This window comes from Sorex araneus, chromosome 3, assembly GCF_027595985.1.
Source record: "Sorex araneus isolate mSorAra2 chromosome 3, mSorAra2.pri, whole genome shotgun sequence".
In the NCBI taxonomy this organism is placed as follows: domain Eukaryota; kingdom Metazoa; phylum Chordata; class Mammalia; order Eulipotyphla; family Soricidae; genus Sorex; species Sorex araneus.
The window spans coordinates 169,386,565-169,508,460 of record NC_073304.1 but is presented as its reverse complement, the minus strand read 5'-3'; the positions used below and the strand labels follow the sequence as shown (position 1 = coordinate 169,508,460).

At 56.9% G+C, this 121,896-nt stretch overlaps 3 protein-coding genes across 4 annotated transcripts; all 3 read left to right on the top strand.

Moving 5' to 3' along the window:
• Positions 1 to 9,176: 9,176 nt before the first annotated feature.
• APOA5 (apolipoprotein A5) lies at positions 9,177 to 12,152 on the top strand. Its single transcript, XM_004605059.2, has 4 exons — positions 9,177 to 9,224; positions 9,545 to 9,601; positions 9,840 to 9,951; positions 10,682 to 12,152. The coding sequence occupies exons 2-4, from the start codon at positions 9,553 to 9,555 to the stop codon at positions 11,577 to 11,579; spliced, it is 1,059 nt and encodes a 352-aa protein (XP_004605116.2). The 5' UTR covers positions 9,177 to 9,224; positions 9,545 to 9,552; the 3' UTR covers positions 11,580 to 12,152.
• A 1,994-nt stretch (positions 12,153 to 14,146) lies between these two features.
• ZPR1 (ZPR1 zinc finger) lies at positions 14,147 to 23,888 on the top strand. Its single transcript, XM_004604710.2, has 14 exons — positions 14,147 to 14,356; positions 14,439 to 14,600; positions 15,390 to 15,480; positions 15,792 to 15,862; positions 16,315 to 16,401; positions 16,528 to 16,650; positions 16,979 to 17,026; positions 17,415 to 17,481; positions 17,832 to 17,902; positions 19,508 to 19,597; positions 19,979 to 20,089; positions 21,340 to 21,426; positions 22,257 to 22,322; positions 23,336 to 23,888. Exons 1-14 carry the CDS (start codon positions 14,186 to 14,188, stop codon positions 23,468 to 23,470), a joined length of 1,380 nt encoding a protein of 459 aa, XP_004604767.2. The 5' UTR covers positions 14,147 to 14,185; the 3' UTR covers positions 23,471 to 23,888.
• Positions 23,889 to 26,869: 2,981 nt separating this feature from the next.
• BUD13 (BUD13 homolog) lies at positions 26,870 to 46,277 on the top strand. 2 transcript variants are annotated; one of them, XM_055133570.1, is made up of 10 exons: positions 26,870 to 27,081; positions 28,970 to 29,063; positions 31,304 to 31,388; positions 32,825 to 33,583; positions 35,608 to 35,783; positions 36,884 to 36,989; positions 37,935 to 38,073; positions 38,394 to 38,578; positions 38,793 to 38,874; positions 45,889 to 46,277. In XM_055133570.1, the coding sequence occupies exons 1-10, from the start codon at positions 26,939 to 26,941 to the stop codon at positions 45,980 to 45,982; spliced, it is 1,863 nt and encodes a 620-aa protein (XP_054989545.1). In that variant the 5' UTR covers positions 26,870 to 26,938; the 3' UTR covers positions 45,983 to 46,277. The 2 variants fall into 2 exon arrangements, with proteins under 2 accessions (XP_054989545.1, XP_054989546.1); XM_055133571.1 differs by having other exon boundaries at positions 26,941 to 27,081; positions 32,830 to 33,583.
• Positions 46,278 to 121,896: the final 75,619 nt, after the last annotated feature.

Here is a 121,896-nt window from a genome sequence, read left to right as displayed (position 1 = left end):
AAAAATAAAAAAGACCATCACCATTTTGCAATGCATTCATCAATTCAGGCAAAGATCTGGCATGTGTGCTAAATTGATCCAGTGTCCAAGGAATTATAGGTACTAAAGGATCATAAGATCATTAGTCTGTTACTTGCTGATATGTATTTATTTTAGGTTTTTTTTTGGGGGGTGGGGGGCACACCTGGTGTTGCTCGGGGGTTACTCCTGGCTCTGCACTCTAAATCACTCCTAGAGGTGCTCCGGGGACCATATGGGATGCTGGGGATTGAACTTGGGTCAGTTGTGTGCAAGGTAAATGCCCTACCCACCATACTATCACCCCCCATCCTTGTTTAGCTTTTCTTTAAATTTGGATCACACCTGGTGATGCTCAGGGCTTACTCCTGACTCTGCACTCAAGAATCACTCCTGGCAGTGCTCAGGGGACCCTATGAGATGCCGGAGATCGAACCCAGGCTGGGTGCACACCACACAAATGCCCTCCATGCTGTACTATTGCTCCAGCCCCATGTTTAGTTTTTTCTTGATAAGAGTCACCTGCGCTGATGCTAAGGATTCACTCACTACTGGTGGCTCTTGACCCTGGGAGCAAACCTGATGGTTCTCTGCTCCGGCCCAGCAGTGCTCGGGGGCCAGGTGGGCCACCACGGATATTCAGAGACAACTCTGGGGATAAAACTGCCAGGGATAAAATTCAGGTCTTTTGCATAGGGAGGCATGTGCTCTACCCCGGGAGCGATCTCTGGTCCCTTCTTGCAGACTTGAAAAGCAGGTGGCCCACCTTTACAAGTGAGTGATCTGGGGCCAAGGATGTGCCTCAGTGGCAGAGCTCATGTCTTCATGTAGAAGATCTGGATTCAATCACTAGCAACACACACACACACACACACACACACACACACACACACGTGTGCGCACACAGTGCTTCTTCAAACAAGCAATCTTGTAGTAACCTTACAGACCACTGTACCAAGGGATAAAACTCTGGGTCCCCCTAGTTGTCAGAAGACCAGTTGCCATGTGTCTCCTGATGCCACATAGGGTAGTGTCCCTGCCTTACTTGCCAAGTGCTCTTGCAAAAAATACTTGAACATACCTTGAGTATAACTCAGCCCTGAAGTCTCCATTATGGTTTACAGGAAACACAGGAGGTACAGAAATGAATGTAATGACCGGCACTCAATGTGTCCAGGCACATTGGGGGAAAACTGTTCCCCAATATCATAGGACTTTTAAATTTTACTTTGTTGCTGTTGTTGCTTTGAGGCCACACCTGGGGGTGCTCAGGGCTTACTCCTGGCTCTGTGCTCAGGGATCACTCCCAGCAGTTCTCAGGGGACCATATGGGATGCCAGGTATCAAACCACATGCTAGGCAAATATCCTACCCATGGTGCTATGGTTCCAGAGCCAGAATATGGAATATTTTACAAAACAAATAACTTGATCTTTCCAAAAAGTTAATGTTATTTGAGGAGAAAACAAAAGCAGGAAAGCTTTTGTGTCTTTTGTTCAGAAGAGATGAAAGAGTACTTAATAGCCAACTGCAATGCTTAAGCCTTGATTTGGTCTTGGCTGGGAAAAAATGAAGCAATAATAAAAAGCTTGAGTGAAGAATCCTGGCCGGTGGGCACCACAACACCAGAAAATGCTCCAGGCCCCAAACCGAGCCGATATCACCGGGAGGCCCCAGATGGAGCAGGTGCAGTCTCCCCGCCTTCTCCAGATGGAATCCCGGCAACCATGAACTTCTACCAGCTTGGCTCTGGTATGTGGGGACCGGGACTATTTCTCCGAACCTTTCCTGATATACAAAGTGAGCAATGGAAAATAGATGATCTAGCATTGCCCCTAGAAGGCAGGCTTGAATGGTGGTGGGAATACCCAGGCAAAATATAATGCCCAGAACAATAGAGAGAGTATCTGAGCAATTGTCTGCCATAGAGGCAGGATAAGGTCTGAAATGGAAAAGCAAGGGATAATGGGGATACTGGTGGTGGATGGTTTGCACTGGCGGAGGGATGGGTGATCGATCATTGTATTGCTGAATATCAAGCATGCGGCTTTGGGCAGAAATGCATCTGGACTACACATTAGGTTTCCGGCGCCGGGCCACCCCAGGTGGGAATGGGTTTCGTGCCTTGGCCTGTTTTCCCTGGCGGCTCGGTCGCCGCTGCCGTCTTCCAGAGGCCTAGGGGCAGCCAGGGAGGGGCCCGAAGTGACGAGGAATGCGGGGCCTCATGGGATGGGAGCGGAGCTGGCCCTCCACCTGGGCTTACCTCTACGAGACCCCGAATGAGCCCTCTGGCTGCTGATCGATTGAGCTGCTTATCGGCCATGATCCCAGAGACTCAGAACAGAGCTCGGAACACAGCGGCTTTTGACAGAAATCCCTTCAAATTTAATTATTTGAAACTTCAGAATTCCAAAATAGTGTGGCCACAATAGGGGGTGCACATCATCATATGCAATTTATAACCAGCAATAGAAAACAAATAGTCTAATGTTGCCTTTTCGGCAGATCTGAGTGTTGGGGTAAAATCCCAAATAACAATGGTGGGTTTGGTATTGAAATGTTGAATGTAATCAAAGTAGAGAGAGAGAGTAACGTGGAAATCGTCTCCCACACAGGTAGGGAAAGGGTGTGGGATGGGTGGGGGAGGATACTGGGGTTTTTGATGGTGGAAAATGTGCAGTGGTGAAGGGTCAGGTGTTTCATCATTGTATGACTGAGACTTAAACCGAAAACTTTGCAACTGCTCTCACGGTGTTTCAATAAAAATAAAGAAATAAATAAAAATATAAATAAATAAATGAAAAGTTTCCTTTATTTATTTATATTTAAATTTGGCTTTGGGGCCACACCCAACGATGCTCAGGGGTTACTCCTGGCTCTGCACTCAGGAAGTATTCCTCAGGGGACAATATGGGATGCTGGGGACCAAACCTGGGTCTGCCACGTGCAAGGCAAATGCCCTACTGACTGTGTATTGCTCCGGCTCCAACAATAAAAAGCTTTTTAAAGGACAAACTGGGTAACCATGTCTCCAATTCCAACAGCCACCCTTTTAGCCATCTATCACTGTTGCTTCCAGAAGAATCTGATGCTACCAATGCGTGTGTTCCTAGGGGTTCAGTACTACAAGCCAAGGATTGATTCCAGTGCTGCTTTAAATTCCATTGTCTCAAGGGTGTCCAATGACAGCTATTTGACCATCTGGAAGTTTTTGACGCTTCCCAATGTCTTTGGTCTGTCCTGTTCTCTTTGTGCGCGTATGCATTTTTGAAAAGTGCACTTTCGTGCCATTTCCTTGGGACTTCCGAAACGAGCAGCAGCTAATGTAGGTGATCAATCCACCATCCTTTACCAGAGTCAATTTGATGTTTTTTAGTCTTTGTTTCACCCCCTGTCTAGTTTGAACGCCATCGGTTCTTTGTATTCTTCTAATGGGTGATCCTCAAAAGCTCAATATTCCTGCTTGATGTGAGGAAGTCTGGAGATGATCAATATCCCTCTCTTCCTTCTGAGCAATGCAAAGATTGCAGGGTGATCTAACTTTGATCTCTCCTTGCCCATTTTCCAGGATACTTTGGTCTAATATCTTAGTTTCTCACTCTCTGTTATGCCACCTATGAAGTCCCTTTAGCAAGATATATTTATCAAGACCCCCCATCATGTGGCAAGCACAGTTCAAAAGATTAAAAACACATCAGTGAATATGATAACGCCAAACTACCTAGAAAAGTCTTTTATGTTAATGGGTGAGGGATGTGGCTCAAAAGAATAGAGCATCTGCCTTGCAAATGTGAGGTCCTGAATTTGATCCCCCGTTCCATTGCAACACACACACACACACACACATACACACACACAAAGGAAGTGACCCCTACAATAATAGCAATCAAAAATTCTTTGTGTTAGGTTGAACTACAGGTAATTGAAAATACTTGGCCAACTTTTACTTATAAAAAATCTAATTTCAGGGGCTGGAGTGATAGCATAGCGGGTAGGGCATTTGCCTTGCACTCGGCTGACCCGGGTTCAATTCCCAGCATCCCATATGGTCCCCTGAGCATCGCCAGGAGTGATTCCTGAGTGCAAAGCCAGGAATAACTCCTGTGCATCGCCGGGTGTGACCCAAAAAAGAAAAAAAAAACTAACTTCATTGGCCTGAGAGATAGTACAGCGGATAGGGTGCTTGCCTTACATGTGGCCAACCCAGGTTTGATACCCAGCACTCAAGTCGTCCTCCAAGCCCTGCCAGAGTGGTCCCTGAGTATATTGTTGGGAATAAGCCCTGAGCATTGCCAAGTGTGACCCCAAAACAAAAACAAAGAAAAATACTAATTTCATATGTTTCAAATATAATTATATAGAGATGCATAGAAAACCACTATGCTTTTCAGTTCACCTAAGCACTGACTAATTTCATTGCTTCTGTTTGTATTTTTCTCCTTTTCAGTTTCTGTTCCCAGATCCTTTAGAGTCCCTTTCATGAGAGTCTGTGAGTGGTTCTCTGAAATAAACTTATTTTTCTTTAATTTAAAAAAATGGGCATGGGTGGGCACACCTGGCAATACTCAGGGTTTTCTCATAGCTCTGCACTCCTGACAGTGCTAGGGGGACCACATGGGATGCCAGGGATTAAACCCAGGTCTGCAGCATGCAAGTACTATCTTACCCACTTACCACCTTACCTGCTATATTTTGCTCCAGCCCCTGCTAGAAAATATTTTCATCTATTTTTCTTTTTATTGAAATATGATTAGCATTCATTGACATGTCACATGAGGCTTTAATATTTGCATCTATTCCTAAAGGATCACTACAATAAGTCTAGATAACATCCATCATCACAGAATTTTATATATATATATGTGTGTGTGTGTGTGTATAAATAAAGCTCGGGGCTTATTCCTGGCTCTGCACTTTTCTTATGATAAGCACTTATTATTAAATACGTGTCATTCTTGCAGCTCTGTTTATAATAGCCAGAATCTGGAAAAAACCTGAGTGCCCTAGAACAGATGACTGGTTAAAGAAACTTTGGTACATCTACACAATGGAATACGATGCTGCTGTTAGAAAAGATGAAGTCATGACCTCTGCATATAGGTGGATCAACACGGGAAGTATCATGCTAAGTGAAATGAGTCAGAAAGAGAGAGACAGACATAGAAAGATTGCGCTCATCTGTGGAATATAAAATAACAGAATGGGAGACTAACACCCAAGAATAGTAGAGATAAGTACCAGGAGGTTGGCTCCAAGGCTTGGAAGCTGGCCCCACATGCTGGAGGAAGGGGCAGCTCACATAGAAAAGGGAACACCAGGTAAAGTGTGGTTTGAGGACCCACACAGGATGGGAGATGCACTCTGAAAATAGAATATAGACCAAACACAATGGCCACACAGTGCCTCTGTTGCAAACCACAGCACCCAAAAGGAGAGAGAGATCAAAAGGGAATGCCCTGCCACAGAGGTGGGGTGGGGTGGGGTGGGGTGGGAGGGTCGGAGGGATTCTGGAAACACTGGTGGAGGGGACTGGGCACTGGTGGAGGGAGGTGAACAAAATGCAAACATGAAAGTTCATAAGTTTGTAACTGTAACTCATGGTGATTCACTAATAATAATAATAATAATAAATAAAATAAAAAATAAAATAAAATAAATACATGTCATTCTATACGATGATAAAGATGATGGTGATAAGGTCTACCCTCTTAGCAACTTTCTTCCCCCCTTAGCACATACCCTGCAATGTTGGCAATGAAATTTCGGTACTCTCATCTACGAGGCAAGTGCTCTGCCCCTGAGCTATATCCTCAGCCCAGAAACTCCCAAGTACATCCTCCAATGCTGTTTAACACAAGTCTTCGTGCTATGTATGACATCCTTGGAATTATTCGATGCAGACACAGAAGTGCCCCACCCCATCCCAGGTGACCAGCCGGTGACCAGCCATCTATTTTCTGTGTCTCTGAGTTCAGGGTACTTTTGCGTGTTTGTTTTAGATCTAACATGAGCTAGATACTGTGGCATTTGTTCTTCTCTGTTGGCAATGTGGCAATGTGGAGGGCTGGGGGCAATTGGGGTCATACCTGGCTATGCTCAGGGTTTGTTCCTGGCTCTGTCCTCCAGAATTACTCCTGGCAGTGCTCAGGGAACCACGTGGGAAGCTGGGGGATCAATCTTGGGTCAGCCATGTGAGAGGGGAGCGCCCTCCCCGCTGTACTATCCCTCCCGCCCCCATTTGTTTCTCTCTGACTGAATAGGTAGGACAGTTAAAATGAAAAAAAAAACCCCTATATTTTGAGCCACCTCCAGCCCCATGAACTCCTGTTTCACGCTCTTCAATGTAGTGTGTATGCATATCAAAACTACATTTTTATAATTGTAGTTTAAAATTATTTTTAAATTTTATTTATTTATTTATTTATTTGCTTTTTTGGGTCACACCTGGCGATGCACAGGAGTTACTCCTGGCTCATGCACTCAGGAATCACTCCTGGCGGTGCTCAGGGGACCATATGGGATGCTGGGAATCGAACCCGGGTCGACCGCGTGCAAGGCAAACGCCCTACCCGCTGTGCTATCGCTCCAGCCCCTATTTTTAAATTTTAAACTACAGAGCCAGAATAAAAATTACAGAGCGATAGCACAAGCGCGTAGGGTGTTCGCCTTTCACGTGGCCGACCCGAGTTTGATTCCTCTGCCCCTCTCAGAGAGCCCGGCAAGCTACAGAGAGTATTGCGCCCGCACGGCAGAGCCTGGCAAGCTACTCGTGGCGTATTGGATATGCCAAAAACAGTAACAATAAGTCTCACAATGAGAGACATTACTAGTGCCCACTCGAACAAATCGATGAGCAACGGGATGACAGTGACAGTGACATCCTCCTTTCCAGCTAATGCTAACCATGTGACGATGCTGTGGCCAATGGGATGTCAGTAGAAGTGGTGAGTGCAATTTCTGGAACATGTCTTAAGGGAGGGAGCACACCCTTCTCCTTCCCTGTGCTGGATGAAAGGTGGACTTAGAGATGCTGAAATTTGGACAAAAGCTGCAACATATGGGCCAGAGAGATAGTGCAGCTGTGAAAGTGCTTGCCTTGCACACATCCAACCTGGGTTCAATTCCTGGTTGAACCAATCCTAAATGGTCCCTCAAGCCTCACTAGGATTGATTCCTGAATGCAGAGTCAGGACTTGTAAGCTCTGAGCACAACTGGGTGAGACCCCAAAATAAAATAATTTAATTTAACAAAATAATTTAAAAAGCTATGACATGAGGCTGTGAATGTGACCAAGAAGAGAGACAAGAGACAAATCTCTCTCCTCCAGATCAACTAAGGAGGCGGCATGTGGCATGTGTAATGTCCTGTACTCAACCTCAGAACTGTCTTACACACACACACACACACACACACACACACACACACACACACACGCTAGACCGAAGAACATGAATCAGGAGTTGATGGGCTGGGGGTCAAAGGGCTCGAGCACAGCTTTGCACATAGGAGTCTGGATTCTGTGCCTGGCACCGCACAGTCCCCGAAGCACCTTCAGTAGTGCCTCCAAACACAGAACTCAGAGCAGCCCCTGGACACCTATCAGTGACCCCAAAACAATCCCCCTCAAAAAAAGTTGTTTTATTTTTCCCTCCTGGTCCCAGCACCTAAGGTGCAGCAGGCAAGGTATAGACATGGATAAGTCCGAGAACCATGCCGGTCTTGAAAATGGCACCCAGAAACCCTGATCACAGAGGTGTGAGCCCCTTAAAGGGGTGGACCCCAAATTCCGGAGGAACCCACGAAGCTGCCAAGAGGCAGAGGATAAAAGGACCTGAAGAAGCTTCGGGCCAACCGTGAGACTCTCAAGGCCCTGGTGAATCCCAGGCAGACCCCTGGCTCCATGTCCTAGAGGTAAGCAGCTGCCAGCTCAGCTGACTTGCCTGCATGGCTCATGCCAAGCCTGGGGAAAGGGCTCCTGCTCGTTCTGCCAGGAATTCTGAGCTCTGCCGGCCAAAACCTAAAGCCCGGGACCAAGGATCCCCTGGCCGCGGCAGCCCCAGCCCAAGCACAAGCTCCCAGAATGCTGGGCCCCCACTAAGGCTGTGTCAGAGGCTCCGGTCAGCCAGCCACGGCCAGCAGCCCAGGCTGCTCCCTTCGAGGCTCTGCCCGTGCGGTTTGTATCAATACACCTGCAGGCAGGAGCTGTCCAAAACAAAACGCAACCGTCAGGAGCTAGAAATATGGTGCATTGGAGTCAGGGTCCTGGAGATCGTTCAAGGACTGGAGCGTGGGGCCGGGGTGATAGCACAGAGCACAGGGCGCTTCTCTTGCACGCCGCCAACCCAGGTTTGATCCCTGACACCCCATCTGGTCCTTGAGCCCCGCCGGGAGTAATCCCTGAGCACTTCAGGGTGTGGCCGCAGAACGAAAAGCAAAAGGGCTGGAGCACGGGCTTTGCATGCTGCAGTGTTGCGGGGAATTACCTGGCCACCAGGTGTGTCCCCCATTACCAAGAGGGAGATGGAGAGGGCGCGTGATGAGAGAAGGTCTGGGTCTCTGCGCTGGGCCTCCTTCTCCTCCTCCTCCAAGCCTGGGTGGGGAGAGCAGCGTTTCCCCCGGAAGGAACCCCTGGCCCAGGTGCCTTCCCCAGCTCCTCCTCACCTCCTCTGGCTTCCTTGCTTGTTCTGGGGTTATTTCATCAAGGAGGAGGGCCTTTAACCCTCCTAAGGCAGCCCTGCTCAGGCTGTTCCTGGCACGCCGGCAGCTGGCAGGGACTGTCCCTCTGGCTGGGGCACGGTGGCCCTGCACCGTTGAGTAAGAGCAGACCCCTCAGCCCCTCGCAAACAGGCTGGTGGGCCGGCAGCTAGCCAGAGAAGGGGAGGATCCTGGTTTGGACAAATGGGGTGAGCAGTTCCGCCCCACTCTGGTGTAAGCCCCAGCACGCACCTGTCTCCCGGAGCAGCCTCCCGGGTGGACCGATGCACCATTAACCCACTCGGTGCCAGGAAAGGGCAGGAGGTGAGAACCGGGAGGCAGTGGAGGCCATCCTTTGACCCTCCACGTGGTATTTGCTCAGGACGAGCGCTGCCAGAGGCACGGGCCCCGGGGTATAAAGCAGAAAGTCAGTCTCTGTGCCCAGAACAGAGCAGGTGAGCAGCTGGGCATGTGCGGGTGGCACCAGGCCATAGATCGCGGGGAGGGAGTGGTGAGGATTACAGGGGTGGGTGGGTGGGAATGGGACCCCATGACAGACTCTGGGACCACCTGAGCCATCCCTGGGGAGACCTCAGTTTTTCCAGCCATGAAATGGGGGTGGGATGGAGTGGGAAAAGAAGTGCTTGAGGGAAGAGGGGGCAGAGGGGGCCTAGAGCACTGCTTCTGGGGCCCCGAGGGGCCAAGTCACACTCCACGCGACATGATGGAGGCGGAAAGGGAGCCCCACCCCCGACTGAGGGTCCCAGCTCAGCCCCCTGATCCAGGCCCCGTGGCTTCCACCCTCTAACCAGCCTCCCTTCGCCTCCTTAGGAGTCGTCATGGCGGATGTGGCAGCCGCTCTGACCTGTGCGCTGGCCCTCCTCACAGGTGGGTCCCCACCTGCCACACATGCGGTAGTGTCCTTGGGGGGCTGTGCACTCTGCGTGCGTGAGAGCGAGCACCCGTGTGAGCTTGTATGTACCTGTGTGTGTATGTATGTTTGCATGTGCAAGTATGTATGTGTATATATATATATGCAGTCACGCATGCACATGCATGTGTGCATCTGTGTATGTGCCTGAGCTCGCGTGTACCCAGCCCCTCATCGTTTCATCCCTGTCCACAGTGTTTTCAGCTGCCCAGGCACGAAAAGGGTTCTGGGACTACTTCAGCCAGAGCAGTGGGGACAAAGGCACAGTGGAGCTGACTCAGCAGCAGAAGCTGGCCCAGGAGTCCCTGTGAGTGGCCAGGGCTAACCGTGTGGGTGGAGGGAGGGCACGGCCGGACCCCAGGATGCTGCCCTGCCTCTCACTTCTCCCTCCTCTGCTTCTCACTGCCCCCAAACCCTAGCCCTGGTGGTCCTGGGCTCCCCCGAACCCTCTACCTGGACCCCGGATATGTCTCAGCAGTGAAGACTATGTTGCATGCCCAGGACTTGAGTTCTAGTCCCAGCACTACATAAATAAATTTACAACATCTACAACAAAAAGACCTCTTGGAACCAGAGAGATAGAACAGGGGTGAAGGCGTTTGCCTTGCACGCCCAGACCCCAGTTTAATCCCCAGCCCCGCACGTGGACCCCCCCACCCAAGCACCACCAGGGCTCACACCTGAACACAGAGCCAGAAATAGCCCCTGAGCACCCATGGGTGTGACCCCAACACCCCTGCCCGCCCCCCAAGTCCTTCATCCCTAGTAGCACTGACCACCACCTCTCTATAGCCACTTGCTGCCCACTGAGACTCGGGACTTAGGACCCCCCCTGCCTCCAGGTTGAAAGGGACCACCTGGGGGTGAGGGGCATTGGAGCAAGTGTGCCTGCCTGCGGGAAGGCGAGAGCCCTGCTCTGGAGCCACCGTCTTCCATGGTTTCCACAGAGGACCAGGGTCACTATTTGGGGTGGTGGCAGGAGGAAGATGGGGGGCTTTGCAGTCTGACCGCTGGGACCTTCCTCCTCTCTCCCCCAGCAACCTGAAGGACAGCCTGGAGCAAGACCTCAACACTGTGGACACGTTGCTGGAAAAGTTGGGTCCTCTGGGTGGGCAGGGCAGGGAGTCTCCGGGGCTCCCCCACGACCCGGTGGCCGTCAGGCAGCAGCTGCAGGAGGAGCTGGAGGAGGTGAGGACGCGCCTGGAGCCCTACATGGCCGAGGCGCACGAGCGCGTGGGCTGGCACCTGGAGGGCCTGCGGCGGCAGCTGCTGCCTTACACCGTGGAGCTGATGGAGCAGGTGGCCCTGCGCGTCCAGGAGCTGCAGGAGCAGCTGCGCCTGCTGGGAGCCGACGCCCAGGCCCGGCTGTGGGAGCTGCCCGGCCGCGTGGTGCAGCACACGAGCCGCGTGCAGGAGCTCGTGCACCCCTACGCCGAGCGCCTGGTGAGCGGCATCGGGCGCCACGTGCAGGAGCTGCAGCGCAGCGTGGCCCCGCACGCCGCCCACGCCAGCCCCGCACGCCTCGGCCGCTGCGTGCAGGCGCTGTCCCGCAAGCTCACGCGCGAGGCCCAGGCGCTGCACGCGCGCATCCGGCACAACCTGGAGCAGCTGCGCCACGAGCTGGGCGCCTTCGCCCGCGCCGACGCCGGCCGCGACCCGCAGGAGCTGTCTGCCGAGGTGGGCCGGCAGCTGCAGGCCTTCCGCCACGACACCTTCCTGCAGATCGCCGCCTTCACCCGCGCCCTGGACCAGGAGACCGCGCAGGTGCAGCAGCAGCTGGCGCCGCCCCCGCCGGGCCACCGGGCCTTCGTCCCCGACTTCCCCGCCGGGGACAGCGACGAGGCACGGAGAGAGCTGCAGGCGCGTCTGGATGACCTGTGGGAGGACATCAGCTACGGCCTGGAGGACCGGCTCCACCCACCGGGGCAGCCCTGAGGGGTCCCTAGCCCAGGCTCACTTCCCAGCTCCTTGGGTGGGGTCTGTGTGTGTGTGTGGGTGGGTGGGTGGGTGGAGGGTGGCACCCAGGACCTGGGCCCCTAGCTCAGCCCTTGATGGTGGCTCGCTGGGCAGAGGGTGAAGGGGCCCTGCGCAGCAGAGAGAGGCCACCGCAGGGGCTGTTGTCCCGGGCAGCGCCAGCCTCCTGCCCCTGCCCACATCCAGACGCAATACACGCCGCAGGCCTCTGCAAACCTCCTGGGCTCATTTGGGACCGCTCAGGAGGAGCCCCGCCCCGCCTCTGGGGCGCTGTGGGGTGGCGGGAATGAGAGGGAGACAAGCACCCTCCTTGGGAGTCCTGTATGTACCTGCCCCGTTGCCATGGTGCCGTAACAGGGCCTCTGCATGGCATGAGGCTGGCAGCCCAGTCTCTTGTGGCCACCTGGTGGCGGCTGCAAGCAGTCAGCTGACCCTCCAAGACAGCTCTGGTCTCCCCAGCTCTGCCTGGCTGGAGGAGTAAGAGGGAGAAAGAAGGAAAATACTACCAGGAAAGCATGTGATGTGATGTGATGTGATGTGTGTCTGTGTCTCTCCTTGCTGGCTCTGAGGCCAGTGGGTACCTAATGCTGGGGATTGTGCAGTGAGAATCTCCCTGGCTGGAACTGCCAGCTCTAGACTGAGGGCGCTTCCTGTGTGCCCTTGGGGGACCCTGCTGTGTCTCCCCAGCTCTCTCCTCCTACCTGGGGAGGGAGGAGGAAGCTAGACTTGGAAGCAGAGGAAATAGATGCTTACAATGACACTTCCTTGCCTCGTGTGACTCTCATTTGGACCCTATCGTGAAAGCAGGGACATCCCTGCAGTCCCCCAGAGGGCTCTGTTCCACTGGGGCCCTCAACTGCTTTTCCCCCAGCTCCAGTCCAGGCGGTCAGAGGGCCCTGACTCTGGCTGGGCTCTGTGTTAAGGGACAGTCCTCTTTCTCCCTTGGACATGGGGCAGACAGACCTTTCTCTGCAGTCACGCTGGGCACTGGTCTGCTCTGGGCAGACCAGTGGGTGAAGGGGCCCTCCAGAGCTAGTGAGGGCTGTCCCCAGGGAGAGTGAGGGCTGCCCCCAGGGTGCTGTACTCCTTTCTGGGTGACCTGAGTCCATTGTTCCCGCTGCTTCACACACTGGACAGCCTCTTTTTTATGACTGATCCTCTTTTTTGTTTTGTTTTGTTTTTTGGCCACACCTGGTGGTGTTCAGGGTTTACTCTTGGCTCTGCACTCAGGGATCAACCCTGGGGGTGTTCAGGGGACTGTATAGTATTCCAGGGATCAAACCCAGATTGGGTGGGTGCAAGGCAAGTACTATTGGTCTGGCTCCTCCACTTTTTAAAAAAAATATATATATATATGTATTTTTTAGTTTTGCATCACAAAAGCTATTGCTGGGTCTGGGCTCAGGGTGACCCCTTGGGGGACCATATATTGTGTTGGGGATTGGACTGGGATTTGGTGCATGCAAGGCAAAGCACCCTACCTCTTATACTCTCTCTTCAGACCCCTTGTCTTCTTGAGGTTTCCAATGTGGGGGGGGGGGTTGAGGGAGGGCCACGCCTGGTGTTTGAACATAGATCTGCCACCCACAAAGCATGTACTCCAGCCCATTGATCTCTCTCTAAACCAAGATTCCCAGAGTCTTAATCTCCCAACCACGGGATATGCATTTACTGTCGGCACCTTCATTCCTCCTAGATGTTCTCTGAACTCCGACATTGGAGTGACGTATAGGGAGTGTGTGTGTATGTGTTGGGGGGTGGGAGGGAGGGAGGGAAGGAAAAGGAAAATACACCTCATTCATTTAGATATGTCCTATCCTGGCACAGCCCCTGCCTGCTCTCCCTGCAAGTGGCCACAGGTGGATCTGGAGTCCTGTCCACAGGCTGGCCCCCTCCCCTGACGCCCTGAAGTTTACAACAGGATTGGGAGGGCCGTGCTCAGAGAAGAGAGATGCTGCAAAAGAAAATCCACCCAGCCCCCCAAGAGGTGTTTTTGTTGGGACTGGGAAGAGTGAGTCAGTCGAGGCTAAATAGGGAAGGGATGGGGGAGGAGGAAGAGAAAATTTAAAAATGAGGCTGGAACTCGGGCTGATGTTTATGAGGATAAGCAGAGAATGAGGACTGACTGGAAGGAGGGGCTGAGAGAGGGGCATCTGGAGGGGATAGCAGAGCAGGCCCTGGGGCGGGCTGAAACAAAGTCCCACTCAAAGCGCCCCTGGCCTGGGCTGAGACGCTGGGCACAGGCTCTTGCAGACCTTACCCTGGACCAGGGGTTGGAACTCTGCGTCAAAGCGGAGCGAAAGCTGCCGGGGGTCCCAAAGAGACGTCCTGGCGGAAGTGACGTCAGAACTGAGGTGGCCGCAAAGCCTGGTAAAGGGAGCAACTGACCACGGAATGCAGAGGCTGGCACCTAAGCCGGGCTCAGCCGGCGCACGAACCCCGCCCGCCCCGCGCGGGCAGCCGCTTTGTGAGGGGGCGTGGTCGGCAGCTGGCGGAAGTGACGCAAGGGGCGTGATCAACCAGGGACCGGAAGTCGGAAGTCGGGGCCGGCGCTGCGCGTGGCTGCCATGGCGGCCGGGGAAGCAGCGGCGTCGGGGCTCCCGGGGGTCGTCGCCGCCCCCTCGCCCGCCGGGGCCCCGGCGCCCCACGCGAAGAGCCTGTTCCAGCCGATCAGCGCCGAGGATGAGGAGCAGCAGCCCACCGAGATCGAGTCGCTGTGCATGAACTGCTACCGCAATGTGAGCCGGGGGCGCGTGGGGAGACCCCGGGGCTGAGCAGCGCTGGGAGTGGGACCCTCACTGTCCCCCGCCGCTCGCCCAGGGCACGACGCGTCTCCTGCTCACCAAAGTGCCGTTCTTCCGAGAGATCATCGTCAGCTCCTTTTCCTGCGAGCACTGTGGCTGGAGCAACACGGAGATCCAGTCGGCGGGCAGGATCCAGGACCAGGGCGTGTGCTACACGCTGGCCGTCAGGAGCCGGGAGGTGAGGCGCCCCCTGACAGGTGTCCAGGCTCGCTGGAGAAAGCCGGGGCACTGGAGTGCGCGCGCGGGCGCCGGCGGCTGGGGCCGGCTTGAAAACTCCCCTGTCCTGGGGCTGGAGCGATAGCACAGCGGGGAGGGCGTTTGCCTTGTACAGGGCTGACCCCGGTTCGAATCCCAGCATCCCATATAGTCCCCTGAGCACTGCCAGGGGTAATTCCTGAGTGCGTGAGCCAGGAGTAACCCCTGTGCATCGCCGGGTGTGACCCAAAAAGGAAAAAAGAAAATTCCTGTGTCCAAGTCTTGGTTCCCTCCTTTGTGAGATGGTGGGGGCAGGGGTCATCTGCTAAGCAGAGATAGGATGGGTGGGGAGGGTGGGGGGAAGCGCTTTGCAAATTGTGTCAGGGGGTACCCAATGAACCTAGATATTAAGGGGCTGGAGAGACGGGGTTGTTGGTAAGACGCTTGCCTTGCACGCATCTGACCCGGTTTGATCCTGGATCCCTTATGTGGTATCCAGCACCACCAGGACTGATCTGTGAGTGTAGAGCCAGGAGGAAGCCCACCCTCCTGAGAGTGACCCACATGTCAAAGGAAAGAAAGGACAAATACAAATGAAAAACGAATGCTGGCTCAGACCATCTCTCCTCATTGCAGGGGCAGAATGGTACTGGGCTGTTGGAGGTGGGAAGGGGAGGAAGAAACCGTGGGGCTGAAGTCTGACGGAGCGGGCCCGCCTGCAGACGGCCCCGCAGTCAGCCCCTCTGGGCTGAACGTTTCTCTCTGTGCCCAGGACATGAACAGAGAAGTAGTGAAGACAGATTCGGCCACCACGAGGATCCCCGAGCTGGATTTTGAAATTCCTGCCTTTAGCCAGAAGGGAGGTAGGACCTGGGTCATCAGGCTGTTGGGACGCTGACTTTCTGGCGGGATCTCTGGCGGCTTGTGTGTGGGTTTGGCCCTGTGATCATCATGCCCTTTATTGATGTCGCATGAGAGGGAAGCCTCTCGCAGACCCTCGGGAGTGCTGGACAGGCTCTGCGTCACTGTTATTAGAGGTGGGGAAAGCTGGCTCGGGGCCACCTCCTTGGCAGATGAGGACAGGAGGGTGCAGAGAGTTCATGTGAACTGCCCAGGCTCAGACAGGCCCTGGAGAGCAGCGTCCAGTCCTCCCTGACTTCTGTTTCTTCACCAGCGCTGACCACGGTGGAGGGATTGATCAGCCGCGCCATCTCTGGCCTGGAGCAGGACCAGCCGCTCCGGAGGGTGAGCTTGGGGTGTCTCGAGTGTCGCCGCCCAGAAAATAATGGCTTGCGGGGCGTGTCTGGTGAGAGGGTTTCAGCTTCCTGTTGTAGCCCAGCTATGTCTGCAGAGAACTCTGGGAAGGAAGGATATGGCTCGCGTTCTAGCCGGCACTCTCCGAAGGCCTCGTGGGCATCGTGGCATTGCTTCTGAATTCTGATTTTCCTTTCCACCTCTTCGGGGGGTGGATTGTGAGAGGGGCATCCGTGCTGCTGCTGGGGGCTCGTGCAGTGCTGGGAGGTGAACCCAGGACTCCTGTGTTCAGGGTTTGCTTTTCCAGTCCGCTGTGCTAGTTTCCCGGCTCTGCTGCATCTTCTGGCGAAGTCTTAGCCGCTGTTCTTACTGGTCAGAGAGGGAGGTAGTGTCTCAGGGGTGAGGCGCGCAAGCACCGAAGCCTTTTACCTTCTTCATGGCAGGCCAAGGAAGCGGCCGTGGCCAAAAGCATCGATGAGTTTATTGTCAAACTGAAAGAGCTCAAGCAGTTGGCCTCCCCTTTCACTCTGGTGAGAATCGCGGGGCCGTGGAGGGCCTAGGGAGAGGGGAGGCCATCCAGAACGGGGTCTTTGCATTGCTGCCGGTGAGGGATTGTGGAGGATTTCTTGTCCTAACACCTCCCCACCCCTTTTTAGGTCATCGATGATCCCTCGGGGAACAGCTTTGTGGAAAACCCACATGCTCCCCGCAAAGACGATGCCCTGGTGATCACACACTATAACCGGACCCCGCAGCAGGAGGAGATGCTCGGGCTCCAGGTACGTGGAACATTCTAGACTTGGCTTGCATCCAGATCGCGTGGGACTGCGTTTGGGGGTTGCCGCCTGGGTTCCTGGTCTCAGCCTACTCGTTCTCCAGCAGGCTTGCGTCGGGCGCTTTGGATATGCGTCGAATAAAAGGGTAGCGGTGGCTGTGGGGTTGTGTCCCGCTCTGCTCTGCCCTTGCCCGGGGCTGGCGTTCTGGCTCTCTTGTCCCCGATGGGCATGTGAGCCAGCCCGCAGGGCAGGCTGCTTGGGGCCTGGGGGGCGGGGGGCAGTTTACCACGATGTCGAGACCACTTTGTGATCTGCCTCTCTGTGACTTTAGGCAGATACGTCAGGAGGGAAGCCGGAAGAGGAAGACCTCCGAAATGAAGTGAGTGTTGCACCCGTCGCCGTGGGGCCAGCAGCAGGCCCTGGGGGCCGGGTCCCGTGTAGCTCCCTGTCTGTCTTCTCTCCACCCACCCGTATGACTGCCAGCCTGTCCACTGACGGCCTTTGTTTTTTAATTTAATTTTTAATTTATTTATTTTTGCTTGTTGGGTCACACCCAGTGATGCTCAGGGGTTACTCCTGCCTCTGCACTCAAGAATTATTCCTGGTGGGGCTTGGGGGACCATTATGGGATGCTGGGGATCGAACTCGGGTCAGCTGCGTGCAAGGCAAATGCCCTCCCCGCTGTCCTATCGCTCTGGCCCCACTGATAGTCTTTTGCCCGAGCACCCGCCCCGGTGGGCTCACCCTTGTCCGGGGTTCCGTTTCAGGTGCTGCAGTTCAACACAAACTGCCCAGAGTGCAACGCTTCGGCTCAGACCAACATGAAGCTAGTCCGTATCTTTTGTGGGGCCGTGAATGACTGTGTGCACAGCTGTACTCAGGCCGTGGGGGCAGCATCCTGGAGGAAGGCGCCCGGTCCTGGCCAGGGCAGAGACGGATGCCTGCCTCTGAGGAGACTGCCCTCAACTCTGGGCTCCAGAACAGAGTCCGGCTACGAGTCCAAGGCCACTTGAGCCATGAGTGTTTGTTTCCCCAGTGCTGCGCTCTCGCCCCCTCGGAGGACTGAATGACTGAGCTGCCTTTGTGCCTCAGTTGCCTGCAGCCCCGGTGCCTGGGGCTTACGGCTCTCTTCCCCAGAGGGTTATCTTGCTGCCCCGGAAGCAGATTTTCTTAACTGCGTCCAGAAATCCCACACTTTAAGGAGGTCATCATCATGGCTACCAACTGTGAGGTCTGCGGCCATCGCACCAACGAGGCAAGTGACGCTGCCCAGGGGGAGGGACGCTGGCTGACGCCTGCCCGCCCTGAGTGCCCGAGGCTGGGGTGGCAGCAAGCACCTGGCATCGGTTTTCCTTCCAGGCCTAGAGGGATGAGGAGCCCGGGAGGAAGGTGGGAGTCAGCCTCCTGGAGGAGTCTGACGCACCCGCTTGTTTCCCTCGCGTTCCAGGCTGATGGTGGGGAAGGCAGGGGAGATGCTATTATTGCCTTTCCCTTTGGGGCGGTGCTTGGCAGTGCTCATGCCTTCCTCTGGCTCTCCACTCAGGGGTCACTCCTGGCGAAGCCCAGGCGGAGCTCATCCCTCCCGGCAGGGCATCATTTGGGTGTCTGGGTTGGCCATTTGCTGAGCAAGCGCCCCTCCCTACTCTCTCTCCAACCCCAGGAGGGAAGAAAAATTGTTTATTTTTCTTGGTTTGGGGGCCACACCTGGTGGTGCTCAGTCGTTACTCCTGGTAACTACTTGAAGGGCCCTCTGGGATGGATCGAACCCAGGCTGGCTGTGTGCAAGGCAAAGGCCTTCCCTGCTGTACTCTTCTCCAGTCCTTTGACCTACCCTTCAGAGGGGTGGAAGTTGAAGGCATGTTTTGACTCAGACCTTCCCAGAGCTGTTTGAAAATGGAGCATGCTGCTTGGAGAATTATAGAATGCCATAGCCTGAGTGTTTTTAGCCAGGAGCTGGTAATATATATATATAGTTATACTATATATATATATACATATAGTATAGTGTGTATGTGTACACACACACACACACACACATATATATACATATATATATATATATACATATATATATATATATACAGAGAGAGAGAGAGAGACAGAGACCGAGAGAGACAGAGCGATAGGTTTTGAGCTACACTTGGCAGTGCTCAGGGCTTCTTTCTGGCTTTGCACTCAGGGATCATTCCTGGTGGGCTTGGGGGACCCTGTGGGATGCTGGAGATTGATCCCGGGCAATTCCTCAGCAGTGCTTGAGGTTACCCTTCCATAGTTCTGTGCTCAGGAGACATGTGGTGCGGGGCCTCCTGCAGGCAAAAGCCCTTTGAACAGACTCCTTGGTCCTGTGCTGCTTAATATCTATCTATCTATCTATCTATATATATATATATATATATCTTCGGGTCACATCCGACAATGTCCAGGGGGTTCTTCCTGTCTTCCTGGCTTTGTGCTCAGGAATCACTCGGGAACCATATGGGATGCCGAGGATTGAACCCAGATCGGCTACCTACAAGACACTGGACTGTCTCTGCCCCTGCTTAATCAGTTCTTAAGATAAATATTACAGAGGAGCCCATGGGACGAAAGGGCTGGGCTGAGTTCTCCAAAGTCCCTTTCAACCCCAGGAGTCGAGTTTTTTCAGCAGGTCGATTCCGAGCCTGTTGGCTGTGTGGACTGTGTTTTGGCAAACACACTGGCGTTGTTCCCTCTGCTGCTGCCCGCTCTTGGGGATTTGCGTTCGGGTCCCTGTGTTGCTGCTGCTTTAGAAGGCTCTGTCCTGGGAGGTGGCTGAACAGACGGAAGGTCTGCGTCCACCCTGGGCGTCTCTGCCTTGGACTGACCACGGTCACCTGTACAGGTGAAGTCGGGAGGCGCAGTGGAGCCCTTGGGCACAAAGATCACCCTGCACATCACAGACCCCTCGGATATGACCCGAGACCTCCTCAAGGTAACCTCCCGGAAGGTGGCTGACCGCTCATAAGAACAACCATTCTGGTACCCGGGGAGTGGGGAGGGCCCCCTCTTTCCTACCTAGGATGACCCCTAGTAGGCGGGGCAGAAGCGAAGACACCCTTAAACTCCATATTGTCTTTGTGGTAACCCCCCCTCACCCCCTAATCTTCAGAATAGGACAGCTCTTTGTGTTCCCGTGTCCAAAAGGGCACCCTCCCCCTCTGGGCTGCTGCTGACCGGGGCCCTGGCAGTCAGGACCCCTGACTGGGTGGGCCTGTGCCAGCTGGAGCCTCCCCTGGTCCCCGTGGGGAGGAGTTCTGGCGGAGGGAACACGATGGGACCTGGACTCAGCTGGCCTGGCCCTCTCACCTCGCAGTCTGAGACGTGTAGTGTGGAGATCCCAGAGCTGGAGTTTGAGCTGGGCATGGCCGTCCTGGGGGGCAAGTTCACCACCCTGGAGGGGCTGCTGAAGGACATCCGGGAGCTGGTGAGACTCTGAGGGCAGGGACGGGACTGGGACTGACTCGCTGCCTGGGGTGGGGGTGGGGGTGGAGTGGGGGGTGTCTTTGCCTTAAAGCTGAGACTTAAGAGTGTTTTGGTCCGGGATGGTAAGTTTATGGGCTCATGGGAGTGAAAATTCCCAGCCCCAACTCGGATGAGCATTGTGGCAGTGGTGGGGGGGCGGGGAGGGGGGTGTATTTATTTGTTTCACTGTGAAATTGGCAGGTGGGGTCCCTTCCAGGCTCTCAAGCTCCCCACCTTACATGCGTGTCTCCTCTCGGTGAATCTTTTCTCTGAATTGATTCTCGGTTGATTGGTGTTTGGTTCTTGTTAGTTGGACCTAACTTGGTATTTCTTCATATGGGCTTCAAGCTAGAGCTCACTGGGCCCCAGGTGATTGGGTAGCGTGTACACACACACACACACACACACACACACACACACACACACACACACACACACACACACACACACACACACACACACACACACACACACACACAGAGTTATGATCAGGCTTGACTAAAGTGGAGAAGGTCCTAACCATTTGGACACCATTTATTACAGGTGACCAAGAATCACACACACACACACACACACACACACACACACACACACACACACACACACACACACACAGAGTTATGGTCAGGCTTGACTAAAGTGGAGAAGGTCCTAGTCATTTGGACACAATTTATTATAGGTGACCAAGAATCACACACACACACACACACACACACACACAGTTATGGTCAGGCTTGACTAAAGTGGAGAAGGGGGGCTGGAGAGATAGCACAGCGGGTAGGGCGTTTGCCTTGTACGCGCCCAACCCGGGTTCAAATCCCAGCATCCCATATGGTCCCCTGAGCACGGCCAGGGGTAATTCCTGAGTGCAGAGCCAGGAGTAACCCCTGTGCATCGCCGGGTGTGACCCAAAAAAGCAAAAAAAATAAATAAATAAAGTGGAGAAGGTCCTAACCATTTGGACACCATTTATCACAGGTGACCAAGAATCACACACACACACACACACACACACAGAGTTATGGTCAGGCTTGACTAAAGTGGAGAAGATCCAAACCATTTGGACATCATTTATTACAGGTGATCAAGAATCACACACTCACACACACACACACACACACACACTCACACACACACACACACACACAGAGTTATGGTCAGGCTTGACTAAAGTGGAGAAGGTCCAAACCATTTGGACATCATTTATTGCAGGTGACCAAGAATCCTTTCACGCTGGGTGACAGTTCCAATCCAGACCGGGCGGAGAAACTGCAGGAATTTAGTCAGAAATTGGACCAGGTGAGCGGATTGGCTTGTCAGAGTGTGCTGTCTGGGGCTCCCTGGGTATGGGGCAGCAGCCCCCGTTCTTAGCACCTTTGGAGTTTTGGTGTTTTTTTTTTTCTTTTCTTTTTTTTTTTTTTGCTTTTTGGGTCACACCCGGCCATGCACAGGGGTTACTCCTGGCTCTGCACTCAGGAATTACTCCTGGCAGTGCTCGGGAGACCATATGGGATGTTGGGGATTGAATCCGGATTGGCTGCGTGCAAGGCAAATGCCCTACCCACTGTGCTGTCGCTCCAGCCCCCCTAGCACCTTTGAGATACCTGACCATCGGTGTGGGGAATTTATGCTCAGATCCATGTCATCCTTCTTTCTTTTTTATTGTTTTTCTGGACACCCCGGACAATGCTCACGGGTTACTCCCAGCTCTGCACTCAGGAATTACTCCTGGCCCGCTCAGGGGACCCAATGGGATGCCGGGGACTGAACCCGGGTTGGGAGTGAGCGGGGAGATGGTGTGGAGTGGGTGGATGTCTGTGCATTTGACTCTCTCCTGACTCCCGTTCCCTCCAGCCCCCTGGCCACAGTGTGCTGTGGTGGCTCCCGAGAAACCCCCTGTTCGAAGGGCAGTTGTTAACTTCAGATGGGAGTGGAAGTTGAGATCTGAATCTCAGGCCGCTTTCTGAAGGTCTTGGCTGGGGATGCTCTCCACTTTGTGTGGCCCCTCTTCTCACCCTTCTTAAACTCTGGGGGGATCCTGTATTGTATCTTGAGCGGGTTGAACTCTGTGGCCACCGGCCCTTCTCTGGCGCCGGTCCAGTTGACCTGATGTGTTCTGCCCCCTTTAGATCCTGGAGGGGAGCATGAAGGCTCACTTGATCATGAACGACCCAGCAGGAAACAGCTACCTGCAGGTGAGGAAACCTTCCGTGATCTTTCAGGCTGGAGATAAACTTGCAGCCCGCCTCAAATGTGTATCGTTTCCCCAGGAACGGATAGATCGAGGCTCTTGGCCGGCAAGCCTCTTAGTAGAATTGGTACACGAGGGAAGAGTAGGGAAGCCAGGAGGAATTGTAAGCGTGTTGTCAGGAAAAAAGAACACCCCCTCAGCGCTTTCTTCCAGGTCAGCCCCTCAGCACTTTCTTCCTGTGGCCTCGGTCTTCCAAGTTCTAGCAGTGGCTTCTTCTGCAGGGGTTGAGGGGTTCAGTGGTGCTGCTGATGGTGACCCCACTGTCGCTGCTTGGAACAGACTTCCTAGTCTGCAAACATGGCCACGCAATGAGAAATTGTGTTTGTTCAGGGCGCAGATGGGAGAGGCGAGAGGCTTTAAGCACGTAAGGGAAGGGAACTACTCTTGTGTTTGACCATAGCTTTCCTGTTTATGGAGCCATTGTAAGGGCCACGCAAAACTGTTGGAGGCTTCCCGCCACTGGTCCCATCACTGTGTTCTTCATAAGAAGACGCAGATAGAAAAAAAAAAAAAAGAAGAAGACGCAGATAGAAACTTGGCTGACTCTGGGGCTGGAGCGATAGCACAGCCAGTAGGGCGTTTGCCTTGCACATGGCTGACCCGGGTTCGATTCCCAGCATCCCATATGGTCCCCCAAGCACCACCAAAAGTAATTTCTGAGTTCAGAGCCAGGAGTAGCACCTGTGCATCTCACCGGGTGTGACCCAAAAAGCCAAAAGAGAGAGAGAGAGAGAAATTAGGTTGACTCTTTCCCTATCCTGCCTGATGCCGCACTGGCCCACTTCTGCCCCTGGGACCCCCTGACTACCCATAAGTTGAGCGCCGCCCCCCCCCACACACCACTCCCCTCCCCTCCCCCACCCCCACCCCCCAGACACATCACTAAGACCGTGGGGATGCGGAGGTGTGGGGAAAGCAGGGTGAATCGGGCACTGACCCTCTGCTCTTGGCTGGCAGAACGTGTACGCCCCCGAAGCAGATCCCGAGATGAAGGTGGAGCGCTACCAACGTACATTCGACCAGAACGAGGAGCTGGGTCTGAACGACATGAAGACGGAGGGCTACGAGGCGGACCAGGCCGCGCAGCGGTAGCGGCACCCGAACTGGGCCAGCATCCAGGGCTCAGAGGACAGGGAGACCAGCAGGGGTCAGAGAGACAGGCCACGCCCCCTCCACCAGGCCTTGTCCATAGTGGAACATTCCGGTCTGAGTCTAGTCCTCAGGTGTCTTGGAACTTTCCTTGGAGGTTTTACATCGATTGGCCTGGGAAGAAACAGGAAGTGAACCACGGGGCATGTCATCCTCGCTCCATCCCTGCCCAGTCCCTCCTTTCCCCTCCCACCACACGCTGTCCTCTGGGTAACCACGCTGAAGTTGGAACGGAGCAGCGCCGATTCCCTTTGGAATTTGGGAGCTGGTTGGGGGTGTGTTAAACCCCAACCGTCCACACCACCGGACTCCAGAACTGAGGGTGGCCGGGATCTCATTAAAGTGACAGCAGCAGCACGCACCTGTGAATCCCGTGTGCTTGTTCCACATTTGGTCCCTGGACGAAATTCAGCCTGGAGGAAATTCTTCTCAAGGCTACCGGAAGTCGGAGGTTGGAGTTGACCTTCCTCCCTCCGGTAGATGTCTGAGTGCTGACCTTGTGCCAGGCACGCCCCGGAACAGTGAGCAGGATGAAACTGCATGTGAAGAGTCTCATGTATAACTGGAAAGGGGCTAGTCCTGTGTCACCTCGAGGAGGTGACAGCCGTGACAGTTGAAAGGGTGTGGCTGATGGTGGCCGGGGCAGTGTAGGATAAAGCAGGGCTACTCAGGGCTTGAACCCAGGTCAGTCGTGTGCCAGCTCCAGGCAAAGTCTTGTGCAGAGATCACAGGACATGCAGGCAAAGCAGGGAGTAAACAGCGGGAACAGCTGGCGAGTGTGTGTTCCGAGCAGAGGGTCAGCAGACACTCAGTTCTGAGATTAGAGGGGTCTTGGAGATTTGCTGCCCCTCTGTCCATTGTGCCTGGGGGGAGCAGGCTTGCCCAGAGAGGGAGAGGCCACAGGGAGAAGGGGGGCGGGGGTGTGAAGATGGCACAGCAGGGAGGGCACTTGCCTTGCCTCTGCCAGACTGGCTTCGATCCCCAGCATCCCATATGGTCCCCCAAGCACTGCCAGGAATGTAATTCCTGAGTGCAGAGGCAAGAGTGACCTGCGCATTGCCTAGTGTGACTCAAAAACTTTGAAAGAAAAAGAGGGAGAGGCTTGCGGGTGCACCTAGAGCCCAGGCCCCGGACTCCCTCGTTGGTGCTCTGGGTAGCACCAAAGCCCGTGAGGACTCCCCTGGTCCTGGCCGCAGGGTATTCAGTGAAGCCCTCCTGGCAGTTGAGGCTCAATGACAGCCCTTTCATCCTCATTTCAGATAATTTAGTGGCCCCTGCTTTTCACCCTGCTGCTGTGTTAAACTCTTCTCCCGGGTCACCATGCTCAGTGTCCTTGTTCTCTGTCACTTTGAGCAACGGATTGGCCCTTCTGAGACTCCAGTGATACTATACCGCTGCCTTTCTCTGTTCAATCTGCAGCCTCCAACTCCCTTAATTTGTTCCCAAAGCTTCTCTCAGTGCTCTTTCCTACTTGGAGTCTTGCTACTTTGGGGGGGACACCAGCAGCTGTGAGCCTGGTGATGGTGGTGGTTTGTGTATGAGTCATTATGTTTCTTTGCACACCTGAGGAATGTCAGTTCCCATTGCCCACTGCAGGGAGTAGTGCCTCTGCTAACCCTCAGCTGCTTGACTTTAGGAAGTGTTTGCTGACTTGTTCAGGGAAATGGCAGTGTCATCAACCATCAGAGAGCCAGTGCTTACAGTGACCGCTTCCTAACCACGTAATTACTATGCATCTTTCCAGGTTTCCTGGAAGACTCACAAATAATGTTGCATCTCTCCTGACTCCTGGCTGTCTCACCAGGTGTTGGCAGGTGTGAGGTAGACTCAAGAGAAGAGAGCCTCCAGCTTCCTGCTTGTCCTACCTTGGTGACCTGGGAAAGTGCCTGGGAGGGTTTAGAACCGATATAACCTTTTTGGAGCAAAGGGAGCACTCATGGGGGTGGAGGGACAGCTAGCTGCAGAGGCAGCAACAAGCTGTACCTGGTATGCGTTGGTCCACACTGTGCAGGAACTGATCTCACCCCCTGAGTGCTCAGGGAGCACGGACTCGGGCAGGAGTGAGGATTGCTCTTTGCAGGAAAAGGGAAGTCAGCCTCACCCCTGCTCAGGTTTTCTTCCCTTGCAGTAGAGAATTCCAAGAAGAGGCAAAAGAGTAAAGTAAATAGTTTTATTTGAATAGTTTCATTCAAAGAAATTTAGTGGAGTAGGAGAGGAGAGCAAGTGAGCAAGGGAGAGAGGAAAAGATAGTGAGAAAAAGAGAGCGAACAAGACACACAAAGATGGAGGGAGAAAAACCCACAGAATGACAGAAGACAGACAGACAGACAGACAGATGTTCAAGAGAGAACCCTGGCTTCCTAGAGGGAAGAAGCGCAGTGTACCAGTGCACACACCTCAGAGATGGAGGTGAATCAGATTGAGAATGTGTCCCACATGTCTCTACAAGGCTGACTTAATTTATTTCAGCTGTGTGCAAGGCAAATACCCTACCCGCTGTGCTATCACTTCAGCTCCCCCCAACGCTCCCCCTTTTGATTCCTCTGCCCCACGCCCACGGCAGAGCTACCCCTGGCGTATTCGATATGCTAAAAACAACAAATCTCACAATGGAGACATTACTGGTACCCGCTTGAACAAACTGATGAGCAATGGGATGACGGTGACGGTGATCTCCAAACTGGTGTATTTCTGGTTTATTTAAGATACGTGTATACCCCTCCCCATAGGATGGGAGAAACTGACCACATGTCAGTGCTGGGGATTGAACCAGGGTCAGAGGGATGCAAGTGCCTTAACAACCCTGTACTACCTCTTGCACCCTCCACATTTTTTCATAGTGATTACCTTATGTTTGGGATCCCTGCTTTCTTCCCTGGAAAGGTACTTGGAAAATTATGAGCCCTCACCTGTCGCCCCGCACGTACTTATTCTAATAAACATGGACGAGATACATACTTATCTTAATAAGCGTATGTGCCAGATGCCGTTCAAAGCGCTTTTCAGAATATTGTTTATAGATCTAACAACTACTGAGTCAGGTACCATCACTATCCCCACTTTGTTCAGTCACTGGCCCAAAGGCACAGCTCCAGGCCTAAGTCCTCGATCGCCACATGACAGTTTCTGAAGCTGCCAGGGGCAGGGCCCCTGTTTGGAGTCCTGGTTGTCACGAGATGGCTGGGACAGCGTTGGACAGTGGCGTGGGGGCGCGGGGTGCTGGTGGGCGGGGGGGAAGGGATGCACACGGACGCTGCAGCAGCAGCACCGCGTGCCCAAAGGGAGGGAGCGTGACGGCTGCGCACGCGCACGCGCCGCCACTTCCGGCCACGCCCCCGGCCCGCCGCCGCGCGTTCGCGCTGGGGAAGTTTGTCCCGGGCGCCGCGCCGTCTCCCCGCCCGCGCCGCTGCCATGGCGGCGGCTCCGCCGCTCTCCAAGGCCGAGTACCTGAAGCGGTACCTGTCGGGGCCCGAGGCCGGCGCCCACGGGGGGCCCGAGGCCGGCCGCAAGCGCCGCAAGAAGCGCCCGAAGCCTGTCGGCGCCGGCGGCAAGGGGTGAGCGGTCGGCGCGCGAGCGGGGCGCGCGGGGCCGGGCCGGGCGGGGCCGGGGCCGGGGCCCGGGGTCGGGGGTGAGGCCGGGCCGGGGGGGCCCGGGCGGGGGTCGGGGGCCCGGCCGTGCCTTGGGGGCGCCCCCGAAGGTCCCGGGAGCGCGCGGCCGTGGGGGTCGGGCCGGCCCTCGCGGCCTGTTGCCGCCTCCTTCCCCCGACCCCGGGCCGGGACCCCCTCCCGGGCGGTGCTCGGGACCCCTCCCCGCGCGCCCCAGGGTGCCCGGAACGTGCCCGGAACCCCCGAAACGGGCTCTAGGACCCCGGACGGACGCGGCTCAGACCCCAGTTCTCTGCCCGGGCCAGGCGGCTACGGCCTCGGGATGAATGAATGCAAGTGACGGGCGACCCCCAGGAGCTGCGCGTTGCGGCCGAGGGCGGAGAGCGGGCTGCAGAGAGGGAGAAGAGAGGCCGGGAAAGATCTTTGCCCCCAGCTCCCCGAGCACCGTCCTGGGAGCCTCCTTGCGGGCGCGAGGCCAGGCTGCACGACCGCGCTGGAGTTTCGGTCCTTCAAAGCCACCTGGTCTGTGTGTGCTTGGTGAGGGGGCCCGAGGACGCTGGAACGCCGCAAAGCTGCATCGCAAAGCTGCATCGTTCCAAAGAACTGTAAATTAGACCCCACGTCTGATTAGTCTGACCCAGCTTGTAGTTTGAGTCTATCTTTTTTGGTTTTTGCACCACATCCGGCCATGCTCAGGGCTGACTCCTGGCTCCGTGCTCAGTGATCACACTCCAGGGCCCTCCGGGGTGCAGGGAACTAACCCGAGGCCATCATCATGTACAAGGCAAGCCCCTTCCCTGCTGTACTACATACCACTCGGGCCCCAAGTTGGTTCTTTCTTATATTACTCTCGCTTTCTATCTCCCTGCCCCTCTCACTGACGGGGACTTGGAGGGCTGGTCCAGGTAGTAAAAATACTCTGGTTTTAATTCTTTTTTTTTTTTTCTTTTTGGGTCACATCCAGCAGTGCACAGGCTCTGCACTCAGGAATTACTCCTGGCGGTGCTGGGGGACCATATGGGATGCTGGGAATCGAACCCGGGTCGACCGTGTGCAAGGCAAACGCCCTACCCACTGTGCTGTCGCTCCAGCCCCAGTAAAAATAGTCTGGGGCAACACAGATCTGCTTTGGGTTCTTTCCTTGCTGTCCACCTGTGTGGGCGGTGTCACCTGGGGCATGGTGATTTACCTCCACACCTGGGCTTGTGCATTTTCAGATTCGAGTAATACCAGAGAATATCACAGTATTAAGTAGCAGTTGTGAACTCGCCTTTGTGGCAGTCTTTGTCACTTGGAATTCCCCGTTTTTATCCTTGCAGCCAACATTATTCGGATGCTTCCCAGGCCAGTGATTGCCGGTGCTGAGGATTCGGGCTGGCTGGGAAAGGCAGGGCCTTCCTGACAAAGCTTGTGATTTAATGGGGATAGCCAAATAATTACACGGTGAATTGATTTGTGACAAATGGTGAGACTATTTCAAGAGTATGCAGGTGGGGTCATAAGTAGTGTGGCAGGAAATGATATGTATGCATGATAGGCCCCTGCGAGGACCCGAAGAATGGGTCCGAATTTCCCAGTCAATAGGGAGAAGAGTTGGGCAGGTGGGAGAAGGTGTTGTGTACGTGAACTCTGAGAGTAAGGAATTTGGACAACTGCAGGTACCACAAGACCACAGGGAAGGGGTGGGGGCGTCAAGATGAAGTCCACGTGGGGCAGGATGAGGTTGATTTGTATTAATGTTGTCTGGTGTTGCGCTGTATCCTAAGACCCTTTTGTATGTGGGTAGGCCATTATCCAATATTGAGTTTCCCTTCTTAATCTGCTATTTCACATCTAGGATGCGGATTGTGGATGACGATGTGAGCTGGTCATCAATTTCCGCCACGAAACTGGAGAAGGAAGAAGAGGAAGACGATGGAGATTTGCCTGTGGTATATGTCTTTGGTGACTGGGACTTGCACTCAGCTGCCTCTGCAGGGGAGAGTTTTAGGGGGCTGCTGAGTTATTTTTAAATAGCCATTTTTTGTGCTGGAGTGATAGCACAGTCAGTGGGCCAATTCGCCTTGCTCTTGGCTGGCTCAGGTCTGATCCCTGGCTCCCTTACGGTTCCCTGAGCCCCGCTAGGAGCAGTCCCGGAGTGAGGAGCCAGGAGTAAGCCACACGGTGGCCCCCAAACAAACAAATGAAACAGCCGTCTTTGTTTGTGGAGTGTCCTGTCAGCCTGAAGAGGGGCGGGAGGCCTCGGCCTCAGCGCAGAGCTGCAACCAGAATGGACCCTGCTTCCATGGGCTGACATCAGCTTTAGAAACAGTGCTCAGGGTCAGCTTTGTTTACTCTGGTTTTTCAAGTGTTCCTTTAAAGATTCCTGGCGCACAGGATCACCTTCAGCTTCGACCCCACTGGGTCATGATCACCATCGAGTCCTTGGACTGGCGGGTCTCTTTCCTTCAGGTCAGCTGATGCGCTTGTTCCCAGCCTCCCTCGGGGGCTGTAGGTCCTTCTTGCTCACGGACTGTCTGGCGCACTGCGGAGAGGCTTCCTGTCAGTGGATTTTATTTGGGATCTTTTATATGGACTCCTGAACTTCTTTTGTGGAATGCTCTTGTCACCTTTATGATTTATTTCACTTCTGTTTGTTATTTTTTTTGTCACACTACTGGGTTTGTTCTTTATTTATTCCCACCCTCCCTTCCTTTTTCTTCTTACTTTTGGGCCATACCTGCAGTGCTCAAGCCTTACTGCTGGCTCTGTGCACGGATCACTCCTGGTGGTGCTTGGGGGACTGTATTGCGGGCCTGGGGAGTGAATACTTGGGGTCAGCCATATACCAGCAAGCTTCTTAGCCCCGATACTCTGTTTTGTGTGTTTGTTTTTTGGGCCATACCTGGCCGTGCTTGGGAATTAATCCTGGCTCTTTGCTCAGGGTTCATTCCTGCTGGGGCCCGGGGGACCCTTTGGAATGCCGGAGATCAAATCCCAGTTGGCTCTGTGCAAGGCAGGAGCCCTGGGTTTGATCCCTGGCACCACATGATTGTCCCAGTTGTGCCAGAAGTAGCCCTTGAGTGACACAAATAATAAAAGGAAGTTTGTCATGTGGAAAGGGAATTCATTAGAGCAGAGGTCAGGACTGGGACATATGAAAAGAGGTCAGGGAAAGGTAGTTTTGGGTTCAGTAAAATCAAGAACTTTTTTATAGTGCCCTGCTTATACTGGACCGCCCTATAACTGAGTGAGTGAATTAGGGTTCCCATCAAGGGGCAAACTGAATGAAGGATAATCCCTCAGGGGTACCATAGGGAAGCGTCAAGGTTTGCTTGAGAGTTTGGGTGATATGAAATGTGGTTTTATCCCCTAAAATCAGAATTAAGAGGATCCCCTAAAGATCCTCTTAATTCTGTGTACATCATAGTAACTTTTTTCTTTTGGTCTCAACATTTGTATCATACTTCCTCACTCAATTATATTTATGATCATTTTTTTATTTCAGGGCAATTTTGTTACCAATTAATTAAAAAGCCCCAAGGGTTTAATTGTTTGAAATAGTAGCGCCTGTTGGCTGCGTTCAGAAAATCTGCTGCTCCAGCTTCCTCCAATCTGAAGGTTTCCTAAAGCGCCTGGAGCCCTGGGTCAGTGTCAGGCAGGGCACGCCCTGCTCGATTGCAGAAGAGTCAGGGGTGAGAGGGTTTATCTTGGATTCAAGGGCCACCTAGCAGGGGGCTACAAAGGTTTGCAGTGCAAGTGCCTGGTGAAGGGAGTCTGACTAGCCGAGAACTACCTTCCGGGAAACCATCTAAGCAGCTCTCAGGAGTCCGTGGAGCAAACGTGGCTCAGGCCCGTTTCTTTCTTGGTTTTTTTTTTTTTTTTTTCCCCGATTTTTGGGTCACACCCAGTGATTCACAGGGGTTCCTCCTGGCTCTGCACTCAAGAATCACTCCTGGTGGTGCTCAGGGGACCATATGGGATGCTGGGAATCGAACCCGGGTCGGATGCGTGCAAGGCAAATGCCCTAATGCGTTGTGCTATCGCTCCAGCCCCCTGCTGCCCGTTTTCTCTCAGACGTTCAGTCTGCCGTGGAGAGCAGGAAGGGGAATGGCCGGGATCACGGGGCAGGGCCGTGATTCTCCTCGACTGCATCCTGTGGAGCCCTCAGTGCATGTGCTCAACCCCCCAGGTGGCTGAATTTGTGGACGAGCGGCCGGAAGAGGTCAAGCAGATGGAAGTCTTCCGCTCCAGTGCCAAGTGGAAGCTTCTGGGAGGTGAGCGGCGGCGGCTGTCTTGTCCAGGGGGGCCTGCTTTTCTCTTCTCGCCTCTTCTCTGAGAGTGGGGCCTGGCCTACTTGGGCCTGTCATTGATCCCCAGAAAAGAATTCAGACCTTCTTCAGAGGTCATAACGCCTGGGGATTGCAAGCGTAGGGCCGGGCGACCGCTTTCTCTCGCATGCTGGAGTTGGGGTTGCAGGCCAGGGAGTGGTTGGGGGGCATCGCAGCGCCTGCTCCTCCCGGGCCTGCAGTAGGGTGTGCAGGACAGAGGCCGGACTCTGGGGCAGTCACCAGACTTTGAAGAACAGGCGTGGAGCCTTCAGCAGTGGCTCTTCTCCCAGAGGGGAGTGACTGGTGGGGGGCAGGCCAGTGGCTCGCAGCCCTGTCATTTGAGTCAGTCACAGCGCTTGCTCTTCCTGTTGCTCACTCCCAGCATCCCCCTCGGCTAATCAGGTTCCTATTGAAGGCGTATTTTGAGGTTTTGAGAATTGGATTAAGGGCATTTTGTCTTGCTGAGATTCCCTATGCCCAGCATGGGGAAGTTCAATTCTTAAATATTGTTGAGTTGTTGAGTGGCGTTGAGTGGCGAATAGTCATTTGATTTTTGTAGTCTGCTGCTCCTTGTTAATCACTTTTTTCCTAATGCTATTCTATTTTTATTTTTGTTGGGTTTTTTTTGGGGGGGGTCCACACCTGGCAGTGCTCTACAGGACTTTCTCCTGGCTCTGCTCAGGGGTCACTCCTGGTGGGCTCAAGGGACCACATGGGGTGCTGGGGATTGAACCCGGGTTGGCCTTTGATACCGTCTCTCTCATCCCTAAATGCTGTTTTTAAAACATTTTCTTTTTGTTTATTTTTGGTGTTTGGGCCACAACCGCAATGCTTGGGGCATACTTACTCCTTGCTCAGTGCCCAGGGATCATTCTTGGTGGTGCTGGTAGCAGAGCCATTAAGGCAGGGCAAACACTCTACCCCCCGTTCTATCTCTAGCCTTTTTTGCTAGATCATTCCTTGAGGCTTAACTGTCATGTCCCCATCACTGTGGCCTGGTTGGGAGGGTTGGTAGGGCCGCCGTCCTGCTTGGCTTCTGTGTGGCCCGGGGGCACATGCAAGCATCTTGCTCCCTGTTTTCATCCTTGCAGAAATAAAACTGGATTTCAGGGTAGTTTCTCCTTTTCTGGGGAGCCAGGGGGTGGGGGTGGAAGCAGCTCACCTATGGGTGCTCAGGGATTACTCTGGGCTCTGTGCTCAGGGTGCCTGGGATCGACCCTGGGTCTGCCGCATGCAAGGCATGTGCCCTGCTCACTGTTTTGTTTCTCTGGCCCCTCTGATTAGTTTTGGGGGGCGGGTGCTACTGGGACATTGTGGGAAGCTCCGGGTGCTGGGGGTGAACAGTGCGTTTGTAGGAACCTGACTCTGCTGTTTGGTTTAAGGCCAGAAGGAAGAGCTGCTCTCAGAAAGACAGTCCCAGCAAGAGGCCCTGGGTTCGTCTTCTAAGGATTGTCTCCACGACACGCCGGATCCTTCTCCCCAGAGGACCCGTCACGACACCCCGGACCCTTCTCCCCCCCGGAGGGGCCGTCACGACACCCCGGACCCTTCTCCCCCCCGGAGGGGCCGTCACGACACCCCAGACCCTTCTCCCCCCCGGAGGGGCCGTCACGACACCCCAGACCCTTCTCCCCCTCGGAGAGGCCGTCATGACACCCCAGACCCTTCTCCTCCCCAGAGGGGCCGTCATGACACCCCAGACCCTTCTCCCCCCAGGAGGGGCCGTCATGACACCCCAGACCCTTCTCCCCCCCGGAGGGGCCGTCATGACACCCCAGACCCTTCTCCCCCTCGGAGGTCCCGTCACGACACCCCGGACTCTTCTCCCCGCCGGAAGCCTCATCATCATGCTTCAGGTGTACCCCCTCAGAGGGCCCGTCGTTCCACACCAGACCTGTCCCCTCCTAGGAGGGCGCGTCCCAGCCCCCCCGAAACATCCCTGTCTGGAAGGACTCATGGCTGCTCGGACACGGCCCAGCACAGGAAAGCTCACCACGGCTCTCGGGACCTGGACCCAAGTGCCCCTCATTCATTGACCAAAGCCCAGAGCACCAGAGCTCCAGAAAGAACCTCTAGCAAACACGACTCCAGCACAGACCTGTCCCCTCCCCGGAAAAAGCAAGCCAAGACCCACTATGCAGGTGAGCATGACAGTGTGAAAGGGGAGCGTCTCCTCAGGAGGACATGGCTCCTCAGGGGCTTGCCTTTGGCCCTCCGCTTGTCTCAGGTTCCTGTGCTCTTAAGAAAGGCGTGGAGAAATTGCACAGGCAGGAGGGAGGTGGTGAGCATTAGAAATGTAGAGTGCAGGTTCTAATAGACCCTTTTGTATTTTCTCCCTATCTCATATGAGAGATAAACACGTAGGTGTTTGTTACAGCAGCTTTAAAATGCTCACAAATATGGGGCTGGATACAGCACAGCAGCTTTGCGTGCAGTGACTTGGGTTCAGTCCCTGACACCCCGTCTGGTCTCCCCATCAGGAGTGATTCCTGAGCTCAGAGCCAGGAGCAAGTCCTTGAGCACTGCCAGATATTTAAAAAAAAAAAAAATTGAGTCCATCTTTGATCTCTAGGACCTACACACACACACACACACACACACACACACACACACACACACACACACACACACACACACACACACACACACACACACACACACACACACACACACACACACACGTCCAGCATGTTCAGGATTTCCTTCTGTCTCAGTGTCCAGGGCTGATTCCTGGTGGGGCTTGGCGGACCGTATATGATTCCGGGAATTGGTCAGCTGCAAGGCAAGCACCCTAACTGCTGTACTATCATTGTGGCTCTGGGACTTTCAGTTTTTATTTCATTATTTATTTATTTATTTATTTCCTTTTTGGGTCACACCCAGCGATGCACAGGGGTTTCTCCTGGCCGTACACTCAGGAATTTCCCCTGGTGGCGCTCAGGGGACCATATGGGATGCTGGGAATCGAACCCGGGTCAGCCGCATGCAAGGCAAACTCCCTACCCGCTGTGCTATCAGTCCAGCCCCATCATTACTTATTTATTGCCTTAGATTTTTTTTTTTTAACTTTCAATTTTGAATTTGGCCCAAGGATATCAGAATCTATTCTGCAAAGCTTAAGTAAGGCCCCTTCCCCAGGTCAGTGTGCAGGTGGTGTGGCCCATTCTCTGTGGGTAAGTGTGGCAGGCATGTAGGGTCACATCAGACAGTGACAGGGACTTGGCACTGGAACCCCAACTCCTCTCTTTGTCTAGTGACTTTATTTCATTTTTTAAAAGATTTTATTTTCAAAGAGTTGTTCGCAGTAATTCATTACATTCCATATTTCAACGCCAGTCCCACCACTATTTCATCTTCCCACCACTATTACACCTTTTCACCACCATTATTTTGAGTTTTTCCACCACTACCCAGACCTACCTCAAAGGCAGATGCTAATTTATTTTGTACTGTTTGTTATGAGTAATTGACTCAAAGTGATTCAAAAAGGTTTCCTTAGAGGAAAGTGTGAAAATTATTGTATCTCATCTTGGAGCCATTAAGCTTCTGTATTAGAGATCATTAACATGTCCTTAGTATTTCATTTTATTTTTAAAATCATTCTTTTTCTCCCTATCAGCTTTGTTTAACTCCTTTTTAAAAAAAATTATTGTTTTAAGAGCAGTTTTAGAATGTTTACAAGAGAACGGTGCAGAAAATTGAGTTTCTGCCACCTCGCCCCCATACTCCCCAGTCTTCAGCCACAACGTGTGACTTCATATACTATTCCTGTCTTGGATTACTGTGGTGCATGTGTCCTGTATTGCCACACTAGCATTCCCTGCATCATACAGCACTGTTGGTTTTGACAAATTCCCACTCGTGTGTCCGCCATGGCAGTCTGGTTCGAGTAGCTGCCCTGCCTGGTGCATTCTCCTTTTCTGCATTCCTCCATCCTTCCTGCTCCCGACTTCCAGAGTTGTACCAGACATGGCTCTTCCCCGCTGTTCCCCGTATTTAAGTCCGTGATCCTTCTTCCCGGGAGGAAACAGTCTTCCCCAAGGCTTAGAGACTGTAGTCTCAGGTTTCCGGGCTTTGCCCTGAGCCCCAGGAATCCACCTAAACTCTTTGCCTGGGGCACCTCAGTGTCTCCAGTGGGACGTAGGACCGCTTCTTCCTCCTCCAGTGCGTAAACCAAGCCCAGGGCGCCAGGATTCCGATTCTGATCTGTCTCCTCCACGGAACCGACCCCGGCCGCAGAGCTCCGACTCTGACCTCTCCCCGCCAAGGAGGAAGCGGAGGGCCAGCTCTTCTGATTCGGATCTGTCTCCGCCCCGAAGGAGTCAGCCTCGGGGAAAGAAGGTAGGGTCCTGCCAGGTCCTGCCAATGAGCCCCTGAGCCCTCAGAGGGAGTGGTGACGCCAGAAGCCCATGCTAGTGACTCTAGTTCCAAAGAGTCTTCTTTAGAGTCTTCTCCTCCTTGCTGAAAGCAGAATCGCCTCTACCCCGGGCCCGGTGCAGTTGCAAATTCCAAATTTCCTCATTGACTTCTGCTTGGGTCTCCTCCAATTCTCCTTCAAGGCGGGAGAGTTAGTTGGGGGCGGGGGTTTAAGTGCTTGCCCTCCAGGTGGCCAACTGCATTTGGTTCCCCTCGACACCAACAGTGATCCCTGAGCACAGATCCAGGATTAAGCCCTGCAGAGCTACCAGGAAGGCCCCTAAAAACAAAACAAAACAGAAGCAGAACGATCGGGCCTGCAGTGTGCACGTTCGATTCCTGTAGTCTCCTCGGGGACTCCTGGATGCAGCCCCCTATTAGCCCGTGCAGTGTGGACGAGCCTGTCGCCAGCTCGGGACCTGGGGTTCTTCTCTTTGGGGGAACAAATGAGGTTGTGTCTCACAGCGCCTCAGTTTTACATGTCTCTGTAGTCCATGGCCTCTTTCAGCTGAGCTGGCCTAAGGAAAATCAGAGTCTACTGTCTCTCCTCTTTGTGAGTTGGCCTGCCTTCCTGACAGAGTGTAGGGAACGGTTTCACTTGGCCGTTTTTTGTCGTTACCCTGAAATATGTGCATGATGGAAGATGGTGAGTCCTGCTTGCGCCTGTGCCTCAGTGTACCCTTGATCAGTGTGCTTCCTGCATGCTGAGCGCTCAGTGCTGGTCTCTGACCCAGCGCCTTGAGTGTGAGTCTTCACACATATGCTCTATCTGCTGAGAATCCAGCAACACAGATGCTGAACTTCCCGTAAGATTGTGTGGGTTTGTGCTCCTGTTTCCTCCCAAACCGTGGAATTCAGCTGTTTTCTTTTCTGTGTTGTGGCTCTGGAGGCGATGGTGAGAATGTAAGTCAGAGTCCTGGGCTTAGCGGTTGCAGATGCTCAGACAGCAGTGACACCCCTCCCTGTGTGTCCCAACGCGGCCTGTTGTCTCATTAATGCTGGATGCTCCCTTCTCCACTGCCCAGGCTGCTCACATGTATTCTGGAGCTAAAACGGGGCTGGTGTTAACAGACATACAGCAGGAAGAGCAGGAGCTCAGGAAACGGGACCGAGACACTGTGGCACTTGAAGGTAAAACGTGGGAAAGTTAGAGACAGTTGTGGTTGAGACAGTGTGGCTCTTCCTGTTACTGTTACAATGTAGCTGATTATTCCTTATGCCTACTTCTGTTATGTTGCTGTTGTTTTGGGGGCCACCCCCAGCACTGCTTGAGGGCCATTCCCAGCTTGGGGCTTGTGTTGCACCCGGGTCTCCTGTCTGCAAAGCAAGTGCCTCAGCCATTTGCGCTATCTCCCTGGCCCGGACCTTAGCGTTCAGACTTTTCTATCAGATCTCAGCTCTAGTTTTATGAACTGCTTGGACTTTTTCGTTGTTCTTGCTTTGGGGCCACATCCTGCCATGCTCAGGGCTTACTGCTGGCTCTGTGCTTAGGGATCTCTCCTGGTGGGGTTTGGGGACCATATGGGGTGCCAGGGTTTGAACCCGGGTCGACCACATGCAAGGCAAGCGCCCTGTCCGCTGTATTATCTCTCCGGCCCCTGATTATTTTACTTTTCAGAGGGTCTTTTCCATCTTGAAAAACTAGTAGTTTTCAGGCGCCTCAGCAATATACACTTAGATATTGGTTGGGACAAACTGCGGTCCGGCCACAGAGCTTGTTACCCACCATCAAAACCCCAAATTGGATTTCACCAGTTAGGTAGTTTGGATTCTGATACTCAGAGTTTATTTATTTGATTTTATTTCCGAGGCAGGCTCCCCCGAGGGGACCCTGTACTGGGCCCCCTGCCCGCCCCCCCCCCCCCCCCCGATTCTCTGGCCAGCCAAGCTGGTGGTTCAGTGCAAGGACCCAAGGATGGGACCCAAGGATGCAGCCTGTGGACCTGGGGGTTAGCCAGGTCACCCCAGATTGCTGAGGGCTTCTGGAGCTGCCCTCAGCGATACTTGGGAGAACCTTATGGGGTCAGGGACTGAAACAAACTGGATCAGAATAAAACTTTTTTTCCCCCTTTGCAGCTGAATTCCAACATGCTGAAACTGTATTTCGAGATAAATCTGGTCGCAAGAGAAATTTGAAACTGGAACGTTTAGAGCAAAGGAAAAAAGCAGAGAAGGACTCAGAGAGAGATGAGCTATATGCCCAGTGGGGGAAAGGGTAAGAGAGCTCCAGGGGAGCGGAGTCAGGCTGCAGGCCGGGAGGGAGGCCAGCTGGGAGGAAGGGCAGGTTTCGGGCCTGGGACAAAGTGCTCTTTCCTCTTCTGACCCGCGAGGCAGTGCTCTGGGCTCTTTGCAGGAGCCTGGTGTCCCCCTCAGGTGGGGCCCACTCCACACTCCCATTACTATTCCCGGCTGTCCCTGTCCCTTTGGGGCCATGCTAGTGAGTGGAGAGTCTGCTTGTGGGGCATCGTGGTCCTCCCCCTCAGCGTGAGGGGGGACTTGGTGCTGCAGCAGACGCGCCTGGTTTCTTCTGCCCAGGCTGGTCCAGAGCCGGCAGCAGCAGCAAAATGTGGAGGATGCCATGAAGGAGATGCAGAAGCCTCTGGCCCGCTACATTGATGATGAAGATCTGGACCGGATGCTGAGAGAACAAGAGAGAGAGGGCGACCCCATGGCCAACTTCATCAAGAAGAATAAGGCCAAGGAAAGCAAGAGTAAGAAAGGTGAGCTTTCTGGACTCCGTCGAGGGAGGGGGAGGGACTTCCCCGAAGAGAGTGCGTCATTCGGGTGCCTGCTCAGCCACACACAGGGCTTTGCTGCCTTTTTATGTCCTGATGTCCGGGAGTCTAGGTTTGACTCACAGGAGAGGCTGCTGCCTGGGTTTCCCCTGCTGTATTGAGTGGAGTCCCAGGTAACCGTTTTTGCTTCTCCCCTCAGCGAGACCCCGCTACAGCGGCCCGGCACCTCCCCCCAACAGATTCAATATCTGGCCTGGATATCGCTGGGACGGCGTGGACAGGTGAGCCCGAGTGTTCCCTGCGTTCCTGTCTCTCTGGCCCTGCCCTCCCCTGCTCCTTGTGACGTCACGCGACACGCTTACACGCTGCCTCATTTCGGTTCCTGCTCTCATCACGAGCTCAGTGACCTGCGGTTCGCTCACTTCTGTTACTCAGGCTGTGATTCCCGTGCTCAGGACGCTGCTTCTGCTTCCTTTCCGTCGCGTTCAAAGCTCTGGACAAAACACTGGTGGTTCAGACAGGACGCTCTTTGTTTGACGTGCGTTAGTTTTGTGAGGTGTATTCCTTTGCTTGCATTTAGAGTTGCATAGGGTGTTCTGTGCTCACTTCTGATGATGATCTCTGGGGTTTAGAGGAGCTCAGTGATGGGGGATGGGAGCTTCTCTCTGTGTGCCCTTCAGTGACCCTGCGGCCTCCTCCTCGCTGCCCCTGGACCTCAACCTCGACTCTCACCTCCCAGCCTCTGCCCCTGCTCCTCTCACTGCCTGTCTGTCGTCCTGGGTGAGCTCTTTCCAGCGGGGTGAGAGTCTTCCTGTCCAGGACATGATTCTGGTCACGAGCACATACATTCTTAAGCCTTTTGACCTCAGGACACCTTAGTTCTTGTAAAAATGAGGATCTCAAAAAACTTGACGTATGTTGTTATAGCTGTTAATACTTGCATATCAGAAATTAAACTGAGATGTTAAAAAATGTTCATTGAATAGTTTAAAATAATATCTATGAATGTAATTTCCATGTACATATTTCTTGGGAAGGGCAGAGCTTGTAGCTCTTGGGGACACCTAGCTTAGAGCTTTGGGGTCACTTGTGGCAGTGCTTGGGGGATCATGCAGGGCCAGATCCAGCCCGAGCCTCCTGCACGTGAAGCTTGTGCTCCAGCCCTTTGAATTACTCCCCCAGTCCTGTATATAGCCATCATTTTGGGTTGGGTTGGGTTGGGTTGGGTTTGGGGTCACACTCAGCGGTGCTCAGGGGGCACTCCTGGCCCTGTGTTGAGGGCCCACTCTGGGGGACATCTGCGGTGCAGGAGTGAAACCTGGGCTGGCCATGTGCAAGGCCAGCGCCCTTCCCGCTGTCCTGACCTGCAGCCCCTTGTTACTGCCATACGTTAGAGCAAGATGGCTCTGGGACTGGAGAGGGTGCCCAGTGATAAGAGCCCTTGCTCTGCTTGCACTTGGCCCCAGGTGTTCAATCCCTAGCACCTAAAACAAAACAAAACAAAAACAAACAAAAGAAAAAAACCTATAATTTTTTTTCCCATGTACCTGACTCTTAAATGGATCTTTATCAAACACGTGATCTCACACATTGCTCATTTGGGAAATGCTGGTTTGCCGCCTTTTCCAGGCTCCCCCCGATCGACACGATGCTTCTCTGGGGGCTGCCCCAGCATGCCCTGGAGGTCTGAGGGCCCCTCCTGGAGATTCTCAGCCAGCCGAGCCTCAGTCCATAGAAGGGCTGGGGTGAAGGGCACTGGTCCCGCCACACCTGGGCCCCCCTGCACTCCGGAGGGGCTTGGGGTCTCTGTGGCCACACCCAGTGGTGCTCAGGGCTCCAGGGGATTGAACAGAGATCGCCACGTACAAGCCATATGCTGTAGCCCCTGTGCTATCTCTCCCCTGGTACCTTCATGCCGTATCAAGCAATCATCTTTGATCTGCTGGCAAAAATCTTTAAATAATGGGATGCTGGAGTGTGTGGTAGTGGATATGTGTTTTTCAAAATTCTGATTTGTCATCGAAGGCTTAATTTGGGGGGGGCGGTGCGGGGAATTTTTTCTTTCTTTGGAGTAAGCCACACCAGGCATTGATACTCAGGATTTAAATGCGGGCTTTGCCCTCAGGGCTCACTTCCAGCAGTGCTGGGGGCCCATCTGTGGTACCGAGAACGATCTGATCAGCCACGTGCAAAGCAGGCATAACCCCTATATTCTCTCCCTCATCTCTCTGGCCCCAAATCTTCTTTTCAATAGGGTAACACTGCAGGCTTGGGGGCTCATGGCCATTCTGAGCAGTTCTTGGGCCCAAAATAGGGTGCCTGGGCTTGGTGGTGCCTGTGGGGTTGGGGGGACATCTGGTGCTAGGAGGAACTCAGGGCTTCAAAGATGCTTGCCACGGGTTCTGCCGTGTAGGCTGTTACACCCCCTGCCCCGAGAAAGCTCTTGGCTCTTCCTCATTTTCTCAGTTCTTCTCGGGATGGAGAATGTCGAAGCATTTTACATTTTCCTTTGGTTCATTTCTTGGTTCATGATACACTTAGGAGTGCATTGTTTTTAATTCCAAGCATTTAGGCCCTAGTTTTCTTATTGATTTCCATTTTAATTTTGTCAGAGAATAGATTCTGTAATTGTTTGATCTTTGCAGTTAAGCTATGTCTTTTGGCCTAGCTCTGGTTTAACCATGGTGACTAATTCATTTGTACCAGAAGATAATGTGTGTTATGCAGCTTTTGGGGTCTTGTTGAAATTTTTTGTTTGTTTTAAAAGACAATTTTTGTCGGTTTCACATCTATGGAAAATCTGAGTAGGTAGTGTAAAGAATTCCTGTAGACTCATTCGTTTTCATTACCATCTATTACAGTATCCAGTATGTTCGGGCAAAACCCTAAGAAACCAATTTGATAATGCTAGTGATCAAATTTTATTTGGATTTCACCAATTCTCCCATTTGTGTTTTCTGATCCGTCACAGTTTTTTGGTCTTTGCTTTTTTTCTATGTCACCTTGACAATTTTCTAAAAAATTTTTATTGAATCACTGTGGGATAGAACCTTACAAAGCTGTTCATGTGCAGATTTCACTCACACAGTGTTCCAACACCCATCCCTCCACCAGTGTCCCCAGGTTCCCTCCCATCACCTGCCCCCTCTATGGCAGCCTCTCCCTCTCCCTCTCCCTCACTTATCTCTTTCTCTCTCTCTCCCCCCCCCTCTCCCCCCTCCTCCCTCTCTCTGCTCTCTCCTCTCTCTCCTTTTGGATATGTGTTTTGCTGTACAGATACTGAAGGGTTATCCAGTTTTTCCCTTTACCTACTTTTTTTTTCTTTTTTGGGTCACACCCGGCATTGCACAGGGGTTACTCCTGGCTTATGCATTCAGGAATTACTCCTGGTGGTGCTCAGGGGACCATATGGGATGCTGGGAATTGAACTTGGGTCGGCCGTGTGCAAGGCAAACGCCCTACCCACTGTGCTATTGCTCCCGTCCCTCTCTTTACCTACTCTTAACCCTCAGTTCTCACCCAGCGTGATTATTCCCAGCTATCCCTGTCATACCGGCCCCTTCTCTGTCTTACCTACCCTCCTCCCCACACACGCTTGCGGTTGATTCCAACCATCCTTGACAATTCTTTGAAGTATGGTCAGGAATATTGTGAGTGTTCCTTGGGTCGGGTCAGGTTTGTGTGGTATTTCCAGGGTTAGACTGAGGCTGTGGGTTCTGGGAAAGTTTGCCCCAGTGGTGGCAAAGCCTTCTCATGCTTCACATGAGGGACCTCATACCTTCTCATCATCATCCTGACGTCCCTGCCTGCGTCAGTCATAGTTAGAGTTGCCCGGTTCCCTCTCTTGGGAGGGTTTTTTTTGCCTGTGCTGGCCTCTTCTCTGGATCAATTCACTGAGTTTAGCACACACCCAAAAGGGTTCCTGTGTGTTTTGGCGGGGGGGGGGGGGGTGCATACAACAGTCTTTAACTTTTCCCTTAAGGCAAATTTGTTCTGTTCTCATTTGTCCTGTCAGCTATTGATATCAGCACAGACATGTGTCTTTCATACTTTGGGTTCTAATCCAGTGGCGATAGCCCGGATCATTCCATCCTCTGGCTCTTGGGTGAGCTTTTGGGTGTCCCATGTACCATGGAAATCACTTCCACCCACATACATATATAAACATGGATTCACCCCTCCACGGACATGCGTTCCAGACACCTGATGCTTTCAGCACTGACTGGTCTCGTGGGACCTTTCCTCCTTCGTTAGCTTCAGTTTCTCTCCACACGGAGACCACCCATTCTGCTCACCCTCAAGTGACAGACACGGTCACTAACCAGAGCATGGCGTTTCTCTGTAGTTCTTTATCAGTCCTAGGACCTTCTGTTCTAGCCAGAAGATCACTTTCCCAGCATGACCTTGAGGGTCGGGTCCTTGCGTTAGGTTACTGTTTGCTGACATCTGGGAGAGAGTCAGGTTGGTTCGTCACAGTCTGTGTCTGTCCTTTGATCTCCTGACATCCTGGGGGGTTTTCCTTCTTTTATTTATACTCGAGTTGACTCTTGATGACGTTCGTTCTGTGAGGTCTGACAGCTGCAGGGTCCCTCACCTACCACCCTCTTCTTCCTCTCTTTGCAGTGCAGCACCAGAAGGCACCCCTGTCACAGTTCCCTCTCCTCCACCAGACCCTTCTAACTACCGAGCTGATTTCTGTCCTGTAGTTTCCTCTTTCTGGAATGTCGCATGAATGGAGTTACACAGTAGGAAGCCTCGAGTCTGACTTGTGGCACTTGCATAGTGCATTTAAAATTCATCTGTGTTTCTACATGAATCACTTTTAAAAAAACAACAACATAAGTTTACTTTTTTCTTTTTATCACCAAATTATATTGCACTGTCTAGGTGTACCATAATCTCCCAGTTGAAGAATATTTTAAGTCATTCTATTTTCAGAGATTGTGAATAAAGCTGCAATAAACTTTTGTGTATAGGTGTAAATTTTTTTTTCTTTTTGGGTCACACCCAGCAATGCACAGGGGTCACTCCTGGCTCTGCACTCAGGAATCACCCCTGGCGGTGCTCAGGGGACCATATGGGATGCTGGGATTTGAACCCGGGTCGGCCGCGTGCAAGGCAAACGCCCTACCCACTGTGCTATCACTCCAGCCCCTATAGGTGTAAATTTTTTATTTTCACCGAAAAGACAGTTTTTATTGTTCTGCGGCCACACTCACCTGCTGGGTGCTTGGGGCTTCCTCCTGGTGGTGCCCAGAGGATACATGCCACAGGGGAGCAAACCTCGGCCCCCTGCCCTCGGTGCTCAGCCCTTGCGCTCGTCCAAGAGCTCAGCTGACTTTCTCAGACCTTCAGCTTTTGTGTTGTTGTTTGGGTTTCTTGTTTTTGTTTTTGTTTTTGTTTTTTTGGGGGGGCAGACCCCAGCAGTGCTCAGGACTGCTGCCTCTGCACTCCTGATAGGTTCAGGGTACCAAATGCTGGGGATTGTACCTGGCAAGATTGTGTGTGCCAGGCCAGCCCCCTGCCCACTGTACTCTCTTTCCAGCCCCTCGCCTTTATTCACCTTTTGCTTTGGGTCCCACCTCGTGATGCTCAGGTCTTACTCCTGTCTCTGTGCTCAGGGATCTCTCCCAGCAGGCTTGGGGACACCATGTGGGATGCCAGGGCTCAAACCCAGGTCGGCTCCAGATAAGGCCAGTGCCCTGCCCACCGTACTGTCTCTCCGCTCGCACCTTTATTTTCTTTATTTGGGGGAGGTGTCGGTGCTTACATAAGTGGCCAGGAGCTGAGCAGACAGGACAGCGCATCAGAGCGTACTTCATCTGCTTGCGCCCTGCCGTGTCCTCCGTGACCCTAGGACACGATCTAAACCGGAAAGTCGACACTGACACGATCCTAATGAAGTTAGAGACCTTCTTGCTCCCCTTTCTGGAGACTTACTCGACACGAAGCTCTGTGGGAAGTGCCGCCCTGCGGTCTCTGCCGTTCCTGATGAGAAACCGCCCGACGCTGCCCACCTGCTCCCGTCTCTGTGCCCCTCCCAAGACACACAGCGGGATTCCTGGCTCTTCCTGGCGGCAGCTTTCATTGTTTCCTTCTTGCCTGTGGTTTTTAGCAGCTTGACTCTGATGTATATAGAAATGATTTTATTTGTATTTAACCTTTTTTCTGTGTGTTGAGCTCCTGGATTTGTTACTGTTTTCCATATAGGAGAAATTTGGTTTTTTGTTTGTTCATGTGCTGAGGGACCACTCCTCACGGTATTTGGGGGTCTGTATGCCATGCTGGGGATTGAACTGGGGTCAGCCAAATGCAAGGCCCTACCTCTTTACAACTCTTTGGCCCCCAATAAGGGAAGATTCTAGCTACTTTTTTCCAGTCTGTGTCTGTCTGTCTCTCTCTCTCTTTTCTGCCCCCCCCAATATATTTTTTCCTCTCTCTTCCATTTGCCTATGGGTCCCTGCATGCACCAGGCCAGTTCCTGCTCTCAAACCTCTGCCCTGGAAGGCCCTCACTGTCTGCTGTGCTTCCCAGCCGTCAGGATGAATGCAGGGACCACCTCCTCCATGCTTTTCCTGAACATTCTTGCCTGTTTCCCCATAGGCTAACCCTCCCCCCCACACACATACCTCATTTCATTTCATACCCTGTGCTTATTTCCACCAGAACTTGTGCCTTTTAATTGAATTAACAGAATCACTGATTGTTTAATTGAATTAGCAGAGTAGTTGATTCTGTTGTTTTGGTACAATGGGGAGTCCTGGGACCATGCTTGGAGTACTTGGAGTCTACAAGGAACCAACCTTAGGGCAGTGCTTCTGAGGGGTGGGGGGGCTTCAGGCGCAGGCCCTCACCCGGGCAAGGCATGTGTACAGTTCAGGCCACATTCCTGGTCCTCTGCCCGTCACTGTTTGCTTAAGTGTCCGTCTCCTCCATTTGTCCGCGTCTGTCAGCTTCGAGGGATGGCGTTCCTCGTGGAGCTCCTGACTCATCTCTGTGATTCAGTGCCCCTTGTAAAAGCGGAGTTCACTGAGTGTGTACTGAAGGGGCTGAAGTGTGAGAGGTAGTTCCCAGCCAAGGGGGGGGCCCTGAGAGAGTGCCCGGCAAGAGCAGCTGAGGAGGGTCTGAGCAGGGGTGGCGAGAGGAGGCTGCGCTCCTTCTGTGCCATTGGCTCCGCTGCTGTGTTGCTGTGCCGCCTGCCTCCCCTCCTCACTCCTTACCCTGTGCCCTCTGCTCTCCTCATAAACCGACGCCCGGCTCAGGCTGCCCCTGACGCGTGTGTCTCTTGATTGCAGATCCAACGGGTTCGAGCAGAAGCGCTTTGCCAGGCTTGCCAGCAAGAAGGCGATCGAGGAAATGGCTTATAAGTGGAGTGTGGAGGATATGTAACCATCCGGGGGCCGTGGAGGTGGCCATGGATCGTGCTGGTGAACGTAGGACAGCCTGTTGTCCAGCAGTAACTGTGTCTCGGGTCATAACCGGAGTCCGTGCGTCCCAGCCACCTGTGGAGCGCCAGTTTGCCCACAGAAGAACCGTGCACCTGTTTGGGCCCAGGCTTGGCCCCGAGCGCGCCGGCACACACTGGCACTCGCTGGCCTCCAGGGGGCGCACCGACCCTTCCGTGTCCTGGGTCTGTTCTTGGTCAGGGTTTTCCTTTTGTAATAAAACACGTTTATTTTTTCTAGCTCATTTTCTTACCTGGGTATTCCGTGTCGGGGGAAGATCTCAGGCTTAATGTGCCAGCCTTGGGGTCACGGACCCACTGGGATCTCAGTGGGTGAGAGTTGGATTTTCCACAAATCTGAAAACTGCCCCAGTGATGGATCCTGCCTCTTGGGAAAGAAGACGAATGCCAGCCTGGACTTAAGAGCGGACATGTGTGCTCAGGTGCATGCCCTGTGACAACGTTAGTGGCTAGTTGTCTCGGAAAACCGACTCACTGTAGGGACAAAAATCAAGTGGAAGCTCCACCCCGTAGTGTAGTAGAGACCATTCCCAAAGTCATTGAAGACCTAAACAAAAGATAAAATGTTTGGATTCAATAGAAAAGATTGGAAGAATGACTTTGGGACAAGGATGGATTTGTTCACTCTAATTCCCCAACGCACAATACATGGAGTTTGATAGCTGACAGCGTTACACTCGACAGGGTAAATATCTTCAGGGTCTAAAACCGACGAGATTTCCCATACAAGGAATTGAATGGAGAACGACTGCAAATCAGAATGGAAAAAAAAAAGGCAAATAAGGGGCTGGAGAGAGAGTAACAGCGGGGAGGGCCCCTGCCTGGCACACAGCAGACCTAAGTTTGATCCCCGGCAGCCCACATGGTCTCTCGAGCACTGCCAGAATTGATCTCTGAGCACAGAGACAAGGGTCGGCCCTGAGCACTGCCAAGTGTGGCTTCCCCCCACCTTAAAAAAAAAAAAAAACTGGTAAAGAATAAGAATAGGTCACGTTTAAAGGGCAAACCAGAGGGGTTCGTGGTATACTACCTCATTAATTAGAGAATACAAATTAAAACTGAGTCTTTGCTTATCTACTAGTCGTTAGAAATAAGTGAGAGACAGCGCTGATGGGAATTGGAAACTTACGGGATGAGCTCCCTGGGGGAAGACTGGCAAATCCGAACCCATCACTCTGGGGTGGAGTTTGACATGGTGTGACTCCGGAGCCTTTCGGCCGGAACTGTCCCAGCTGTGTCGTACGTAGGCTGTGGGACCGGCTAGGTCACTCAACCTGCCCACCTGCCCTGTGCCTCAGGGCTTGTTTGTTGTGTTTTTGTTTTTGTTTTTGTTTTTGGGTCTCACCCGGCGATGCACAGGGGTTACTCTTGGCTCATGCGCTCAGGAATCGCTCCTGGCAGTGCTCAGGGGACCATATGGGATGCTAGGAACCCGGTTGGCCGCGTGCAAGGCAAACACCCACTGTGCTATTGCTCCAGCTCCAGGGCTTGTTTTTATTTTTTTTTTATTTTTATTTATTTTTTTTTTTTGCTTTTTGGGTCACACCTGGCGATGCACAGGGGTTACTCCTGGCTCTGCACTCAGGAATCACCCCTGGCCGTGCTCAGGGGACCATATGGGATGCTGGGATTTGAACCCGGGTCGGCCGCGTGCAAGGCAAACGCCCTACCCGCTGTGCTATCTCTCCAGCCCCCAGGGCTTGTTTTTAATATCTGTGGAGATACAGCATCTGCGTCGCGAATCTAGAGTGAGCTCAGAGCAGTGCCTGCCGTGTCGTTCGCGCACAGTCGTCCGCTGTTGTGTTGTTGCCTTGCCCGGTCCAGTCTTGCTGGCTTGCTTCCAAGATGTTCTCCAGAGATGCCAGCCCAGTGTTCGAGCTCTTGAGAAGCGCCCAGCTGCGACGCATGGGCAGATTGGTGATGGGGAGACCCCTTTGCAGCGCCCTCTTTCTCCTCAGATCCTTACTCTGGAAGGAGCCAAGTGCCACGTCTGAGGACTGAAGCGCAGCCCTTCCGAGAAGCTCCCCCGAGGAAGATGTCTCCACCCGTTCCCGCCTGGGAAGGGGGTCTCCTGGCTCTACTCAGACCCTCCACAATGCCCGGGAGAGCTGTGCCAGTCAGCCAGACCCGAGTCCTTGATCCAGACCAACTCTGAGCTCGTGGGTCTTTATTTATCAAAGCAGCTTTTTTTTTTTTTTTTTTTTTGCTTTTTGGGTCACACCCAGCGATGCTCAGGGGTTACTCCTGGCTTTGCACTCAGGAATTACTCCTGGCGGTGCTTGGGGGACCATATGGGATGCCGGGGATCGAACCCGGGTCGGCCGCGTGCAAGGCAAATGCCCTACCCGCTGTGCTATCGCTCCGGCCCCTCAAAGCAGCTTTGATTAAACCAAATAACTCCAGTAACTATACGTTTACACATTGACGGCATGTGAGTCAGCGGTTTCTTAGCATATCACACCTGTGCCACAGCGAGCTCAGAACGTTTTGATCACTGGGAAAAAAGCTGGCATCCACTCGCAGTCACCCCACACACTGTGTGTACCCAGCTCTGGGCAGCCACTGGCGGGCATGCAGTCTGTATGTAGAGCCTTGCCTGTGAACGGCCTGGCACACGCAGCCACCACCCCATTTCTGTCTAGTTTCTTTCACGGCATATTTCCAAGGGTCCCCCAGTACGAATGAGCATTTCATTCCTTTTCCTGGCTGAGAAATATTTCTCGGTATGGCTGGAAACTGTTTCCACGGTGTGTCCACCAGTTGATGGATATCTAAGTTGTTTCCACTTCACAGCTCATGTGCATTCTGCCATCATGGTTTTTCACGTGGACCTGTGTTTGCCTTTTTCTCACTGTTGAGTTGTTGAGCCGGTGCAACTCCATGGTTCACTTGTTCAGGAGCCACAGAATGGCCAGGGCAGTAGATGAAAGTTCCGGCTTCATCCATACCCTCCTCAGCGTTGTTATTCTCCATCTTCTGGACTATAGCCGTCCCAGTGGGGGTGGAGTTGCTATTGTGGTTTTGATCTGCCACATTTCTCTAATGCCTAATGTTATTGAACAGCCCAGTGTATCATCTCGAGAGAAATATTTATTCGAGTCCTCTGCCCATTTTCAGTTGTGTTATTTGTCACATACACACACACAGACACACACACACATGCCCAACCATACAAAAACACAAACTCCTGTAGCATTCTTCATTCTCATTGCAGGTATCTTATCAGATAGAGGATTTGCAGGCGTTTTCTCTCACTCTGAGGATGTGATTCTATATTAAACTGCTCGTTTTTGAGGTGATTTTGAATACAGTAACAGTTGCCTAGTGTAGTAGGTGTGTACAGACCACACATCGTGTAATATGTGTGCACATCAAAGCCACACTCCTGGCTGTGTCCTCAGAGAAGCCCGCACAAATCCACCGGGAGTTCTGCACAAGGCTGTTTGTCTGTGCACAGTCTGGGTAGGGAGAAGCTGGCAGCAGCTTACACGTCGGCCCGCTCGGGAGTTGAGAAGTAAAACGGGGCAGAGACACGTGCGGGACCTGCATGCCGAGCAGCGGACAGCGGAGAGAGAAAAGGAAGGTCCCAGACAGCGCAGCCAACGCCAGCACCAACGTTACTCTCCCAAGGAGGATCTGAACCGAATTCACTAGAATACATCTGGGTGGGGGTGGGGGGGTGCGGGGCCAGGAAACTGAAGGAGAATAATGAGGAAGTGAGGAGGGGCGCGGGAGGGGCCTCGTGAGGACGTGTCAGTGTCCTGTGTGCGGGCCTTGGGGGAGCCCGGTGCCCTGTAGGCTAGACTCCGAGCCCAGCCCCAGAAGCGAGGTCCGGCTTCACCAGAGTAGGCAGTTGGTGCCCCGGCAGCCTCTGGTGTTCAGTCTGGCCTTGTCGCCTCACTCACGCAGGTCCAGGGTCCCCTCCGACGGGGCCGGTGGGAGGGCGTGGCCTCCCCACGCCAGCGATGGTGGGCGTCCAGCGCTGCTCTGGGCACGGCCGGCTTTGTGGAGCAGTGGAGCCTGGCAGAGGTCCCAGGCCAGCCCCTGAGGAGGCAAAGCTTTTTCCTCTCCTGGGTGGGCGGGGGTCCGAGACGCAGACGGCACTCCGGGGCGAGGGGAGCAGGGTCTTGGGGGGCGGCCGCCCGCGTCACTGCTGCGCTGGTGCAGCTTCCAGACTCCCGGGGGAAGACTGGCCACCGGCTGTCTGCAGTGGGGAGTCCGGAGCCGCTGGAGAGCGGAAGAGCCCAAAGGAGCTCTCGGCCCCGCTGGGGAGTCTCAGCTGGGGTCCCGGCAGCCTAGGGGGACAGTTGCCTAAACCGGCCAGCGGCTGGCTGTCGGAAAGGCTCGGAGAGAGGAAGCAGAGCTGGAGTCGGGTCTCGAGTCAGCGTTTGTGGGCTGGAGCTGCCCCTCGAGGGACCAAGTGCAGGAAAGAAGCCCCGCGGTGCTGGTGAGTGAGCTCAGGCGGGGGTCCCGCTCCAGGCGCCCACACTGAGCTCCACATCGCCAGTCGGGTACTTTGGCTCCTTCTCAAAACTATTTTTTTTTCTTTTTTGGTCACACCCAGCAATACACAGGGGTTACTCCTGGCTCTACACTCAGGAATTACTCCTGGCGGTGCTCAGGGGACCATACAGGATGTCCGGGATCGAATCTGGGTTGGCTGCATGCAAGGCAAACACCCTACCCACTGTACTATCACTCCAGCCCCCTAAAATGCTTATTTTTATCTTATGTTTTTATAAAACTCATTGGGTATGGCCCCAAAACAAAAGAAACAAAGAAAGAAAAAGAGAAAGAGAAAGAAAGAATAAAGAATGAAAAAAAAAGAAAGAGGAAAGACAGACTTCCCAGGGAGCACTGGAGAGCGAGCACAGGAGGTGAGGCTTTGCATGTGGCTAACCCTGGTTCAGACCCGCCTGAACTCTGCCAGAGGCCCCTCCTGAGCACAGAGTAAGGAGTAACCCCTGAGCACTGCCAGGTGTGGCCTACAGGGTCCTCCCCCCACATTAAAAGTTGTCCCCGGGGGATCTCGGCCCAGGACCTTGTCTCTGCCCTGCCGATGTCTGTGTCCTCTGTAAACTGTTCTGTCGCCCAGCCCCCTGCAGGAGGCCGCTCTGAGGCGAGGCAGTGGGCCCCGCCCTGACCTCCAGGTGTGGCCAGGTGGGGCTGTGCTGTTCTCAGAACAACTCACGCTGAGGGCATTTTTGAGCTCCTTGTCGAGGCTCCCAGCCCCAGTTCCTTAGTTGACACCCCAGCCCAAATCATGCTGATGGGATCTTCGGGGGGAGCACTGGAGGGGGAGTACGGGAGGGAGCCCTCGGCGGCGGGGCCTCAGCGTGCTCCTGCAAGGGCAGCCAGACACCCACAGGTACCCCCCGGCTCTGCGGGCTCCCTGCCCTTGGACTTCCCAGCCCTCAAAGCTCTGAGTGTGGGCTGTGGAAGACGCCCAGCCTTGTTAGTTTTGTTCAACAAGCCCAAATGGGCACAGGAGTGCTGGAGTTTGGAAACTGTTTTCTTAAGGAATGTTTAAAAATCTGTTTCCAGGGGTTGGAGCCATAGTCCAGCGGGTAGGGCGTTTGCCTTGCACGTGGCTGACCTGGGTTCAATCCCTGGCATCCCATATGTTTCCCTGGCCAGAGCTATAGCATAGTGGGCAGGGTGTTGGCCTTGCACGCGGCTGACCCGGGTTCGATTCCTCCGCCCCTCTCAGAGAGCTCGGCAAGCTACTGAGAGTATCCCGCCCGCACGGCAGAGCCTGGCAAACTACCCGTGGCGTATTCAATATGCCAAAAACAGTAACAAGTCTCACAATGGAGACGTTACTGGTGCCCGCTCGAGCAAATCGATGAGCAACGGGATGACAGTGATACAGTGACACAGTACCTCCAGGAGTAATTCCTGAGTGCAAAAGCCAAGAGTAAACCCTGAGCATCGAAGGTGTGACCCAAAAAGAAAAAAAAATGTTCCAGAGACTGAGGAGAGGGCATGTGTCTGGGTCCCAGGGAGCTGCTGAGAAACTCCTGCCCCCAGTCAGGGCCAGTCTTGGGGGCAGCCGCCCCAGCCCCGATCCCGGGGACAGGCTGCTGTTTCCCAGGTTGACTGCTAGAGGGCAGTGTGGTTCGCCTTTTCGGGGCTGGAAGCGACCTGGGTGGGCCCTGAGGGCCTCAGTCTGGCTCTGTGCTGCATGCCATGCCCTTTAACCTTGCCTTCAGTATGGAAAGGATTTCTTAAGAGACCTCCTGGTAGTTGGATTTTGATCATAGTCTCCTTTACTTGGACTTTGGAAACCTTTTTTTCTAGGTGGAAGATCTACTTGATTGATTGATTGATTGATTTTAATGAATCCCCGTGAGATACAGTTACAGATAGGGTTAGGGTTAGGGTTAGGGTTAGGGTTAGGTCATACAGTGTTCGAGTACCCATCCCTCCACCCGTGCCATTCTCCATCACCAATGTTCCCAGTGTCCCTCCCCCACCCGCTCCCCCCCCGCCCCCGGCAGGCACATTCCCTCTTACTCTCTCCTTCTCGGTGTTACGGTTTGCAATACAGGCACTAGGCGGCCATCATGTTTGGTCCACAGTCTGCTCTCAGCACACACCTGCATCCCGAGCAGGCCCTCCAGCCATCATGCTTTATTGTTTTTTAGGCAAATTTGGACCCTCTTTTAGGAAACTACAGCCTTTCCCACCTGCATATTTAGACTTAAGAGGCAGTTAGCAGGGCCGGAAGGACTATACAGAGGTCCAGGTGCTTGCTGTGCACGGGCCCACCTGGGTTTGATCCTCGGCACCCCATATGGTCCCCCGAGGCAGGAGTAATCCCTGAGCACAGAGCCAGGAGTAAATCCGGATCACTGCTGGGCGTGACAAGAAGAAGGAGGAGGAGGAGGAGAAGGAGGAGGAGGAGGAGGAGGAGGGAGGAGGAGGCGGAAGAAGAAGAAGAAGAAGAAGAAGAAGAAGAAGAAGAAGAAGAAGAAGAAGAAGAAGAAGAAGAAGAAGAAGAAGAAGAAGAAGAAGAAGAAGAAGAAGAAGAAGAAGAAGAAGAAGGAAGAAAAGAAGAAGAGGAAGAGAGAGAGAGGAAGGGAGAGAGCGGGAGAGAGAGGAAGAGAGAGAGGGAGAGAAAGGAAGAGAGGAAGGGAGAGAGGAGAGAGAGGAAGAGAGAGAGGGAGAGAGAAGAAGAGAGAAGAAGAGAGAGGAAGAAAGGAAGGGGGAGAGAGGGAGGGAGAGGGATGGAGAGGGAGAGGGAGAGAGGAAGGAAGAAAGGTGGGGGCCATGAGGGCAGAAGGGGGTGGGCACCAGGGCCAGGTCAACATCCTGGGTCTCTCCCGGTCACACCCCCATCAGGGCGAGGGAGGAGCAGGGAGGGCCCCGGGCTGTGGCCACTAGCCTGGGCCGTCTAGAGGCCTCTGCCCCGAGGGGTCTGCTGGGCCTTTTCCCTGGGGTCTTGGCTTTGGAGAGACGGTGTACCCTTCCCCCTTTGCCACCAGCCGTGGAGGAGGGGACGCCTCGAGAGGGCGGGGAAGGCGCATGGGGGAAGGACGCCCAGAGGGGCTGGTCACCCTGGTCATAGGAGCCCTGAGGGACAGCAAGTCAGAGGTGGCCAGTGGCGGGGAGCCCAGCTCCTGCGTGGCCCCACGAAAACCGGAGTGTCCCGGCAAGGTCACACTCTCCTTTGTCCTCTGCGCCTGGCCCTGGTCACGGAGTCTCCATGAGCTCCCACCTTGGCGCTGCATCCGTGTCCAGGACGGTGTCTGCATGCCGGACACGGCCGTGCCCTCCAGCGGAGGCCTCTGCTTGCCCTGGGGGTCAGATGAGTCCGGCAGCCTGGATAAGGGTCAGCGCCTCTCCCAGGCCCCTGCCTGCCCTTGGTGCCTTGGCGGGAGCTTTCAAACAAAGCTGCTTTATTTCCACGGTTCCCTCACTCCTGTCCTTCCAAGGGGCCGTGGGGTGGGGCTGGGGGCCGGACACCCCCTGCTGACTCCTGCAGTTATCGCGGAGAGAAGGGAAGGACATTCTCCGGGATCCATGTCCGCCTCCTGCCCACCAGGGGCCGTGCACCCCTGCTCCCAGGCCCCCGCCTCCAGGCCCCGCACACCTGGCAGCCAGAGCACGGATGCTGGGTCCCAGCAGGTGCCCCCTCCCGGGTTTTGAGTGCCCCCCCCTTCAGGGACGTGCTTTTGAAATGCCTGGGGCTGATTTTGCATTTCTGCGCCCTGAGGAAGAGCTGGGGCAAGGGGGGAGGGCTGCCCTCTGCTGGACACCTGTGGGATAGCGCCGTCCTCTGCCCCTATCCCACGCCTTCTCTTCCTTCCCGGCCCGGGCAGGGGCCCCTCCTGTCCTCCTGTGTGGGCAGAGGGTTTGGTGGCTCGCATCCACGCCACCCCCCACCTCCTCCAAGCTTCTCACTCCCCCTCAGCCCTCAGCCTCTGTCAGTACTCCCTGCCAGGGAGGCCCAGGTGTCACCCTCTGGTCACCCTCCGACCCAGGGATCATGACTAGGCTCCGCCCCGTGCACTATCCTCAGAGCGGGTTCCCTGGTGTCCCACCCATGGGGACTGGGGACTGGCCAAGGGGACTGAGGTGGCCGACCATGGGGTTGCCGTAGCAACTGGGAGCAAATGCAGGAAGTGGAGCCGCGTGCCTCCCCTCTGCTTGGCTTGTTTGGGGGGGTTTGAGGAGGTTACCCCTGGCTCATACACTCAGGAATTACCCCTGGCATTGCTCGGGGGACCATATGGGATGCTGGGAATCGAACCCTGGTTGGCCGCTTGCGAGGCAAACGCTCTCCCTGCTGTACTATCGCTCCAGCCCCAAGAGAGGATTTTTTTTAATTAAATTTTTTTTCTGTTTTCTTTTCCTTTTGCTTTTTGGGGTCACACGATGATGTTCGAGGCTTACTCCTGGTTCTGTGCTCTCAAGTATCACCCCCTGCCGGGGATCGAACCCGGGTTGGCCGCATGCAAGGCAAACACCCTCCCCACTGTACTACTGCTCCAGCCCTCGAGAGAGGAGTTTTCATCCAGCTGAAGAGTCGGTGGCCTGAGGTCGCAGCCCCTCCCAGAGGGGCCTGGAAGGTGACAGTGGGGCAGGCTGGGGTCTTTGATGTCCTTCTCTGCTTCCTCCGGCGGCAGAGGGAGGCAGGGAAGGGGCTTCCTCCTCCCCCAGCTCCCCCTCGGGTGCAGGACCCCCTCTTCCCAGTACCCTACTGCCCGGGCAAGGGGGCTCAGTCCTCAGGTGCCGTGTGTGGGCTGGGGGTGGCCGCTGTCCCTGCCGCAGACGGGCGAGCCCCGCGCCAGCAGCCGCCTCCCCGCCCGCCTCTCGCTGCCAAATCTGACTTTGATTAGCGTGTGGAGGGGGAAGAAAGCAGGAAAATAGAATATTAAAATCTTAATTCAATTTAAAGCACTGTCATTCACGGGCATGCCAAACAGTGAGATGACTAATTATTATGCAAATGAGGCAGATAGAAAAGTGATTAATAATTGCCCAAATTAAAAATTATTGTAAACATCCTGTGACGAGCGATAAGTCCGGTGGAGAGGCGAGGGCGGCGGGCTGGGGGGGCCTCGGGGTGCTGCTGGCTCCTGCATCCTTATTTCCTCATTAGGGGGTGTCACCAGTGCTCCCGGGGGGGAAGGCGGGGGGCTGCCGGGGCTCAGCCCCTCTCCTGCTGCCCCTCAGCGCCCACCCCAGAGGAAACCGGCTGCAGGGGAGAAGCAGCCGGGTGCAAGCTGGGTGCCCCCCACCCCCCACCTCTGTAGCTGCCTCCTGGGGTGTGCAGGTGCGGTGGGTGTGGGGTTTCCACGTGGAGCGTGGCTGTGGCTGTCGCCGGCAGGGACCTGGCCCTGGGGGTGTAGAGGGGGGGCTCTGCGGGCCAGGCTGACCTTGTCTCCGGGTCGGTGTGGGGCTGACTGACCTCTGTGCACCCTGGGCCCTGCCCACTGAGCCGACCAGCAGCTGGCCTGGGCTCCCTTTTTTTTTTTGGTGTTTGGATCACACCCAGCGATGCACAGGGGTTCCTCCTGGCTCTGCACTCAGGAATGACTCCTGGCGGTGCTCAGGGGACCATATGGGATGCAGGGATCGAACCTGGGTTGGTCACGTGCAAGGCAAATGCCCTCCCCGCTGTGCTATTACTCCAGCCCCTGGGCTCCCTTTCCTGTGTGCGTTTCTGTTGGGGTGTTCAGATCCCACCCGGCCGTGTCAGGCTCTCTGGGACAGGGATCACACCTGTTGGTGTTCAGGGCACTCTCTGGGTGTTGGGATCACCCCTGTCCTGCTGGCTGGCCTCCATGCTTCCCTGCCTCCCGGATGACGTTTCCTACCTGGACCCCGGGGCTTCTCAGCACTCTGAGCCCACACTGCGCCCCCTGCCCTGAGCCCCCCTGAGCCCTGGCCACCTGCAGTCCCTCCTGCCTCTCCTGCTCCCTCTCCCCTCCCTGCCCTCCCTCCCATTCCCTACTGTCCCTCCCCTCCCTTCCCCTCTCCTCCCCTCCCCTCCCTTCCATTCTTCTCTCCTTCCCTTCCCTTCCCTTCCCTTCCCTTCCCTTCCCTTCCCTTCCCTTCCCTTCCCTTCCCTTCCCTTCCCTTCCCTTCCCTTCCCTTCCCTTCCCTTCCCTTCCCTTCCCTTCCCTCCCCTCCCCTCCCCTCCCCTCCCCTCCCCTCCCCTTCCCTTCCCTTCCCTTCCCTTCCCTCCCCTCCCCTTCCCTTCCCTTCCCTTCCCTTCCCTTCCCTTCCCTTCCCTTCCCTTCCCTTCCCTCCTCTCCCCTCCCCTCCCCTTCCCTTCCCTTCCCTTCCCTCCCCTTCCCTTCCCTTCCCTTCCCTCCCCCTACCCCATCTCTCCTCCCTTCCCTTCCCCTCCCCTCTCTTCCTCCCTCCATTCCCTCATCCTCTTCCTCCTCCTCCTCTCCTTCTCTCTCTCTCTCTCTCTCTCTCTCTCTCTCTCTCTCTCTCTCTCTCTCTCTCTCTCCCTCCCTCCCTCCCTCTCGTCTTTGGTCTCACTGGACAGTACTCGGGCTGCCCTGACTTGGTGCTTCTCCTGGGTGGGGTCTCCCACGGGCAGAACCTACAGCCTCTGGGGTCTTCCCCAGGATGGAGCCCGCCCTGTCCCATGTGGCCTGGGTCAGATCTCCCATCTCCTCACTGGGATTCCAACAACCCCCCTGCCTGGGGAGTCCCCTCGGTCAGTCGGGCGTCTCGGCCTGTCCCTGGGGCTGGGTGCAGAGCCGGCCACAGTCTGGGGACTGGGGAGGGGGCCGGAGGCGGCACAGCAGGCGGGAACAGCCTGCATCTGTCTGTGATCCCGGGAGCCTCCTCCCTCCGTCCTTCCAATGACCAGGACAGCGAGGGCCATTCACCGCTGACCACCCTGTTCTCTAAAAGTGAACCCCCTCCCTTCCGGCCAGCAGCTCTGAGGCCCTGTCAGGACCAGCAATCCACCCGGAAGTAAAGAGTTCTCATTCTGACACGACGCAGTGCTCCAAACGGATTTGACCTCTGCCCCTTTCCAGAAAACAAAATATTGCCCCATATCCCCTAGAAGGACTGGAGCGATAGCACAGTGGGTAGGGCATTGGCCTTGCATGCAGCCGACCCAGGTTCGATTCCTCCGTCCCTCTCGGAGAGCCCGGCAAGCTACTCAGAGTATCTCGTCCACACGGCAGAGCCTGGCAAGCTCCCCGTGGGGTATTCGATATGCCAAAAACAGTAACAACAAGTCTCACAATGAGACGTTACTTGCCCGCTGGAGCAAATTGATGAGCAACGGGATGACAGTGCTACAGTGCTACCCCCTAGAAATCAGCTTTCTTTAAGGGACCAGGCAAAGCTCCCCATCCCGGGCCCCCTTCACCTACTGCTGCTTCTGCTGACCCCGTGGACAGTTCCTTCGGTCCCCTCCCCCCAGGCGGTATCACCCATCCCGGGTGACACTGCTTTGGACTCGTGTGTGGCTCCAGGAGAGGGGGACCCCTCGCCCCAGGGCTGTACCTCCTGGGGAGGGCAGAGTTCCGGGCTAGGGGTGCAGGCCCATTCTCAAGCCTGTGTGATCGGTCACACCCGGGCCGGTGTGGGGGCCCCGGGAGGCCTGTTCCTGGCTGGGCTGCCCGAGCCAAAGGCCTCCGGCCAAGACCCGGGAACCACGGAGGGGGAGGGGTGGACAGAGGCCAGGGGAGCCTGAGCCAGGGCGGCCGGTTCTGCCGGGGCACCCCCCGCCCGTGGCACTGAGCCAGGGTGCCCACTGCCCAGGCCAAGCAGGGGGGGCGGGGCTCCCGCCTGTGCCTCGGGCTGGAGAGGTGGGCAGGAGGGGCACATGGTCGGGACTGGGGGTTGGCGGCCTCGATAGCAGCCTCCCCTCCTCGGGGCTTCCCCACACTCCTCCTTCCTCTCGTCCCCTTCCTGCTGCTTCAGTTCTGCTTTTTTTCCTTTTTAAAAGACTAACAGCCTCAACACCCCAGTCTCTTAATGAAACTATTTGATGTTGATTAATTATGCAGCCGCCTCATTTGCATGCACGGGCAGCCGCTCCCAGCCTCGCTGCCACCGGCTCAGCAGGAGCCCCCGGGCCCCCGGGCCACAGGCCAAGCAGGCTCGCACACTGCAGGGCTGCTGGCTCTCAGCAGGTCCCCACCACCCACCCGAGTGCCCAGCAGGACCACCGTCCACTCATCCACCCATCCGTCTATCCCATCATTCATCTATATATCCATCCAGTCATCCGTCCATCTGTCCATCTCTCCATCCATCTTCCATCCATATGTCCATTCATCCATTTGTCAGGTCATCCATATGTCCATCTGTTCATCTGTCCATCCCTCCATCCATCTGTCCACCCATCCATCTATCTGTCCATCCCTCCATCTATATGACCATCCATCCTCCATCTATATGTCCATCCACCCATCCATCCATCCATCCATCCATCTACCATCTATCCACCATCCATCCACCCATCCATCCATCCATCCATCCATCCATCCATCCATCTATCCACCATGCATCCATCCATCCACCATCCATCCATCCATCTATCCACCATGCATCCATCCATCCACCATCCATCCATCCATCATCCATCCACCATCCATCCATCCATCCACCATCCATCCACCATCCATCCATCCATCCATCCACCCATCCATCCATCCATCCATCCATCCATCCACCCACCCATCCATCCATCATCCATCCACCATCCATCCATCCATCCACCATCCATCCATCCATCCATCCATCCACCCATCCATCCATCCATCCATCCACCCACCCATCCATCCATCATCCATCTACCATCCATCCATCTATCCACCATCCATCCACCACCCACCCATCCATCCATCCATCCATCCATCCACCATCCATCCATCCATCCACCCACCCATCCATCCATCATCCATCCACCATCCATCCATCCATCCACCATCCATCCACCATCCATCCATCCATCCATCCACCCATCCATCCATCCATCCATCCATCCACCCACCCATCCATCCATCCATCCACCCACCATCCATCCATCCATCTACCCATCCCTCCACCATCCCTCCACCATCCATCCACCCATCCATCCATCCATCATCCATCCACCATCCGTCCATCCACCATCCACCCATCCATCCATCCATCCATCCATCCATCCATCCATCATCCATCCACCATCCATCCATCCATCCATCCTTCCTTCCATCTTCACATCTGTCTGTCATTCCGTGGTACAGCTCCTGGCTGCGGGCCAGGACAGTCGCGCCCCTTCCTTTGGGGCGGGTGGAGAAGAAAGCCCTTCCAACCCTCTCTTTGCCAGCCTTGTTTGCTGCCTCCGCTGCCGAGAAGGCCGGGAGGGGCTTTGTTCTACAAAGCACTTCCTCGCTGCTTCTTGTAAGGACTCAATATTTAACTGAAAAGGAAAAGAAAGAAGCAGCCAGCCGCCACCTTCCGTCCCCCGGGATTATCCACTCCAGCCCCTCCGCCCGACAGCTGCCGCTGCTCCCCGCTTTTCTGCCCCCGGCCTCCACCCCCGACTGTGCCTTCGCTGCAGGGGGGAAGGAAGCCTGGGCCCCCCTGCCCCCAGGGCCTCGGGAGCTGAGCTGATTGCGGCTAATTAGCTGCAGGGAGTCTTGACCTCACCGGCAGATACAGGGCGGTGGGAGCCTGAGCACCCGTGGACGGTCCCTCCCAGGGTGCAGTTGGTTCTCTTGGGACGGGCCTCCCAGGCCACCCTCCGCCGTCCAGCCCAGGCCTGCCAGGGCATGCGTGGTGGAAAGGCGCCAGCCTGGGGCCTCAGCGGGAGCCTGCCTGCCTGCCTCAGTGTCCCCTGCACAGCTCAGCTCGGGCACCCCCTCCCCAGCCCCCGACATCAGGAGACCCCCCAGGCCCCCTGGAAACAGAACTGCCATCGCTAAAGCGTCTTTCCCAGAGTGACACCCCCTCCCCCATGCCAGAGCCATGTGAGGGGTGTGTAACGGGGGTACTTCCTGTTGGTTTGCTTGGTAGATTTCCCGGGGTGCTGAGTGGACCAGGCGCCCAATCAGCTGGCCGCCCAGGCTTCTCCGGCCTCATCACCCCTGAACCCCACGTGGTGTAGGTGGCAGACAGCTTCTCTTCTCAAAATATATTTTTTGGCAAGGGTGGGGTGGTGGAGTCAGTGCCCAGGACTGACTCCTGCCTCTGCATTTAGGGATCACCCCTGGTGATCGGGGGGTCATAGAGGGTGCCGGGGATTAAACCCGGTCGGCCGTGTGCCCGACAAACACCCTGCCCATTGTACTAGCGTTTGCTCTCTCTTTATATTTATTTAGTTACGGCTCAGGGGCTACTCCTGGCTCTGCACTCAGGAATCACTCCTGGTCGTGCCAGGGGACCCTATGGGATGCCGGGGATCGAACCCAGGTTGGCCATGTGCAAGGTAAACACCCTACCCACTGTGCTATCGCTCCAGCCCCCTATTCTATCTTTTAAGCGGAGAAATTTTTATTAAAAGGGAGAGAAAATAAAAAGAAAACGTGCTGCAGAGAGAGGTGAGAGCTGTGAGGGAAGGGAAGGCGGGACCCCTAGCTGAGGCGTGAGCACGCCCCCTCCCACAATGCCCGAGCACCCCAAGAGCCTCGGATGCCCCCCATGGGGGTCGGAGCTCAGCAGCACCCTTGAAGTCCTGGGTGCTCGCAGGCCCGTGAGGGGGCCGGAGAGAGCAGGGGGGTTCCCAGGGGCTGCGAGTGTGGGAAAGAGCTTCACACTGACACGGGCTCTGGGCACAGGCAGCTCCCTCTGTGAGGCGCTGTGCTCTGGCCTTACCCTCTGAGCTCCGGGCTGAGACAAACTTCTGGATAGACGTTGGGCTGGCCCTGCCAGCACCGGCACCCTGACCCCGTGAGGAATCTCGGGCGGGTCTGTGCCCTGAAAGGCTTCCTCTCCCAGGGATGTGGCTGGAGCCGTGGCAGCCCTGGTGGCTGCATGAGGCGCGGCGACTCGCTTTGATGTTGGTGTGTGTGTGTGGGAGGAGGGGTGAGTGGGGTGGGCTGAAGGGGTCTCCACAGGCCCCATGATCTGGAGCCTTTCCTAGAGTTCCTGAGAGGAGTTCACATGGACGGACGTCTGTTCCCGGCGTGGGATGGTCTATTTTATTTTGCTTTGTTTTAGTTTTGGTTATATCTTATAACCTACTTCTCCCTCTGGGAGAAACTGACAAGCTACTGAGAGTTTCCTGCCCACCTGGGACAGCCTCGCAGGCTTCCCATGGTGTATTCATATGCCAAAGCCAGTAACAAGCTGGGCCTCATTCCCCTGACCCTGAAAGAGCCTCCAATGTGGCATCGTTGGGAAGGCAGAGTAGAGAGAAGCTTCTAACATCTCAGGGCTAGGACGGATGGAGACGTTACTGAGCCTGCTCGAGAAATTCGACGACCAACGGGATGATGATGATTAGTTTTGGGACCACACCTGGCAGTGCCCAGGGCTTACTCCCGGCTTTGTGCTCAGGGATCACTTCTGGCGGTGCTTGGGGGATCATTTGTGGTGCTGGGGATTGAACCCCGGTTGGCCGCTTGCAAGGCAAACGCCCTTCCTGCTGTGCTATTGCTCCGGCCCCACTTGCAGTCTCCTGGCAACTGAGAGTCTGAGTAATCATCAGGACAGTTCTGCATGACTTAGATACATACACATGCACGTACACACATGCACACACATACAAGCACACATGTGCACACACATATACACATGTACATGCATGCACAGACACACCTGCACCCATGCGCACACATAAGTGCACACACATGCACACACATGTTCACACATACACACCTGCACACATGCACACAGATACATACATGGGATAAGAGGGACAGTTTCAGAACTCAGACTATCTCTTGGGGTTGGAGAGAGGCTCAGAGTCAGGGCAGCCCCTTTGCATGCAGGAGGCTGGGTTCCACCCGCAGTACCTCTGAGCACCAAGGCAGGGGCAGACCCTGAGCACCACTGGGTGTGGCCCCCGAAACCGAACCACAGGAAGACTTTCCCAGCGTTGGCGCACTGTGCTTTTACCGTCCTAACGTGGTCACACTCCACTCCCCGGGAGGAAGCGTGTTCGTGAGTGAGCCCCCGGTGGGGGCCGTGTTGGGGCTAATGGGGGGAGCCTGCCCCCTCCAGAGAGTGGCCCCCAGGGCAAGGCTGGGGTGACCTGGGCCTCACACCCCGTGCACGAGCCCAGCCTGCCCAAGCGACAGTGCGGGCTGTGTGCACGTGTGACGTACATAGAGTTTCTGAGCACCGCCCAGCCCACCCTGTCTGGCTCCTGGGAGCCTGGGGGGCGCCCTCGTGGCCGGGGTGTGGCTGCAGAGCTGGGAGTGGGGGCCGCTGGGGGCGCTCGCCAGTCCCGCCTGGCCTGGTGTGATCCACTGGGGGCTTTATCTCGCCATTAATGGTTTTCTAAATTGGTGGCAGTGGAGCAAAACACCCAATTTGTGCCTGGAGCACGCATGATTACTATTGTAATAACCTCAGCTAATAGGAAGATGATGTGGGGCTAGGCCCGGAGAGAAAACACATTTCTCATTAGCTCGTGATTAATTACTCTACACAAGTCCTTGCGTGTGGTGGCCACCGAGGCCGGGGGGTTGCCGCCCCCTCACCTCACCTCACCTTCACCCCGAGGCTGGGGGTCTGCTGGGAAGGAGATGAGGCGCGGCCCCTCTGTCCCCCCACATTCTGTCCCCAGCCGCCCCGCACGCTCTCTGCCCTCCTGCCCTCTTCTCTGGCTGCTTCCACGTCAGCCTCACCCGAGGGGCCTGGGTGTCACCCGGGGTGTAGCCTGTTACTTGCCACAGGCCCCGAAGTCCCTGTCACTGGCAGGTCTTGGCCACTCTCCCCTGCCCCCTGCCCTCTGCCCCCTGCTCTGGGCCTCCCAGGCCTGATTTGGCGCCTCTCCCTGCTTTGCCCTGACCCTTGCCCCCTGGCCCGGCTTCCCTCTCCCTCTACGGCATCTCTGCTGGTTGTGGTTCTTCTTGGCCCTGTAGCCACCTTCCTGGGTGCAGGTCTGGCCTGGGTGGGTCTAGCAGTCCTCAGATCGGGGGGCCGGGTGCTTGGGAGGGACTGGGGTGAGGGGTGGGGACGAGGATCCCCGAGTGTCCAGCCTACCTGCCCAGCCTATGGGGGTGGGAGAGCACTGAGCCCTGGGCCCAGCCCCACACCCACACCTGCACTCACCCCTGCACCCACACATACACCTGTCCCCACACCTGCGCCCACACCCACACCTGCACTCACCCCTGCGTCCATACATACACCTGCGCCCACACCTGCACCCACACCCACACCTGCGCCCACCCCTGCACCCACACCCACACCTGCACTCACCCCTTCATCCACACCTGCACTCACCCCTGCACCCACCCCTGCACCTGCACCCACACCTGCACCCACCCCTGCACCTGCACCCACACCTGCACCCACACCTGCGCCCACATCCGCACCTGCACCCACCCCTGCGCCCACAGCCACACCTGCACTCACCCCTGCACCCACACCCACACCTGCACCCACACCCGTACCTGCACCCCCACCTGCCCACCTGCCCTCTTCTCTAGCTGCCTCCACTTCAGCCTCACCCAAAGGGGCCTGGGTGAGGCTGCCCCTGTGCAGCCCGCACGGCCCCTGCTGCCTGCCTGTCGTTTCCCCTGTTGGCGGCCTGACTGAGGGGAGTCTGTGCCCTGCCCCTGGCCCCCCTCCCTCCCTCCCTCAGCACCGCCCGCTGTGAGGAGACCTGGCGCCCGGGATGAAGGGTGCTGCCTGCTGAGCTCTGGGTACTCTGCTGCGCCCTCGGGTACGAGCCATCACGCAGACCATGGGGGCTCAGCCCACACCTCTGCCCGTGGGGGTCCCCAGTGCGGTCTTTGGGTGAGTGAGGGGGGCCAGCATGGTATAGGAGAGCTGGCAGGCCGGGCCCATTCTCTGTGGGGGGGCCAGGGTGTGGGGACTGGGGGCCCGGGACACGACACCCTCACCGTCACAACACACCCCTGCACCCACACATACACCTGCACTCACCCCTGTGCCCACACCCACACCTGCACCCACACCCTCACCGTCGCAGCAACACGGGAGCCTTGTAGTGTAATGCCAGACTCTGGCCCTGTCCCCTCCGCCCGTCCCTGTCCCCATGGCCATGACCCTCCCTGCCCTCCGCAGGGGAAATATCTCCAGCGATCAGTGTAAAGCAGATGCGTTTCCAGATCAGCCGCCAGCCCGCCATGGCCGAGCCTGTCCGCGGACAGAGACAGATGAGCCAGACTCCTGGGAATCCTGCTCCCCCCGCACGCCCCGGGGAGTTGGGCGCCCACCTGCCCGGCCCAGCCCACCGCAGGGAGTGTTCCTCGTGGGAGTGGTCAGAGGTGACTGCAGGCAGGACATCAGGGCTGAAGGTCTGGTCTGGGAGATTCTGTTCCCTCGGGTGCCCCACCCTGGCGGCTGGAGATTATGTGGAGGCAGAGGCCGTAGTGGATCAAAGCAGATGCTTGAATCTAGTCAGCAATAGCCAAGCAACAGGCCAACAACAGCCCAACAGCACCCCGACAGCAGCCAACAACACCCAACAGCCCAGCAACACCCACCAGCTGCCCAATAAACAGGCCAACAGCAACCAACAACAGCCCAACAACAGCCCTACAACAGCCCAAGAGCAACACAGTAGCAGTCCAACAACATCCAGCACAGCCAACAACACCCAACGACTGTGTAAACACACAAAAAAGGGGGACAACAGGGCCCAGGGTGCTCTCCCGCCACCCGCGTTCGGTAGTCTCCAGCCGCTTCCCCCACCCCGGGGAGGTTGATGGCGATGATGAGGAGGTGAAGGAAGGAGCGAGGGCCAGGCTGGTTGGTCTCAGTTGCAGTTTATTCCATTCCCATCTCCATTCTCCTCTGAGTCTCCTCTTGCTTCTTCCTCCCCCATCCTACTTCACTCTCCTTCTCCTCTGGATCTGGATCTGGATCTCCCGGGTCTTGCACCCCCAGCCCACTCTTATGGCCCAGTTAGATCCCCAAACATGAGGGGTTGGGGCTTACACATAGGTGTGGTCACAATTGAAAGGACAGATTCTCATACAGCAGGATGACCCGCCTAAGGGCGAAATCCCATGGGTGTGTTTCTCCTCTCCTTGTCCAAACTAACATATAAGCATTCATAATATTAATCATTTTGTATGGACACAGTAAGAGGTATGTTAAGCTTATAGAATTGCTCTCCTGGGGCCATCTCGATCTCAGACTACAGTGCTCAGGCAAGCTTAGTCTTTCCTATCCCTAGCAGGGTCCTAGTCTCGTTGTTGCTTTTGGATCATGACAGCATTTGTCCATGACCAAGCTCTTAACTTAGAGTTAAGAATCATGGCGCTTTGGCCTGGCCCATGTCGATGCCAGGGTAGCTCACAGTTTGTCCTGGGTCCTTTCAGTCCCTCGTCGGGACCCTGCTTTTGGGGTGCTAGGAACTAAGGGCAACTGAGGCCTAAGCTGAGAAAGCAGATGCCCAGGAGTCAATAGTTTTCGAAGCCAATTAAATCCCAAGTTACAAAAGCATAAAATTAACTGTCTTCCTTTGTCCATACAAAAAGGACATTGCTTTAAACTAAACTATTCAGAAGACACAAGGAGAGGAAAAGGCAGTATTTAACTCATACATATAAAACCATAGATTTCTAGGAATCTGACCTTACAAGTTAACAGAGTCTGGTTAGGGGGAAAGGTGACAGACCGGTTGGTCGGGGAAGAGAGCATAGACAGGAGTTTACAGATAAACGCAGTGGAATGGAAGTGCCTTGGGAGCACTGTGATAAACCTAACTTCCTGTGGCAAGGGGAACAGGACATACCAATGTTGTCTTAAAATGTTCAGAGACTATTACCGGATAAACCTACACTCTTTGTGGCATGGAAGAAAGGACAAACCAATGATATTCTACAACTACAGCCCAGCAGGGCTGGAGCGATAGCACAGCGGTAGGGCGTTCACATTTCACGCGGCCGACCTGGGTTCGATTCCTCTGCCCCCTCGGAGAGCCCGGCAAGCTACCGAGAGTATCTCGCCCCCAGGACAGAGCCTGGCAAGCTGCCCGTGGCGTATTGGATATGCCAAAAATGTAACAATAAGTCTCACAATGAGAGGTGTTACTGGTGCCCGCTCGAGCACATCGATGAGCAACGGGATAAAAGTGACAGTGACAGAAATAGCCCAGCAACACCCACCAGCTGCTCAAACAATAGCCCAACAACAACCAATAACAGCCCCCAAACACCCAACAGTCACCTAACAACAGCCCAGCAACACCCACCAGCTGCCCAACAACAGCCCAAGTCACACTCTTAAATTGGTCAGAGATTTCTGGGCACCACTAGACAAATCCCTTGGAGGTGTGACAGCAGCTGGGGCTGGGGACGGACAGCCTTTCTCCAGACCTGTTCTCTCTCTCTCCTGGAGGAGCCTGTCCGGCGGGTGTGGCCGGGGCCGGGGGTCTCTGGTGTGTGAATCTGACCCCAGGAGGAGCAAGGGGAGCCCATGGGGCCCATAGGCCTGTGTCCAACCTCTGCTTTCATTACTTTTGGTTTCTGGGCCACACCCAGCAGTGCCCGGGGGGCAGGGGGCAAGCCCGGGGGTCCCGCATGCAGAGCTCCAACTAGAGCCTCCAACTCCCCGCTTAAGAGACGCCCCGGGGCCCAGCTCTTAAACCTCTCTTCCTCTCCCTGGGCAGTGGGCCCACAAAGGACCCCGTCTTGCAGCCCAGGAGCGGGAGAGGCGCTGGCTGGGTCACAGAAGGTCGTGTGGGAGAGAGGGATATGCATCCGTACCTGGTGACCCGAGTCCGGAGTGCTGGTCCCTCTGCCAGAGCTAAGAGTGGGTCCTAGGGACCCCCATGCCTCACATGGTTTGTGCTCCCCCTGTGAAGTGGGGCAACAACCCCAGCCGCCCGCCACCTGCTGGGTGTGCCGGGAGCCCCTGAGGATGGGGACACACACTTAGCCAGTGTCTATATGCCCAGTTCTTTCCACATGATACTGCAAGGAGAGGAGGAGCGGAGGGCGGGGAGACCAGCTCAGGGCCCTCGCCCTGCACTGTGCAGAAAGGGCCTACGGGGCGCAACCCGCACCCACACCCCGCACTCACAACCCGCACCCACCCCCCACACCCACCCCCTGTACCCACACTCTGCACCCACACCCCGCACCCACACTCTGTACCCACACCCCACACACACATCCCTCACCCACACCCCACACCCACACCCTGCACCCACACCCCACACCACACCCCGTACCCACAACCCGCACCCACACCCCGCACCCACAACCCGCACCCACACCCTGTACCCACACCCTGCACCCACACCCCGCACCCACACCCTGTACCCACACCCCCCACACACACCCCATACCCACACCCCGCACCCGCACCCCGCACCCACAGCCCGCACCCACATCCTGCATTCTGCACCCTCCATCCTGTGTCCTGCCCGGAGCTGAGACCTTCCTGTAGTGGGGACCTTCCTGTTTTGTCGCTGTGGGAGTTGAGGCCAGAGGGGTGACTTGTGGCCAGTCTCCCAGAGTCCATCAGTAGGGCCTGGACACCTGCCTCTCCATTGCACGTTCCTGGCCACCAGGTGGCTCAGCAGACATTTGTGGAGGGCTGGAGTGGTCAGCCCCGGGAGGGTGGGGTTTTACCTAGTCTCCCCACAATGTCCCCAGGGCCCAGAGGACTCACTGGGCCACAGGTGCCCACTGACCAGCGGGAACGTGACCTCAGCTCCCTCTGTGGCTTTGTTCCTCCCGCCGGGACTGCTGGGTCTGGTCTCGCAGGCACGATCCCCCGTTCTGCAGCCCTGCAGAGACCTCAGTGTCCCTCCTGGCTGGGACTGGAAGGTGACCTTCCCATCATGGCTTCTATTTCCCGCCCCCTCCTGGTCCTTTCCTGTCAATCATTGTGCCCCTCCCGTGCTCTTGACCTTTGTGGCCACCAGAGGTGACATGGCAGCTAGTCCTGCTGGGGCTCCCTCCCCTTCCACACTAGAATGTGGGTCCCTCGATCTGTCTAGATTTTGGGGGGGGCGGGGTGGGGTCTGCCGTGCTCGGGACTGGAGGCTCTGGGCTCCCGCGTGTGAAGCTGCTCTCCGCCCTCGGAGCCCCTCGTGGGTCTGGACCTCAGTCGTGTGCGGCTTGCCCAGCTGTGGGAGCCACACAGGAGCCACCTGGGGCACGAGGAGCCCAGTGCCGGCGCTGCTGCCACCCCGAGAGTGCTCAGACGCCAGCAGCCCCTCAGGGCTCAGACTCGGGGACGTTCACAAGCAGCCTAACACCAGGGCAGTGATGGCCGCCGAGCTCCGGGGGGCCCTGACTCAGAAATGCCCACGCGTCTCTGGAGACTGAGCTTCCAGGGACCCTGCGACGCACTGCCACAGGCCCTCAGATGTGCTCCAGGGCATGCTCAACAGGTGGCCCCTCTCCCCAGGGCCTCCGTCCACCCTCCCAGGGCCTCTGTCCACCCCCTCCAGGGCCTCTGTCCACCCCCTCCCAGGGCCTCTGTCCACCCCCTCCCAGGGCCTCTGTCCACCCCCTCCCAGGGCCTCTGTCCACCCCCTCCCCAGGGCCTCTGTCCACCCTCTCCCAGGGCCTCTGTGTCCACCCCCTCCCCAGGGCCTCTGTCCACCCTCTCCCAGGGCCTCTGTGTCCACCCCCTCCAGGGCCTCTGTCCACCCTCTCCCAGGGCCTCTGGTGTCCACGCCCTCCCCAGGGCCTCTGTGTCCACCCCCTCCCCAGGGCCTCTGTGCCCACCCCCTCCCCAGGGCCTCTGTGTCCACCCCCTCCCAGAGCCTCTGTCCACCCTCTCCCAGGGCCTCTGGTGTCCACCCCCTCCCCAGGGCCTCTGTGTCCACCCCCTCCCAAGGCCTCTGTCCACCCTCTCCGAGGGCCTCTGTCCACCCCCTCCCAGGGCCTCTGTCCACCCTCTCCCAGGGCCTCTGGTGTCCACCCCCTCCCCAGGGCCTCTGTGTCCACCCCCTCCCAAGGCCTCTGTCCACCCCCTCCCAGGGCCTCTGTCCACCCCCTCCCAGGGCCTCTGTCCACCCCCTACAGGGCCTCTGTGTCCACCCCCTCCAGGGCCTCTGTGTCCACCCCCTCCAGGGCCTCTGTCCACCCCCTCCCAGGGCCTCTGTGTCCACCCCCTCCAGGGCCTCTGTCCACCCCCTCCCAGGGCCTCTGTGTCCACCCCCTCCAGGGCCTCTGTCCACCCCCTCCCAGGGCCTCTGTGTCCACCCCCTCCAGGGCCTCTGTGTCCACCCCCTCCCAGGGCCTCTGTGCCCACCCCCTCCCAGGGCCTCTGTGCCCACCCCCTCCCCAGGGCCTCTGTGTCCACCCCCTCCAGGGCCTCTGTGCCCACCCCCTCCCAGGGCCTCTGTGCCCACCCCCTCCCCAGGGCCTCTGTGTCCACCCCCTCCAGGGCCTCTGGTGTCCACCCCCTCCCAGGGCCTCTGTGTCCACCCCCTCCCAAGGCCTCTGTCCACCCTCTCCGAGGGCCTCTGTCCACCCCCTCCCAGGGCCTCTGTCCACCCTCTCCCAGGGCCTCTGGTGTCCACCCCCTCCCCAGGGCCTCTGTGTCCACCCCCTCCCAAGGCCTCTGTCCACCCCCTCCCAGGGCCTCTGTCCACCCCCTCCCAGGGCCTCTGTCCACCCCCTACAGGGCCTCTGTGTCCACCCCCTCCCAGGGCCTCTGTGTCCACCCCCTCCCCAGGGCCTCTGTCCACCCCCTCCCAGGGCCTCTGTGTCCACCCCCTCCAGGGCCTCTGTCCACCCCCTCCCAGGGCCTCTGTGTCCACCCCCTCCAGGGCCTCTGTCCACCCCCTCCCAGGGCCTCTGTGTCCACCCCCTCCAGGGCCTCTGTCCACCCCCTCCCAGGGCCTCTGTGTCCACCCCCTCCAGGGCCTCTGTCCACCCCCTCCCAGGGCCTCTGTGTCCACCCCCTCCAGGGCCTCTGTCCACCCCCTCCCAGGGCCTCTGTGTCCACCCCCTCCAGGGCCTCTGTGCCCACCCCCTCCCAGGGCCTCTGTGCCCACCCCCTCCCAGGGCCTCTGTGCTCACCCCCTCCCCAGGGCCTCTGTGTCCACCCCCTCCAGGGCCTCTGTGCCCACCCCTCCCCAGGACCTCTGTACCCACCCCCTCCAGGGCGTCTGTGTCCCCCTGCAGCACCTCTGGCTCTCAAGGGCCTGCCCTGTACGGTCCCCTTCCCCAGGCATCTCTGGGGTGTCCCGAGCAAGCCCCTGGCCAGCGAGGTTACTGCTCACTCGGTGACTGGCCCCTCCTTCCTGCCCGCCTGGAGGGGCAGTGGGCAGCGAGCCCCCAGGTGGGAGCATGTGTGGGCGAGCCCCTCTCCACCCTCGGGGCCGGCCGGCTCCTGTCCCGGGTGAGGCTGGTCCTGGCTAGGTCGGGCAGGGCTGCGTGAGCCCAGCTGTGCGGTCTCTTTGCAGTGACAGTTCTGGGAGGTTCCGCTTGGGGCTGGGTGGGAGCCGGGGGCACCCCTGGTGTGTGCAGGCGCTTGTGCGTGTGCGCAGGGGCGAGCAGAGCCCGTGGGGGTCCCCGTCCATCTCTGCAGGTCCCGCTGTCAGACTGGGCGTGTGTGCGTGTGTATGCAGGGCCCGGCCCCTTGCAGCTGGGGCGGTCGGGTGCGGGGGAGCGTCTGTGTCGGGGCGCCTCGCCCAGGCGCTCGGGGATGGAGCTCACAGGTCAGGGGCGTCTCAGCCTGAGCCTCGGCCCTCTGCAGGGGCGTGTGAGGAGGATCGGGAACAGGGTGGGTGGGGTGTAGGGGCCCTCACACCTACAGCTCAGCAGGTAGGTTCCCCTCTCCTGGACACCCCGTGCCGGCTCCTGTGCCCCCCGCCCCCCACCCAGTTTGGTGGCTCCGTCTGCGCCCCCGGCTATGCCTCGCTGGTCTGCGGAGAGATCAGCACCTTCAAACCAGCTGCCTTGTTGGCGGCTGCCTCCTGATGCCTGCAGTTGCTATGGAAACCCAAGTGGGTCTCTTTCTGTCTGCCACTGGGTCCCTGGGCGAGGGCAGCTGGGGGACGGAGCCGCCGTGGTGAGGGCTGGCAGGGAGGGCTGCGCAGGGGCGAGCAGAGCCCGTGGGGGTCCCCGTCCATCTCTGGGAGGGGTGGGTGTTGAAAGGAGAGGCCTGGGGGGGTCCCTCTGCGCCCCCTTCCCTTCACTCTCTCCTGGGGTCTCTCTTTTGCCTCCAAGTATGAAGCCAGTTCCCCGCTGTCACACAACCCGGTCGGAACAGCCCCGGCAGACAGGGGTTCAAGCCGCCGACTTTTTCACACACATACAAAATCTTTTCTGGAAAAGAGTCCAGCAGACATATGCTAATTTCACATCACGGTGCATGTCATTTGTACCCCATTAACTCGGTGCTTGAAGTAAAGTGGCTTTTAGGAGTGAGCCGGTGCTATCTGTGGCTGGGGTGGGCCTGGACATGTGTCTCCGGCCGGCTTTTCCCAACAGGCAGCTGCCAGGCCTCCCGGTACCTTGCGGGGCGTGGAAGAGCTCACAGCTGGTCCAGTGCAGGGGTGCGGAGTAGCGAGCCCAGGGAACATGGGTGGGCCGAGGCCGACACGGTCAGGAGACAGGTTCGTGCACAGCCACTGGCACAGTCCAGCATGGCCGGTGTGCACACAGGGACCCTGGTACATGGTGTGTGTGAGTGTGTGTGTGTATGTGTGTGTGTGTGTGTGTGTGAGGGATCTGTGTGCACATGCATGTGTATGCATATGCGAATGTGTCTGTATGGATGTGAGGGGGTGAGAGTGTGTGGCGTGTATCTGGAGATTTGTGAGTGCATGAGTGTGCAGGTGGGTGTGTGAGCATGTTTGTTTCCATATGTGTGAATGTGTGTGAGTGTAAGTTTGTGAGCATGTGGGTGAGCATGCATTTGAGTTTGCATGTGTGTATTTACATGTGTGAATTTGTATGACCATGAGTTTGGACTTGAGTGTGCATGTATGAGCAAGTGTGTTTTTGTGAGAACATGTGTGAATGTGAGCATGTGTGAGCATGTGTGAATTTGTGTGTGAGCAGTCTCTGTTTACATGTATTTGTGAGTGAATTTGTGAGTGTAAGCATGAATATGTGCAAGTGTACACATGTGAGCATGTGTGTGAATGCATGTGAGCGTGTGTATGTGTATGAGCGTGTGTGAATGTGTGACTGTGTATGTAAGCATGTGTGTGAATGTGTGAATGTGTGTGAGCATTTATTTGTATGTGTGTATGTGTGACTATGTGATTATGTGTATGGGTGTGTTTGAATGTGTGTGAGCAAAATTTTGCATATGTGTATGTGTGTGCATGTGTGCACAGTGCAGGGAACATGGAACCCTAGGAGTCAGGAGATTTGTGTCTGCTCTAAGTGTGTCTGTGTCTGAGGGGGCAGGTGTGTCTCTGTCTGAGGGGGCAGGTGTCTGTGTCTGAGGGGGCAGGTGTGTCTGTGTCTGAGGGGGCAGGTGTGTCTGTGTCTGAGGGGGCAGGTGTGTCTGTGTCTGAGGGGGCAGGTGTGTCTGTGTCTGAGGGGGCAGGTGTGTCTGTGTCTGAGGGGGCAGGTGTGTCCTTGTTTGAGGGGGCAGGTGTGTCTGTGTCTGAGGGGGCAGGTGTCCGTGTCTGAGGGGGCAGGTGTGTCTGTGTCTGAGGGGGCAGGTGTCCGTGTCTGAGGGGGCAGGTGTCCGTGTCTGAGGGGGCAGGTGTCCGTGTCTGAGGGGGCAGGTGTGTCTGTGTCTGAGGGGGCAGGTGTGTCTGTGTCTGAGGGGGCAGGTGTGTCCTTGTTTGAGGGGGCAGGTGTGTCTGTGTCTGAGGGGGCAGGTGTCCGTGTCTGAGGGGGCAGGTGTGTCTGTGTCTGAGGGGGCAGGTGTCCGTGTCTGAGGGGGCAGGTGTCCGTGTCTGAGGGGGCAGGTGTCCGTGTCTGAGGGGGCAGGTGTGTCTGTGTCTGAGGGGGCAGGTGTGTCTGTATCTGAGGGGGCAGGTGTGTCTGTGTCTGATGGGGCATGTGTGTCCTTGTCTGAGGGGGCATGTGTGTCTGTGTCTGAGGGGCCAGGTGTGTCTGTGTCTGAAGGGGCAGGTGTGTCTGCGTCTGAGGGGGCAGGTGTGTCAGTGTCTGACGGGGCAGGTGTGTCTGTGTCTGAGAGGGCAGGTGTGTCTGTGTCTGAGGGGGCAGGTGTGTCCGTGTCTGAGGGGGCAGGTGTGTCCGTGTCTGAGGGAGCAGGTGTGTCTGTGTCTGAGGGGGCAGGTGTGTCCTTGTCTGAGGGGGCAGGTGTGTCTGTGTCTGAGGGGGCAGGTGTGCCTCTGATGATGAAGGTGAGTAGTCCTGGGTGCCTCTGCTGGGCTTCTCCAGGCCCAGCTGGCTGCTGCTGCCCTCTGGGGACAGGGAAGGGCCCGTTGGGCTGCAGAGGGCTGGGGTCCTGGGGTGTGGGAGGTGCCGGCTTCTGCCAGGACGTCCCTGGGGTAGGGGGGCGTGAGCAGGGTGGGGGCATCTCTCAGGTCTGTGCCCAGGGATAGAGGGCCAGGGAAGAGCAAAGGGGCTGGAAAGGAAGAGTGGAAGGAGGGCGAGAGGAGGATGGGGGGAAGGAGAGGAGGAGGAAAGGAAGGAGGAGAGGGAGGAAAGGAAGGGAAGAAGGGAGGAAGGGTGAGGGAAGAAGGGAGGAAGGGGGAAGGAAGGAGGAAGCAGGTGGGAGATAGATGGAAGGGAGGGAGGAGAGGAGGGAAGGGAGGAGAAAGGGGAGGGAGGAACAAGGCGGAGGGAGGGAGGGGAAATGCGGAGGGAGGGAGGGGAAATGCGAAGGAAGCAGGAAGCAGGGAGGAAAAGGGCAGGAGAGGGGGAAGGGGAGGAAAGGAAGGAGGGGAGCAGGGAGGAAGGAGGAGGGAGGCGGGGGAGCAGCTGTGGGGATGGGTGGGCTCTCTGGGCAGTGCTGCAGCTGGGCCAGGAGTGGGGGGGGAGGGCCCCCAGCGGCGTGTTAAACCCTGCACCAGAAGGCAGGACAGACAGACAGTCTCATGAGGACACACTGGCCGCTGTCAGGCGTCCTTGCACGGACCGTCCTGAGCCTTTCTCCCAGCGTGGAGAGGGAGTGGGGTCCCCGCCAGCGTGGGGCGCGGGAGCCTCGGGGGCCTCGGGGAGCTCCCCAGACCTCCCACCTTGCGCGCCCTCTCTGCAGGAAGCTCGGGCCCGGCCCAGTGTGATCCCGCCGGCCCCTGCTGGGCCTTCCAGCCCGCGGCCCGCACCCCTCACGTCCCGTCCCTCCTCGGCCCGCAGCCGCCCTCGGGCTTGATGAATTAGCCCGGAGCGGCTCCGCCGGGCAGCAAACACATATCATATATATCTTTGACAAGTTATTATTCTCCCTTATCAGGATGCGGGAGCGTCCCGCGCGCCGCTACTCACCCCGCGCGCCCCGCCCAGCGCCAGGAGCGCCTCTGCGGGACAGCAGCGGGCGCCCTGCCCTGGGCCACTGTCCAGCCCCGCGCCACCTGCCCCACCGGGCCCTGCTCTGGGCCACCCGCCCCACCCGGCCCTGCTCTGGGCCACCCGCCCCACCCGGTTCTCCCCTGTGCCACCTGCCCTGTCCTGTGCCACCTGCCCTGTCCTGTGACACCTACCCATCCAGCCCTGCTCTACCCCACCCTACGCCCCCGCCCTGCGCCACCTCCGCGCAGGTACGAAGCAGGTGCGCGTGTGTGCGCGCGTGTGCGTGCGTGTGTGCGTGTGTGCGTGCAGCGTGCGGCGTGGGTCCAGCTCCCACCCCGCCCCCTGCTAGGACCTGCGCCAGCGGCTGACTCCGTTTGACCCACAGGCCGGACTGGACGCGGGCCACAGCCAGCGGCCCTTGTGGCTCAGGAGGACCCCGCGGAGCTCGGGGGCCCGGGGCCAGGAAGGAGTGAGTCCCGACGAATACCGGGGTTCAGGCCCCGGCCCTGTCCACTCTGCGGCGGGGGCGCTACCCTGCGCGGGCCGGCTGTGCTCGGCCGTGCCGCCAGCCCCGGCGCGTGTCCGGCCACGAGCCCGCGGGCCCTGATGGATGAGGTGTGGGTGAGTATTTGCGCTTGCAGCCGGCCCGCGGGGCTGCGATTTGTCACCATCCACCCCGCGCGCCCCCACGTCCCCCGCGGCGGTCTCCGCATTAACAAGTCCTCGGCTGGGGAATATAAATGCGGCGCCTGCAGCCGCTCCTGGCAGCCAAGGCCACTAATGCACTCGGGGCGCGGTGGGCCGGGGGCGCCCTGGCACCAGCTGCCTTCGGAGTGGGCAGGCCCGGGTCACTCGCGCCTGCTCTGGGCCGGCCGCCCCCATCACCTGCCTGGGGGGCCTCCCCCACGTGGCCTGCCCAGGTCCAGGCACCCCCCTCCCACCGCCTGCCCAGGCCCGGGCACCCCCCTCTCACCCCCTGCCCAGGGCTCGGCTGCCCCCCCCCACCCCATCTCTGCATACCCCACTTACCCAGGCCCAGGTTCCCCCCTCAAGCCTGTCCCGGTCGGCCGATGGGGCAAAGGGACTGGTCCCAGGCCCCGGTTGCAGAGCCAGCAGGACAGACCCCCAAGCCTGCAGGAGGTGGGTGTGACCCGGCCATCCATGTGGAGTTCAGAGACCCGCCCTCACCCCCACCTGGCACAGGGCACTGGAAGGAGCTTGGGTGCAGGAGCCAGTGTAGGTGCCCCTGGCCCAGTTGTTGGGGGTCTTGGAGTTGGTTCACTGAACGCAGTGGATCCCCCCGGGCTGGGGGGCTGGCTTGGGCAGGGAAGGGGTGATGGGTTGGAAACTAGTGTGTCCCCCGCCACCCCCGCCCCAGAGTCAGCCAGGCTGCTCACAGTGGGACATCAGAGCCTGTGTATGGGGGTGGGGGAGGGGGAGATCAGGGAGGGCTGCCTGGGGGAGGAGTGTCTCGGAACTCAGACTTCAGACAAGGACTGAAGGAGAAGAGGAGGAGCGGGGTATTGGGGAGTTGCCCTTGGGTGCCCTGTGGGTGCCTCCCCCTCTCTCCTAGTGTCCTAGCTGGGCATGGGGGTCCTGAAGCTGAGGAGGTGGAGAGCGTGGGTGTCCTGGGGCAGCAGCAGCTGCAGAGTCTCGGCACAGTGCCAGGTGCCAGGTTCGGGGGTTGCCACATCTGGGGCAGGGCCGCCTGTGCTCAGCCTGGGAGGGGGGAGGGTGTCAGGTGCAGTTATCCCCATGGCCACGAGAGGGCAGTGCTAGACCATGTTTCTCCAAGGGGCTGGGTGAGAGGCTTAGTTGGAAGTGCCTGGTTGGCCTCAGCCCCGAGTTAGGGAAGAAAAGTCTGGCAGGGAACCCCGGGGGTGTCGCATGTTGCCTGAGCATCTACAGACCCCGTTCCTGGTGCCCGCGTGCACCTTAAGGCATGGCAGGGGAAAGTAAGTGGGCTGGCTTGGAAGAGCTGGTCCTGGGCACTGGGCGGCTGGGGTTCCGGAGTGGTACCTCCCACCTGTCATGGTTGATTGTCCGAACATGCCCCAGGGATCAGTGAGCCGTGTCCAGCACCCAGGAGTGCTCATCATCATTGTATGATGAGCAATTCCATTCAGCTCAGACGGCGTAGAGACATGGGTTTAATGCAAAACGCTACTTCTGCTAATATTCCCTTCTCTCTCTCTCTCTCTCTCTGGGATGTCACATTCGGTGATGCTCAGGGGTTACTCCTGGCTCTGTGCTCTCAAGGATCAGTCCTGGTGGGGCTCGGGAAACCCTATGGGATGCCGGGATTGCGCCTGGATAAGCCGTGTGCAGGGCAAGTGCCCTCCCTGCTGTACTATCACTCTGTCCCCCCTCTCACCTTCTCCCCCCTCATTTACTCCCATTTTTTGGGGTCACACCTGGCAGTGCTCTGGACTTCCTCCCAGCTGTGTGCTCAGGGATCATTTCGAGGCACGGGAGAGACAGTGCAGCGGGCAGGGCATGTGCATTGGAGCCCTCTGGCCTCTGGACGCCGTCTGAGGTCCTGGGGTTGGGGGCTTCTACTATAGAAGTTTTTCTTTTCTTTTTTCTATTCTGGTCACTCCACCCCTCTTGGAGAGCCCGGCAAGCTACCGAGAGTATCCCGCCCGCCTGGCAGAGCCTGGCAAGCTCCCCGTGGCGTATTCGATATGCCAAAAACAGTGACAACAAGTCTCACAATGGAGACATTACTGGTGCCCGCTCGAGCAAATCGATGAGCAACGGGATGACAGTGACAGTGATTCTGGTCACTCCAGTGCTCATCCTGGTGGTGCTCGGGGACCCCTGCAGTGCGGGGGGGGGGTGGAACCTGGGCCTCCCACAGAACAGCCTGAGCTCACGCCTCTGAGCTGTCTCCCCTGCATGGCATGTTTGAAGGTCTCAGTTCAGTCCACAGCTGGGGACCCAACTGTGCCCAGCAGAAGACAACAGACCACAGTCCTCGGAAGGGCAGGTTGGGGTCAGCTCTGTCCCCTCTGTGCCTCGCTGCCCAACCCAGCACCTGCCTGCTTATGGTGTGCGGGCAAGGTGCGGAGGGAGGTGAGGAGAGGAGGGGGATCCCCCGGGGGGCTCAGCATGGGGCAGCCGGTCCCTGACGTTCCTGGGCAGCTCCTAGGCTGTGGCAGGGGTGGACATGGTTCTCCCTGAGGACACGGGCGGGGTGCTGGGGGCTGGGGGCGCTCCCTCCCGCCTTGAGGTGGGCTGGGGAGAAACGGGGTGAGACTGGGGCCAGGCGCTGCCCGGCGGGGCTCCTGCCACTGATGAGAGAGCACGCAGGCTCTCTCTGCCCCCCCCCTGCCGTCTGCACCGGGATCCCCCCGTGGGTGGGGGCAGGTGTGGGGTGCGGCCTGCTGCCGGCCAGGTGTGCATCCATATTTATCAGGATGTGTCCCTGAGAAGCCGGGAGTCTGCTGGACCCGCGGTGGCTGCCCGGCCCGTGCCCGGTGGCAGCGCCTGACAGTGACCCCGGTTTGTCTCATTGTGGGTTTCTGGGGTGTCCGTCCTCTCCCCCTTCCCAGGGCTGCTCTCAGGCTGCCACCATGAGGCCCCCAGACTCTCGCTGTCCCCCCCATCAGACCCACCCCTGGTGGAATGAGGGAACTGCTCCCAGGCTGGGAGACCGGGGGTCACTGCTCGGTGTGAGGGGGGCCCTGCCCCAGGCTCGGCTGCGGGTCCCCGTCCTCCCGGGGTCACTGTGGGAAAGGGCCTCTGTACCTCTGGGACGGGGGCGGCGTGGCGGGTCACGGGCGGGGTGCGCTGGGTGCCGACCCCCCTCTCAGCTCTCCCCACCCCAGCATCATGGACCCCCAGGCCTGTCTCAGAGTTGGGTCCCCACCGCCGGGTGGGGGGGTGAGCCGGCTGACAGATGGGGACACTGAGGCACCGGGTGTCTGGGCCGTATGACTCGGTAGTGGCTGTGGAGTGTCCCAGGCCAGCTCTCTGAGAGCCATCCAGGCCCTCAGCATGTGGGGTCCACGCGAGCAGCCCCCAGGGAAGAGCCTGGCCCAGGGGGACCCCAGCCTTTGGCTCTGAAGTGACCGGGCAGGGAGGGCCCTCAGATGGTGTCGCTGGCACATCTTCCTGAGGGCTCGCCCTGGAGCCTGGTGCTGCTGGCCACTTCCCTCCTGCCCACTTGCTTGCTTTTTGGTTTTGGCCCACACCCAGTGGTGCTCAGGGCTGACTCCTAGCTCAGTGCTCAGGGATCACGCCTGGCGGGGCTCTGGGGACTCTATGGGGTGCCGGGGGTGGAACCGAGGTTGGCTGTGTACGAGGCTGAGCTTCCTCAGGGCCGCCCTCCCGCCGGCCTCAGCCCCCTCTGCTGACACCCAGGCCTTCTCTGCCCGCTGCCCCGCCCAGGGGCCAGGCCAAAGGCGTCTGGTCATGCATTGGTTCATTTGTGCGTGTGGGCATGTGGCTCCGTCTGCGGCTACACACGCCTCCTGGCACCTCTCAGCCCCGGGTCATTCGATAGCGAGGGCTGGGCCAGCGGCTGGAGCAGCAGCGCGTTTGGGAGACAGACGGACAGATGGATGGACAGACAGCAGAGGGAGGGAATGGGTAACACGAGGGTAGCCGTAAGCCAGGAAACACTGAAAAGCAGGTAGCCAGCGTCCGGCTGGGTCCTTACTGGATGCTCTGAGTTTAGTGCTCCCGGTGCTTCGCCCGTGAGAGCCGAGGAAGCTCCACCTCAGAGAGGTTAGTCCCGTTCCTGGGGCCACACAGCCAGCGAGTGTGATTCAAACCCTTCATGTCTGTTCTCACCCGTTAGCTCTGCCAGGCACCCCGGGGAGGGGAGTGGGAGATGAGAGAGACAGCGGCGGATGTGCACCCCTGTATTTCTGGGGTGCCTGTGGGTTAGAGGCAGTGCTGCAAGGCACTGGAGCAGGTAAGCCCCGGGGAGGGCCGGCCGAGCCTGTGCTGGCTGTGTGACGGTACAGTCTTTGGGCAGAGCACAGCACCTCTCTGGGCCTCGGGGTCTTCCCCACCTTCCCGCAGGGGGGTTCCTGGTAGCACCGTAAAGTAGGGGGCATGGGAGCACTCTGGGGCTGCGGTGGCATTGGATGTGGCAGCAACTCGTGTCCCCACCTAGAGACAAAGGCCTAGCCGGGCCGCCTGGTGTCACCGCGGGGCTGCAGGGAGCCCGGGAGCCTCGCGCGGCTCTCGGAGGGAGGCCTGGTCAGCTACGGCTGCAGGAGCAGCACCCCGGCTTCCTCAGCTGCCTGCTGCCGTCCCCGGGGCAGCTCACCAGGGCTGGGGGGCACAAGGGCAGCCCCTCCGAGTAGGGGGGTCCTATGCTCTGGCCACAGACAACTGCTTCCGGTTTTACAAGGGGCGGCCCCTGAGCGGGCAGCTGCCCTCAGTCCCCTCCTCCTGGCACCAGGTCCTATCCACACTGGCTTCTGTCCCTTCATCTCCCCCCTCTGGGGCCAGACGCTAAAAACCTGCAGAGTCAAAGTGACAGAGAGGGGCTGGAGCCATAGCACAGTGGGGAGGGCGTTGGCCTTGCATGCGGCTGACCCAGGTTCGATTCCCAGCATCGCATATGGTCCCCTGAGCACCGCCAGGAGTGATTCCGAGTGCATAAGCCAGGAGTAACCCCTGTGCTTCACCAGGCGTGTCCCAAAAACAAACAAAAGTGACAGAGACCGCAGGGATGGTACAGCAGGCAGAGTGCTTGCCTTGCTTGCGGATGCCCCAGATTCGGTCCCTGGCACCCCGTACCATCCCTCGAGCACTGCTAGCAGAGATTCCTGAGTGCAGAGTCAGGAGTGAGCTCTGAGCATCACTGGGTGTGACCCCAAAACAAACCAAACCAAAAAAAAACCAATTGTGAGTGTGATCGCCTGTGTTCAGGGAAAGGCCCAGGCGAGGCAGGAAAGGCCGAGTTTGTGTCTCAGTGATCGGGCCCGGGGGAGGGGTGGTCTACGGGAGCCAAGCGGCCAGCACCCCTGGGGCACAGAGACTCGGGTTCCCAGAGCCTCATTTACTGGGCAACAGAGTCTGTGTTCGACATCACAGACAAGGAAAGTAAACTAAAAAGATGTAAAAAAAAGAAACAACCCAGTCGAAGGGAAAAACAAACCCAAAGTACTTTCCTTGGAGAAAAGGCTCAATTGCTGAGATACTGGACAAGGGCTCACTGGATGGAGCCATTCAGAGCACTGGAGGAGGAGGTGCGAGCAGGGCCTGCGTCAGGATGGACAGATAAGGCCAGTCCAGGGCTCTGCTGCCTGAAGTGGAATTCTGGGTCTGCAAAGTGCAGTGATTAATTTTTTTTTAATTTATTTTTTATTTTTTGCTTTTTGGGTCACACCCAGCGATGCACAGGGGTTACTCCTGGCTCTGCACTCAGGAATCACTCCTGGCGGTGCTCAGGGGACCATATGGGATGCTGGGATTCGAACTCGGGTCGGCCGCGTGCAAGGCAAACGCCCTACTTACTGTGCTATGGCTCCAGCCCCCCTAATTTTTTTTAAATGAAAAATTCAAGAGGGCAGGGTCAGGGGGCTGAGGGGTGGGGATACTCGAAGGCCGATGTGAACAGACAGAAGAAAGAACCAGCGAATTTGAGGAAGGAGCACAGTGGAGATCTCTGAGGCTGAGGAACAGAGAGGGGAAGGAGAGACAAGGACAGGAATGAGGCCTGTGGGCCGTCACATAGACCCCCAGTGAGAAGAGAGGGAGGGGCGGGGCATATTTGAAGGAATAATATTAATAATAATAAGAAAAGGACAAAATAGCCTCTAATCAAATGGGAGGCAAAGTGCCTAGGAGACTCGGCTAACTCCAAGTGAGAGGAACTCAGGATCCAAAGGGAGACACGTTGCAGGCTTGCTTTTTATTGGTTTGGGGTCACACCCAACTGTGCCCAGGGCTTACTCCTGGCCCTGAGCTCGGGGGTCACTCCTGGCAGGGCTTGAGGGGACCACGTGGGCTGCTGAATCCGGGTGGGGATTGACAATGTGTGGTGAATGTGGGTGGGGGATTGATTGGCCATATGTGGGGGATTGAACCTGGGTCGGCCATGTACAAATTAGGCAAGTGCCCTACCTGCTGTATTATTGCTCTGACCCCACGTTGCAAACTTTCCAAACGCAAAGACAAGATAATAAGCAGTTAGATAGAAGCAGACGGTGACACACAGGGATTCCTAATTCAATCATTAGAAAGTTTCTTACCATACAAGTTGAAGGGTAGAAGGCAGTTGGCCAGTTGTCAATGTACTGAAAGAAAAAAAAAAAACCCTTTCAATCACGATTCCTTTACTGACAAAACTGCCTGGCAAAAGTGAGGCTATTCCCCGATGAGCAGAGGCCATGAAAATTCATCTCTGCCGTATCATCCTGCAGTAAAGACTCCCAGGAAGCCCGCAAGGTAGAATCAAAGAACTTTAGACAGTATCTTGAAGCTGAGTGGAAAAGCGAAGATCTTAGTAAGGTATTAAATGGACAATGATCAAAATCAGGATTGTAGCGGTGGCTTATAACCCCTTTAATTTGGTTTCTAACGTGCTTTATAAGACGCAATGCAGTTAAGGCAAAATCAATACAAAAACAGAAATGAGGGACAAAAATGTTTTAAGGCTTACAGAAAAGAAATAGCAACCCGATGGAAATAAGTCCCTCTTATGAGTAATTTTAATTTTAAAAGACAAAGAGTGGTAGAATGGCTTAGAACACATGACCATGACCCAACGGTCTTGTCCCGTCCCGCGGGACTTGGTCAACGTGGATGGCCAGGAGAGGGTGCGAGAGTGAAAAGGAGACAGACACAAGAAGAAAGAGACAGACACAGACAGACACAGAAGAATGAGACGGACACAAGAGAATGGGAGTGAGCTCCAATTTTATTTCTCTTAAGCTAGTTTTTCATAGTTGATTATAGGAGGAAGTGGGCAGGATGGGGAATAGCAAAGAATGCAAAAGTTTAATGAAACTGGATGTGGGCCCCGATGGCAGTTACCCTGGGCATTGTTCTGCAACCTTCAAAAGGTACTTTGATATTTTCCCCAAGAAGCGGTTGTTCCTCAGTTACAGGTCAGGTTGGACTGACATATTGATTCTCAGGCATTGGTTCCTGGTAGTTCCCAGGCACTGGTTCCCAGCAGGTCTGCTTCTGCAGAAGGCTGTCTCTTACTACAGACACAAGCCGTCTGGAAGGGAAGGAGGCAGGAGGGCCAGAGCGAAAGTCCAGAAGGGAGGGAGTTTGCCTTGTGCTTGGCCGACTCAGGTTTGGTTCCAGGCATCCCATAGGGTACCCGAGCACCACCAGGAGTAATTCCTGAGCACAGAGCCAGGAGTAACCCCCGAGCATTGCTAGGTATGTGCCCCCTGCAACACACACGCATGCACACACACACACACAGAAAGAAAGGATGGAGAGCAAATAGTATCTAGCAGAGACCAAGGATGGCTCTCCTAATATCAGACAGAATAGACTTAAACGAAACAAGTTTCAAGAAATAAGAACATTTGGGCCAGAGCAATAGTACACGGGATAGGGTGTTTGCCTTGCATGTGACTGACCTGGGTTTGATTCCTGGCATCCCATAGGACCCCCTAAATATCACCAGGAGTAATTCCTGAGTGCAGAGCCAGGAGTAACCCCTGAGCATCGCTGGGTGTCACCCAAAAAGAAAAAAAAAAGAAAGAAAACATTTATATTTTTTATATTTGTGGGTCTTAAGGGTCTTTTAGTTCTCCCAGTGTAGTTAGAATATTTATATTAATGAGAGCATTGTTAAAACAAAACAATGTTATAGTCACAAACATTTACACAACCACAACATTTACACACCTATAACAGACCTTCAAAACATACGAAGTGCAAGCGGGGAAGAATTGAAGGGAGACATGGAAAATTGTCCAGTAACAGCTGGATACTTCGATATTCATCTCAGAACCGCATAGGACAACCACACAGAAGATAAGGATACCGAGGACTTAGCCCAAGCCATGGAGATCTAGCAAGATTACAGAATACTCTGGGAGCTGTAGCACACACACCTCCTCAGATGTGTGTGGGTACTTCCCTGGGTATTTCCATGATATATTTCATGATAAATTAAATCAGTGTATTTAGAAAGGTAGCTATCATTTAAAGCATCTAAATGTTATGAAGGTAAATTTCCGTAGCAAAAGGAAAATTGGAAAAAATTTTAAAAATTAATCAAATAAAAATTTAAGTACCAAAAGAGAGATCACCAGGGATAATACATAGTGACACAGTGAGAATTAGACACATACCAAAACTTATGGGGCCCAGTAAAGGCAGTGCCCATGGGGAAATATAAATATACATGCTTCATAAATATAAATGCTTACATTAATGATAGAAGGATCTCCGATCAGCTCCTAACTTGCCCATGCAAAGAACTTGGAAACAGAGGAACACACTCAACCCAAAGCTAGATGCAAGGAGGAAATAATAAAGATTTGAGGCAGAGAGAAATGAAATAGAGAATAGAAAAACATTATAGGAAATGAAACCAAAAGTCGGTTCTTTGAAAAAAGATCCACAAAATTGCCAACCTTGAGCTGGATGGACTTTTAGAAAAAGACTCAAATGACTAAAATAATAAGTGGTGATGTTACCACTGAATCCACAGAAATAGTTATGAGAATACTATAATATTATTCCAAAGAATTGGGCACTCTAGATAAAACAGATGAGTTCTCAAGCACAAAGAAATAGAGAATCTGTATAAGCTCTGACTACTAAGGAGATTGAATGGTAATAAAACAGAAATCTTCTGAAGGGGTTGGGAGTGCAGGTTCATCTGTAGAACACTTGCAGTATTTAGGGGCTCCTCCTGGCTCTGTGTCTTGGAGGGCATGTTCCCAGGCACTTGGGGAGCACGTGGTGTCAGGGCTCGAACCCAGGACTTGGGCTTGCTGTGCAGTGCTCAGTCTGTCTAGCTACCTCTCCAGCCCCAAGATGCTGTATTCTTTTTCCTGCATTTGTCAATGGGATGGTTTTGGAATTTCCATTTCAGATCATTCTCAGTGTATAGAAAGGCAACTGAGTTTTCGCATCTGACTCTGTGTCTTGCTATTTGACAGACTTTATTAGTTCTAATATATTTCTTAAATGAACTCTGGGTTTCTCGACATAGAAGATAGTATATTCTGCAGACATAGTTTTACTTCTTCCTTTCTGATTGAAATGCCTTCTGTTTCTTTTTCTTGCCTAATTGCTCTGGCTAGAATTTCAAGTGTTGAAGAGAAGGAGTAAAACTGGCATCTTTGCCTTCTTCCTGTCTTAGATGAAAAGCTTTCAGTCTTGGGGGCTGGAGCAATAGTATATGCAGTGGGTTGGGCATTTGCCTTGCACACGGATGACCCAGGTTCCATCTCTGGCATCCCATATGGTCCCCCAAGCACCGCCAGGAGTAATTCCTGAGTGCTGAGCCAGGAGTAAGCCCTGAGCATCGCCGGGTGTGACCTCCCGCACCCCAAAGCCTAAATAAATAAATAAATAAATAAAGCTCAGTAAACCGTATTATTTAAAGGAAAGAAAGAAAGAAAGAAAGAAAGAAAGAAAGAAAGAAAGAAAGAAAGAAAGAAAGAAAGAAAGAAAAAGAAAAGCTTTCAGTCTTTCACCATTCTGCATTGCATTTGCTGTGGGCATATATATATATATATATGTATGTATGTATATATACATATAGAACCTGGTTTCCCTCAATTCCTGGTGTTTATAGTGCTTTTAATCATGATTATCATGGTGTCAGATTTGTCATATTCTTTTCCAGCATCAATGTTCCTGTGGAAAGGCTTTCCTCCTTAATTCTGCTAGTGTACTGTGTTACATTGATCAGCTTGAGTTATTCTTCCCTTTCTGGAGTAACTTCCACGTGGTCATGCACGGTGTGTGGCCCGCCACTGAATTTGTCTTTAGAATGTGGCTCCTTCACCAAGGCCCAAGGGGGTCTGGGTCTGTATTTCACTTTCTTGCAGTGTCTTTTTCAGCTGTGGCCGCATCAGATGAGTCAGAAGATGTGCCCTCCTTGTCAATCGCTTAGAATACATTCAAAAGTTGAGATTCATTTTTGTTTGTTCCGTGACTGTTCTTGGCGCACCCTCGGCAAAGCTCAGGGGGACCAGGCCCAGCCTGCCCGGTCGCTGGCTCCTGGCTCCGTGGAACAGCCGGGCACCCATGGACAATTCTGACATCCGTCACTTCTGCGCTAGCTGCGGGCCCAGTGCCGGCCCCTGTCTCTCCGAGTGCACGATGGATGGGGGAACAGAGGCCGTGGAGGAGGAAGGCCCAGCCAAAGGCTGAGCACCCCTTTGTGGAGCTGTTGGGGGCGCAATCCGGAGGCTGCCCGAGCACTTTCCGAGCTCTCCTGAGCCTCATCACATCCAGGCTTTTAATTTTCACCAGGGAGATGGACACAAATCTCCCCAGAGCCAGGCGCTGCCGACAGGCTGCTGAGAAACCCCAGGCCCTGCCTTCGGTTCTGTTTCCAGGCAGTGCTCGGGGCCGACTCCTGGTTCTGTGAGCAGGGATCACTCTTGGTGGGCTTGGGGAACCCCATGGGGGTGGTGGGGATTGAACCCCAGGTTGGCTGCACCTGCCCCTGTCTTCCTGCTCTCCCCAGTGCTCCTCCTAGAAGTTTCCTTATTGTTCCACTGCTTTCTACTGGTGCCCCCTCACACGCCTTCATGCCAAATGACATCTAACATGGGTAGCTTTGGCTTCATTTGTTTGTTTGTTTGTTTGTTTATTTTGCTTTTGGGGTCACACCCGGCAATGCACAGGGATTTATCCTGGCTTTGCACTCTGGAATCTCTCCTGGTGGTGCTCGGGGGACCACATGGGATGCTGGGAATTGAACCCGAGTCAGCCGCGTGCAAGGCAAACGCCCTACCCGCTGTGCTATCGCTCCAGCCCCTTTGTCTTCATTTATATATTTAGTCTTTTTTGTGTGTGTGGGGGTCATATCCAGTCGTGGTCAGGGCTGCCTCCTGGCTCTGTGTGCAGGGATCACTTCTAGAGGGATTCGGGGGCCCATATAGGGTGCCGGGGATGGAACCCGGCTGGACGTGGGCACGGCAAGTGCCTTGTCCGCTGTACTATCGTCCAGCCCAGCATTCGTGAATCTAGAATGCTGCTGACCTCCACCTGTGATAAAGGTGTAGGGGTCTTAACTCCCCACCCTGATATGGCTATATTGTAATTTAAAATGTATCAAAATTTGGGGCTGGAGCAATAGCACAGCGGGGAGGGCGTTTGCCTTGCATGCGGCCGACCCCCCGGGTTCGATTCCCAGCATCCCATATGGTCCCCTGAGCACCGCCAGGAGTAATTCCTGAGTGCAGAGCCAGGAGCAACCCCTGTGCATCGCCGGGTGTGACCCAAAAAGCAAAAAAAAAAAAAAAAAAGTATCAAAATTTAATATTTATACAACTGTACCTATGTGCGTATCACCAAACTTTTGGAGTTATCCTTGAGTACTGCAGTAACTGTTTTCCTTCCCTTCTTTTCATTTTCCTGGAAAAAAATTGCCTTGGTTTTTAATTTGCATAGCTTTTTTATGTTGTCATTTTTTGGCCACACCCAGCAGTACTCAGGGGCTCAGGGGTTACTCCTGGCTGTGCACTCAGGAATTACTCTTGGCAGTGCTCAGGGGACCCTAGGGGATGCTGGGATCAAACCTGGGTGAACCACATGCAAGGTAAGCACCCTACCCACTGTCCTATCGCCCTGGCCCCTAGTTTGCCTAATTGGATGGTCCTCACTGCCAGTGCTTCCTACACCTCCTAATAGCCTCTCAGTCTGAGTACCCCAAGGTCTATCTCTTTAGGTGGTCTGTAGCTTGTATTTTGGGGTGGGGGGCTCCCCAGCAGTGCCCAGGCGTCCTGGTGTGAGTCTTGGGCAGGCAGTGCCAGGCCTGATGGTTAGGGGGTAGAGCTGGGGACATGAGGTTGCTCAGGCCTCATGGTGTTGGGCCACAAAGACCACCTTGGTGGGGTGCCAGAGGCCATATGAGGGCTGGGATTGAGCCAGGGTCTCCTGCAAGCAAGCCAGGCGTCACTTTGAACTCTCTCTTCTCATTCTGGTCTGGTCTGGTCTGGTCTGGTCTGGTCTAGACTGTCCCCTCCCCTCCCCTCCCCTCCCCTCCCCTCCCCTCCCCTCCTCTCCTCTCCTCTCCTCTCCTCCTTTCTTTTCCCTTTCCCCTACCCTCCCAGATCTCTCTTCTGGAAAGTTCTATTTTCCCCCTTTCTGGGTGATCACGCCCAGGGCTCCTCTCTGTACCCCAGTTATTCTGGGTCTTTCTTGTGCTGCTTTTCTGGGGTCTCCAGGGCGTCTCTCCAGTGTTGGAGTTCCTGCTCTGAACTCTCCTTGACGTCCTGTTCTTCTTCCTTGTGTTGGACCCGTCGCCCTCCCTCCGCTTCCTTACCTGGTGTGGGGTGGGAAGGCCAGGGGCAGCGCTTCCTCCGCCCAGCCTTCGAGCTCCATTTGGCCTGGCGGTCTTCCCCGCTCTCTGCCCTCCCCTCTCCCGTCTGTCCACTCCTGTCTCTTGTTTGGCGGAGGGGGACGTTCTTGTAACCTTATAGAAAAGTGCAGAAGACCGAGTGTCTTGAGATTTTTTTTTTTTTTTTGGCTTTTTGGGTCATACCCGGCGATGCACAGGGATTACTCCTGGCTCTGCACTCAGGAATTACCCCTGGTAGTACTCGCTCAGGGAACCATATGGGATGCTGGGAATAGAACCCGGGTCGGCCGCATGCAAGGCAAACGCCCTACCCGCTGTGCTATTGCTCCAGTCCCCAAGATTTTTTTTTTTTTTTGGAAGCTGAAAATTTGAATCGAGTTACTTCTGACTAGCTGAGGCTTGCTTGGGTCAACCCACAGGCCGTGTTGTTCTTCCTTTGCTGAGCATGTGGCCTCAGACACACCTCGCCTTGTTGACGTTGGGCTCGGTGGACTCCAGCCAAACTCGAGCAGGACTTAGTCCTCAGGTAGAGGCTTTAAGAGATTGTCCATCCAAGCCCGCATCACTTCCTGTCGCACTGCCTCCCGAGAGTTGCCTGCCTGGGCAGTTTGCCGTCATGTAAGTGTCATTGGTGTGCATTTCCACAGCCTGGCCGGGGCAGCCTCCTACTGGTAAACCGCTGGCCTTCATTATCACTGTCGTTCCATTGTTCATAGATTTGCTCGAGCGGGCACCAGTAACGTCTCCATCATGAGACGTGTTGTTACTGTTTTTGGCATATCCAATATGCCACGGGTAGCTTGCCAGGCTCTGCCGTGTGGGCAGGATACTCTCGGTAGCTTGCCAGGCTCTCCGAGAGGGACGGAGGAATCGAACCCGGGTCAGCCGCGTGCAAGCCCTACTCTCTGTGCTATTGCCGTCCTTCATAATCACCGATAAACTTGGCTTCTGCACGTGGCGCCATTTGCGACCCAGCCCCTGACCCTGACGGCCAGTCCTGGTTCTGCTGCGTTTTGTTCTCTCCATTCCCGGAGCTCTGTGTTGGGCTGCCTCAGGTGGGGCCGAGGCAGTGCGAGAACTAACAGCGCCCGCCTCTGAGTGGCTTAAAACAGCGCACGCTGGTTTCTTGTTCAGCTCCACGGCGGAGAGAAATGGCCATAGTCACGCTCCGTGAGCCTCGGAATAGTCCCTCATCTAGAATATTCGGCCCGAGCCACAGGGAGGTCCCGAGGGAGATTAGTTGTGCACCCTTAGATCCACCTGGGATAGGAGTGAGGGAGCCCGGGCCCCGAGACCCTTCTCTGAACACCCCCGAATCCAGATCTGGGGCTGCCTTTTCTCTTTCTGGGTCAACCAATTCAATTTCCTGTTTTTATCTCAATTTTTTTTTATTTGCTTCTGTCTTGGGCTACACCCAGCAGTGCTCGGGGGTAACTCCTGGCTCTGCTCCCAGGGATCACTCCTGTCGGTGCTCCAAATTGTCGGGATATGGGGCCTGAACCTGGGTCAGCTTTGGGGTAAAGCAAGCACCTTATCCACTCTACTATTGCCCCAGTCCAATCACCTCTGTTTCATAAATTAAAAAAAAAAAATCCAGGATTCAGGTCGGAGGTGTCTCTCCCGGGGAGGGCCAAGCTGCTAGCACCCCGTCCTCTGGGACGTGACCGTGGCCTGCGCTGTCCTCCTGCCCGTTTCTTCAGTTCGGGAAGGGTGACGGGGATGGCTGCCCACTACCCCCAGGGCTGCCCTGAGGGATGTCATGTGCTCTCATGGGGGTCCACTCAGGCTGCCAATGACCCGTGGGAGTGTCCGGGGTCCTGTGTGCCCCTTCTGGGGGCTTCCCTCCGAGCAGTGTCCAGAACAGCTTGACCTGTCCACCTTTTCCCCTGCAGGTGTTCCGGGACTCGGCTGCCCATCCCCAGAATCTTGTGTGTACCCGGCCTCAGGTGGGCACCCCAGGGGGACCTTGGGGTGTGGGCATGCTGTGGGCTCTGTCCCTACACCTTGTGGGGGGTATCCTGGGTCTGGTCCGCGACTGCCCATGCCGGCCCTCATGGAGGGTGGCCGAGGCCAGGGGGTCCAGATGCGGGTTCGAGAGGAGGCCTGGGCTCGGGGCGGGGTCTGAGAGAACCTGGAGGGGCTCAGGGGCCCAGCACATGACGGGGGTCTCGTGCACATGCCTCACTCTCCAGCGAGTGGGCGGAGCTGCCCAGGCCTGGGCACTGCCCCCTGGGTGCAGGGCTGTCAGCCAGGCTCATCTCTGAGAAGTGTGGCCCTTGGGGGTGTGGGGGCCCCACTGCTTCCCAGTCACCGACTCTCCTTCCCCTAGGCTCTCCCCTTACCGCCCCAGGGGAAAGGGGGAGGAAGGCGCTTGTCTCGGGGCCTCTCTAAGCCCCTGAGCCTTCTTCTGGGCCCTTTCTTTCTGGCCGTCCCTGTGAAAGCAGTGTTCAGGTTGCCGGAGCACATGTGGTTGCACCAGGGTTCGAACTCGTGACCTCAAGCATCCTGGGCAAGGACTTCAAGCCAATGAGTATCTTCCAGGTGACTGATAAATTGGCTCATATCCTTCCAGCCTTTTCTGCATATGTGCATACATATATTATTCATATAGAAGGATTTATAGGTCATATCTTCCATTCCTATATATCTGCAACATATTATAAAATAAATATGCTTACTCAGCATATACGCAAAGTTATGCATGTAAAATATGTGACGTTTTTCTGCTACAGAATTACCTGCAATTATAAATCATAGTAATATACCTATCTGAATAGATGAGAGGAAGGAAAACGAGTGCCTGCCTTCATTATTGTTTTTTAAATAGCCTTTCCCTTAGAATTCCGAGTATTTTTTTTTTGGTCATTACATATTAGTTTATAGTATTTTGTTTGACTCTCCCATTATTTATTTACCCAGTCTCTTATTACTGTACATATAAGAAAGAATCGCTTCTAGGTTCTGCAGTTATAAACAGCTGGGAGGCGAATGCTTGCCAGTGTGCATTTGATGACTCTATTTTATTTTGGATAAAATGCTTTCTGTGGAATTGGGAGATCTGAAAGTTAAGAAAAGTGTAAAACTTGGTTTTGGTTTTTGGGCCACACCCGGCAATGCTCAGGACTTACTCCGAGCTCTGGACTCAGGAATCATGCCTGGCCCTGCTGGGGGAGGGGTGGGGAGGCTGGACCATCTGTGATGCCGGGGATCGAACCCAGGTTGACGGCGTGCAGGGCAAGTGCCTTCCTGGCCATACGAAGGGTGACACTTGGTATCCGGCCATCTGGTCTGTGGGAAGACTGCCCTTCTGTGGCTCCCCTGTGGGGGTGGGGGTGTCTGTCCCCCCACGGGAGGCAGGAAGGCCTCTAGGCCTGGTCCTGCCTCCCTGGGAAGTGGGTGCGCTTGTGCTGGTGCCCAGAAGGGAGAGGCTGGGGTTCGTCTCTGGGCTTCTGCTGCCCTGTGGGACATCTTGAGCCCAGCTCTGGGCAGCAAGGCCGGGTCCTGGAGTGCCGTATGGGGCCTGGTGGGGGGGAAAGGCCGGTTGTGGGCGGGCAGGGTGGATCGAAGCGGCCGATTGGCTGGCTCGGGCTTGCGGCAACCAGAGCAAATATTTGGAGGTCGGGATTGCTGCGTTTTCCTCCTTGGAGTCAGCTGACTCTCGGAGGCTGGGATTAATTTGAAGAAATTTACTAGCGGAGTTTGTGGCAGATAAAACAGTTTGCTTATTTCACACTTGTGTGGCCACCTGCTAGGAACTGTTTGTTCAGTTTCGGATTCTTTAATTAAAATCAACATAAAACAGATTGAAAACATCCCAAGAAGGGGATGCTTGATTTGCTGGGGGATATTGCAGAAAAAGATGGAGCGAAAGCGCTTCCAAAAGTGCTTCGTCATCAGGCGAGCGGGCGGCCGGCGGCTGGCGGGCTGGCTGGGTGGTCCGAGCTGGGCGCGTGCTTGTGCCCGAGCATGCCCGTGAGGTGCAGGGTGCGGGCGTGCGCGGGTGTGAGGGAGTGCCCTTTCCCTCCCTGCGGGCAGGGCAGCGAGGAAGCCCCTTTGCGGCTGGCCAATGAGCCCCGGGTGGAGGCGGGAGGCACGCGCCGTCTTTAACCTCCTGAGGCTCAGAGCGAGCGAGGGCCATGGCAGTGAGGCCCCTGCTGGACCTCCCAGAGTGGACATCAACTCTGGGTCGCTTTGGAAGTGGGGAGGTGCGGCCTCGGGCCACACTTTGGCAATGCCTGGGGGTGGGGGTGGGGAAATGGCCTGGGGCAAGGTGAGTCACTGCCTTGGGCATCTCACTGCCCCCCCCCCCGGCCCCCACTGACTCCCCGGCATCGTGGTCTGTGTTGGAGCCGGCCACCACGTGAGCTCTTTCCTGGGCTCGGCGTTTTTCTCTTTTCACTGAAGGATGGCGAGAGAGTGATCCGCAGAGGGTCGGCAAGGCAGGACGTGCCCTGACGGTGGTCACCCTGGGGCGTCCGTATGCCATCAGGCATCAGTGAGCCGCTTTATTTGGGGACACATCCGGGCTTTATTTGGGGGCGGGCTTCATGGCGGCCCGGGAAGCTCAGGGGGCAGCAGTCTCACACACTGCTGACCCGCCAGGCTCAGCCGTTGGGCAGGGTGGGTCTTTGGGGGGTGCTTCCCTGCGGGTTTCTAGGGATGCCCCCCGTGATCAGCGGGTGGAGCCCCATGCTTCCGGTCTGCCTGGGCATGGCGGGAGGATTTTCAGATCTCGGGCTCGCCGGTCAGGTTCGACCCCCTCCCCCCCGAGGGGTGAGCTGCCCATGGCAGCGAGGATGGCTTTTGCACTGGGGCCCACGGTGCCCTCTGCCAGATTAGGGAAGGGACGTCGGCTCAGAGCTTCCTAAGGAATTTTTTTTAATAAGATACATTTTCAGTAAGGAATGGGTATCTCATTTATATTGAAAACAGCAAGAAAATCAGGGGATTGATTCTCGGCCGGAAGGGACGGCCGCCCGCCGGGGGCTGCAAGCATGGTGTGAGTGATGCAGGGGCCCTGGAAGCAGGAACATCTGCTCCTGGAGCTCATGTCTGTTCTACTTTTTTATGCAGTGACTCCTTTGGGGGCTGCATCCAGCAGTGCTCGGGGGCCTCTCTTGGTTCGATGCTTGGGGCGGACGGTGCTGGGGATCGTACCCAGGGTTCCCACATGCGAGGCCCGTGCTTGGCCCGTTGGCATCTCCCCTCCCCCTTCCTGGACTTGACTTGCACAGGATTACCGTCAAGTGGGTTTGCAGGGCGGACACCGAGGGTCCAGTCCCTGGGAGCAGAATCGAGGCCTCCTGTCCACAGGCCACAGGGCCTGGCTCGTGTTTGTCCCACCCGGCCCCGCTCACCTCCAGCCTGTGTGGCCTCCTCCTCAACCAGCTTTTGTTCTTTGGTGTGGGTGGGGGCGGGGGGAGGGGGCACACCAGCGACGCTCAGGGCTCGCTCCGGACTCTGTCCTCAGGACTTACTCCTGCAGGGGCTCCGGGGGCTGTCTGGGATGCCGGGATCGGGCTCAGCCCAGCCGTGCGCAGGGCCAGTGCCCTCCCCGCGGTGCTGTTGCCCCGACCCCTCCTGGCTGCTCTGTGCCTGGCCCTCTGCTGGGGGCAGTGGCCAGACCCCGGCCCCGGTGCCTGCCCCGCCGTGTCCCCCAGCCTGTCCCCGAGGGCCCGCTGCAGTGCTGCCCCGCCGAGTGCTGTCCGTGGAGGCCGCCTGCGCCAGACTTCAAAGCCTCAATTAAACGGGCCGCTCGCAGCCCTCTTGCAAACCTCTGATAAGAATAGAATTTTCTCTTGGAAAATGGATTTTTATTTAGTTGTGTGTACTGTTGGTTAAATGACCTACTCTATACACAGGCGCTGAGATTCCGGGACAATTAGGGGCTCGTCAGGGGCTGGTTATCGGAAGGAAGCAGGCGCCGGGCTGCCAGCGTCTCACACCCGCCACGCCTGCAGAGAGGGGACAGCCCTGTCAGGACTGCTGTGTGTGAGAGTGTGAGTGTGAGTGTGTGTGTGCATGTATGTGAGTACATGCGTGTGAGTCTATGTGAGATCCTGCATGTGTTTGTGTTTCTCTGTGTAACGGCATGTATATGTATGTATGCATATGTGGTTTTTTTTAAAGTAAATAGATTTTATTCAGAGGTTTCTGAGGGAGGGAGGAAGGGATAAGTGGGAGAGAGAATAGTAAGAATAACGCACTCAAGAGAGAACGAGGGCTTCTCCAAGGGTGGAGGGAGCCCCTACACATAACCAAGCTTTAGACACAAAAGTATGAAAGCATGAAAGTACACCTCAAGAGGGGAGATGCGGGCGACACATGTGCTCAGCCACGTGGGCACAAGCAGCACATGGGCTCAGGCAGCATATGCGCCTGTATGCATATGTTTCTTAATGTGTGCAAATGAGAATATGTGTGCAGTGTATGTGAGTGTATGTATGAGTATGTGAGTATGCGTGCGCACATATGTGAGTATGTGCATGCATATGAGTGCGTATGAGTGTATGTGTGTACATGTATGTGAGTATATGTGTGCATGTATGTGAGTATGTGCATGTTAGTATATGTGCGTGCATACATGCAAGTGTGTGTATGTGTGCATGTATGAGTGTATGTGCATACATGTATGTGAGTATATGTGTGCATGTGCCTGTGAATGTGTGTGTGGGCATGTATGTGAGTGTATGTCTGTGAGTGTATGTGTGTGCATATATGTGAGTGTGTGCATGTATGTAAGTGTATGTAAGTGTATGTGTGCATGTAAGTGTGTGAGATAATATGTGTATAGGAATGTATGTGAGTATGTGAGTGTATGTGTGTATACATGTGAGTATGAATGTGTGTGAGAGATTATGTGTGTGCATGTATATGAATATATGCGTGTGCATATGAGTGTGTGTCTGTGAATGTGTGTGGGCATATATATTAGCGTATGTCTGTGAGTGTATGTGTGTGCATGTATGCGAGTGTCTGCGGCTGACCCCCTGCCTCCCACTGCACTTGTTTCTGGAATCAGGGAGTGGGTGAAGGTGTGTGGGGTGAGGGTGTGTGTGCGTGGGAGGGGTGGTAGGGTGGACAGCAGGTAGGAGAGTACAACATAAGAGCTCACCCCCCATGCTCACCCATGCTCATCGGCACACTCCCCATCACCGTGGGCACACTCCCCCATCACCGTGGGCACACTCCTCCATCACCCGTGGGCACACTCCCCCATCACCGTGGGCACACTCCCCATCACCCGTGGGCACACTCCCCCATCACCCTTGGCACACTCCCCCATCACCGTGGGCACACTCCCCCATCACCATGGGCACACTCCCCATCACCCGTGGGCACACTCCCCATCACCCGTGGGCACACTCCCCCATCACCCGTGGGCACACTCCCCATCACTCGTGGGCACACTCCCCATCACTCGTGGGCACACTCCCCATCACTCGTGGGCACACTCCCCATCATCCGTGGGCACACTCCCCCATCACCGTGGGCACACTCCCCCATCACCGTGGGCACACTCCTCCATCACCCGTGGGCACACTCCCCCATCACCGTGGGCACACTCCCCATCACCCGTGGGCACACTCCCCCATCACCCTTGGCACACTCCCCCATCACCGTGGGCACACTCCCCCATCACCATGGGCACACTCCCCATCACCCGTGGGCACACTCCCCATCACCCATGGGCACACTCCCCCATCACCCGTGGGCACACTCCCCATCACTCGTGGGCACACTCCCCATCACTCGTGGGCACACTCCCCATCACCCGTGGGCACACTCCCCCATCACCGTGGGCACACTCCCCCATCACCCGTGGGCACACTCCCCATCACCCGTGGGCACACTCCCCATCACCCGTGGGCACATTCCCCATCACTGTGGGCACACTCCATCACCGTGGGCACACTCCCCCATCACCCGTGGGCACACTCCCCATCACCCGTGGGCACACTCCCCCATCACCCGTGGGCACACTCCCCATCACCCGTGGGCACACTCCCCCATCACCCGTGGGCACACTCCCCATCACCCGTGGGCACACTCCCCCATCACCCGTGGGCACACTCCCCATCACCCGTGGGCACACTCCCCCATCACCCGTGGGCACACTCCCCCATCACCCGTGGGCACACTCCCCCATCACCCGTGGGCATACTCCCCCATCACCCGTGGGCACACTCCCCATCACCCGTGGGCACACTCCCCATCACCCGTGGGCACACTCCCCATCACCCGTGGGCACATTCCCCATCACCGTGGGCACACTCCCCATCACCTTTGGGAACACTCCCCCATCACCGTGGGCACACTCCCCATCACCGTGGGCACACTCCCCCATCACTGTGGGCACATTCCCCATCACTGTGGGCACACTCCATCACCGTGGGCACACTCCCCCATCACCCGTGGGCACACTCCCCATCACCCGTGGGCACACTCCCCCATCACCCGTGGGCACACTCCCCATCACCCGTGGGCACACTCCCCCATCACCCGTGGGCACACTCCCCCATCACCCGTGGGCACACTCCCCATCACCCGTGGGCACACTCCCTATCACCCGTGGGCACACTCCCCATCACCCGTGGGCACACTCCCCATCACCGTGGGCACACTCCCCCATCACTGTGGGCACATTCCCCATCACTGTGGGCACACTCCATCACCGTGGGCACACTCCCCCATCACCCGTGGGCACACTCCCCATCACCCGTGGGCACACTCCCCATCACCCGTGGGCACACTCCCCCATCACCCGTGGGCATACTCCCCATCACCCGTGGGCACACTCCCCATCACCGTGGGCACACTCCCCCATCACCCGTGGGCACACTCCCCCATCACCGTGGGCACACTTCCCCATCACCCGTGGGCACACTCCCCCATCACCGTGGGCACACTTCCCCATCACCCGTGGGCACACTCCCCCATCACCGTGGGCACACTTCCCCATCACCCATGGGCATACTCCCCATCACCCTTGGGCACACTCCCCATCACCCGTGGGCACACTCCCCCATCACCGTGGGCACACTCCCCCATCACCCGTGGGCACACTCCCCCATCACCGTGGGCACACTCCCCCATCACCGTGGGCACACTCCCCATCACCCGTGGGCACACTCCCCATCACCGTGGGCACACTCCCCCATCGGCGCCTGCCTCCCCTGGCGAGCCCGCAGAGCAGGACCGTATTGATTCAATTATTCCCTACAATGTAATACTCTGTATTTGTGTGATAGCAACAAACAGAGTTGAAAGACATACAGAAATAAATGATCTGCAAGTTAATATGGCTGAATGGGCATCTGTGCACTCGAGGAGAGGTTTTGTCTTACATTGTGAGATCGATGGTGTGCAGAACAATGTCCCGACTCCCCCCGGGGACCCGCGAGCCCGCCCGTATCGATCGCCATGCAAATTAATTGAATTCAAGAAATCCACATCGCCGGTAATTGATGCTTCTTATAATTACCTCGGAGTTATGAGCTTTTAGGGGATCACATCGATCCCTGCGCTTGGCGAGGGCAGGGCCTGGGAGAAGGGGCAGGATGGCTTCCGGGACCTGCCCGCGGAGGCCCGGGTTGGGCCGGGGCAGGGGGGCGGGCTGCCAGGGCCCTGGGCCAGGCGCGTTTCCCTTCTGTGGGGAGTACTCACCGCCCAGTTTGCCAGCCCAGCCTGTCGTGGCCAGGAGTTGGGACAAACCTAGACAGAGGGTCCCATCCCGCCCCGGAGCATGGCCGCCTGGTGCCTGGGACCCCGGGAGGCTAGTGACTGCAGGCTCGCACTCGGCACAGTAACATAGGGCCATCATTCCGAGTACTTTTTCCTACACTAAATCCCTCCCAGCAGCCTTCGCGGTTTGCACGATTGTTGTCCCTCCCGATCAGCGGACACATGAGGCACAGAGAGGGTAAGTGAGTGGCCCTGGGTCACACAGTGGAAAGCAGGAGAGAGTGTGCTAATCCGTGACCTCCACCAATGGCAGGAGCAGGACACTGGGAGTGTGTGGGTCCCAGTGCCCTGTGGAGGGAGGGCTGGGCATTTGTTTTAGGTCAGCACCAAGCCTGGCCACTGTCCGAGAGATGGGGCATGTGTGGTTCCCCTCCAGCCTGTGTGCTCCCTGACCTGGGGACGACCTCTGAACTCCCCTGCAGAGCAGAAGCAGAGTTGGGGGGTCCCTGAAGTAGCACTGGGCAGGTGCTGGCTCCCCTGAGCCGGTCACTGCACACAGGAAGCAGGTGTGTGGGGGTCAGGGCCGGGGCTCAGCCAGGTTTCCCCAGGTCACCCGCCTCCCTGCTGCCCGGGAGACCTGCGGTGGGTCAGCAAGGCCCCCTGGAGAGCCTGGCCCGCGGCGGGCTCAGCCCTTCTCCCTGCTGGCACTTGGGCAGACGCGGGTGCTCTTGGGCTCAGTGGGCGGGCCGAGGGGGTCCCAGAGGCAGGCGGTGAGCAGCAGGTGCCAGGGCGCACAGCGGAGGTCTCACCCTGGGGTCCGTCTGGAGGAGGCTCTGGTCTCCCCTGACTGGCCAGGCGGGTCCCAGGACTCCCTCCCTCCCTCCCTCCCTCCTTCCCTCTCTCCCTCCCTCCCTCCTTCCTTCCTCCCTCCTTCCTCCCTCCCTCCCTCCCTCCCTCCCTCCCTTCCTTCCTTCCTTCCTTCCTTCCTTCCTTCCTTCCTTCCTTCCTTCCTTCCTTCCTTCCTTGCTTCTGTTCTTCCTTCCTTCCCTCCTTCCTTCCTTCCTACCTTCCTTCCTTCCTTCCTTCCTTCCTTCCTTCCTTCCTTCCTTCCTTCCTTCCTTCCTTCCGTTCTTCCTTCCTTCCCTCCTTCCTTCCTTCCTTCCTTCCTTTCTTCCTTCCTTCCTTCCTTCCTTCCTTCCTTCCTTCCTTCCTTCCTTCCTTCCTTCCTTCCCTCCTTCCTTCCTTCCTTCCTTCCTTCCGTTCTTCCTTCCTTCCCTCCTTCCTTCCTTCCTTCCTTCCTTCCTTCCTTCCTTCCTTCCTTCCTTCCTTCCTTCCTTCCTTCCTTCCGTTCTTCCTTCCTTCCCTCCTTCCTTCCTTAATTCCTTCCTTCCTTCCTTCCTTCCCTTCCTCCCTCCTTCCTTTTTTCCTTCCTTCCTTCCTTCCTTCATTCCCTCCCTCCCTCCCTTCCTCCCTCCCTCCTTCCTTCCTCCCTCCCTCCCTCCTTCCTTTTTTCCTTCCTTCCTTCCTTCATTCCCTCCCTCCCTCCCTTCCTCCCTCCCTCCTTCCTTCTTCCCTCCCTCCCTCCGTCCCGGTGTTGGGCTCGCTGTGGGTAGAGATGAGAGGGGCCGTCCGTGCCCGAGACGCAGACAGGTCTTGCCACGTGTCAGGACTTTCTTGGGGTTCCCAACGAAGGAGCTGAGGAGGAGGCGGCGGCGCTGGAGGCTGGAAGAGGATGAGGGTTCTCTTGAGGTCTCAGCCCCACCCCCGGGACGTAGAGTCATTCACCGTCACCCCGAGCGTGTAGGAGGAGACCCCGACGTGCCTCGCCCCCGCTGGCTCAGGGTGATGGCTCTGGGACAGACACGGCACTTGGCCCCTCCCGCCCTCCCGTGCCCTGTGGGGAGAAGCCTCGGCCCTGCAGGGGTGCGGTGTCTTGGGGAGCCCCGCCTGGGACTGTCCCTGCAGGGGCCCGCTTAGGGGCAGTGCGTTGCCCCCTCTCGGGCGCCCTCTGCCTGCTGGCTGGGCCACGGGGCCAGGGCTCGGGCTCTGATGGAGGGAAGGGAGAGGACGTTGCTTCTCTCGGGCACGACTTGGGCATGGCCGGCCCAGGAGGCACGTCAGGAGGGTACGTGGCCCAAGGCCGAGGGGAGGGACCCCCACGCCCACCTTTGCCACCCGACTGTGTGGGGTCTGGCCACTGGCCGGGCGGGGCCTGGGCAGGACTCTGGACACGTCGAGAAGCCCCACCCCCGTCCCAAATGGCTTTCCTCCCGAGAACCAGTGGGCAGCTGCCCGACAGGCTCCCCCGCATGGGGGACCGGGCCGTCACCTGAGCTCTGCGGTGTCCACACAGGCACCCCTGCACCCCTGTCTCCCGACAGAGCCCCAATCCAGTGCTCGGTGACACCCGACTCCCCGGGAGTGTTGGCCCCTGGGGGCTGGAGCGGCAGCACAGTGGGGAGGGCGCTTGCCTTGCATGAAGCCGGCCCAGGTCTGACCCCCGGCATCCCATAGGGTCCCCCGAGCACCGCCAGGAGTGATGCCTGAGTGCAGAGCCAGGAGGAACCCCTGAGCATTGCTGGATTGCCGGGTGTGACCGAAAGCAAAACAGTCCCCCCCCCCCCTCCAAGAAACAAAATACAAAAACAAAACACCAAACTGTCCCTCTTGGGCAGTCCTGGGTGACGGGGAAAGGTTCTGAGTTGCTCAGTGCTTCGCCTGAGAACACACAGTGAGCGGATGCAGACGGACTCCCCTGGGCCCAGCCCCGCCCTCTCAGCCCCCAGCACCTGGGGCAGGGGTGGAGCTTTGCTGCCGGCTGGCTCCCTGCTGGGCACAAACCTCATTTTCTCTTAGGTTTTCGTGCTCGAGGCTGCTTGTCTCTGGGCTTGTCCTGTTCCCGGTGGTGGTGGTGGGGGGGTAGGGCTGGCACACAGCCGACTCCCAGCTCGTGCTGGAATCCACCTCCTTGAGCCCCCGGCCCCCTGGGTGTTTGCCACCTGCCACGTTCCCGTTCCCCTCCCCCCACACCATCACCCCTGCCTGCCTCCTGCTGTGCTCTGGGCTCCCAGACCTTAAACTGATTCTTTCTGCCTTAAACTGATTCTCAGCCAGATCATCTCCTCACCCCACCCCTCTCCCCTGGCCCCTTCAGGGTTGTTTCTGGAAGTGTGGTCCTCTCCCACCTCCCCGGTACGCGGCCGCCCACCCTGGCTCTGCACTCAGGAATCACTCCTGGCGGTGCTGGGGGGACCCTATGGGATACCGGGGATCGAACCGGGGTCGGCTGCGTGCAAGGCAAACGCCCTCCCCGCTGGACTATGGCTCCAGCCCTCGCTCTCGTCTCTGAGTCTCTCCGTGCATCTTTCTCTGGGACTTCCGCTGTGTTGGCGCCTTTGTTGGCCACTGACCCCCGATCACCGTTTCCCATTCTGAAGCCGCGGAGACTGGCCCCTGTGGGGGCACTCACCAGCACCCCCATCTCTCCGGGAAATTTGAAGCTAGGACCCCAAACCAGGGCTGCGGTCGGGCATGGCGGTCCCCTGGGTGCTTAGGTAGGACACCCCACTTTTCTCTTTTTAAATATGTATCTTTTGGGGGGATGTCCCACTCTCTGGCCCATTGGCGGAACAGATAGGGGGGAGGTCTGAGCCCGTCCACCTTCCAGTGTTTGGCCAGATGGGAGGAGGGGGCTCCTGGGCACCCCACCTTTACCTTTTTATCACGCCGGCCGTGTGCATGTGAGCTGGGCCCAGGGCCCTCGGTGGCCCCCTCCCCCTGCCCACTGGGGTGCTCGGGACATTATGTAATACCCTTGGAGAAATGAAGCTTTCCCCGAGAACTTGGGGGAGGGGGAGGGGGGCTTTTCTAGAAAGATTAACAGATTGTTTTCCTTGGGGAAAGTCCATTTCCCTCGCCTGCGGATTTCCATTTTTCTTTCAGACTTTCATATCTGCACCAAAACATAGTAAATGGCTTCTGTATTTCAGCGCCATCATTATAGCCTAATGCGTCTCCTGTTCCCCAGCTAATAGCGGCGTAACCGCGGCCCGGGAACCAGACCGTGCATGCATGCAGGCCCTCCGCCCGGTTCCCCGGGCCCACACCTGCTGTCCATCCCAAACCCAGGTCCTGGGACAGGTGGAGGTGCCCTGCTGGGTGCCCTGAGCCCAGAGCAGGAGGGGCTCAGCCGTGGGGGCCTCCAGCCTGCCCCAGGATGCCCCCAAAGCTCCAGTTCCAGGGTTCCTCCCTGGACCCCCTTTCTGGCTTCTGCCCCAGAGGCTCTGGGTGGGCAGAGGAGGGCCGGGTGCTAGTTTGGCCCCCTGGGAGAATGAGGGAGCCCGTTCATGCCATTCTGCCCAGTATCAGGGACACTCAGTGTCCGGGGCAGCTCTGGGCCGTCCTTCAGCTCCGGGGATGCCTCTGGGCTTCTCTGTGCGTGCATGACCACCTCCTTTTCCAAACTCAACTCCTCCTGGAAGCCTTCCCTGCTAACTCCATTCACTCAGAAGGAACTTGGTGGCATGTGTGCCACTGGCACGGGGAAAACCTGAGTGCACGGTGCTTGTTGCATGTTGAGGTCCTACCCTCACGGAGCCCATGCGGAAATGGGGGCCTGCAGGTGAAGGAGGCCGTACCCCGCCCCCCACCAGGCACAGGGGCACCTGGGGCCCATCACGTCTCTGCAGAGTCTCTGGGGAGGTCAGAAGGTCCTCGAGGCTGCCCCCGCTGACCTGAAGATGTCCCATGCTGAGGCCATGGTGGCTTGCAGCCTCGCGGAGGTCAGCCGTGGCCGCGAGGGGGCGCTCTGCAGCGCGGCCGCGGCGGCGTGTTCGCGCCACCCCGCAGGGAGGGCGGGGCGGCAGTGCCGCGTGCGGCCGATAGATGGCAGCACTGCACCGCTCACGCGAGATGCCCAGCAGGCACAAACCGGACCCTCCGCCCTGGACGCCAGCTGGACCTCTTGGACTGCACCGTGGCTGCAGTTCAGCGCGACCAGAGGGCCTTTGCAGAGCGAAGCTGGATTCGGCCTGCGCCCCCTGCCTTCTCTGTCCCCGCTCCTGCATAGCTTCTCCGGTAACTGCAGGGCCCAGGGAAGGGAGTGGCCAGGGGTAGGTATAGGCTGGCCCAGGGGGTCACCTCGCCTGCAAGCCCAGCCCCTCTACCGGCTGGGCTGGGCTGTCCCCGCCAAGTCACAGAGTCTCTCTGTGTTCCCCACGTTTCCTTGTTTATCTATCTCTTTTGTTTTATGTTTCACTGAATGACTGGGAGATAGTTACAAAGTTGCTCCTGGCTGGATTTCCCTCCTACACCCATCCCCTCCCCAGTGCACATTTCCTGCCAACAACGTTCGCAGTTTCCCTTCCACCACCACCCTCCCAGCCTGCCTCTATGGCAGGCACTTTTCTTTCCTGTCTGTCTGTCTGTCTGTCTCTCTCTCTCTGTTTCAGGCACTGTGGTTTGAAATACTATCACTGAAGGGGTATCCCTTCATCTCCTGTCAGCATCCATTTCTTGTCCAGAGTGACCATTTCCAACTATTATTGTCACAGTGGCCCCTTCTCTGTCCTAACTGCAGCCTCCCGCCTTGCAGTGAGCTTCCTACTTTGGACCTGCCCTCCTGGTCCTCGTTTCTACTGTCTTTGGGGTCAGTTTCATACTATCTGTTGTCCTTCCTCTGCGATTCAGCGCTGCTGGGGACGGACACAGGGCCGCAGACCCTGAGCCACACCCCAGGGGAGAAGAATGTCAGGATTTATTATTTCCAGTTACTTGGTATTTTATTGTTGCTCTTTTATTTTATTTTATTTTTATAAAGTAGTTCATAGCACAGTGGGTAGGGCGTTTGCCTTGCATGCAGCCGACCTGGGTTCGATTCCTCTATCCCTCTCAGAGAGCCCAGCAAACTACCAAGAGTATCCCGCCCGCACGACAGAGCCTGGCAAGCTCCCCGTGGTGTATTCGATATGCCAAAACCAGTAACAAGTCTCACAATGAAGACGTTACTGGTGCCTGCTCAAGCAAATCGATGAGCAACGGGGTGACAGTGCTACAGTGCTAAAGTAATTCACAATATTTGATTACATTTATTATTCGAACTCCAATTCCACCACCATTGTGCCTTCCCACCACCATATTTGGGATGTTCCCATCCCGAACCTCAACCCCAGCCTGGAAGGAGAACCGAAATAATTCATTTTGCATTGTTTGTTATGAATACATTGCTGAAAGTGATCCAGGAAAGTTTCCTTAGAGGAAAGTGTGTGAGATCGCTGTATTTCACCCAGGGGCCATTAAACCCTTCTAGAAGAGGTTACTAACATGTTGTTGAAGGTTGAGCCTTGTGTGCTTATATATATGTACATATATATATAAATATATTTTCCCCTAAGATTGGTTGCTTTCTACCTTAAACCCCACCAGCTATGGTGCGCTCTTCATGGAATATTAGTGGTGTGAGGTATGACATGTCACACGGCCACGAATGTGGTCTAGGAGGAAAAACACTCGTGCGTGGGCCTTGGCTCAAGTATGTGGAGAGTGGCTGTGAGCGTGGCAGCGGTTGAGTTTTGGAAGTTTTCGGCTACCAGGGCTAGGTCCCTTGGGACAGGGAGGGGCCTCACCCACCCCCCCTTCGCGGTGCTCTGGATGAAACAGCCTGGTGTGGAGTCTGCCGGCGTGGCTATGGCGTGTCGTTTTATGCTCTCTTCCGGGAGCGAAGGGCCTGTTACTGGCCTTTTGGGGGCCATACCGGACGATGCTTGGAGGTGAGTCCCGGCTCCCTGCTTGGGGTTGTTACTGGTCTTGGGGACCAGGCAGAGGTGGGAGTCAGACCCCGGCCTCCCGCTGCCCAGCCCTTTGTCTCCCAGCCCCCACCCCCAATTTGGCCTGTTCAGAACCTTTCCTCATGGTCTTTACCCCCGTGTGTCTGCTTGTCCCTGTCCCTACCCTGTCTCTGGCGCTCCCCTCTGCAGCAGCTCAGCAGGACGTGGCGTTTGGGGATGTGACCCCCCACCCCCCACCCTGTGCCACACTGAGCCTTATGGAAAGGCTCGACAAAGGGAAACCGCTTCAGAACAAGTGTCTTAACTCAAGGTCACACTGCAGAGCTGGGACGCCGGCCTGGGTGCCCGACCTGTCCTTCCTTGACCCCTGAGTCCAGTCTCATATGCCAGGCGGGCCTGGGGCCCTGTGTCCTGGGGCTGGGGCAGCGGGGAGCAGGCCCACAGGCTGGCCTTGCTCGGGGGAGGAGGGGGGAGTGTCCAGCCCTGCCCTGTGCCCGGTGTCCCCGTCAGTGCTGACTTGTTAGCCGAGAGAGCTGACGCCCTAACAGGGCCTGTCAGACGCCAATGGGTTGATGATGTGGAAACTGGTGATTAAGTGAAATAACAGTGGTTGGGGTTGTCTGCGGCTCTGCCTTGTAAGTGCCCAAGTGGCAGCTGGCTTCTGCCATGGGGGCTACTTTCTGAGCAGCCCGAGGAGGTGCCCCCCGCCGTGTGTGGGGGGTGAGGGAGGGTGGAGCCGGGGAAACTGCCAGGGGTCTGGGGAAGGAAGAGGGGGGTGTCGGCCTGTCCCGGGGGGGGGGCCTCAGCAAGGCAGGGGGAGTGGACCAGAGTGCGGGGGACGTCGTGGCCTCACTGGGGCTGTCTCCAGCCTCCTGCCCAGCCTAGGCCGGCAACCGGTGGGGACTCTGGGCTGGGCTGAGCTTTACGCATCATCCCTGTCTGGGCTCGGGGCTTCGCTTTCTTTGCAAGGGAAGGTTCAGACGGGGACCCCCATGCCCCAACCCCACTCAGCCCCAGAGCCGCGGGCAGAGGCCTTGCTTCCTCACCTGCTGTGCTCAGTTCCGTATAAGGGGCAAGTTGCCGGGACTTCCTCTCCACCCGCCCTCCAGCCGCCGACACTGTCTGTCTGTCTGTCCATCTCTCTGTCTGTCCGAATGTGGCTGGTAACAATCCGCCGTGAGGCTCTTCTTACTCTCTCCCTCGCCACAGCTCCCGCCCCTCCCAAATGACCCCTGCGGGGAGCTGAGAGCCAGCGACTCTGACCCCTTCCAGGACGGCCTCCCTGTGCGCTTCAGAAACGGGAAGAGAAATCAAAGAGATTACAACAGGATTAACCACACACACACACACACACACACACACACACACACACACACACACACACGCATTTAAAAGTGACTACTATGTATGTATCACCTTTGTGTGTGTGGGGGGGGGGTGCACATCTGGAGATGCTCAGAGCTTACTCCTGGCTCCACACTCAGTAGTTACTCCCGGTGCTCAGGGATGGGATCCCAGAGACTGAACCCAGGCCTGCCACGTGCATCCAGCCTACCTGCTGTACTGCCTTTCCAGCCCTATAGAACACCGTTTTTTTTGGGGGGGGGGGTGAGCCACGCCTGGCAGTGCTCCGGGCTTCCTCCTGGCTCTGTGACCCCTGGCCGTGCTCAGGGGACCACATGTGGTGTCAGAGGGTTGAGCCAAGGTCTCTGCTGCCACAACTGTGTGCCAGGTCAGTGCTTTCCCTCTGGTACCGTCTCTTTGGCCCGACCCAGGTTTCGTCTGAGAATCGAGATCCCCCACCCCTTCCTGCCCCAGCTCCCGGGATGCCCTGGACTCTTCTCTCCCACGACGGCCCTCTGGGAGGGAAGTCACTCATCTCCACGCTCAGGTCTGGGGGTCCGAGGGTCCCCCTTGCCTGTATCCGCATCCCTCCCCACTCCGGACCCACAGCTGGCTTTGTCCTCTGAGTGTGTGTGCTGGAGAGCGGCCACCGCTGAGACCCGCCCGGCTGCCTCAGTTTCCCCATCTGGGATGCACACCCCTCAGGGCCGTGGGAAGTGTCTGTTTGGGAGTTGGGTTTTTCTCAGGGTGCCGTTGCTGGCGTGACTGGACCCACCACATCACGTCTCTGGGTGCTCTGACCAGCGGGCATACATACGAGCCTGCACTTTTGCACAAAATGGGGCTCTGGGTCCTGGAGGTATGGCCTGAGCTAATAGCTGAGCCTGTTGGACAAATGCCAGGTGGTAGGGCTCCCTCCCCCAACCCCGTGTCAGCGGCCACTGCAGGGTCCATGATGCATGGTGGCCTTGGAACGGATCCAGCTATTGTCCAGGGCTCATCCTGAGTGGTTTATTACAGTTTCACCGAGTAACCTCGGCTGCCTGCTGGGAGGTGCCGCCCCTGCGGAGACTCTCAGGTCCCCACCTTGGCGGTGCCGCCATCTCTCCCCGTTGCCTTCCCAGCCCCGGGGGTCAGGAGCCCTGCTGTGCCCACCTTGGAGGGGGTTCAGGTCTCCTGAGTCTTTCCAGGGCCGGTCACGCTGAGGGGAGGGCCGCAGCAGGAGGGTGAGCCCCCGCAGAGAGCATAGAAGGGCAGTGTGCTGGGGCCCGGGGCTGGGGGAGATGCGCGGGAGGTGCCCCTGTGTGAGCAGGGACCAAGTGAGGGCCCTTCGGGCCGACGGATTAGTGCAACATCTCAGGTTTCTTTAGTTCGCTGCTGAGGAACAGAGAGGTCGCCCAGCGGCCAGCATGGAGCTGGGCCCAGCCCTGCTCTCCAGCCCCGAGGGTGCTCCAGCCGTCCCCCAGACCCCTCTGTCCTTCTTTCGGAAACATCGGCTTCTCTCCGGCCAGGCCGGGCTCCCCCAGACTCCCCGCCCGGCAGCTGCCTCTCTGCACCCCCAGAGCCGGGCACTGTGCCCCGTCCTCGCAGCTGGATCTTGCTCGGACCCGGCCCTGCGCAGGGCGGGGGCACCAGGAGCGAAAACCCAGCAGGCAAGAGGCTCCTGCCATTAATTGCTCAGCGCAATAAACCCAGCGGAAATCGGCCTTCTCACGGCCTCGTTTAATTAATGCTAAGTGACTGGGGGGCCCGTATGGATTTACACGTTAGAGCCACATTAACACCGATCACGAGTAGCTGCTAAAATAATGAACACACGCACTTCCCAGCTAGCCGGGGAGGTGCCACCCCAGCCTCCTGCCCAGCGGGGGGCGTCCATGGGCGTCATTCCCAGGGCTCTGTCCCCACCCGCCCCCCGCCCCTAAGTTGTCATTCTCCTAAGACTGTGTGTCTGCTATGTGTATGCACGTGTGTCTGTGCTCACGTGTGCATGTGTGTGTTTTTGCTCACGTGTGTGTGCATATGTGTGCTCTGTGCATGTGTGTGCCATGTGTGTGTGCTGTGGTGCCATATATGTGTGTGTATGTGTGTGTCTGTGCTCACACATGTATATGCGAGTGTGCCGTGTGTGTGCTGTATATGTGTGCTGTGTGTGCATGTGTCTGCTCATGTGTATGTGTGCCATATGTGTGTGTACCGTGTGTGCATGTCTGTGCCCACACTTGTGTGCACACATGTATCATGTGTGTGCCATGTGCATCTATGCCCACACATGTGTGCACCTGTGTGTTGCTGTGTGCTCATGCTTATGTGTGCATGAGTGTGCTCACATGTATGTGTGTGCAGCGTCTGTGTTCACGTGTGTGTGCATGTGTGCACATATGAACCATGTGTGTTTCAAACACCTCCTGGGTCAGTGGGGAGGTGCATGTGATGGTTAAAGCCGCCACCTGCGGGAGCACTGTGCTGCTGAGTCATGTACCGAGTCCTCTGCATATTTGAGGGGTGGGACTACGGTCACTTGTCAGTGGGCAGAAAAGCAAAGTGTGCTTGTTGGTGACCCATCTACAGAGACAGCTGGACGTGATGCCCAGACGTAGCCTCAGGGCCTTGTTCATCCCACTGGCCTGGCCTTCTGGACACTTCCTGCTGGTGCAGCTTCTGACTTCAAGGAAGGCTGTCTGGAGGAGGAGGGCTTTGAAGGGCGGCCTCAGGTGGGCGTTGTGGGTGCAGGGGATAGTGGGTGGATTTACACCTCTCCTGCAGCCACTGTCCACTCCTGCCTTTCAGCCTGCCCGGCTCACACATTGCCCTTCAGTCTCCCGTGAGGGAGACCAGTCAGTGCCCCCTGCAGGCGGGTATTGGAAGTGCTCCCGGGTGCGGGCGGCAGAGCGGAGGCTGTGGTGCTCCCTTGATTGAGATCACGCGGTGGTCTGGTCCTTGGCTCTGCGTCTCCACCTGCACCCAGGGGCACAGGGCCAGGGCACAGAGGAACTCTCCCAGCCTCTCTGCAGGGAAACAGAGGCACAGGGACATTGGTCTGAGCTGCCCGGGCTGGGCCGTGCATGGCTTGCTCGGCCCATGAGCCCGGGTGCAGGGGGGTGGGCCAGCCCCGGGGGGACGCGTGTGAGGGGGCTGCAGAACTCAGGGGCTGCTAACCTGTGCCACGGGAGACGAGGCCCCATCCACCCACCAGGGTGCCCTTCTCCGCCTCCCGTGGCACAGGTTAGCAGCCTTGGGGGTAGGCTGGGCACCAACAGCAAAAGGAAGGGACATTTTCAAGCCACCGGGGGCGGGGGGCCACGAGCAGTCAGAGCACTGGCAGGAATGGGCGAGGGCAGAGTGGCCAGCAGGCGTGAGGGTGGGCTGGGGTGCCGGGGGCTCTGTGCTGGCTGCGGTTCTGCTCTTCGTTGGCAGAGAAGGACACACACTGTCCTCCTGGGGTGTTGCAGTGCCCGTCGTGTGTGTCGGGGGTCCTACTGACCAAAGCCAGATGCAGGCCCTCCCCCAGCCCCCCGTGCTGGCGCCTCTAGTCTCTTCACCCCACCCCACGTCCCTCCAGCCCCTCGGCGCTGTCCCTGAGTTCTGCAAGGCTTCATGCAGGCTGTGCGTGGACCTCAGACTGGCCGCGCTGACACCTGGCTCCCCCCGAGTCTGCATCGTGGGGGGGCAGTAGCTGTGGATTCTCCATCCTGGACCTGTGAAGACACCGCGGCTGACCCCCCCCCCCGACCCCTCCGTGGTCAGCTCACGGTGGGCCTTTGGGTGCCTTCCCATTCAGAGCCATGAGGAAGATGATGAGCCGTCTTCCTGGGTGCATGACAGTGAGGTGAAATTTCAGGGGTGCCCGAGCAGGGGTTACCCTAGTTCAGTCCCTCGGCACTACCTGGTCCCCGGAGCACCTCCGGATGTGGTCTCGGGGGCTCCCGAACATTGCGGGTGGCCCTGGCATCCTGGAACCTGTTGGCACGAGCACCACCAACCTCCTCGGGCCACTGCGTGGAAACATCCGGCCAAGTGTCACCGGGCATGGCCCCTGGGCCCCCAGACACTGTTGGGGAGGCCATCCCCCCTCCCCATTTTATTGTTTAGACCCAGAATGGTTGCTGGATTGATTTAAGGTTTGGGTGGATGTCGGCATGGGGTGATGCGATTTTCCCGGGGGAAGGATGTGAAGTCCGGGGGTCCCAGAGAGCCCAAGGCAGGGACAGGACTGAGTTTCCCCAGAAACGCTTGGGACCCTCCTAGTCTGTCATCCCTGTGCCTGGGACCCACTGGGAATGAGGGTCTTTGTGGATGTGACGAGGCAGGGTGGTGACCGTGGCTGGACCCGGTGACCCCGGGGCTGTGTCCTTCCTGCATTCACTGCACCTGTGGACTCGCACATCTGTCCCTGGTCACATCACTGAGGGCCACATCTTCCTCGTGCTCCCGTGTGGAGCCAGTTACCAGGAACAGCTGGGGAGCAACTGGGGTTGAGAACGAGCCCCCAAGACTTGGCCTAGCAGTGTCGGGCCCCCCATCATAGTCTCCCCTTTTGTTTGATTTTATTTTTATAAAGTTGTTCATGGACTGAAGCAATAGTACAGCAGGTAGGGCTTTTGCCTTGCATGTGACCGACCCGGGTTCAATTCCTCCGTCCCTCTCAGAGAACCTGGCAAGCTCCCAAGAGTATCCCACCTGCATGGCAGAGCCTGGCAAGCTCCCCGTAGCATATTCAATATGCCAAAAACAGTAACAACAAGTCTCACAGTGGAGACGTTACTGGAGCCCGCTCGAGCAAATAGATGAGCAACGGGACGACAGTGCTACAGTGCTACAATAAAGTTGTTCACAATAGTTCATTTTAAACACCAATTCCACCACCGTGCACCTTCCCACCACCAAAAGAGGAAAGTGTGTTAAGATTGTTGTACTTCACCCTGGAGCCACCTAAGCCCTTATATGAGAGATTACAAGCATGTATATTAAAACCAAACAGATGCCTGCTACTTTTGGTATATCAGTGGGCTAGAGTGTAGGAGGACACGCGGCCACAAATGCAGCCCCATGCTCCAGGATATTCTGTGTCACTCTCTTCCGGGAGCTTTATTTCATAGTTTGGGTCTTGGCCATTGATGTGATTATATGGTGCCCAGGGAAGTTTGTGGGTCTGACTGCCAAGCTGCTGGAAAACTGGGGAGCTGGGGGGAGGAGGCCCAGTCCCATTCTGAGCGGGCTTGGAGACCTTAGCCATGGGTCCCACATACCTGGGTTTTCCTGCTGGTTCCCACTTGGGTGAGGCTCACCCGAGCTGGTGGAGAGCGGCTTTTTAGCTTCCCCTTTTGATTTCCCGGCAGCCCCCCTCTCCTCTCCCTTCCCCTCTCCCCTCCGGCAGCCCACCTTGGCATCCGGCCACCTGGGTGGCACCAGGGGACGACTGAGCGAACACGGCCCAAGAAGGAACGGCAAACTGCAACATCCTAAAGCCCCTTTTGCAGGCGTGCGCTGAATATCCCACACGAAACGCTTCTTCCCTGTTTCTTGAGGTACGTAAACCTGACCCTGCTTGCAGTCAGTCACCTTCTCCCTGCAGAGACTTTCAAGTGTCTTTGCACACGGCCCCGCGTGCTCACTCTCCCTGCAGATGGCCGTTCCCCTCCCCCGCTGCGGCACATGACGGGCGGAATGAGGTGGGCTTGCATGGCCGGGTCCTTGTGCCACCGGATACACGCATGTCTACAGACACATGTGTTAGTAAGATGTCGGGTGCATTTTACTTGTTTCAAGTTTCTGGAAACCCTCGCTGAGATTTCGAAAGGCACGCCATTCAATCCCTAACAGATCCATTTGGGACCCTCTGTATCGCTCTGGCTTGAGTACTGTGGTCTGTGAGCACGGGTGGTTAATTTAGGTCTGCACTGGTTCCTTTTATCAGAAATTTACCACTTTACTTCCTTTATCTTGGGATAGGGAGTAACTTATCATTCTTTTTTTTTTTCTTTTTGGGTCACACCCAGAGATGCTCAGGGGTTACTCCTGGCTCTACACTCAGGAACTACTCCTAAGCGGTGCTTGGGGGAACATATAGGATGCCAGGGATCGAACCCGGGTCGGCCGTATGCAAGGCAAACACCCTCCCCACTGTACTCTCTCTCCGGCCCCATCACTTGTCATTTTCTTTTTTAGTTGCAAAGCAAATATACAACTTAGGATGGATATGAGGCACTTCTTGCCATAAATGGATTTTCTTTCGGCGGCTGAAGCAAAGTTGAAAAATCAAGTAACAGCAAGTAAAGGCCACCCTGGCCGGGCGCGGAGTCTGTCGTGGGTACCGCGTTCCTTTCAGCGGATGAAAAATGCCGTGTGGCATCCTCTGGCTTCCGTGGCTTCAGATGAGAGATTGGCTGTCACTGGAATCGGAGTTTCTCGATAGCTTTGTCGTGGACTGCTTTTCAGATGTTTAATTTGTCATTTAGCCTGTCAGGACTTAATTATGCTGTTTCTCGATACGGGTTTCTGTAGAGATAATGCTGCTTGGGGCTTGTGCAGCCTTGGCTTGGTCGGTCTGTCTCTGGGGCTAAACCAGAAAAAAAAAAAAACCTGTTTGGGGCCAAAAAAAAAAAAAAAAAGGTAAGAGGTAAGCTGTATGCTGTGCTCGGGGCTGACTCCTGGCTCTGGGCACGGGGATCACTCCTGGCCCAACTCCGGGGACTATATGGGATGCTGGAGATCAAACCTGGACCGGCCACGTGACAGGCAGGCGCCCTCCCCGCCGTCCTGTCTCTCTGCATTGACCCCCCCAAATGCCAGTGCCTTTTGTTTGTCGGGGTGATTTTTTTTCCCTCTGCCTCCCCTTCCCGCTGTGACCACGGTGATTGGGGCTTGCACACTTGCTGGTGCTGTTCCCGGGGCTCGGCCGTCGGGTTATGTGTGATGTTTGCACACTTGGTTGTGTGGTTGTGTGGGGTGCCCGGGGCCACCCTCCTTTAGTCGGGGTGCGGTCCATCATGCTCAGACTGCAGTGCTCACCAGCTGGCACTCCTAGACCCAGTGCTCATTCGTAGCTGTGGTCCCGCCCCTGGCTGTGGTGTGCTGAAAGGACACTGTCATGTCGTGGTCTGGGGGAGTCCCGCGAAGTACAGCTGCTGGGACTATGCTCGGTGCATGTGGGTGGCTGGGGCATGGGACTTGCAGCCTCACGCCTGCCAGGTGGGTGCCTCCTGCCCAAGCCAGAGTCTTCTCTCTCTCTCCCTCTCTTTTTCTCCCTCTCTCTCCCTCTCTTTCTCCTCTCTTCTCTCTGACCCTGTCTCTGTCTCGTTGTCTCTTATCTCCTCTCTCTCTTCTCTCAGTGTCTCTGTCTCTCTCTCTTCTCTCTCTCCTTCTCTCTCCCTATCATTTCTTTCTCCTCTCTTTTCTGCCTTTCTGTCTCTTCTCTCTTTCTCCCCTCTCCCTATCTCCCCCCTCTCTTCTTCTCTCTCTCCCTCTCTCTGCCTCTCTCTCTCCCCCTCTCTCTCCCTCTCCTTCTCTCCCTCTCCCCCTCTCTCTTCCTCCCTCTCCCCCTCTCCCTCTCTCTTCCTCTCCCCCTCTCCCTCTCTCTTCGTCTCTCCCTCTCCCTCTCCCTCTCTACCTCTCCCTCTCTTCTTGCCTCTCTTCTCCCCCTCTCACTCTCCCTCCTTCTCTTCCTCTCCCTCTCCCCCTCTCTCTACCTCTCCCTCTACCTTTCTCCCTCTCTCCCTCTCCCTCTTTCTCTTGCTCTCCCTCTCTCCTTCCTCTCCCCTGGAACTCGCTGTGTCTGTCACTCCAAGGCTGCGCACGCTCCCCCCAGACATGGCTTTCTCCTGTTCCGGGGGCCAATTCTCTCTGCTCGCTCTATTCTCCTCTCCCCGCCACTGTGGCTCGGACCCAGGGAGGTGGCTTCTCCCAGAGCCTCTTCTTGGGCTTGGCCGTTCCAGAGCTGCGGGCTGGCTCTTCTGTTGTCTCTGAGACTTCGGGCTTCGTCCTGCTATCCTACTTGGTTGTTTGTCGAATCAACAGGTTTTGAGAGTGATGGTTTTTGGTGATGACCATTATTGTTCTCGGTCCCATGGGCGGTGCCTGGGCATCTTGCTCCTGGCTCTGTACTCAGGGCCCCCCTCCCCCGCCTGGTGGTGACCAGGGGACCTTGTTTAGTGCCCGGAGTGAACTGGGTTGCCTGTGTGCAAGCACCTTTACCCCTGGACTGTCTGCCCTGCCCCCTGCCCTTAATCGAATACTGAACCCCCCCTTTTATTTTTTTAAATTGAATCACCGTGAGATACAGTTACAAAGCTTTCATGTTTGGGTTTCAGTCATACAGTGATCAAACACCCACCCCTCCACCCATGCACATTCTCCACCACCAATATTCCCAGTATTACTTCCCCCTCTTTCCAACCCTCCCCCACCCTGCCTCTATGGCAGACAGTTTCCCCCCTACTCTCTCTCTACTTTTGTGCATTACGGTTTGCAATATAGAAACTGAGAGGCCATCACGTTTGGTCCTTTACCTCCTTTCAGCACACATCTCCCATCCTGAGCAATCCCTCCAACCATCACTGACTTAGTGACCCCTTCTCTCTCCCGGCTGCCTTCTCCCCCAGCTCACGAGGCAGGCGTCCAGCCATGGAGCAATACTCCTGGCCCTTGTGTCTACTGTCCTGGGGTGTCCGTCTCCGTTATCCGAACCCTTTCTGATGGCTCTCAGAACTTGTCTCTCGTCCCAGAGTTCCCGCATCCGATCGCAGCCGAGGCTCCCACCGCCCTCCTGCCGTCTCCGCTGTGGGGCATGAGGGTTCTTGGGGGCTGGGGGTGGATCCCTGGCGTCTTCTGTCCCGTGTCCAGAGCTGCTGTTTGTCCCAGCACACGGGCCTGCCTTGCTCTCGGGAGCAGGTTCCGGCAGCTGGAAGTCTCGAGGACCAGCCTGGCACGTGCCTCTGAGTGCCCCCCGTTGGAAGGAGTCGGGGAGCTGTGGGTGGGGAGTGCTGTGCTCCCACCCACCGGGCCAGTGCTCTGTGGACAGGGGCGGGAGGGAGGGACAGGCCTCGGGGGCCCCCGGGACAGACAGACAGACAGACAGACAGACACAAGCCTGGTGAGGTTGTCTGCAGGGCGGCCCCGGCCCTCTGCTCACCCGCCCGCTGGCATGGGGGATGATGACAGGCCACCCCCCAGGCTTGGCTCCGGGCCCCTCCAGGGGGAGCATGGAGTGGGGGTGGGCACCTGGGCTGGGTGGGGTGTCCCTCTGAGCTGCCTGGCAGTGCCCTACCTGATGGCAGCCACACGCCACATGCACCGCTGACCAGCCTGTCAGCCCTGAGCCTGGAGCTCTCTGGCCGGTGGGGGTGAGGCTGCCCAGCTCACGTCCCCTGACTCCCGACCACCCCATACATCTGACCCACCCACACACACACCCCGCCCAGATGCAGAAGGAGCCGGGGCCTTGGGGGGTGCAGGGGCACGAGGACAGAGCACCCTGAAGGGAGGCACCTTGGCAGATGCCCCAGGGCTCCCGGGCACCCTCTGCTGCAGACGGACCCAGGTCCTGGCCGCCCCGTTTCCCGCAGGCCCAGGCTCTGGCCTCCAGGGCCCTCGTCTGTGAGTCTGGGCTCAGCTTGGGGCTGGGGGTCACTCCTGGTGGTGCTGGGGGCCGCACGATGCAGAGGGCGAAACCCGGGACTCCGGACCCTTTCCCAAGTGACCCCGGCCAGCCCTTTCCTCATCTGCCTTCTGAGCCTTGGCATCTGGGCCCAAGGACTCCCCACTCACCTCCCCGTGTCTGGGGACCATGCCCTCCCGTGGTCTGTGATGGGACAGGGGCCCAGGGGGCTCGGCCAGCCCCACCCCATCCCCAGTGCTGTGCTGGTAGCATGTGAACCCCCCACACTGGCGGGTGAGTCTGGATGATTCCCCGCCCCCACTTTCCACTCCGGGCATGGCCGGGAGGGTTCGTGTGGACAGTCAGACTGGGGCAGTCTGTGCCCGGCAGGCTCCCTGGCACCTGGGCTGACCCTCGTGTCCCTTGGGCCTTGCTGGGGTGGGTCCAAGGCTGTCCCCGAGCCTGTGCCAAGCTGCTGTGACTGTTTGCCCAGGCTCCCCAGGTTCAGGGTCTCCGGCGCTGCCCCCTCCCTGCCCCCGTCTCCTCTCTGGCTGCCTCTTTGCCTCCCCCCCGCCCCCAGTCTGAAATGCTCACAAAGTGCTGATTTTATTGAGTGCGACAAGTGGCAGTTCATTAAAAAGTGGGAGCAGATGGGGGACGGCTTGTGGAGGAAGATTAATGATGCGCACAGACCGCTAAGTAGGGCCAGGTTTGGAGTAAACACCGGCCCTGCTCCCCGCGCGCCCGCCCTGCCTCAGCCCTTCCTCTCTGCCCGCTAACTCGGGGGTCCCGAGAGGCCAGGATGAGCGCCGGGCAGCGGCCAGGGCGCAGCTCAGGGCCGGGGCAAGGGGTGTGGTGGGGAGCAGAGAGACGCTGGATGCTGAGGTCCCCCCAACACAGCCAGAGCTGAGAGTTCCTTCTGTTTGGGGGTGGCCAAGGCCCCCCAACTCACACACAGGACTGAGGGGCCTGTCTGGGGAGGCCCAGAGACCAGTGCCCAGGTCGGGGGTCCCGCGAGCTCCTCCGACAGCCTGACAGGCTACAGCAGGGCAGAGCGACCCCTGGACTCGTTCCCCTGTGAACCCCGGAGTCTCGGGCTCCGTAGCCTCACCTGAGTGCCCCGAGGCTATTAGGGCAGTGACCAGTGTCCCTCCCCACCCCCCCCAGCAGCACGGGCTTCTGAGCCTTGATGGCAGGAAGGAGAGGGCTGGGGAAGAGACCCCCCCGCCCCCAGACCCGCCTGGCCTGTCGTCTGGAGCCTTAGAGCCACACACAGCACTTCAGGGTTTCTGGAGAGGAGGGGGACGAGTCCAGGGCTGACCACCAGGGCGCGTTCTGCTGACCGGGAGATAGTCCAGGCCTCCGGGTCTATCCCGGTGTTGTCTGACCCCGGCTCCTTCCAGCACCGGGACCTGGAGTGTCGCTGGGGCCTCTCACGCGCCCCTGGGACCTGCTTGGCCACGAATTCCGGGCAAGAGCTCTGCTCTTCCCTCGTGGATTTTGAGCTTTGCTGCCCCCCTCTCCCCACCACACACACCGTCCTACCCCTCGCCCGGCTTTGGGGACAGGAAGGATCAGGAAGCAGCAGAGTTGCTGGCTGTGGCCCCAAATAACAAAACAAACCAAAGAAAAGGAAACAGTCTGATAAAGATGCAAAGTCTAAAACGTTCTTGGGGCCGGAGCGACAGCGCAACAGTCCAGTGGGGAGGGCGTCTGCCTGGCACGCAGCCAACCCAAGTTTGATCCCCCGCATCCCAGAGGGTCCCCCGAGCCCAGCAGGAGTGACCCCCTGAGCACCGCCGAGTGTGACCCACAAAATAAAAAAGAAGAATCTCAGCGTCCGTCTCAAGGTGCCCTTAGGAGGGCCGCTGGCCACTGCTGGCCCTGGCCAGTGCTGAGATGCCTGACACTGGGCACCTGGGGGCCAGAGGTGCCGGCAGCTCACCCCACTCCTGCCAGGGTATGTGGGAGACCTTCAGGAGAGGAGAGGGCCGGTCAGCACAGAGCCGGTCAGTCTTGTGTCCACAGGAAAGTGTCTTTGCCCAGGAGGCAGGCCGGGGGCACTCGGGCGCTCTGCACGGCCCCTCCCGAGTGGGGGTGCTGACTCAGCTCCATTTCAGTCCCCTCCACCTGCTCCCCTGGAGGGGAGGGTCCAGGGAGACCTTCAGTGATGGGGTGGCCCCACCCCCCTGCTCTCCTCCCTGCACTGGCCTGTCCAGGTGCTGATCCCACTCAGGGGCTGACTGTCACTGTGCTGCTGGCTGTCCCCATTTGCCTTTGGGGGTCGGGCAACCTGTCCCAGGGCCGCGCACGGCTCTGTGCCACCCTGTGCCCGTGGCTTTGAGAGCTTTGGCCTCGCCCTGGGGGGCTGGGGGGCACCCCCCTTCCCCGTGCTCATGGCTGGACGCCCCTTTGACTCCTGGCTTTCCATGAGGCCCCTGGGCCTTGTGGGAGCAGCAGCTGCCAGCGCCACTTCCCGGAGGGCTCCCAAACCAAGAGCAGCCCCGGGGGTGCCAGGCCTGGGCTCCGTGCCCTGCGGTCATGGGGAAAGACCCGCAACCCTGGGCTTGTCCCTGCCTCTGTTTTTTTTTGTTTGTTTGTTTCTTTTTGGATCACACCCAGACATGCTCGGGGGTTTCTCCTGGCTGCACTCAGGAATTACTCCTGGTGGTGCTCGGGGGGACCATGTGGGATGCTGGGGATCGAACCTGAGTCAACTGCGTGCAAGGCAAACACCCTCCTCGCTGTGCTATCACTCCGTGACGTGCCAGGTTCTCCTGGTCAGAGCCCCTAGGGTCAGCGGAGTCTCCGGGCTGTGGCCAGGGGCCTGAGTGGCCGTGGAATGCCCCTTGCCAAGGCAGGGCTCTTGTCCTCGGTGGCCTTCCCGGTGGAATGACCCATAGAGCGGGGGACCAACCGGGCAAGGGGGCAGCGATGGGGCATGCACCTCCCGGGGGCTGGACAGCTGCCGGACAGTGGCCTGTGTGCTGACCCACTGGCAGGTGGGGGGCTTCCTTACCCGCTGTGCTCCCAGCCCCGGGGGTTTCTCAGCCCCCCAAGACTCCCCTAGTCCCCGCTAAGCTGCCTCCCAGGGACTGACTGGGCCGGCTGTCGGGGCTGGACTTGGTGGCCTGGAGACGTTGGTGCCGCTCCTGGGTCTTTGGGGTCACGTAGCTTCACCCACCCGGCCCGGGACAAGCTACCCCACCCCTGCCCCCAGCACACATGCTCCCGCTTTGCCGTGGGGGAGTGGGGAGCATTGGGGGAGCACGTGGAGGGAACATGTGGGGGCTCTTCGGGGTTCTTTTCAGTTCTGACCTTCCGGCTTTCATTTTGGTTTTTGTTTTGTTTTGGTTTTGGTTTTAAATGTATATATTTATTTTGGGGCTGGAGTGATAGCACAGCGGGGAGGGCATTTGCCTTGCACATGGCTAACCCGGGTTCGATTCCCAGCATCCCATATGGTCCCCCGAGCACCGCCAGGAGTGATTCCTGAGTGCAGAGCCAGGGCTAGTCTCTGAGCATCGCTGGGTGTGGTCTAAGAGGCAAAAAAAAAAAAAGTATATCTTTATTTTGGTTTTGGATCACACCTGGCGATGCTCAGGGCTTACTCTTAGCTCTGTGCTCGGGATCACTCCTGGTGGGCTCGGGGGGGGGGGCATATAGGATGCCGGGGATTGAACCCTGGTCAGCCACATGCCAGGCAATCGCCCTCCCCGCTGTGCTGTGGCCCCGGCCCGCTGCTGGCGTTCTGGTGTGCAGGTACCAGGCTGAGACCCGCCACGCCCTCATGTGTGCTCCTGTGGGTGTCTCTCCAGGGCGGGCCTCTCGGGAGGTAGAAGGGGGTGCTCTGGGAGCACCTGGGAGCAGGCCTGGCTCCCTCTGCCCTGGATCCGGGGGTCCACACAGTGAGGCTGGGAAGGCCCCAGAGCCCCTATTCTGAGCTGCTCTGACCGAGGGGGGCGGTGCTAGGGCACAGCGTGGTGGGGGCGTTCAGAGCAGGGCGTGGCATGTCCATCCAGTCTGCCTTTGAGGGACAGTTTCTCCATCCCGGTTTTGGGGGGGAAGATGCGGGCACCCCCAGAGGAGCCCCCTCCTCCACACCAGCGTCCACTGCTTGGCACAGCTCCTGTCTCGGGGGGACGAAGCCTCTGAACCCGCTGCACCCGCTGCTCCCAAGGGGCGTCTGCAGGACGTCCCACGTGATGGGCAGCCGGGAGGCTCGGGGAGGGGGCGTGGGGCGGCCCAGCTCCCATCTCCCGCCGCCCACCCTCCGTTTCTTGGGCGCCGGGCGGGAGTGGCCAGAGAGACCCGGGGTCCTGCCAAGGCCCTGGGCAGATCAGAGGGGCCGGCGATCAGCGGATCTGACTGCCCCCCCTGCAGCCCCGCCCCCTTCCCCGGAGCTCCCCGTGACAGTTTAATCCCCCTAATTGAAAGACTGCGGGATCAAGCCAGGAATTTATCAAAGGGAAGGAGGGGTGTGCCGGTGCCACCGGGCTCTGGCACATTTGTCCTTCAAATCCTTGCAGCTAGTTCCATTCTCGCCGGGGAGCCGGAGGGGAGAGGTGGCGAGGAGCGAGGCTTTGCAGGGGTGAGCCTCCCCCCCCACCCCCCGAGGCTGGGGGAGAGCTGAGGCTTTCAGAACTAGGGGTGCAGGGATTGGAGCCATAGTATAGGAGGGGAGGGCACCTACCTTGCAGGCAGCTGGCCCGGGTTCGATCTCCGACACCCTGTATGGTCCCCTGAGCCCCACCAGGAGTGATTGCTGAGCACAGAGCCAGGAGTAGGCACTGAGCACTACAGGGTGTGCCCACGGTCCTTCCTCTCTAGTACCACCCCACCCCCACCCCCCAGCCCCAGCCTCTTTGTCACTGTTCTCCCACAGATACTTCAAAGATCCCATAGAATTCCAGCCCCTCAGAGACCCTGGAACACGGCCAGGCACAGCTTGGAGTGAGCACTGGAAATGTCTGGAGCCAGGCCAGTGCCCAGGGAGCGTGGGTATGGGGGGCCCAGGGTCAGGGGCTGTGGCACCTGTGGCCTAGTGCGGGAGGCCAGGAGGAGTGGGGGATGGTGGAAATGAGGTTTGGCTGAAATCGGTGCCAGTCAGGGTGGAAGCCAGTGAAGAAATCTATGAGACCGAGGGTCACACAAAGGTGCAGGCACGAAGAGGTGGGCTGCTCGCTCCCAGTCTCACTCATAGCCGTGCTGTCGGCTGGATGCCCCCGAGGGCACCAGGGGGCCAGGAGTGATGAGAATGGTGGGGATGGAGGTGGAAGAGTATGGAGGATAGTGGTGGATGCTGCTGTTGATGGTGGTGATGGTGATGGTAGTGATGGTGATGGTGGTGATGGTGATGATGGTGATGGTGATGGTAATGATGGTGATGATGATGGTGATGATGATTGTGATGGTGATGATGGTGATGGTGGTGATAGTGATGATGGTGATGATGGTGATAGTGATGGTGATGGTGATGGGGATGATGATGATGGTGATGGTGGTGATGGTGATGGTGATGGTGGTGATGGTGATGGTGATGGTGGTGATGGTGGTGATGGTGATGGTGGTGATGGTGATGGTAATGATGGTGATGATGATGGTGATGATGATTGTGATGGTGATGATGGTGATGGTGGTGATGGTGATGATGGTGATAGTGATGGTGATGGGGATGGGGACGATGATGATGGTGATGATGGTGATGGTGGTGGAGTGGTGGTGATGGTGATGATGGTGATGTTGGTGATGGTGATGATTGATGGTGGTGGATGATGGTGATGGTGGTGATGATGGTGATGATGATAGTGATGATGGTGGTGATGATGGTGATGGTGATGGTGATGATGGTGATGGTGGTGGTGACAGATCGATGACACCCAGGGGCTGACAGGTGGAAGGATACGCCTTCCTGATCAGGCAGTATAGGGGTGATCTGGTGGGGTACTGTGCCCGGAACCCCATGGGACATGAAGAACCACGT

Coding starts and splice junctions, on each gene's coding strand:
- ZPR1 (XM_004604710.2), top strand. CDS start 14,186: ATGGCGGCCGGGGAAGCAGCGGCGTCGGGGCTCCCGGGGGTCGTCGCC. Junction 15,863..16,314: donor AGGACCAGCCGCTCCGGAGG/GTGAGCTTGGGG, acceptor TCTTCATGGCAG/GCCAAGGAAGCGGCCGTGGC. Junction 17,027..17,414: donor AGGAAGACCTCCGAAATGAA/GTGAGTGTTGCA, acceptor GTTCCGTTTCAG/GTGCTGCAGTTCAACACAAA.
- BUD13 (XM_055133570.1), top strand. CDS start 26,939: ATGGCGGCGGCTCCGCCGCTCTCCAAGGCCGAGTACCTGAAGCGGTAC. Junction 29,064..31,303: donor ACGATGGAGATTTGCCTGTG/GTATATGTCTTT, acceptor TCAACCCCCCAG/GTGGCTGAATTTGTGGACGA. Junction 33,584..35,607: donor AGCCAAGACCCACTATGCAG/GTGAGCATGACA, acceptor TTCCTCCTCCAG/TGCGTAAACCAAGCCCAGGG.
- APOA5 (XM_004605059.2), top strand. CDS start 9,553: ATGGCGGATGTGGCAGCCGCTCTGACCTGTGCGCTGGCCCTCCTCACA. Junction 9,602..9,839: donor TGCGCTGGCCCTCCTCACAG/GTGGGTCCCCAC, acceptor CCCTGTCCACAG/TGTTTTCAGCTGCCCAGGCA. Junction 9,952..10,681: donor AAGCTGGCCCAGGAGTCCCT/GTGAGTGGCCAG, acceptor TCTCTCCCCCAG/CAACCTGAAGGACAGCCTGG.